This window comes from Diplotaxodon limnothrissa, linkage group LG6 (assembly GCF_057381915.1).
Source record: "Diplotaxodon limnothrissa isolate DT_005_m linkage group LG6, D_limnothrissa_male_GT1.1, whole genome shotgun sequence".
Taxonomy (NCBI): domain Eukaryota; kingdom Metazoa; phylum Chordata; class Actinopteri; order Cichliformes; family Cichlidae; genus Diplotaxodon; species Diplotaxodon limnothrissa.
This window is the reverse complement of record NC_140601.1, coordinates 36,944,007-37,064,195: the sequence shown is the minus strand read 5'-3', so window position 1 is coordinate 37,064,195 and position 120,189 is coordinate 36,944,007. Positions and strand designations below refer to the sequence as shown.

General features: G+C 39.6%; 4 protein-coding genes and 1 pseudogene across 5 annotated transcripts in view; 1 reads left to right on the top strand and 4 right to left on the bottom strand.

Moving 5' to 3' along the window:
- Positions 1 to 8,406: 8,406 nt before the first annotated feature.
- LOC146631147 (neuronal acetylcholine receptor subunit non-alpha-3) lies at positions 8,407 to 20,671 on the bottom strand. The gene is made up of 8 exons (XM_085356376.1): positions 20,596 to 20,671; positions 14,199 to 14,350; positions 12,749 to 12,793; positions 11,470 to 11,579; positions 10,813 to 11,326; positions 9,115 to 9,305; positions 8,746 to 8,962; positions 8,407 to 8,541 (listed from the first exon to the last, which is right to left on the bottom strand). Exons 1-8 carry the CDS (start codon positions 20,669 to 20,671, stop codon positions 8,407 to 8,409), a joined length of 1,440 nt encoding a protein of 479 aa, XP_085212502.1.
- Positions 20,672 to 37,678: 17,007 nt separating this feature from the next.
- On the bottom strand, positions 37,679 to 68,715 carry LOC146631145 (neuronal acetylcholine receptor subunit alpha-3-like). 2 transcript variants are annotated; one of them, XM_085356373.1, is made up of 8 exons: positions 68,658 to 68,715; positions 48,082 to 48,221; positions 47,006 to 47,050; positions 44,567 to 44,676; positions 43,121 to 43,328; positions 40,893 to 41,504; positions 39,136 to 39,405; positions 37,679 to 37,804 (listed from the first exon to the last, which is right to left on the bottom strand). In XM_085356373.1, exons 1-8 carry the CDS (start codon positions 68,713 to 68,715, stop codon positions 37,679 to 37,681), a joined length of 1,569 nt encoding a protein of 522 aa, XP_085212499.1. The 2 variants fall into 2 exon arrangements, with proteins under 2 accessions (XP_085212499.1, XP_085212500.1); XM_085356374.1 differs by lacking the exon at positions 68,658 to 68,715 and adding an exon at positions 40,006 to 40,008 and having other exon boundaries at positions 48,082 to 48,219.
- Positions 56,813 to 57,798, top strand: LOC146631146 (uncharacterized; annotated as a pseudogene).
- Positions 68,716 to 82,812: 14,097 nt separating the features above from the next.
- LOC146631144 (neuronal acetylcholine receptor subunit beta-2-like) lies at positions 82,813 to 93,517 on the bottom strand. Its single transcript, XM_085356372.1, has 7 exons — positions 93,472 to 93,517; positions 89,043 to 89,188; positions 87,400 to 87,444; positions 87,180 to 87,289; positions 85,769 to 86,295; positions 84,101 to 84,591; positions 82,813 to 82,962 (listed from the first exon to the last, which is right to left on the bottom strand). The coding sequence occupies exons 1-7, from the start codon at positions 93,515 to 93,517 to the stop codon at positions 82,813 to 82,815; spliced, it is 1,515 nt and encodes a 504-aa protein (XP_085212498.1).
- A 15,206-nt stretch (positions 93,518 to 108,723) lies between these two features.
- rnf38 (ring finger protein 38) overlaps positions 108,724 to 120,189 on the bottom strand; it is a 26,887-nt gene continuing 15,421 nt past the window's right edge. Inside the window, exons 4-13 of the mRNA XM_085356371.1 lie at positions 116,058 to 116,260; positions 115,572 to 115,944; positions 115,162 to 115,326; positions 114,742 to 114,912; positions 111,361 to 111,546; positions 111,142 to 111,245; positions 110,931 to 111,015; positions 110,678 to 110,799; positions 110,460 to 110,559; positions 108,724 to 110,195 (exon numbers count right to left, since the gene is read on the bottom strand). Coding sequence (XP_085212497.1) covers positions 110,133 to 110,195; positions 110,460 to 110,559; positions 110,678 to 110,799; positions 110,931 to 111,015; positions 111,142 to 111,245; positions 111,361 to 111,546; positions 114,742 to 114,912; positions 115,162 to 115,326; positions 115,572 to 115,944; positions 116,058 to 116,260 — 1,572 coding nt within the window. The 3' untranslated portion in view covers positions 108,724 to 110,132. The remainder of the gene's footprint in view (positions 110,196 to 110,459; positions 110,560 to 110,677; positions 110,800 to 110,930; positions 111,016 to 111,141; positions 111,246 to 111,360; positions 111,547 to 114,741; positions 114,913 to 115,161; positions 115,327 to 115,571; positions 115,945 to 116,057; positions 116,261 to 120,189) is intronic.

Below are 120,189 nucleotides of genomic sequence, written 5' to 3'. Positions count from 1 at the left end.
GTAATAAAAGATCTCCTCCTGCATGCCACAGGGATCTAAAACAACTGAGAAACAAATAAACAAGTATAGAAAAGAGCACACATTGAGCAGAGAGCCAAATCTTCTCCTTTTGTCACACTTCCTACAGCTCCTCCTTATTTCTTCTAACACACTGCTCCTTTGCCAGGAACCTGCCACTGAGAAAGTAATACTTTTAGATTGCACCTATGTCGCTGCTGTTTTTATTATTATTACTGTGCGTATTTCATGGCAGGGGAAAGCTTAAATATTCTAATTTAATTGTGAGATTCTTGGTAATACTAGTTCTTCACTGTGCAATACTTTTTGTTTATAGAGTGTTACCAAATAAATGCCAAATAAACAGCTTTAAATGCTTTAAGCTTTAAGTTTAATATAGATCTTTCTAGTTATGTAGCTCTCAATGTGATTCAGTCTATATTCAGTCTATATATCTGTATCCATAAAGTTCTGTCTAGCTCCAAATGGCCATGCCTACACCATCTTTACCCTTTCATTGTCATAGGTCTCAAATTGTCCTCCATAGCACAAGTAGGTGCAAGGTCATATTAGCATAGCGTTCTACATCACAATACAACACATGTCTGAGGGACCCCTTTGAAGTAATCTGTGAAATGACAAAAAGAAGACAGTGAAATTTGAGTTGGAAATAAAGGTAATGAGAGGCAAAGTTGACTTTGAGCTTTGATGCATTAAAAATAATAAGACTACAAACATGTGTACATGAATGAAAACCCAGAAACCTTTTGAAAATTGAATTTCACAGTAAAACAGACATGGCTCAGATCATGTGGAATCATGTGGCTTTTGTTCCCCTATGACTTACTCTGAAATTGTCAGTAATAATTTCAAAGAATATGCAGACTTGTTAGCATTGTTTCAAGGTACAATGAATAATGCAATCTGAGGGTTAGGTTTTAGACCGCAACCACCTGAAAATCATCTTAGACTTGTACTTCAAGCTTGGAGGAGGATCATTGGTCAATAAAACCACCACAAACCATCCTCTGTAGAGTAATTATTGATGTCTGTTCTAGGCTACTGTTCTCGTGCAAAATCATGGACCCCATGAAGAAGGACAGGGACCAAAAAATTTACTCCATTTGTTTTTTCAAGGTTATTACACATCTATTACAACATATTTTTGGATGATTCTGGTCTGTAGATTCTGTTAACTCCTCACACATGGAGCCATGCTGAGTCTTTAAGACATTCTTTAAAAAGGTATCTCAGCACCTACCAAAAGTTACTTGGCTTTCATTGTTCACTGCTCATTTAGATTTGTTCTAGTGAGTGTCAGTGTTAGGTCTCTCAGTTATACCTTCTTGCACATTACTCTTTTTTAGATTGGAAGAATAAGGTTCTTCCTGTTTTACCAATCAATGTTAATTTAAAAATAATAATAATAATTTTAGTGTTAGTCACTAACCAACATTTTATACCAAGAACATCATCCATGGCATGTCTTTGCAGCAGTGGTGCAGATGATGAATTAGGTTAGATGAACACAGTTTCATTTCAGCATGCACCACTGGTTATGTCTTTAATCAGCATGGCAGCTGTCCAGTGAGGTAAGTCTGGTGCATGTGGCCAATTGTTAAAGCATATTCCATCACGTAATTACTTCTAACGAGGCAGTTGCCTGAGCTTCAGTGTGGTGCTGTCAGTAGGGAGAATAACATCTTCAGGGCACAGGCAGCACACCTTGCATGGCACGACTGTTGTGTTGGGTTGCATGTGCGTGCACTTTGTGTTGCAGCTTGCGTGCAGCATTGCCACCCTGTATAGAGACCTTTCAAGTTGTTGTTTGGTTTGGTGTGATGCACATATGATTGGTTTCCACATCAGTTAGCTTAGTCATTTATGCTACCCCTGCGTTCACTATATTATAGTTTTCTTTCCTATTCTTTTCTTCTTAGTCACCCTTTCACCCACCCTCATGTCCTCCAATTTTTTTCATTCTTTTTCCCGCTGCTAATCTGCTATTCCCACTCAATCCCTCTTTAAGCGTGATGTTGTCTTTTTTTCCTAAACAAACTGCAGTCTCTGTCTTCTTCCTCTCTGCTTCCGCTTGTCTCTGTTTTGTACTCTTGAAGCACTGAATGTGAACATCAGATACAGTGATATCCTCAGACCATTACAAGAGAGCCTGCAGCGTTTTTCTTGCTCTCACTATTTACCACACTCTCTCACTGGATTGCCTTATCCACAGTGTAAAAAAATTCCCTTCTTCCCATGCCTCCCCATCGTCGCTTTCTGTCTCCCTAAGGCTTCAATCTGGACACAGTTCTGTGCATATATGATGAGTGCTATCAACTCAAATTAAACACAGGTCCCTTTGGCTGAGCCTGGAGGGTTTGTTACTGGTACTCTGCTCCTATTTGTGTGCTATTCTGTTTCTTTAAAATGCATTGCACTGTAAATAATCAGGTTGCACTGAAGACACAACACATACTGAATACAGTCCTGCATGTGTCTTATAGCTTTAGCAGCTAAAAGTCTGGATATTTACCTCAAGAGCTGGTTCACGAGTTTATTTATACAACTGTTTCGTAACACGATCAACATATTTGCTTAAAACGACCAGTGGTCCCATTGTTGTTTTCTCATTTTTTTAATTGCACCTTAATAAACCATAAAATCTTTTCCATCCAGGATTAGGAAAATGTTTTGTTATATCTTATGTACCCGGTAAAAAAAAATGTCATAATTACTTCTTAAAGTTACATTTTGACCTTTTTCAAGTTTAATAGACCTTAAATAATAGAGACAGCAAACATGTTAGCAAATACTTGTGTATATTTAGCAGGTCTGGAAAAACATTAATTTGCAATTCCTGTGCTCACTCTCCTTCTCACTCTGTTTTGTTCTTCACTAACTCCCAAGGAAAATATCCTATTTGTTGCCCGGAGTGGAAGAGATTAGGTTTTTTTTGTTTGTTTGTTTTCCTTCTTTGTTACAGTTGGAAATGTGGTTTAGAAAGGGCAAATTCACATGTAGAAGAAACTTTAATTACACCTAACCTAACTGCTCCTTGGTGACAAAAAATGAACTGAAAGTTGCTGAAATACTCTACAAAGGACATGCGATGAATATGAGTTATCTTTACATCACTTCTCACTAAATACTTTTAGAAATTAAATATATTAATTTTTGTATAAATGACTTTCACACACAGACAATCTCTTTTACGAATGCAGCATTTTAGCATGACCTTTTCCATATCTAGTACTGATTTATTTAACAGTGAGTAAATGTACCTCTGTGTCATGGTCTACTCCTTGTCATGTCTCTGTGTCTGTCTCCATGTTCTTCTCCCTCTCTGTCATCCTTTATCTTCCCCAGTCTGTTGTGTGTTTCCAGGCTTGACACCCCTGTCTTGGTGTCAAGCCTGTGTGTCCTTGTCTGACTCTTGGTGTGCATGTTACTTCCTGTTTTATTTTGGCAGTCCTTTGTGTCATGTGCATTGTGTTCAGTTTTTGCTTCCCCTGTCTCCTTATGCCTGATTTGTCCTGCGTATGTTTCCATGTGTCTCCACTTAAATCACCCTCATGTGTATATATTGTGTCAGTTACTCCATGTATCCATGTGTCCAGTTCTTAGTGTTTTGTTTAGTTAGTAAAGTGTCTCTTTTTGCCTTTTGTAATCTTGTTGGTTTTTCTCCCAGCCTAAATAAACGGCTTGCTTTTTGTTAAGTCCACTCCTGTCTCTACGCTTCTGCTTTTGAACCCTCTCTCCAACACGATCTGCACACACAGATCACGACACCTCTGTGTGAAGTCCATAACTAATAGCAACCTATTCACCTTCTCACAGCTAACCCCTCTTGAGAAACCTACCTCGTTGCCATGATTTTTCTATAAATTTCTTCACTTTCATATCTCAGTGAGCAGAAAACAGCAAATGCCCTTCACTCAGACTGTCAGTTTTCATGACAGAAGACATGAAAGGTAAAGGTCACGTCGAAATAGGTCTGTGTTTTCTTTGAAAGGTAGGATCACACCTTTAAATGAAGAGGCTGAGGAGTGCAATAGAGTATGTTTTGCAGTCCTTACAAGCTTTTCGTAGTGCTGTAAGTGCTACTGACAGTTTATGTCATGAATTCACAAGGCTTGTGTACACACTTACACACACACACACACATGCACACACACAGTAGATGTGATGAAAATATAAGGTCAGCAAGTGGATGGATGAACAGGTCTTTTCCAATACTTTCACCCACAGTGCCAGGGCAACAACCCTGTAATTTCTCAGTGATGTACAACCTGGAATTGTTCCATTAAGAATGGTTGTGAGACTGACCTTGTAGAGAACCTTGTGTGTTTCTGCCTTTTCATTCAGATAAGCTGCAGTTCCCAGTGGTGATAACAGATATAAAGCTGAAAATTGAGTCTTTCTTTATGCCAGGAAATTCCCTAGCGTGCCTCTATGATCACCTTTTCAATCTTTTCTTTTTCATTCCTACTGGAATTGTATGTCGGTGTCACAGAAAATAAACTATGCATATCCCAAGTCAGTACTAAGCAGAAAAGAAACCATGAATGTTTCTCAACGAGAGCTTTAATCGTGTATTTCTAAACCTGTCTCACAGTAAAGCAGTGCCTATTGCCTTGAAATGAAATGAAAATACCTGACACATAAAGGTAGGTAAAGCTGAATTTTACTTGTACGGTGTCTGGCTTAGCAATGAATGTTCATTCAGATGGAACGAACCGAGTCGGGATCCCTATGAATATAAAATACTGCATGACAACTTTAGTGAGTCCAAGTGACCTGTGTCCACGAATGTATGTCCGACATTTGTAATTTATCCAACACAGCGGACAAAAGTGAGACTTGTTTATCATTCTCTCATTTCCCTGTTTGGCAATTTTCACCCTAGCTTATTGATTTGTGTCTGATTGCTTTCACCTGTGTAAAATCTGTGCTATAGAGTCTTGCCTGTCCTCTTGTCGACTGTCAGATCATTAGTTTGTTAAACACTGCCTGGTAAACATTAACGAGTTAATTCTGCCACTAAGATGAATCTGTTCCTTGCTTTCTGCTACATGGTCAAAGTTACCTTTGGCTGTTTCCTTTGTTACAAGGGGTCATCACCATGAGTAGCTTTGCATATTTGATTTGGCAATTTTCTTTATGCCAGATGCCCTTACTAAAGCAACCCTCAAGAGATTTGTGTCTCCTCCTGGGATCAAATGAGAGATTTTTGACTTTTATTTAATCAACTAAACTTTTCGTCATATGTGTTTTTCACCATTTGTATAAACAACTTATCAAATTGCTCATTTTCAGCTGGGTTTTTCTGTCTTATTCAACTTGTGTCTTGTGGTATTAGTATAGCCAGTTTCCTTAATATTAGCTATACTGACAAAGACAGAGACACAGAGCTCTCCCTAAACACAGACATTTAGAACTTTCTGTTTGTGACAGGCAGCCAATCACAAGATAGTTGGCTGAGAGTGAGGTTTTCCTAAAAGGGAGACAAGCTCAAACACTTTCTTTCTGACAAAGGATGAACTCAGACTTCAGCTGTTGCCAATAAAAAAAGTTAAAAAGGATCATGCAGGGAACTACAAATCATTCAATGTGCTATTCAACAAAGACAATAATCATAATAATATGGAGTTAGAATAAAGCATATTGAGTACCCTTTACGTGCCTTCTTTTCTGTGGCGATCGTGGCTCAAGAGTTGGCAGTTCGTCTTGTAATTGGAAGGTTGCCGGTTCGAGCCCCAGATTGGACAGTCTCGGTCGTTGTGTCCTTGGGCAAGACACTTCACCCACCGCCTACTGGTGATGGCCAGAGGGGCCGATGGCGCGACATGGCAGCCTCGCTTCTGTTAGTCTGCCCCAGGGCAGCTGTGGCTACAACTGTAGCTTGCCTCTACCAGTGTGTGAATATGAGAGTGAATGAATAGTGGAATTGTAAAGCGCTTTGAGGTTCTCAAAAAGCGCTATATAAATGCAATCCATTATTATTCTTTTCAGTTAACTTTTGTTCACATGATTTGTCTAAATTATAACAACAAAAAATGATGTTTCAATCATCCATCCTTTACTATTTATTGATGCTGCTTTTTTTGTTTTTTATATTTTCTATATTCTTCGAGGTTTTGGTACTTGCAGTATAGATGTAGACAGTATGCCCAGAGAAGGGGGTATGATGTGACAAGCCATCCACGTTAATGCCACAGCAATAAACTGTAAAATGGGTGTGATGATTTGTGGTATGTGCCGTAGCGTATTGATATAAATATTTGGTGTTGCTAATAGCAACTTCAAGTCAATACACTGAACTTCCATTCAGTTTCAGATTCATAGAAACTGACTCAAAATGTGCATAACACAGGCAGTGTCATGGACAGAGCAAGCCTGGGATTAATTGCTCAAGTCCCACACCATTGTTGTTGTTTTTTTTTTTTTGCATGATTCATTGTTGATAATAATCCTTTATTACCACAAGATTGGCCACGTTTCTCATTGGCTTTAAGATTGGCTGTCCCTTGCAAATAGAAAATTTAAACAAGTGGTTGGAGATGCAATGCTAACAGCCAGAACTATATGCTTAAAATGACCATGTTAAGGTCATCTGCTTTTGGTGATATCATGCAGATCCAGAAGTACAGAAAATAAGGAAAGACAAAGGTATATTTTAAAGTGCTTTGGTGGGTTTCAGTTTTTTAAAAACAAATAACTGACGCCACCTCTCATACAGTTTAGTTGTCTTGAATTATTAATTTCCCAGCAGCTCTAAAGAAAGCAAGTACATGAAATATGTTTTTGGCTGGAAAGAAGAGCTCCGTTCAAAATATTTTGGGTGTCTCGCATACGGTCAAAGATTTTTCTCCATTGAAAGAGCTGAAAGCTTGTTTATTTGTATGCAATCCTGAGGGGCTTGCACCCTCCTCTGTCACAGTCTATCTGTGTCACACACACACACACCTGTCTTCCTGAGTCAGATCTGTAGCTATGAATAATGGAAGAGTGGGCTGAGGTCAGACTGTTCAAGTGCAGGGGAAAGAGGGGAGACTCTTGCTTAAGCATCCCAGTCATATTTAATAAGTCAGAGAACAAACTCATCTTCCAAAAACTAGGCCAAATCACGCAACAATACGATATTGCCTTAGACTGCCACTTGTAACATCTGGGTGACTAAAAATGTAAGAAAGTTACCACCATTATAAAGTTACAGTTGGTGGTTCAAATACACACCCAGTCAGCTGGGAGAACAAGTTCTGGGGAGATTTAAGGTCACTGTCTCCTCGTGTAATTACTAATGATGACGATGGTGATGATAATATGCCCTTGTGCAGAGCTCATCTGATGAGGACTGACACAGCGCCTCACCATTTTTTCTTGGGGGTTGAGGGGGTCTCTAGGGTTGATGCTAAACCATGGCATCAACCCATCCATCCAGCTATCCTTTTCCTCCTGCTTATCTAGGGTTTGGTCGAGGTGGCAACACCCTAAGCAGCTATCAGACATCCCTCTATATTATATCAAGTGATTTTATTTTACTAACTTATTATAGTCTATGTACAGTGTCTTAAATTGTAAATTGTATCTGTTGCATTATTATGTAGGCAAATTGGAAAGCAAAAAATGAACCCTTTTAGAAACTGTTTCTCAGCCATTGTTGCTCAACGCTAATTCCACCACATTGTTGAACAAAGACTACTGCTGTTCTGCAGAGACCGTCATGTGTGCCTTTGTGACAAAAAATGGATGTCTGCTGCCACTTAGTGTATATACTGTGTCATTACAACCAATAACACATTCTAGTGCACACTGAAGCTTCTATTCTACATCTATTTTTATTATTATTATTATCATTACTACTACTAATCATTTTACCATATTTATATATATATCAATTTAACACTTTATTCTACCTGTTCAGCATGTGTGGGTGTCGCAAAAAAGGACGTAGAAATAGTGGTATTCAATTTTTTCTTTATTCTGATCATCATTACAGAACATACAATAATCAACAAAGTGCATGTGACACATAAAACAGCTCAATATTCATGGAGTGACATTGTGCATTTTGTTGCATGTATAATTACTTTTACATTTATACAAACAAAGATGTTCAAATCATACACGCTACCTTAACCTGTTTATTGCTTATACTCCTCTGCACCCCTCTACATGCATTTCACAGCAAAGGACAAGTTGCATCTAGAGCATTACAGTCTCCAGTAGTTATTACAGGCTGCAAACCATGTTGTAGGGAGGTAAAAGTTTGTTGCCCGGGCTTGTCTCTACAATAGAAAGATACAATATGAATGTTTCATTGAGCTTTATCAATAAATCATAGTTAAAGACAGACTGGAAACCAAGAACGAACTGTTGGATAGTATTCATGAGTTTGAGTGTGCGCCTTCATGAAGGCGTGCTGAGGTACATCTGCAAAGCAGGGGTGAAGATAAGGATAGTTCCCAGGATTGACACTGTTAGGAAGGCCCACAGGAAAATTCTGTCCAGCACCTGAGCCACAAATTTCCAGTCTTGTACAACCTGATGAAACAAAGAGAGACACAGAAACACAAAAGTACACAGGTGTGAGTCTGTGTTGGCGCCAAACATTTTTTTCACAGTAAAACATCCCTCATTAGGGACATGTAAATGACTCTGTGCCACTTCTGTAACAGTAAACAGATGATGTAACACGCATCCAACCCAATTCGTCCCACATCTAGTCTCCCGTTTGGCCACGCCCACCTCTCTTATAAAGTGCTCCTTTTTGATATGACGGCTGATGTAGCGAACGGAATTTGTGGCTTTCTCCAGCATTGCCAACCAAGCTTGGTTTTCATCCTCCTTCCCTCCATGGGGGCCTCTCTGCTGACCGCCACAGTGCCCAGGAACGCCCCTCCTACCCGCACCTCGACGGGGCTTCAGCTCTGGGCTTAGCATCTCAATGTCTGGGAAGTGGTATCTGCAGATAATGACACTAAATCTGTTATTTTATTTCTTTTATTTTGCATGTGTAGCTGCTAACTGAAACTGTTAGGCTTCGAAGGTTAGTTGGAAATTTTATAACTAACTCTCTTAACTAATATTTGTTTAACTAAAGCTGATCTTTGTTACCTGTCTGTGTGTCCCCTCATGCAAAGGAGTCTGGGCAGTCTCTGAAGAAAGAGGCTCTTTACCCAGGGTGCCATGGGGTGATAGGTGGCAGAGGAGCGATGGTGGACGTTAATCACAAAGACAGTGACAATAATGGAGAATGTGACAAAGATCATGATGAAGAGCAGGTACTCTCCAATTAGTGGGATCACCTGTAAATGTAAAGATGAGACAGGTATTCAGCTGTGTACAAACATCAGTAATACTTCCATCCATCCAGCTATCTTTTTTCTTCCACTTATCTGGGGCTCTGTCAAGGTGGCAACAGCCTAAGCAGATACCAGACCTCCCTCTCCCGAACCACCTCCTCCAGCTACCTCCTCCAGCTTATCCAGGGGAGCACCAAAGTATATCCTGGGTCTACCCCGGGTCCGTCCCCAGTAGGACATCCCCAGCTGTAAATGTCATTCTTTCGATCACTAACCAAAGCTCGTGACCATAGGTGAGGGTGTGGACGCAGGTCGACCAGTAAATCAAGAGCGCCCCTAAACTATCTTTTCACCACTTTGGACTGGTGCAGCATCCATATAACTGCAGCAGTGGCCCCAATCTGTCCGTTACTTCCCCATTATCATTACTCATGAACAAGACTGTAGGATAGTTCCTCCACTCACTAATCAGCAAAATTTGGAATATTAGCCAAATTTAAAGAAAAATTTATGTCATGTAGTAGTGGTTTAAGAGACCTGAGTTTGTTTCACTGGCTTTTTAGGATGCACTGTATATAACATAAATAAATTCTTTTGATTCCTTGTGGTAGAATTTACTTTTTCTCATGTACTCTGCAGAAGATTACAAGTCTTTTGTGCATTATGTTTGAAAAGACCTCTGCTCAGGCTCGTGGCTACTAAATGACTGGAATTACGTGACATCATATAACTCAGTGTACCTCCTAGACTCCAAGATGTATAAGTCGTTTCACCTTAGCAACTCTATCAGGAGATTCAAGGAGCTGTTAATGAAGCAGAGACTGTACCCACCCACATGTTTCAGAGAAGAGCTATAGTTTAACACTGTAAGATGCCAGTGTAGATGTTTAAAATACAATTTCATGCCTTTTTTTTCTTTTTTTGCTGTCATGGATGAAATTTGTTTATATTTAACAAAAATTGCTTTAAAAATATTTAATGACGAACAAAGTGCATTTCTGATGTGTTTCAAAGCTTGTTAAATATAGATTTTATTCATTTGCAAAAAAATACTAATTAGTCTAATACATTTAAAAAGCATGGTACACATTTTAAGAACTTTTATAGCATTTCTACTTACTTCTTGTTTAAACTATCCTCTGTAATAACATATTAACCCTGAATAAAACATTCAGGCAACATTATAATAGTCTATGAAATATGCCTCGTAGTGGGCTACAGACTGAAAAGTCATTGATTCTGTCATTGCCTTTGAAAGTAGTTTTTTCTGAAGGCTTTTTTGTTTTTCTCTGCTGCTTGGTTAATAGAGCTGACATGCAGTTCAAACAGCAGGTAATTGAGAAGGTTGGGGTTGTGCTCCATTTTAATTAGAGCATGCTGTAATTAAGATTGTAGTTAGGATAACTGAACACAGAAGAAAGAAAAATGGATTCAAAAATAAATAAATAATAATCATAATATAGCCCAGTAAAAACTTGACTATGGAGAAACACTGACATAGATTACCCACCTTTGAGGATGAAGGGATAATTTCTTCTATGACCAGCAGGAACACAGTGAGCGATACCAGCACCGATGTTGAAAGTGAAAGTTTCTCTCCTTCGTCTGATGGCAAATAGAATACCAGCACAGTAAGGAAGGACAGGCCAAGGCAGGGGATGATGAGGAAGAGGGTGTAGAACAAGGGCAACCTTTTAAGGATGAAGGAGTATGTGACAAATGGATACCAGTAAATCCCATCCCTCCTACTTCCCTTTACTCCAGTGGCATTGAGGATCTCCCATTCGCCATTATCAAAGAAGTCTTTACGATCCACGTAGTGGTCCACCAGGACAAGATCCACCATATTTCCATCATAAGTCCAGGAACCGAACTTCATGGAGCAGTTCTGTCGGTCAAAGGGGAAGAAGGTGACATCCATGGTGCAGGACGACTTATAGCTGGCGGGTGGAGTCCATGTTATGGTGCCATCCCAGCGCACAATGGCTTTAGTCATCAGTGAACCTTCAAAGCGACCATCAGCACTGGGAGAAAATGGAAAGAAATGGAAAAGAGAGAGGAAAAAAGGCTGAAGTCACAAAAGTGAGGCAAGGGAGGCAAAAAACAAAGCCACTGAGCAATGCCTCAGAATGTGGTACCAATGTGTGTAGAGTGTTGTGCAACTCACTTTTCATACAGAACAATATCAGGCAGCCATATTGTCTCCGAAGGCACTCTGATAGAGGTAATGCCCCCATAATCATCAGGGTTCCACTTCAGCTTCACATCAACCCACTCCTATAAAAACACAAACAATACCACAATGACCCACTGATACATTAAGCCTACAAGCTAAGTGCATGCAGTTTCTGCACACATGGTACTGTCCATGGTACCATCCATGCGCAGCACCATGGACAGCACCAGGCAGGTCGCTCAGCAGGAATGGAACGGACACTAGAATATGTTTTCCACCAGTATACTTCTCCTTATTTTTAAGGAGAAGTATACTGGTGATTTTACTTGCAAATACAATCTAAGATTATTTATTTTTTGCCCTTGTCATTGTGGTTTAAAAAAACGACTTTCTATTTCTATCAAGAGCTCACTCACAGAATTTTTACTAAATAATTTATAATTAGAATAATTAACACTAAAGAAACTGTACAATGCGGCAGATATAAAGTAATGTTTACAATCAGGTGTAAACAGTAATAAGAATGGGACCAATTCTTAATACTTTTTTGCTGTTCTTTTGCTGATCTGACGTCTGATATCTCTTGTAGAAAGTAACACTAGTGTGAGACATTTTAAAGGATGGATTGGGAATCATTAAAAGGTTATTACTGAAAGGCTGAAAATAAAAAAAAAGGCAAAAGCAGTATGTAAAGGTTAAAGCTACCCCCATCTATTATATATCTATGCATGTTTATTATCTTTATCTATTATACATCTTGTGTCAGCCAATTTACTATTGACCGAGGCCAGAGATGTATTGTTCCGTGAGTCCGACACAGGTTTCAAAAGATCATCTCTTGCTGTAGTGCAGTCATTCAGGATCCAGCCTCCTCTTAAATGGACTTTGAACCTCTCCAAATGTAATAAAATATACAAAAGCAAAATTTAACAGTGTGTTAAAGATGGGCACATTTCTTGCCTCTCCTCACAATGTGCCTCTGGAAATATGCGTAAATGGAAAATGTTTTATTGAGATTCATGTGCTCAAGTTTTATTGTCTTTTAAAAATAATAATAATAAATCGATAATTACTCCATAATAATCATTATTTTATATATACACAATGGTACATTTATGCCTTTATTTAATCATGTAGTCTCATTCATTTATATCTTCTTGTCCATGGACACCAAAAAAAACCCTTATCAAAATGTGAATAATAACAGTAAAAATTAGCTTACTGAAAATTAAAGATCCTATAATTTGTAAGCAGTAGAGCTAGTATTCACCTGCCAGAGCCAAACATTTGTAGTCATTAGCTGGTTCTTTTCATCCTGCAAGACAAAAAAAGAATAAAATACCAAGTTCATTATTTATAAATCTACTTACTTGAAATGATAAGTGAAGCTAATGAGGAGGTGAGCAGCAAACCCAAAGCTGGAGACAAAAAGCTGAGTGGCATTGAAGAAAGGACATAAGCCTAAAAAGGTTGATGGGTTAATTGCTTCTTCAGCTTCCTACTTAATAAGTGCAGTGGAACAGCTTTTGGGGTCTCGCACATATTTTAGAGTTTCTCACTTTTGAGTACAAACAATATTAGACAAAAAAAAAAAGAGATAGGTTACTCCAAATGACACTTTCACTTGGAAAATAGTATATAATAAAGACATGGTTTACTATTCCTGCAATCTTACTCCTATCTTGTGCTATACAAAATAATGAAACCCACTGTATAAAAACACATTTGAGAGGGTGGTAGAGGATTACCAGGAGAAGGTCAAAGACAGAATACATTCCATGTGGAGTTTGAGAGCAGAAAAAGTATAAAGTATTAAGAAAGATGAAAATCTATGAAATCGATTTTGTCTACTCTCGTGAGCTTGTGAGGCATACCTGACTGCAACATTTAATTAATTTGGTATAAATATTTGCAGTTTAGACAGAAAACCAGAAGATGGCACTCTTCTAAATGTTATCTTTTCAGGGAGAAGTACAAATGTGAAATGCTGATGTAGTAAAACTGTTGCCCTCTTTAGACTTGGGACAAGCAGCTTTGTGAGCACATACTTGTGTGAATAATAAATGAAATCTGATTCCTCTCAGCTTGATGGCCTCATTACTTCCTCTCCCACTGCATGTACAAGTCCACTTTGGACTTCACTTTTAGTCTTTCTTCTTCTCTCTTTGTTGTTACTCTCTCTTCCTTTTGAGGTCCTTTAAATCCCTCTCGACACCCTTCTCCTTGTTTATCCTCACTGAAGGCTTCATCTCTACAATAATTTGTTTTTTACCTCCATATATAACATTTACACCTATTGTAAGCTCCATCTGTCTATTGCCTTGCTTACCTATCTTCTAGTTCTCCTGCTGCTGTCTCTCCTCTTTTCTTATTTCCACACACTCCTCTCTCTTGTTCCTGTGAATAACCCATTTCTCCTCAGACGATTATAACAGGATTGTATTAACCATATTACATATTAATCTATGTTAATTTATGCAGAGTCACAGACACAGCTGTGTATTCACCTGAATCTACTTTGCTCAAGAATTTGATCAATACCAACTGACAAAATTACCCAAATCCTTGTAATTGTGACCTAATATTATATAAAAAATATTGGGTAGAGTAAGCAGTGTCAACAAGCAGAGGCAATGTATAGAGCAATTTAACTAACTTGGCATTACTATACACACTGTATACCTCCTGCAGGTTTATGGATGTGCATGTTATTTCCTCACCACATCAACCAGCTGTGAGATCTTTAGTCCAAAGCGTACAGTGATGGTGTCATTGGCGTGCTGAACAGGCCGCACCCACTTCTGGTAACCTCTGAAAAGGTTCCTCAGCAGAGAATCTTCCAACTCTGCCAGCGACACAAAATCTTCCTGGACTGGAAGGAGGGGGAGAAGGTAGTAGGGATAAGGCCAGAAAGGAAAAATGTAAGACTGTTGTACGTCGTAAAAAGCAGGAGCAGCTGCCACACACTTGTAAAGGAATAGATGTGCTTCTGGAATCAATGCAGATCACTACACACATCACATAAACCTTTTGTGTCACTATTTATGGGGTAAAACTGTGGAATAGTTTTACTATAGATCTACAGCAATGCTCACGAATTAGTAAGTTCATGAAAATACTTCGAAAACTGATTTTGGAAGAATATGATACCGATAAAGATGATCACCCATTGTATGTATAAAAATATCAAATTATATCCAAATTATATCAATCACGGTAGCCATGTTTATATAGGTTCTCCTCGTGTATTGTGTGGAGTATGTGATGATGGGAATTAGGTGAATTATGTGGGATCAATAAGATGTTGAGCAGGGGTAGGAATTAATAAGTATGTTCATACTTCTTCCTACTCCTTTTCAGACCAAACAGTGTTACATTATGTCAGACGATTTTGTTTTATTTCATTATATTTTTTTTTGTTTATCTGAACACATACGTGTGTGTGTGTGTATATCTACATATATATTCGTATCTGTAAATGAAAATATATGTAGTGTGTATATATTGTTTTTTGTTTTATATGTCTGAAACAAATAAAGATACAATACAATACAACAATAATTACTCATATTTCACACAGACTGTACCTGAACTTAACATTTGACCCCCCCTCTCCTTTTGATGTGTGTAAGTACAATGATTAAACTCAGCTCTTTATTTACCTAAATTAAGGTCATTTACACTCAGTGATTTCACATTCTTTTGACCATTGTGGCTTTCAATGCTGCTCTTCTAACATGCTGTTTCATTACTGTGCAGCTGTGCAAACCTTTTACTGTATAAGACACCGCCACACTAGCAGCTTAGTAAGGCTCAAAATGATGGTGGTAATATGATGATATTTAACAGGTTTCATTTTTACAGTGTTCACATTTACACACTAACACATCATAGCAAGTTTAGCACTTGGAATCATTTCCAGATATTTTATTTCCTTAATTGTCAAATTACTTTTGAGCCTCTGAAAATAGAGGCCTATGTGTAAAAATGGCTGTCATGGGCTAGCAAGTTAATTTAACACTTGTGTGAGACCCTCTGAATTAATCCACTGTGGTGGCAAAATTATATATAAAAATGTCAAAGGCCCAAACTTTGTTGACCTGATTGTACATCATAAAGTGCATTACTTAAAAGTAAAACTAGTTGAACCTCTAAACAGATGGCTACTTACCTCATATACACTCAACATTCATGTGCAAAACAGATCTGCACATAACTGTCACACTTTTCCAAGTTTTACATGTTTAAGTTATGCATGAACGAGCTCTACCACATGTCTCCGGAGTCTCAAAAATAAGTGGGATAAAAAATTAAGTCAGGGCCTTAGAGTCAGGCATGAACACACAGTCAGCCTCGGACTGACAGCTGGTTATGGCCGAGCGAATGCATCTAAGCTCCCAAGGCTGACAAGATGATCATACTGACATGATCACCTCAGACAGAACAATCGCCAGGGGAAACAAAAAGAGCTCAGAGCGCTTTGTGCAGTCAGGCACAAGACATAATAGTCAGTTAAAGAGTGACGCTCATGCTGAACAGGAAACAGTGCAATGAAGGAACAGTGCATTCATTTCAACAAGCCGGGAGATGGTTTTTTTTTTTTTAGGTAAACAGTTATAGAGGAGAACATGCAAGATTATGATGTGAATTTCAGTTTAGTTCATCTTTGCTAAAATATACATGTATGAGTTTGAAACCTAGACTGAGTAGAAAAAAACTACTCTTTGTGTGTAAGTAAGATGCAAATGACAGCAGCATCCGTTGGACGCTCAGAGCATTATGTGGTATTTGTACTTGAGAGTCACACAAGAGCCTCCCACAGTAACTCTGTGGCTTTATCAGCTCAAAGCTTGGAGCAATTGTCTGCATAAGAGCCCGATATTTGGCACAGCCTATGGTAGTGTTGCAACAGAAGCTGATAGACAGAAAAGAGAAGTTTGAATCAACAGCCTCTAAAATGAGAGGAATGCTGCAGAGGAGTGGAGAGTGCTGATAAGAGAAAGAGTGAGACAGAGTGACCCAAAGCAATTCCCTCTAGAATATAAGAGAGACAGAAACAGGGGGAAGGGGAGAGGTTGCTACAGAAGGGTACACTAACTGGGGCAAGGGGAATGAGAACAGGCAGAAAAAAAGATAGAAGTGAGAAAACAAACTCCCACTTCCACTTGCATCTTAATGCAGCGACATTGCTCTCTGCTAAGCAATGCAATCTTCTTTTCGTCCTACATTTTGGTATACAGTCGTGATATAATATTTTAGCTGGAGAGGGAGATAAGAAGGGCATCCCTATTTATATAATTATTAATAAATAATATAGGAAACTAGGTTTATTTTAGATTGCATTTAAAATGTAATCTGCAATAATTTATTCTGTTTTTGGCTTTTTGGGAGGGCTATGGTAAATAATGATCTAGTGGCCACAATAATTCGAGCCAAAATGACTTAGCAAGCAAGAACAGCCTTGTAATGAAAGATGACTAGAGACCTGACAGTTGCAATAACAAAAGTTCAGAAGTCCTGAAGTGAAGAGAAAACCTGCCAGAATGACAACGCTTTCAACAGCTCAAGCTTTTATGGTAGAATACCTAGACAGAAGTCACTTGAGTAAAAGAGACTTGTGAGACTGTCAACTCTTTTTATTTTATTTGGTCTTACAAACTTGGTTTCTAACCAGATACTTACTCTAGATTTCATTACATTGGCCTCTAGTAATTCTCTGCAGAATCTTGGAGTCCATTTTGACCGGGACATGTCCTTCAACATGCATATTAAGCTAATATGTAGGACTGCTTTCTTGTATTTGTGCAATATCTATAAAAGAAACAGACTGAGTGGGTCTGAAAGACAAACGGAACTATTTCAGCAGAACTCCAAGCTCCAAGCTCACTCCATGCTTTATTGACTCCCTTGTTGATTCCTTATCAATCATCTCTGAGCCAGAACACAATAAAGAAAATGAGGAAAATGAAAGGCTTGTATATGACTATGCATGCTGGCACTGGTAAAAATAATAAAAGCTTGGAGTCATATCATTCAGATTAATTAGAAAATCTGGAAATGGTTTTCTACTCCCATCCCTACTCATTATCTGGTGGGTACAATCCATGCAATTAACTGTACTGTAGGAATGTGTCTCTGTGTCACGGACAGAGAAATGGGTGAAAGAATAGCAATGATTGCGGCCAAATGCAGAGAGGTCCTTGAAGAAGTTCTGAAATGTAAATACCTCATGAAGTGGTGATGCTGAAACTTAAAGCATGACAGTGAAGTGAAGCATCCAGCTAGGTCAACACTTGCATGGCTTCAGGACAGGTTTCTCATCATTAACCCTACCAAGAGTCTAAACCTAACCCTATGCAATATTTGTAGAAAGACTAAAAGATGAGAGTTTACAGATGCTTCCCATTTAATATAATGGTGCCTGAGAAGAACACCTTGGAAGTATTTCAATAAATTGCCCCAGTTCAGACATGTCCTGTAGAGACTTACCTGTACAGACTCAAAGCTGCCATTGAATCTATAAGGATATGAATGAACATTCTGAATGTTTGTACATATAACAGATATAAATTTGCTTTTTTTTAAAAAAAAAATTATGCAAACATTTGATAGTTATTGGTCATCAATTGAGGGAAAAAACATGCAAAGGACAAAAAAAATACAGTGTGGGTAAAATGTGAAGGGTGTGTGTGCGTGCATGCATGTGTGTGTGTGTGTGTGTGTGTGTGTGTGCATGGACACAAATATACCGTGTATTTTTTTCATTTTTAGATTCCTCTTGTTCTCTGTTGGGTGTGCTGCCATAAGTTAAAGCACATGCTGTGTTCATACGCAGACAGATTACCTACTATTGCATCAGATCCGCTCTCAGTTTGTAAAGACTTGAAATGGGGCAACAACACACTCAGCTGAATCCATCTATCTCCCATCACAACAGGAAGCAGCCCATCTCGAGATTCTCATCAACAAAAACCCAGGAGCCCCTGTAGTCAAACACCACAGGGATGGATTCCTCTACAAGGGCCAACGCCCTCCCTCAGAGAGACGCTTACTGACCCTGCACTATGTGAGTGTGTGCATATTTGACTGAGCAAAGGTAAAGAGGAAAGTATTGATCAGAACACACACACTGTGATGGTTGGAAGGATGCGGTTGCTTCTCTGTGGGGAAATTATAATGCATTAGGTCGAATGTGTGTGTGTGTGTGTGTGTGTGTGTGTGTGTGTGTGTGTGTGTGTGTGTGTGTGTGTGTGTGTGTGTCTGAGAGAGTAAAAGAGATTTGTTGATGATTGATAGAGACAAAGGAGTGACCCAGCATGCAAACATGCACCCTGCCTCCTCCTCAATTTGAAGCACCCCATGGGTGACAACTGGTATGATCACCTTGACGTGACTACCATCTGTTCACATAGAGCGACAGCAGGATGCACCACTGCGAGGGGTAATATGAGAGAAGGAAACTGGAGGGGAACACCTTTTTTGGTCACACACCAGTGCATATGAACAACACTTTAACTTTATATTCTAACTCCACTGTCACTGTTTCAGTCTCAGCAAGTTGACAGAGGTTTTGATGTTTATTGGTCTGTCTGTGTGTCAACAGAATTATGCAAAAACAGTCAAGCTGAACCTCTTAACATTCACCAGGTCACTCATGACATATATGGTAATCACTAGGATTTTCGGGGGGGGGGGGGTAATTCACATACTAAAGAATCATATTTAAAGAAACTACAGGTTGTATCACTTAACCACTAGGGGACTAATGAAGTATTATCTTTTCATTGTTATAATAATGGAAAAGTAGGAAGCGAGCTTTGAATGCTGAGGGGTAATTTCAGCATTTCCCCTTATCCATGAAAAGTGATTTAAGTGACTCTAAATGTGGCATGGCTGTTGGTGCCAGACAGGCAGGTCTGAGTAGTTCAGAAACTGCTGATCTACAGGGAAGGTTTACAGAGGATGGTATGAAAAAGATAAAATATCCCGTGAGCAGCAGTTCTCGGAGTAAAACTGCCAAGCTGACAGGAAAGCAACAGTAACTCAACTAACCATTCATTACAACCAAAGTATGCAAAGAGCATCTTATAATATACTTTCTTGGCACACTTTGAGCATCATTTAAACACTATGTCCTTCCTAAACATTGTTGCTGACTGCATTCATACCTCTATCGCCACAGTGTACCCATTTTCTGATGGTTTCTTCCAGCAGGATAATGTGCCACGTCACAAAGTTCATACATCGGATCTCATTCCACCTTTGTTATATAATGGAATGGGAGATTCACATTTTTGATGCGCAACTGACATATCTGCAGCATGTAATAGATGCTATAATGTCAGTATGAGCCAAAATCTCTGAAGAAAGCTTCCAGCACCTTGTCCGTCTAAACCATGAAGTATTAAGGCAAAAGGTCAAGGCCACTGAGATGAAGTGGATTTACACAGGCATGTGCACAAACACACAAACAGATAAACAACTTTAGATTGTTAATTTGTGTCTGCGTGTTAAAGTAATATCTGCCCACGCTCACACACACACATGACAGCAGGAAGAAGAGACAGCAGTTTGATCGTGGACTTCTGTTCTGCCATCTCTGTGTCACAGTATTTTGCTCAATATATTTCATATCAAATTCTATGAGGCATAGCCCGCTCACGGCTTTATTATGTAAGGGAATTCTTCTCTCCCATTGCTGTGAATATGTATTGTATTTATACCGTCCCTTATTGTTCTACTGTAGTGTTATAAAGCCCATTCTTAGTCACACATCCCAAGGGGGGGCGCTGTGAACTCACTCTTTAATAAATCATAAACATGCTCTTTCACCTGACCCCATCGTTTTGTCCTGCGCCCTGATTAAAAACTATAATCATATTTAAACTACATAGCATGATCGCCTCTTTTTAAAACACCTTTCTCACTGGGCAGAGCCGTGGCACGTTAGCCAATTAGTGTGAATATTGAGGATATAACGTGTTTCGATTTAACTAGACGCAATTCTCCTGCTCAATCTTCTGTCAGTTTGAGCTTTTGTTTTGTACAAATTAGATTTTCTGTCCTGACAGTTGTGCAGCTTCAGCAGTTTAAAGACGAGTGTTTCCAGATTCTTACCTTGCATCGTAGCTTTCCCAAGAGCCACGCAGAACCACAACACCGCAACCGCAAACTTCATCTTTCCTCCTGTCATCAACGAGACCGAGTGGATATTTCCACAGCGAAGATCAAATTATCTGACTGTTCATCCCTGCATGCATCTCAGCAGCCAAGTGGGACCTCCGGAGTGTCACCGCCGTGATGTGCAGTTTAAATAATGAAGGACGGTCGGTTGTTGGTGGCTTTGTACAACACGCACCGCCTTCACGCTGCGAAACACCACCTTGTGTCGAATATGTGTGTGTGTGTGTGTGTTTTGTTTTTTTCCTTGTCTTGGTTCTGTCGCCTGTTGGGTTTCTCTGCACCTTCTTTTCGTGCGTGTCCCGTCGCAGAGATGGATCCTGCCCGAGCCGAGATGGGCTGAGGGCGGGACAGAAGAGGGCTGGCTTGTCATACTGTGGGATGTAGGGGGGAGGACAGATCTGGTCCCCAATCAGAGAAAAAAATAAAGAAATAAAAAATAAAATACATTTCTGTGTGAGCAGTACTAGCCTCTATGATTAGGAAATTACATGCATGGTCTTATTATTAATGTTAAATATTCCAAAGTAGTGCAGCTCAGTGCAATTCGACACTCGTCAAATACGAATGATGCCAAAAAAAAAAAAAAAAGCATAATGAAAAAGAAGATTAAACTTGGCTGTGTTGTCTCCAGTTCAGAGTTACAGGTTGTTACATGTTTTATTCAGTGATGAGTGTGGTGGGGAGATGCTCGCTTGAATCTGTTACCCCACCACAAAGTGATGGCATGCTGCACGGACTGCACTTCATCGTCACTTACACGAATATTGCAAGTGTAAGAAAGAGCGGTGGTTTGCATATTCAACAAGTAAGGTACCGGTAACTCCAAAAACGTTATATAAACCACAAAACTTGAAATAAATACCAAGTAGGTTGTTCCAGAGCTGAATTTCTAGTACATAAAATCCTGTTTGAGTTTTAACAGACAGTGTTTGCTTGCTAAGCCATGACAGGAATAGTACAACAAAGAAGGAATTTAATAATGAGAAGACTAACTTTAAAAGATACACGCTAAGATACACACCAGCTGCTGAAGCGACCCACTTTTTTTTCCTTTCCTCAACCCTTCTGAAGTTACATGTTCACACAAGGAGCAAATAATTGTGATGGACTGCAGTACTTATTGCTTTACTTGCAATAGTGCTGATGTGGTGAAGCACTTTGGTTTATGATTAATGGCTTAAGATAATCTTTCAGGAAGCAGTGACCTGTAAGTTTCCAAGAAGCGCATTACACAGTTTTATAGGTAGTGCATTATCATTACTCATCAGAGAGCGGAACTGATGCTTCATTCATTCGACTAGACAGAAAAAGACACTTACGCTATGCAAGCCATGTTATGTCCATATACATATGCATGCCGTGCTCCGATCTTTTTGGCTGGGTGTGGTTGTATAACACAAAGAAACGGAATCAATCATAATAATATAAATACACTGAGCAGGGGATGATAAAAGCATCCAGTGACTGGAACTATGCTGTAGACTCTGGCACATCACTTCCTGAAACTAAATCTGATTAGAGGTTATAATGTATGTGGGCATCGTAGACCTTGATTAGAGCCTGAATCCACAAGGCTGAAGATACTCACGCAATTATTTTTATGTATTTTTTTATTCCAAAGCTATCACCTTTCACTTATAAAAGGTAAAGTAGGAGAAAAGCACTTACTGCAGCACAATCTATCTAATTACTTGCAGTACAAGCTGAGCAGATGAGATGATCTAACTATCGATTTTTAAAATGTTCCATACAGTATTTGGATACTGAGAAATATCTATCGCCTTCAGTTATAATCACATCACTACCAGTTGTCAGCAGTGTAACAGACAGAGAATTTGACCAACTGACAATGACCAGGCTTCCCAATCGGTCAAGCAACTTTACCTTTCTCATATGTAATATAAAATGCATCGTGTCACTGTTTAAAAGACAACTAGTAGAAAACAAATAGAGTGTGAAGAATGGGGTTGATTTATTGAGGCACAACAGGCCAGCAGCCAGCCCATCTGACACAGAGCAGACAGTTCAGATTCATTTGCTTTGTGTCATTTATGCAGGCAATCAAATGAGCAGTCGGTTGACTCGTAAACAACTCATGGCGATTTAGTGAAGAAGATGGAATCCCACTCTCTCTGCTAATTAAGTTTGAGCTAACAGCAGCTGGAAGAAGAACTGTAAGGTGAATCATCCTGCACCTACACACAAACACACATGCAGGTCACATGCTTGAAAATCTGCCACTCGGCTGCTTTTGTTGGCTTTGTGTGTCTCATTAAATGCCATCTTATGCCAGCACCTGATCACTGCTCTGGTATTGCCAAGATTTGCCCAGGGGGACAGCCCAGCCTATCTGTCTCAAACACACATAGATAAACACATTCCTGTCAAGTAAGGAAAACCTTCATGTTTATCTAACACACAAACAACCTATGCCTCTTCTGTGTCAATGTAAACAAACTGAAAGTGGATGCTTTAAGAGTCTTGTTATCCAACGATGGTTGTAAATGTAGATTCTGGATGGACTTAAAATTGCAGACTACTTCAGTAATTAGTCTCATTCACTCCCAATCCAAGTTAATTAAGAAAATGAGTTCACATTAAGGTCATGAGTGCTGAGGGAAGGTCGGTAGAGCAGTTTGTGCCTTAATTATACAAGAAATTATCAAAATTCTTGAGGATCTGGAATACACAGATGAGTCCACAGTTTTTTTCTCTTCTTTTTTTTTCTCTGTCGCTTAATATCAGCTTTATATCTGTTATTTCTATCTTCCCCTCTTTTGATGAGTAAATGAATGGTTGACTGTAGTGGAAAATCCATCACATTAAATGATGGTATTCATCCCTGACTGCAATGCATTAAGTACATGTTTTTTTCTTATGAATGAGTATATCACTTTATGTTGCTTGACTGCTAAGTCACCGTGGAATCAGTGCTGCCCTTTAAGCCAGAGGTAATAGACCAAAACTTAATGCACGGCACGTATATCTGACTACTCACACTTACAGACAAATTCGCTAACAAATATCAATCCTCTTTGTCAAACTGGAGTCATTTTCACATCCATTTAGCAGCTTCGCTTTGGTGTGTTTTCAGTGACCTTTTCACTCCAAACAGCAAGAGAGTTAAAATAAGAACATTTGCCCCTGGCTGTGTACCCATGAGTTTCTTTCTTTATCTTTACATCGACAAAAAAAAAAAGAAAAAAAAAAAGCTCCTTCTAGAGTTTTGGGGGCAAATATTGAATTTGCCCAAGAATTAAATTACCTTAGAGTATGTTTTAGCTATAAGCTATTCTTTTTAGAGTTATTCCACATCATTAGCTAGCTTAATATCTGACCAAACAGGTTATAACCAGATTCATTGCACCTAAGCAAACTGGATCAATAAAACTAGAAATCTCTGTATGTCTCCTTTTTATATGTATTTTTTTCTATTTATTTATGCTTTTTTGTTTTATGGTAACTAATGTTTCATTCAATGTACATAAAACACAAAAGTCACATAATGAAGTCACTAAAGAGTGTGACAAATGAAATGGTTTTCAAATAGGCTTCCAAAGACCGTGACATCTCCTTTGTTGATGCCAACATGCCTCCGACTCATAGTAGCACTAGTATAGAAAAATCTGACCTAATGATGACTTCATGTTGCATGAGGTAATAGAACTGCCCCACCTTTTCATATTTTTTTTCATAAAACAGTAAATATTAAGGACATTTCTTATTTTTATTTTCTACTTGTATTGGACTACATCACTAGCAATTCATGCACATATAACTCTTTCTGTCTTGAGATTACTTATAGGGTTTCATCTTTGAAAATTGAACATGAGGTCTATATTCACCCACGGACACACAGACACACGGGGTAAAGAAGCATCCAAGTAAAAACTTAAGCAAAAGGGTGACATTGAAAGGCTGGTGCACAATCTCACACGCCAGCAATTACCCAGTGTGGCTGAATGAAGGAAGTAGCGTTCCTCAGTAGCTATTGTTAATGGAGATAAAAATGAGACACAAAAAAGGATAGGAGGTGGGACATTAAGCGAAAGAACTAAATGGCTAATAAAGGGTGAGTTGTAAATATCAAAGAGAAATGTTCTGAGACATGCTAAATCCATTTTTTTTTTTTTGTAATTCTATGGTCAGGTTGTGTATTGTGATGCCAGTATAAATTCCCTGGTCTCAGAAATGTAAAACAGAATACTACATGGAAATTATTTTAATGACAGAGCAGCAATTGTCTATTTGTTTCTCATGCAAAAGGTCTTGCCAGACTGAGTTTACAGAATAGATCTTAGATGCAAAAAAAGGGACACAGTTTTTAAAGACCCAAACACTAAAACCACTTACAAAGTTCTTTAGTGCTAAAGACTCAGGGTTCCTGCAAGGGATGGTGGACTTAGTATGTTTGCACAGGAAGGCTCAGGTGCTTAAAAGGAACAGGCTTTTCACTGGAAAAGTCTATTTGACAAGGAAAAAAAGAAAGGATGGAAGACACATAGGTTTGGGTAGATTGGAAACCAGAATGTTGTTTATGACAAAGCGATAGCTCCGATTTTCTGCCCCAGTTGCCCTGGCAGCCAGGAGCAGCTGCAGTAGCAGGAAAGCATTTGCTCTGCCATTCCACTCCTTCATTCCCTGAGCCAGTCAATTATCAATGATATGGAAATGCAAGGAAAATCCTGCTGGGCCCACTGCCTGACACAAGCTGGGGCCACAGGAGGGGGAAGAAGTATACACACACAGAGAATAAAACAGGTTGTCTGGTTGGCCTATAGCTGATGTTAAAATCATGGACAGATTAGAAAGGGAAGAAAAAACGATCATAAATACACAGATGCACTCTCACACTTGCTTTTTTCCCTCAGGAAGTAATCAAATTATGTAGCATTCATTCCCTGGAGACTTGTACTAACATTAACCACACACCAATCACGCATTAAAATCACCAACAGGTGAAACAAATACAGTAACGTTGATTGACAGTAGCCTGCTTCTTGACAGTAGCACCTCTCAGGATATGTTATCTGACAGGTGACAATGAGTTCTTAAAAGAGATGAATCTAAAGAAAATGGGTAAGCATAAAGATGAGAGTGATGTTTAACTGTGGTGGCCGAACGACTGAGACTATGTTTCACCAAAACAGCAGTTCTGTGAGGACCACTATTGTCATAGAACATTGTTATTTCCCAGGAACTCGTGTCATACCACACGCATATGTGGAAAGCACAATGTGTTGCAAAGCAGCTTGCAAATGTGCAGCTAAACAGAAGGCTGGCTAAAGTACTGTTTATAGCACTGTTTGAATTGTTGCAGTTTTACATGTAGAAGGCTGTACGGATCCATATCCACTGCCTAAATGTACGTGTACATGTTAAATGTAAGCTTCAAACATGGATCATGGATAAGTGAAAGAAGGTGGTCTGAACTGAATCACAAAAGGGGAAAAAAGGCAGCAGGATTCACTATGTGCATATACAGGCAGTGTGATGCTTGGGACAACATCTGCTCAAATGGTTGTTGTCACTGCTGTATCACCCTATTCTATTCTATTCTATTCTATTCTATTCTATTCTATTCAGTTCATTTTTTAAAATATATAACATAATATATTACATATTATACATTTCCCACATTTCACATATCATACTGATTGAGGATTTGTAGGAATTTATGGGAAACTATGTCTAATTCACTGCCTCACCTTGCAACTAACTTGTGCACTCTTTGTTTTGAAAGGGTAAATATATTTTGGTGATATGAGGGGGATGAATTGACGTGATCTGCAGTATGCTCTGGAGCAAAGATTTTAGAATTGTATCTTTTGTCGTCAGTAATGACTCAGCATGGTGCTCTGAGAGCGCTGTGAAATCATAATGTTTCTTTAATGACCCACACATTAGCAATCTCATTAAAGTGCTCTTCAGAGAACAGAAGCAGGCAAGAGAAACGTTTTTATAATAACAGTGATCATCTCTGAGTGTCTTCTCTTCCTCTTTTTATATTTCAGAATAAGTGTTACACTGCCTCTGCTATTTAAGCTGAAATGAAAAGCGGTGTTCACTACACTCTTTGATACGTATTTTATTGCTTCAGTCATGACATCTGCTAGGACTTACCAGATAGATTTACAGCGAACAAGGTTTATTTCCCAAAGTGTTCACTATAAATTCTCTGTTTGCTTACTGGAACAAAAACTTCTAATGCAAGATATTAAAGTGGAATTCCCTACATGCAATACTGTCGATAAACTAATCATACAAAACTCCTTGGTCTGAATCTCTACAAATCAAGTGCTACTTTCTATTTTCAGCATACATGCAGTACTACGGTGTGTGTGGGAAAGTATATAGAAAAGAATATATTAAGGGAGCCTTGGTGAATCATTATTCTTTGATAGCTGCCACAGTTATCCACCCAGAGGGCTTCAGAAGTTTCAGATACTGGAGCGTTCAGGGTGGTATTATGGGGGTTTTGTGTGTGGATTCATGTATGTGTGTCTGTGTGTGTGACAGAGAGAGAGAGAAAGAGAGAGATTAATTTCAAAAGAGGTCACATGGTGACAGGGATACAGGCTAGGTGAGTCGGATGTAAAGGTATTTGTTACAATGTAACTTTAACATTTCTTGCATGGGTGTCTAGAGGGGTGTGGAGGAGAACACACACACACACACACACACACACACACACACACACACACACACACACACACACACACACACACACATATGTATATAAACACTTTGTTATACATGTGCGTAATGCAGTGAGCAGAGAGAGAAAAATAAGGAAGAGTGAAGGAGTCTGACTGAGTCATACCTTAAACTCTCCATCCAGAACATTTTTGTGGCAACTTTAGTGGTAGGAGAGCAGAAGGAGTGTGTATGTTTGTGTTCATATGTGTGTGTGTAAATGCGTACACATATCAAGGTATACACCATCCACGAAGGCAGACAGTGAGTCGCACTGAGTCAGATCTCTGTCTCTCTATTAGAATATTTTTGTGACAGCTTCTGTAGAAAAGAGACAGCGAGCTAGAGATGAAATGACAGTCTTGGTTTTACTTATTGCAAGCTCCTGTCCTGTTAGTTGTGTGCGTGACTGTCTTTGTGGGTGTGTGTGGGTTTGTGTGTAGTTGGCTGTTTTTGCATGTCTTCTTGTGTTGCTTTTACATTTTCTTAAGAGGTACTTTAGTTAGACAAAAATGTTTGACAGTCAAAGGGTCACTTCATCCTTCAATATACATACTCAAGTTCATATGCAGCTGAACAATGAGCGAATACTTTTGGCAATAAAGAGTATATTTACACACGCATCAACCACATTCAAGGCTACTCAGATCTTCTGATATGTGCATATTTTAATCTTTTGTAATCTTCATATCTTACTTTTCTGCTCTACATATTTAAACTCATCATTGGTGCACTGGTGTTTTGGTAGGTGGTATACCCAAACCCTGACAGCTAATTATAGTGAATTGAAGTAAATAAATATATTGCTTTTTGAGGGTGTGTATTGTTATTTATGTGCAGGATTACTTGACTTTACTTTTATACAGTGCTGTAACTTACAAAATCTAAAGAAATCCTCTACCATTTCTCACCACCCACTCATTTGCTGGTGTAATGTTCCTAACACTAAATCAGTTGCATTATCTCCTTCTGGAGATTCAGCTCCCATCTGCTTGTGGCAATCATCTGTATAAGTACTGGCAGATGTTTATTTTTCTCATTGACAAATTTCATCCTGCACTTCTCCCAAAACTCATGGCTGTTTCTTGTGTTGCCTAAGAGGAAGACTGTCTGCTGTCTCACACTGCAAGATGTCCAGTGATACATAGCCTACTGTATCAGTGACTTTTTAAGTAAGTATACATTAGCCTTCACTGTATACACTGTATATATCCATGCATATACCACTGCACCTACCTCTATATAAGACCAGTCACCCAATCAGCTTGACTGACATATTGTTGAGATTTTTGCAGTCCCTTTGCTCTTCTGCAGTTTTTTGGGACTTACTGTTACCCGGGATAGTTTATTCTGCATAGACTCACAGCATTTGTGAGTATTATTCCAAAATAAAAATATAGATCAAACTAATAAACATTTCAGCCTTGTTGGTTGTTTTGCTAAAAAATATAAAGTACTTCTCTAGTAAAGCCACTTCAATAGGTTTTTCAGTGGGAAACATCAGAGTGTTTACTGTGTAGTAATTAAGAGGCTTGAGTTAGATTTCTTTCATGTCACATGAGAAACGTATTTAAGACTTGAAGATTGTGTCCAAGTAGCAACCAAAAAAGTTGTTGGTCTAAAAAACCTAATATGGCCAACATGGGACTTAACGAACATGCCTGAAAGAAACAAACGTGTAAACAGTGCAAAGTATTTACAAGTTAGTAACATGAGCATATTATTTCGCCATCAGTTACTCAAAATATTTTACAATTACTGAAAGAGTATATTTGTAAATGTAAAATAACATCTCACATAATCCAACTGATATAATCAACTACCCTCTCCATGTTCTTAATAAGACTGAGAAAAACAAAGAAACAGGTGCTCAGAGGTGTTGGTCTGCAGGGGGAATCCAGCAATACAGAAAGTTTCAGATCAGGATTTCAGATTATCTCATGACTCTAGCAAACATACTAAAACCACGAGAACAGATGTAACCAGGTGCTGACAGAAAGCCATATAAATAATAAAACATATATAGTGATCTTTAAAACATACACTAATGTACAAAATAGATCAAGTTAGTTAATCAAATGAGTCACTTCTCAACAAGGAAAAAAATAAAGTGCACATTGTATAGCCTACAAAATCTGAAGATTTCCTCCACCGTGATGTAGAGTTATAACACAATCATTCATTTGAACTCATGTTTCAGGAAATCTAATGAATTTTAGTTTCATATCACACAATAACAAAGATAAGCACTTTATCTAGTTACTTAATTTGGAAGCAGCAGTTTTTAATCTCTACAACTGTTTCATTGGTTTGCAATTGTCCGTTACAAAACAGCAGTATAATATAATTTTGCTAACACCAATAGACAGTGTTTTTGTACATCTCCCTCCCACTGCTCTGTCTGAAGTGTGCCTGTGAGAGTTATGCAGTTTAACATCGAACGTTAAATCTTGTGATTTCCTGCCTCCGCTAGCCATCAAAGGAACACCTCTCTGCTACCATGGACCACATCTCTGTCTTTTTTTCCCTTTTCCTCCTCCAGTATCCCACAAGCAAACTCTTTTCTCAAAGAGGGAATGTCAGCAACGCCCTCATAAGTGCAGCTAAAAAAAAGTTGAACGATTTCCACACACACGTCAGTGCCAATTTTAAAACATGTGTTGTGAAGCTTCAGAAATAGAAATGTAATGTTTTTTTTTATTTCATCTGCATCAAGATCTCAGAGATCTCATGTATTTGTGTGAATCCATGTTTATGTAAACAACAGGCATGTGTGTTTGTGTGCATTATAGACACAAGAAACTGAACTGAACTGAAGAATAGTTCAGTATTTCTATCTCCAACTTATTACCACATTACTGTAATATTTGCAAGATTAAATCAACTGTTGAAAATGAACTTAAAACTGAAACTGAGCTGTTTTATGCTCAGTACCAGCCCAACTATCAGTGTGAGCAATCACTCTCAAAGCGGTAAGGCCTCAGATAACATGATTTAGTGCTACAATTGGTGAAGATGTTTTATTACAATGGTAAATTTAGAGCATTTTACATAATTTTCAACACTTTCATCGTCTCTCTCATACAGTTTACCGAGTATGCTTCTTCTGCCCTCTGCATACTATTCCTAAAATAAAATCTTTCACATATATCATAAATCCTTGGCAGCGTTTGCAGCATAAAAAACTAATTATGTATATGAATATTGCACCAGCCACATTGAACCTAGCTCAGGGTTTCTTTGCTTCATACATTCCCACAACCAGGCTTTTCAGTAAGTCGTGCCATGATTTAATGTGCCAGCACTGTACAGAAAGGAAAAAATTTCTAGAGGGACTTGGATGTAAATTTGTATTACACATCATAATATTTCCTATTAGGATTGAGCTCCATTCCCTTTTGCAAATCCCTCTGAAAGATAGAGCATGAATCATGAATTGGGATGTCTGTGGGGACACAATGTAATTCCAACTCTGCTTGACATCCCAATTTCATTTGACCTCCATTACTAAGAGCTTCCTGTTGTAGAAGGCACTTCATAGTAGTGTGTTAAGCTGCTCCATTAATGTTTTTCATTTCTCTTTCTTCTGCCTTTAAGCATTGAGCTAAACTGTTATGAATTAAATCTAAATCAAATTTTATGCAAATAGGGAAATCAAATGGCACCGAACCTGAAAATATTGCCAGCTCCAAAGCATGGGTTATTGATACTTTGCGGCTAGATGACTCAATACACTGCATCAGAGTCCACAAAGAGTGACTGACTTATGCATGACACCTTACAAAAAAATCAGTAACTGAGGATTTGTGCATGTTCTGTATATCAAATCATATCATATCTGCCTATTATGTTGTTGTGTTGCTATGACCTGATCACAAACCGGATTGTGACCATTTTCATCATGCTAAAAGCGTTTTTCTTTCTTTGATAAACAGATTATGAGGCTCCTGCGACAAATTCTTGATTTCTGATAATGCTTCTGATAAAGCTGGCATTTTCCCAGAACCACCACTACGTGCATGAAATTTGCAAACCTAGACTGAAAATGAAACATAAATCTCGAGTTTGATTTCCTGTGCTGCCAACTGTTCCTTGTGACCAGAGGGGCGGTTTGTTAGTGTGCTTCACACTAACAAAACCCAAACAACTACACTGGATCTGTCATGAATCGATGTGTGCAGGCAGGAGAGGAGGACCCAAACGCAGACTTCACAGAGGCAAAATGTGAACTCAAAAACACTGCTTTATTGCAGGCTCAGAAGTAATACAAAACAATATCAAAACTAAACTGGGAGAATTCTAAGTATACGGGGAGACACTGGGAAACACACAGCATGAGGGTACGATGCAACGATGAGTAGGAGCAGACACGGACACTAAATACACACACTCGGCAACAAGGAAGTGGTGCACAGGAGGGAGACACACCTGAATCTAATTGGCCAAAACGAGACAAGGGAAGCGAGACATAATACACTAACCTGAGACACGGACCTTCAAAGTAAAATAGGAAACACACAGACAGAACTTACAGACAGACTAAGACACACGATACAGATATTGTACATCAAAAACATAAAGATAGGGATGACTAGACAGGAAAGGCGGGACCAGGGCACGTACAGAGACACCCACCAGACACTAAACAGAGGGAGCACTGAGCACAGGAACCAAAACCTAAGAGCTAGAAATACAAAACAGAAATCAAACCTTAATATATCCAAAACACTGGGTCACTGACGACCGTGACAGGATCAATGTGCCAACTCAAATTTCCTTTAATCGCAATGTTTTACCTTTATTTTTCATGCACAACATCATATATTTAATGTTACTAACATCCAGAGAAACCACACAAGCACAGGCTTGAAGTGTTACCTGCGGCATAATTATGTGATAAAATAAAGTCACATAATTTAGATGTGACTTTATAAACAGTAGAAGTGTTTACAGATATGTAAGATTTCCAAAGGAAGTAAATTGACTGTGACTATAAAAACCATAAAAAGATACCAAAATTAAATTTGCCCACCACCTTCATCAACACTGTCTTCTTAAAAGATATACATTTTGAACCAGTGGCAAGTCATGTGCCTAGCCTATAGGCTGAGAAGTTGTCAGATTGGGTTAGATTTTTAAAACTGGCACACTGCTGCATTCCTTAAAGTGCAGTCTCTTTATTTTCTTTCTGAAAATGTGCAGTTACGTGTGCAGATTTGTGATCTCACCATGGCCATGATGTGTCACAGTTCATTAAAAACCAGAATTTTTAACCACCTACCCTGCAGGCCAGATTTGGCTCCATGTGACCGTTTACTCTTCCCCCAAATGAAAGTCAAGCGGAAGGGGCCTTTTTTTGACATACTATAGAGTGAGCTTCATACAAATGTGTAACTGCAAGTTGTCAGAAGTGGAAGTGGTGCAGCACTGCCCACGGAAGGGGATGGTGAGGAAATTACTTCAATATGTGAAGTCATTGAAATATCAGCCCTACTGCACATCTGTTTTTACAGTGGAAAACGATGGATCTCATGTGTGGAGTACAATGCAGATCAAGCTTACCTATGATTTTTCTCTGAACCAATCATCCACTTTTGGAAATGAAGACGCATTATAATCCTTACATAGCATTATGTTTTCTTTTACATGCAAAAAGAAGAAATAAATATGATCACGTTAATCAATAGCAGTAAAACTTTATATCACCACGTTTCCATCATCACCAGCTGCCCTGCCTCTGTCTCTCATTTTGTCTCATTTATTTAAAAAAATTCAGTGAACTTTGCGTGAATACAACCGCAGGGAGCAGTTCAGGCTGTTGTCCTATCTCCTTTGGCCATTTATCGCCTTTGTGGTTCTATGAGTCATTTGATTGTTTGGATGCATGTGTTTGTATATTTTGCTTGTTTAATTAAAATGTCTGCTTGATTTCTTGATTGATTTAGATTATTATCAACAATACATAGTTTTTTTTAAATCTTTTTTTCTGTCAGAAAAGTTATTGAACAAGTACTTAGTGACGAATAAGTTGAAGTTTGTATTTTGTTACATAGTTTTGCTGGACAGTGTACAAAAAGATCAACTCTAGATCCAACTTGGTCACGATCCTTTAACAATAACAGCCTTGCACAACATAATACGAGCATCTGACTGACTGTAGGCAAATCTAAACACTAAGGATGATGTCTTTAACATAGATATGCAAACAATATACCGGCCAAATAATCTTTAATTTTTCTGTAGCACTTAGTTAATCTCTATAAACATTTGTTCAATCTTTTTGTGCCACTCACTATGTACAGTATGTTCCAGACAAGCCTTTGCATGCCCAGAGCTCTGTCCCTAGCTGCTGGCCTCACTGAGGCTTCTGCAACCTCTGAACTACGGTCATGTGTTTCATGCTCTGATGGCACCAGAAGAGACTCGAGTAAGTCAAACTGCACTAGGATCTCTTGTAAGGCTGCATGTTAGTGTGAGTGTGCTGCAAGTTCCCTCATGCATTATGCTTATATAGAAATGTTGTGCTTTACACATTCCTGTACAGCAATGCAGAAAATCAGTGAAATTGGTGAAGTACAGTTTAGGGTAGAGCTTGTTGTGCCTGCTTTCTAGTTAAAAGACTTAAAATATGTCACAAACAAAATGTGGTGCATGGAAAATATTATATCTTATTGTGATTGTTGAACATGTCAATGCAAAATCATGTTCATTAATCAGCATTGTTAACAGCATCGATTCTTTTGAGGTTTTCTCCCATTCAGCTACAAAGGCTCTAGTAATATTAGAAGGATGGGCAGTCATACCATAGATATTCCACAAATATAACAAACACTTGACTAGTAAGAAACTTGGGGTTTGATAACATACATTATTTAATCTTGGGTCCTGCCTCTTAGTGGACTGTGGCTGTTTGCGCTTATATTATACTTAGGTGAAAATATTAGAAAATAACTGAAATAAGCAGGAGAACTTTCAAATATTTTCATGTTTACCACAACTTCCTTAAATATTCCAGGCAGAATGCCAGTCCAAGCATTTCACAAGGTGACACATGTCAAAAACAATAATAGTACTATTAGATTCACATTCTTTACATTCTCACAAGTGGGCCAAGCAGCTAAAGTAGAGTCAGGCAGTAAATGAGGCTCTGCGCACCCAGATTGAGGTTTCAAAGATTAAAATGCAGGATACAGAAAAATATATTGCCTGTCATGGTGAGTTCACCTAGATCTCTATAGGTAGTGCAAATGACCAGTGGTCTACAAAAAGAGCTAGCTGCAGACTAGAGCTGAATAATTAGTTTGAAAAGGAGAAAGATACCCAGTAGGAACAAACAGAGAAAGATTGTCACACTGAAAGGGAGAAAGAAGACCAGGAGATAATCCAAAGCCTGAAGGATGATGGCACTGTCAATAACAATAATATTAATAATAATAACTCAGATTTATATAGTGCTTTTCAAGGAACCCAAGGTCACTTTACAAACACACACACACACACACACACACACACACACACACACACACACACACACACACACACACACACACAAAAAGACAAAAAAAAAACAAAACCCCACAGTCAAAGGCCAAAGGCTTCAGTGAATACATGACAGTGTATCTGTTTTTGAAAAATGCCCAGAGACAGGGCAGAGTGGATCTCAGAGGGAAGCATGTTGTACAGAGTGGGGGGAACAGTGCTGAAGGGTCTGTCCTTGAAAGACTTTGGTCTGATGTGGGGGATGGAGACTAAGCCTTTAGTTGAGGAATGTTGAGGAATGAGGAGCAGGGAAGGAGAATGTCCAATAGGTGAGGTGGAGAAAGAGCATGAAAGGGTTTGTAGAATCCTTTCTAATTATAATTTAATTTACAAAAAACCCCAATAAACATAAAGACAATACAAAAATACTCATATCATGATTGAATAATCATCACTAAACAATAAAGCATTTTTTAAAAAAAATATACGTTTTATCTTTTAGTTTTAAGTTAAAAGACAATTACAAACAACATGCAATGGTTAGTGTAGACTGCAGAATTTTCTGAGGTGAACCATCCAAATGTGTTTGACATATGAAGCAGGTTTTTCATAATTTAGAATATGACACTTATTATCACAATTATTTTGCAATGTATTTATTTAAAGGTCATAACTACGTGAAATGTATGCACTAAGTAGTACTCTCCAGTTCTTCCCAGCTGAGAGCAAAAGGCAGGATATCACTTCTTGCTAACAGTCCCAAAGAGGTGTTTCACTTTATGTTGTAGAAGAAAAAACACAGCTGTGAAAATGTCTGCAAATGAGTGTGTTCTGTAAGGAACATTAAGTATAGAATTACTGACTCATTGCAATATTCAAACAATGACTGCTATGTGCAGCTGGGAGATTGACCCTCTGATAATCATGATTATATGGCAATGTCATGTGTAATTATGCATTTTACCCTAACACTAAAATTATGTCTGAATAGCACAAAACAACATGCTCTTCCATACGACATAACAACGGGCTTGATTATACCTCTGGTGGCTTTTTGTTAGAGTAATGACACACATATGCAACAGTGTAAGTCAGTGTATATTTTAAAAATGGTTTAATTAAGTCATAGATTTTTTTTTAGCATCATCGCAAACCTTTTCTGTTAAATGCAACCCCTTTTATTTGAAGAAATACTCGTTTTATTTTGAAATTCAGACAGTCTGACAAAGAATGGCAAAGCTCCTTTGCAAAAACAATATTTGCTTCTTTCAGCAAAGGCTGTCTGTTTCAGGTACATTAAAATATAATATAATATGATGTGAAAAAGAAGGATAAATTAAATTCAACATATTAAATTAAATTAAGCTTATATTGCTGTACAATTCATATATAAATATATATATATAGAGAGAGAGATAAAAATGGAGCTGTGCAGTAAAGCCAGAGCAATTAAATCTTGATTTTTATGAATAATATACCATTCATCTCACAATGTGCAAAACCAAAATTCAGATTAATATATCATTAGCCATAGGTCAAAGCCATCAAAACTTCTGTGATACATGTTTCTTTCATCACGTTTGTGTTTCATAATAATCAAAAGTGACAAGAAAAAAGAAGATTAAATTAGTCGCCATGGAATTGGATGATAGAATCCTCTCATGAATTAATAGATGTAATGCTATTTCAGGAGCAACTAATCAAATACCATTTAATCCAATATTTACCAGGCCAACCAATTACCTCGTGGAACATTTATAAACGTATGGTTTCTAATTACAAATAGAAGAACAGCCTGCCCTTATCTGTAAAAGCACTGCCAAGCATGCCAGTAGTCTCAACTGTAATTGGAAATGGCACAAAAAAGCAGCAAGCATGATGACTCTGACAGTGGAATTCTTGATGAATCAGACTGGGTAACGGGTATGACAGTTATCAGTCAGCTGAGAGGAGGAATCTTGCAGGGTTAAGTTCAGTTTTTGTATCATCTCTGCTGGAAGTACAAAGTTCCAAGCATCTGCTGAATGTCCGAGTTCCAGTCCTAAAGGAATATTCAGTGTGCCGAGTTTTGAGCTGAGCCAGACTGTTACAGAAATCTATTACAATACAAAAAACAATCAATTACATATTTTGGCAAAATAAGGATGAGGCATGAATCTGAGTTTCTGACTTCTTTATCACATTTATTTTTTGCCAGAGGCAGAAATTTTATGAAAGCAGTATACAAAATTTCCCAAAAGGAAAAGATAGGTCAAAATTAAGCTGTGTGAATTTCGTTGCCCCTATGGACTATAAAAGTTGGACGTCACGATTGTAAGATCACTCACTGGTTAGAAAAGCCCAGTTCCGATGAGCCAATTTTAGCGATATAGATGTTAGCATGTATGTTTTGAGAGCTAAATGGATCTGAGTAATAAGGTAGACTGGTTTTGCTTTTTAGGAGGGTGCAAATGCTAGAATTTTACCCACAAAGCTCGGTCTCTGAGGCTGTTAACAAATTTAGCTACACAGGAAATCATTATGTGTCCAATATTTGTATTAAAGATACTTTAAAAGTACAAATGAATAAACATGGTCAAGAGGTAAAAAAGGAGTTATAGAAAAATCTGTTTTACCATGAAAGATGAGCTTATGTGTCGAGAACATTTTAGACTTCACTGTTTCTTTATTTCTATTTGCTGCAAAGGGAAAAAACACAAAAAACCAGCAAAACCAGCATACCAGATAGTGCTTAGGACTTAAACTGTCTTTTGATTTGTCGGAAGAGAACTGAGAGTCCATTAGTTACTTGTTTGAGATTGGTCTATGCACAGGGTGACTGAGGACCCTGACGGGCTAGCAGTTATGAGAAAAAGCCAAAAAGAGGCTGGATGAACAGGCCCATAGTTCCCAGGACGCACACGGTCACAAATACCCAAAGGAAGATTCTATCAATCACCATGGCGACGTACTTCCAGTCATCCTCCACCTGTAAGTAAGGGAGGGGACAAAATAAGAGGTGTAAAAAGACAGTGTCAGTGGTTAGAAATGAGAGATAAACATGAACAGAGATCATTTAAAAGCAGGTGAAAAGGCATGCATGGTGAGAGAGACGCACGTGATTCAATATCTCAGTGTGTTTGAGGTTACAGGAGTCAATGAGGTGAAGTGTAACACAGAGAAAGTGTGGGGGGAAAAGGAAGACGGAAATAATAGAAGAGAGAACAGCTGAAAATTTCTCGTAAGTCAACAGAAAACTGATACATAATTTACACAGGGAGAAATTACTATGATAATCACATTCAAACCACAACGTCAAAAATAAATAAATAAGCAACAGGCGTTTTGACAAAGCTGATTGAGGCATGAGTTTTGCATATCAAAGGCTCCTTTTTGCCTTGTGGGAGATTTCACCCACTTTATTTATAACTGACAGAGAGAGGAGGGAGATTGTTCAGTGCAAATCTAAAATTATTTGCTTCTAACTTACATTGTTGTAAACTTATAGAGCAGGTTACACTCTGCAACAATACAACAGCTCTCCCTGCCAGCATATTTTTTTGTCAGTATGGAGTGGTTTTGCATAAATACATTATGGATGCTTACTATGTATTTGCTTTCCATGAACGTCTGTACATTTATATAAAGTACAGAATTACTGGAACAATGTATCTTCTGTGTGACAAATGTATGCCTAGTATTTGCTTACTAAAATAGAAAAGCCAAAGTCAAACTGTGTTTTAGTCAAATGGAAACACAATGTGCATATAAACTGGAGTTAAATTCAACATCATACTGTGAGAATAACCAACAAAAAACAGCTGCAAGTTAAAATCTTATTTGATGGAGCAATGTTTCCGTTTTAGTTTACTGGAGCTAGAGCCAAGGCACAGACCTTCTTTCACAAACAAAAGAATCAGAAATGCAATGAGAAATGGTAATGATGGATTTAGATTTCATCACACTGGGACTTCTTTTATAATCTCAGTGCACAGAAAGAGGATAGATAAGCTAAACTAAATTTGATGTATATGAATTTTGCAACCTTGCTGACCTTTATTTTAGTAAAATTCTACTTGGATGTTTTAGATGACAGCAGTTACCCCTTTCCCCACTGTCCTATCAACTACTTTGAAACCCAAAGAGGGCAAAGGAAATGCACATGCTATGTTTTTCTTTTTAAATACATTTTTTTATTTTGTTAATATAAGTCTTAAATGGAAACCTGAGTGAGTTGTTGTGAGTGTGTTTTGCTATAGGAACATCTATTTGATTTGTTTAACTCTTACTGTCCACGGACAAATGATGAGAATGCCTCACCTCTTTGGCCTTGTTGCGGCTCCTCATGTTTTCAGCAATGTACTTGACGCTCTCGATGGCCTGTTTAATCTCAGGTGACACCACAGAAAAGGCCACGACTGTGTTGATGCTTTGGTGACTCAGCTGACGTGTCATCTTCCCAGGGTCTGGGGTTTCTGGGGTTTCCTTCCCATGCTGGCAAGGGCAGGGGCATTTCTTTCCAGTGCAGCCCTCCATAGTTGAGAGCTTGCTTTCACCAAACTCCAGACAGTTAAGTGATCCTCCTCCAAACTGTTGGGAATCATAATCAATTAAGATTAACTTATACGCCCTCCTTTATTTCCAAATAGACATTGGCTTGTTTCATATGTAGATATTTAAGTGAGCTAAGCAGTCAAGCATCAACTGATATTAAGGAAGGACTTGTTCCTTTTCACTGAAGCTTAGTGTTCAAGTAGTACAAAAAAACTAACCAAAAAAACAAGAAAACACCCACAAATATTTCCAAAAATGTAGTGTTTTGTGTCTTTTTTTATTTCAAATATTGTATAACAAGACAAAACTGCACATTCTCAATCTTAACTAACTGAAGCTATTTAGTTCATTTAACTACCAAATAAACAAATTGGTACTCTCTTTCCGGGCAGACACGTCTGCTATACTTTTGTTCGTATTTAACAAAATAAAAATGCAGACATAAGTGTACACCTTACTCAATAAATGGGCCACAAGTAGGGGTGACGTGGGACGCAAGTGGCCCGCAGGGTTTGAGACCCCTGAACTAAGCTCTCTTTCCATGATCGGTGACAGAACTGTTTTGTAAGAGTGTAAGGCTTTGTTTGTCACGGAGACCGTGAACTTTGCAGCAGAGCTAACTAAGCATTATTGGACCTGCTACAGAGTCATAACCTGAGTGCAAATAACGGAACGACAGCTGTCACTGACACTGACCTACATCACTTGTGATAAACCGAATCAAAAAAGTTTATCATTAAACTATTTTTGTCGGCTAGGATTAGGGATGGGAATCAAGACACTGTTCTTGTGAAGAACCACTTCCCAGTAGTTTAGTTTATTGGAATTGTTGGTCTGTTTGCCTATTGATCCAGCTTATCGATTCCACTTGCACTGGCCCTGAAATCAGCTGATTTCAGTTCATGTGCCGGAGAACAAAAATATGGACATTACATTTAAATTTTTATTATTTTCATTGCACAAAAGGACAAGAGTTCAACAATAAAGTGGAAACTTCATCCAGAACAGAAACAACCGCATTATGCTGCTAACACAACTTTGGGTCTTTGCAAGCATCTGCACAAACAGCATGCTAACATGAGCAGTCAGGCTGCAGCCTCTGGTTTCTACCTGTTCGTGTTTCTACAGTAGAATCCCTGTGACGATCACTTTAAAGTCTCTTTATGCTGGTTTTCATCTTTGCTTTGTGTTGTCAGCTTTGTGTTCATACCTAAAAGATCACGTGTGTCCTCATTAGGACAGGGATTTGTGTTGGTGTGCGGGGCTGTAGCCTGTAGGTTTATATTGTTAATTTGTAATTATGAGATGGTGTATTTCAGATCATTCATCAGTAACATGAAAGTAACGTAACGAGTACCATAACAAATATCTTTCTCCTGAGAGTAATTAAGTAACATACTGCACAACTTTTAAGAAACGTGTTCTGTGTAATACATGACTGTATTGAGTAATGACCCCAACACCAAGGGAAAATACTTCCAATACATTCAACAACCAGATGTTTTGTGAGCAAAACCACTTACCTGCATTAAGCTATTCTTCCGTTTTCTCCCTCCTTTTCCTCCTCCGCCTCCTCCTCCCCCTCCACCTCCTCCTGCCTCCCCACTGCTGTCCAGCCCCCCAACTTTGCTGTTCTCATCAATCGGTCTCCGCATTAGCATAATCCTCGGTAGCACTTTGAGAAACACCGAGCGCACCCAGCCCGGCATAGTGTGGGTCATTGGTGTGCGATAATGTACATTCAGCACAAAAACAGTGATGACAATGCTGAGTGTGACGAAGATCATTGTGAAGAGGAGGTACTCTCCAATGAGCGGGATGACCAGCGATGTGGAGGGGATGGTCTCTGTGATAACAAGTAGGAACACAGTGAGGGAGAGCAGGACGGAGATACAGAGCGTGACCTTCTCTCCACAGTCAGATGGGAGATAGAAAACCAGCACTGTGAGGAAAGAGATGAGGAGGCAGGGGATGATGAGGTTGATGGTATAGAAGAGTGGCAGACGCCGGATGTAGAAGGAGTAGGTGATGTCTGGATAGATCTCCTCACAGCAGTTGTACTTGATGTCATGTTTGTAGCCTGGAGCATCAATGATTTCCCACTCGCCACTTTCCCAGAAGTCTTTCAGGTTCACCTAATACATGGATAAAGATCTTAAAAATCACAAAATCTGAAGAAAAAAAACATATTTAGAATCAACAAGCTATATTAAAAAGGCTCCCTTTTCTGTTAGTATAACCCGCATTATTTTCTTCAGGTAAATATGATGAATGGGGATTTGCAAGAAGTTGCAAACCAATTTTGAATTTAAAAAATGTCATGGAGCCACTGATTATCCACTGGACCTCCCCTAGGTCCAAGCAAAGTGGTTAATGCATGAAACAGTTACATTCTAAATGCTAATCTTAAAATTCACCTGTTTTCTGTATCTGTTTGAATAGCAGATGAATAAATTAAACAAACTTGCTATATCCAGTTACCAATGACTGTTGCATTTTCAGGAAGTTAATTAAAATAAGTGTTTAAGCAGCACCAACTTTTAGTTCCCTATGTGGTCTTCTGCATGCTTGATTTTATATTCCTAATAATGGAACTCACACTGTTTCCTAGATGCTCAGGTCTTTAAAACTCTGTCTTTTTACCAGTGAGCAGAATTTTTTTTTTTGCAGAACTCTTTTTCTAAGGAAATTGTTCCCACGTAGACATATTTTAATAGTTTACACCACTAAAATTTAAAAACAAAAGTATCTATAACTCGAAATTTCAACTTAATTTACTCAAACTTTTGAGTTAATAACTCAAAATTTCGAGTTAGCGCTGCCAATTAGTAATCTACATAAATGACGTCATTTCGTTGTTACCCGGAAGCTGAAGCCCTCAGCTACAAGTGCTACAGCTAAGCTACCAGTATTACAGCCAGTCATGAATGCACAAATTGCTGATTATTTTTAGTGTGGCTTCACAAATTATGAAATCCTTGTGTTATTAGCTGAATTACATGGTGTTACTATCAGCGAACGTACTCTCGAAAGCGGCAATTTGTTGTGATCTGGTTTTGAGTGCACATTCCACATAGATTACTGATTGGCAGAGCTAACTCGAAATTTCAAGTTACTTTTCTCAAAATTTCGAGTTAATAAGTCGACATTTCAAGAAAAAATCTCGAAATTTTGAGTTAATAACTCGAGTTATGGTTACTTTTTTTTGTGGCGGAAACGGGCTTGCATATAACAGCAACCCATTCTTGACCACCATTAAAACTGTAGTTATTTTATCAGCTTCATCCACATTTTTTTTAAAAAGAACACATTATAGCAACCATCCCAGATATTTTCCTCAACTAAGGATTTCATTTAAATGATTATTATTTGAGACTCCAGGCTATACTTCTATATGGCCGTCATGCCTGAGAAATTACTACTTTGGCCTACAGCAATTTGCCACATATCACTTTTTTGTCGAACCCCATTGAAGTTATGGTTCTCTGACTGTGCCACTGGCTGCAGAAGACATTATACAGCTTGTTTTACAGACCCAATAGAGCTCTTCATTACTTGCAAAGTGACCTTTTGTGTAAAATTGATGGAGGTGCCCTTTAATAAAATAAACAGTGAATTAAAAAAAAAACTAATGGGTTTGAAATGCCTGTTGTATCTAACTGGAATGAAGTCTGTACTAGGCAGAAAGAGATAAAAATGAAATAGATAGTTTATTGTTATACGAGGCTTAAATGCAGTTACAAAGACTGACCTTGGACCCAATAAGTACCAGGTCAATCTTGGCTTTGTCATAAGTCCAGGACCCAAACTTCATAGAGCAGTTCTGATAGTCAAAGGGGAAGTAGGTGATGTCCATTGGGCAAGATGATTTAAAAATTGCTGGAGGAACCCATGTGATAGTTCCATCAAACTTCAGCAAGGCCTTGGTCTTATCCGCCACCAGAAAATCTCCTACAGCACTGTGTAAGACAAACATGAATGTATAACAAGGCGTACAATGCATTTCCATGGCAAACAGTGCATGAGAACGTAGACGTGTGGTGTGAATAGGACACAGAGGTTAGGTGGAAGGTAGAGATGTCAAACAATGAGAGAATACGCAAGGAGAAAACAAAGGCACAGAAGAAAGGGGAGAAGATAAAACCAGCAGTTATGGAACAAAGGATTATTAGGATTAAATAGTAGAGAACAATAAAGCTGCATTATGTATTATTGTGAAACACAAAACGACCTTTGATTAACAATATGAACCTTTGTTGTAAGTAGAAAGAAGTAATGAGTCTACAATTAACTGAGCTAAAACTGAGAGAATACAATGCAGCACAAACTGACCCTGAACAATAGGGAGTCCCATTAGCATATTTCACGGAATTTTCTGTTGGAAACTCTGAAGGTATAAAAGACATTTGTGCTTCAGAGAATATGGCCATTAATGCAATATTGTAATAAGGCTATTCTCATGCTGAAATGACATAGAGGGTTCTTTGTCAGTGCTTTTTTTAAAATTACCCGCAAGATTCATGAGCAAGGGGAAAATGTTAGGTGTTGCGCAAAAGCGACATTAGCATTCATTTGGAACATCTCTTCTGCTGACTTGTGATAAATACATATCAACAGTTTATTTTTATTTCACTTCTTCACCTTTCACAGTTAGCTGCTCTTCTACCACCATTAGAGCAGCTAAATGATCTGTTTGTTGTTTGGCGTTGGTCAGTACACTGAGTTTAGGAGTTATTTTAACAAAAACATCTGCCTGCTGCTGGAAACAGGGCTGATAAACCTAGGACGAAACCTGCAAACCCACATTAAAATTGCAGGCCAAAACAATGAAGAAGAGGAATATAAAACACTTCTAATATTATACTGAAAAGTCTGAGTGGTTTTACCTCTATGTAAGATCTATTGGTAATAAAACATTTACTAGTACAAGTTTAAAATTTCCGACATATTCTGGTCTGGGTGTAAAGAAACGGACACTTACAAGCAGGAAAATATAAATCACAATAATAATAAATCAATATAATCATTCACCTTTGCATTTTATAAAGAATTCTTTTAAATAGTTATTTTTATTTTGGCCATTATTATGGCTTTAATTGTTATGTTATAATCACTGATTGCATCGCATACTGTTGCCATAACAGAGATCCCAGCTAAGCTATATAATTTATGAGTGTTATGATGTTGACAGCCTCACTTGTTGTAGAGCACAATGTCGGGTCTCCAAATCTTGTTCGATGGGACTCTAATGAACTCAATCCCGTCAAACTCTGCAGGCTTCCATCGGAGCTTGTAGTCATTCCAAATCTGACGGAAGGGAAGGGAAAAACAGTTTTACCAGACTCGGGATTCAACCATCTGCTTTATATTTTGCATTGTGTGCTTCAGACAGTATTAGTCACTGGAGACATCCCCCTTCTTGAGAATATTTTGAAAAACATATTTATACTGCAGGCAGAACTTTCTTTGATCTTTTACAGTAGTGCTAAATAAGGGTATTATAGAGAAAACAAATCTGAAGGCTTTCATTTGCTTCTACATTAGCTCGTGAGTGACAAAATAACACTATGTGATATCAACAATAGCCTGCATAAAGAGCAGCGCATAGAGACGGGGCGTATGAATAAATAGCTCCCTGACAGAAATAAAGGAAGAGTGCATTCAACATATCCGTAGGTAGCATTTCATGAGCTGTATATCCATTAGTCTTGGCTATCTGCATGTCATTCAAGATGAATTCATTCATTAGAAAGGCAGATTAATACCCAGTTATGACCTGGAAGCTGTTTAATTAACCACTTCATGCAACACTGCCTTTTTCATTTGAGAGTTTGCATTGTGATTGGCTAACGATGTAATTCATGATAGGCTCAGTTGTGCAGCTTGTTGTGACCGTAAAATTTCAGCATAAAAAATAGAAAGAAGAAGGAAAATATAAGTCTATTTAGCCTCAGTAAACAGGTACAGAGCAGTTTGTTTACAACAATAGGCTTGCCAGTGTAATTATGGTTATATTGTGGCTATGCCACTGGACGTCCAGCGTTCTGGGAAAGCACAGTTTTTTCTCCTCGTCACAATTAAAGGAATAGTGAGAATATTAACCCAAACTATGGTTCAAAGAATGCAAAATGTCTGTGTACTCTATATACTTTTCATGTATTTTCCACACATTTAGCAAATGGGATTACATGTTTGTTTTAAAGAAATATGTAATACATTGGCTTAGTTATAAATAGCAACATGTTGTGCCAAACCTATGTTTTTGGATATTTGGGAGATGCTCAGTTGTCTGAATCTTTATTGATTTTTGTTGAGGAAATGAGTAACCATCATAATTACTGATCACTCACTCAAGACTGATTAATATGCAGGTATCATCCTGAAAACTGAGGCTTTTTCAGGGCAGACCAAGTCAAAGATGTTATCACTGCTTAATTAGGAAATAGGTTTTATTATTTGCTCTACTTGTTTCATTGCCTACTTAATAAACTTAAAGGAGAAATGCTATTTGTTCATTTTGATGCATATTTAACTCAACATGTATTTCACTGTTTATTTATTTGTTTAGAGTTAGATTTTTTAATAGACTGATGGCATCTCTAGTCTTTGATAGAAGCTTACTTTGAACCATGAGGTTAAGCCCGTGTGCCCACCTGAATGTGTCTACATATCTACAGTACTCAAAGAACCTGTATGTATATGTATTACATTAAAGTTTTCCTCCCACTTACATAAAGTAGTCAGTGGAGCTAGATTTCAAAGAGTACACAGCTAGGATGTTTAAAAATATTGTGTTAAGGCTATTGAATAAAGAATCCCCTGCAGTCAAACTGCAGAACAGTTGCAATAAATACATCAAGGGGCAGATTTCTAAAGTGGCTTCCACTGTAAACCCACTGCTGTGATCCAGTGTCTTTGTCAGTGATTGTGGTGTTGGCACTGCTTGTCATTAGCAAGGACTTGTTGTAAACAAAACAGCCACGCCATTACAAACAATATATGAGATTGTACTATACAGGCATTTCAATATATTTTAATTGGAAAGCTCGGGGATAGCAGCACCACTGAATCACATCAGATTCTACAAAATGTTTGGCTTTGTAGAGCAATTAGCCACCAATTTAAGAAAGATAAAAATAAATCAATAATGCTTACAAGAAGTATTTGTAATCTTTTAAGCACAGATTAATAGTGGAGGGAAAAGGGAAGAGGAAACAAAATGTTATCAACGAGGTGAAAGAGAGAAAATGTTATTGGTTGGCAATGTGAGGTCAAGAGTTCAGGGTCTGTAGCTATAGATCTGCTGAGCTGCAGAGCGTGACTAGCAATAATGCTAACATTGATCACTGGGCTGATTCCATTTCCGTGTTTATGTGAGCTGTCTTTGTTTTCTTATCCACTCGTGTTCTCCTGTTTATTCCAACTAAATGTAACATTAAGTCACAGCTAAAAGACAGACTGCAGCATCCCATACTGCTTAGTACGTGTAAACAATGTGTTAGAACATATGAACCTCGTCGGGCTTCACTTACCCGGCTCTTTGCAGACCTCAACTGTAAGGTAGGTCAGTGAAATTGTTAATGCATGCTGTGTGTGATGTGTTTATCTGTGTTTGTGTGTGTACATGGTTACTCACATGCCTGAGCCATAAATTTGTTTCCATGATTTGATTCACCTCATCCTGCAGAGACAGAGTAGGAAAAGAGCTCATTAGCCAGCAGATGTGGGTGTGTTTGTGTCTGTCTGCTTGTGCATGTGTGAGACAGACTGTGTTGCTGCTTCAGCCTACTGGAGGGACTACAAGAAACGTGCACATCTTAGTCCTCTGTTATATATGATTAACCGAGAGGATCAATAGTGAGCAAGTTCCTAATAAATGAAAAGGTTACATAGTTTACATCCTCTACGCCTTGTCCTTATTCAGTTCTGATTTGCAGTCTTAATGTTTTTACATTATACAGAATCGACTTAAAGAACTTTGTAAAAGCCATGTCTTGAAGACAAACAGACAGGTGAAAATGTGTGCATAAACACACACATAATGACACATTCATGCAGTGCCACCACACCCTGACATTCACATCCAGGCGCTCACCTTTAAATTAATCTCACCTCGCTGAGCAAGCAGATAGAGGTACCTCACAATCCAGTCTGGAAAAAGGCCCCTGCTGGCAATTTCCTCTTAATCTCAGGATTTCCACTCTGAGGTGAAAACCTCTTTTCACTGGGGATTGCACAGCACCCCCACCTCCATCACCAGTTTTGAACTTAACATTGCCAAAGCACAGCAGCATTGTATAAAAACACTGTGAGGCATTTTTGGAATCTGTGAAATTGAACAGACTAAATAAAGTCTGCATTCACTTTACGCTTTCACTTCTCTCGTTCCACGGCTTATCTTCTTGCTCTTCAGTTTCAAAGGTAGGAAATGTGATCAAGATGTTCTTGGAATGACAACTCACTGTTCACACAGACTATCATAAAATGTTGAGAAGTTGCTATGAGTGACAAATGCATAGATACATTTGGACAAATACATAAAACAAGACAGTTGCAGAATGTAGAAAAATGCTTAAAACACTTTCAGCATTACATTACAGTCTTTAAAAACCCAAAAACCCGTGTGTGTGTGTGTGTGTGTGTGTGTGTGTGTGTGTGTGTGTGTGTGTGTGTGTGTGTGTGTGTGTGTGTGTGTGTGTGCATAAAGCTTACAACTTTAACCAGCTGGGAGATGGAGACCTCAAACTCCACAGTGACTGGGTCAGAGACATTCTCCACTGGTCTGATGAACTGATTATATCGTCTAAACAGCTTCCTGAAAAGTCGGTCCTCAGCCTTTGATGAGAGGCAGTCTGAGGGTGAAACAAAGATGTAACAGGAGAAATTCATCTAAGATAGGGATTTTAAAAAAAACACTGAGAACGCAACAAAGAAGGAACTAAAATAAAATAGAAAAGAAAAATGATATATATATATCAGACTCTTCTGAAATTCAACGCACCAAACATCAATAAGTCTTTTCAGTTTATAAAATTTATGAAGAACTCTCTTTAGATTACAACTTTTCTGCTTAGATCATCATAGTAAAGAAAGTGCTTTGAACAAGTCTGTGCCGTGAGATAACCTTTAGGGTGCTTTTCAGTATGTTTGAAATGATGAAAATTGAAGAATGATAAGTAAGGAAGCCAAGAGCAGTAATGTCAAGTTTCAATTCTGGCATGCTGCAAAAAAAACATAATAATAATGATGATGATAATTACAACAAAACATGTTGTTTTTCTAGTTTATTTGGATTTTTTTTTTAATTTCCTTTACATTTCTTTCTGATCATTTCTTTAACTGAAAATCTGCAAAAGAGGAAAATAAGGTCATCATTTCATTGAGGACACAGTTGCCTCACACCCACCTTCCACCTTAACCTCTTGAGCAACATTTGCAGTCTCACTGCTTCTGTTCATTTCTCAACACCTTCTTTCTGGACTGCCTAAAATCTTACTAGACCTGTTATTGTTTAGCTCAGTCACTGTTCATCTGTCTGACCCAAGACTCCGCAGTTCCAGTTCAGAATCCACTGTAATCCAGGTGTGTGGCACCAGTTGGCAGACAGAGTGAACAGCTACCTGCTACAATGTAGCTACCTAGTAGCATTGTTTCCTGTGGTTTCTTGAAAGACAACGTACTTATGTACATATCAGTATTTCCTGTAGGTTAGCTACAGCTGAGCCCTGAAGTCATGGATAATGCATAGTGGAGTTTCAAGCTTTGCAGTGCAACACGGTGACAGTGGATTTAGCATGCTTCAGTACAGTCTAAACAGGTATTGTTGAAAATCCACTGACTTGACATGAATCTAGTAATGAACTAAGCACCGCAGTAATTCATCATGAGGGAAGAATATTTTACTTCTGCCTGTTTGCATAGAACTGTGGACGGGTGTTACCATACTGAAGACAGCATGGAATATAAACTAAGTTAAACTCAAATAAACATGTGATATCTAAATGTAAATAAATCACTGTGACATGCATGTCCTCTTCTCTTCTCCTGAATAATGGTAACTATAGTTTGGTAGGTGTTGGAAGCTGTCAGTGTTCACCCATATGAGAGCATGAGTTATTATAATTTATCTATATATAGGTGTTTGTCAGGACTGCAGCTTAAGGGGTGTGTACGTAACCAAAATATGAAGAGCTTATTTACTTCCAGGAAGGAACCTTGAAGGCTTCAGGCCGAGTATCTGTCTATTTAGTGGGAAATGCACAGCAAGCTATTTTAACATAGTGCAGAGGAGCTGCAGACTGCAGCCTGAGGACAGGAGATGAGGTGCTGAAAGTTTTTTGTGTGTGAGGAGTGAGGGGAGCTGCTATTTCTTTAAGCTTGTTCCTCATTCAGGATTCAGATTTCAAACTTTTGGCTTCACTGTGGGGTAACGTGAAAACTCTGGACTCTCATGGAGTGTCCAAAACACACATGCCAGTATCATGGGAAGTGATGTCAGTACAGAAGTACCTTAAACCTGCATTCCTAATAATGGTCACCATGGGCAATTACTGTGGTTGCAAAAAGACTTCTGGTCCTATGCAAAATAGAAAAAGGATTTCTGACTTGACCTCTATTAACACTTGTTATTACACAAGTATGTCATTACAGTAGCCAGTGAACGTGTAGCTTTACAGTCAGATTCCACTGCTCTTATGTCACATCTGATTTCTGATTCTAAAACACCAAGAAATATCAAAACAGGACATTACAAATCAGTGGAACACATCACAGCAGCAGTTAACAACTACTTGGTACAGGTCTATGTGGCATACCATCTATGTGGACTCTCCTGGATACTAGTAACAACAGTATAATTGCACTATATATTGCCTCTTATCTTATAAGTTAAGGTTATAACGCTAACCAGAACTGCCACAAAATAAAAACACCTTAAAATTATTGCAGCATTTAGGACCAGCTGACCAACTGTCCAAAAATCATTAGCCATTGCTGCATCTTCACCAAGTGAAACACTGGGTGAGTTTTATTGTGAGGTCACAGGAAAATATTTGACACCACAATCCATAATTACAAGTAATAGCAGCTGTTGATTTTATGTACAAAAACAAACAAGTTGTTAAGGTGGTTTAGAAGAGAATAATTGATGAACGGGAATGGAAGAAGGTTATGAGCCAGGTTAACAACTTTCCTGTGCCATCACAGCAAAGCTGCTTAGCTGTGCTGTTGGCACAGAGTTACTGGCATGAGACAAAGTCAGATCACATTTGTTCTTGGCGTGATGAAAAGAGACCAAATATTGAATGAACATAAATGTGTCTGGTTGTGCTATAAACAGAAACACTAGTTGTGTCTGTTTTAGTCCAGGCTCAAGAAGTGTTTGTTTCCTCCAGGATTCTGTGACTATTAGACCACATTTACTGTTACCACCAGCAACTACATCCATCGCCTAATCCAGCAGAGCTAGAATCTTCAATATTACATTTGATCTAGAATTTATTCTAAAGAAGACTGAAACTACATTCAGGACCAAGATAAATCAGTTACTGGGGTTGTGTAAGCTGTGCAAGTTTTCAAAGTGAGCTGTATCAAAGCAATACGTTTAAAGTTCCCCACACAGCTTGCTGCCTTGAAGCCAACTGAGTCACATCATTTACACTCCTGCAGTTTGTGAGGATGATCACCCACTTTTCATCCTTCAAGACCCCCCAGTGCTCTTGGAGTTGTCACGCAGAAATCCCGCTCACGCTCCCCATCACGCTCTATAAATATATCTAGATCAATACCACATTCGTCTCTGCAGGGCAGCTTGAATGGAGGAGAGAAGATGCAGGACAGAGTATTTTGCAAGGAGAATGAGGACACAAAATAAGGGACAAAAGAAACAGCTAAAACAGCAGGTACACAAAAACACAACAATTAAGAGACAGAAGACAAAGAGACATCTAATGTTCAGGAGAACTTCTTCACCTCAAAGACACAAGCAGATTTTACCTTCGGGTGTTTCATTATTTATTTCCCAAACTTTTTTGTTTTTTGTTTTAATAAACGCTATTCTTACTTGACTAACAGCAGTCAAATTGAGTTTGGGATACATGAGAGCAAAATGTTTTAATTAAAACGGACTTCTTTGGAGAAGTCCTTGAAATCCTGATGATGAAATATTGCTGACCCTATTACATCAAGATGCTTCGCTCAAAGGCAGAAGTCTTTATGCACAGAACAATGACACCAGAAACATAGCTTGTGTTGAACTTCTGATGACAGCCCTCTAGAGAAAACAACAAGAGAGGAAAAAAGGAAAGAAACACCAAGACAAGAAGTGGAGGGAGAGAAGAAGGGAGTAAGGGAGAGGAGAGACAGACTGGAAGCAAAGCCTTCTTGAGATGTCACTCAGAAGATTATGACTCCAGACTTCATAGCCTGCTGTCTGGTAGCTACTTAGCATGTGCTAATGCTGTGCTAAATAGAGTTTAAAGGGAGTATGGTAACAGACACTTCACATCTGATCCAAAAAAGGAAACAGTCCGTTGCACAATGACTATATTTTTCAGGATACAAGCGATAGACTGAAAAAGACAAAACAGAAAAGAATGAAATTTGAATTAAAATATAAAAGAAATGAAGTAGAAAAAAATGTTTGACTAAAACGAGCTGTCACGGTGCTTCATCTACTTGTTAGTATAATTACAAAGACAGAGCTGCTCCCTGCTACACGTCCACTGACTAAACCAATTCTTTGATCAAAACCTGGCATTTATACACACACTCGCTCTCTCTCACAAACACACACATATGTATGCCTACATTTAGCTTGGTCAGATGCATTCCCCATTGAGACTTTAAAAAAAACATGTTAAAGTGAAATGATCTACTCACTTTGATCTGTATTTATCACATTTACCCTCACTTGCCAATTATTAGTCCACCAGTCAGAACTTCCCAATTTTTAATGGACACTTTCATCATAGTAGGATTAATGCATCAAATTGGGTAAAGAGTGGGAAAAAATAATTATGTAGATAGGAACATATTTCACACACTTGTGAAAATTAAAATGAGATTTGTGAAAAGGTGCATAAGAACAGAATCACGGTCACACATGCGACTTTCTCTGTACTCAAAACTCTAACTAGATTCTTAGGTTTTGCTGTTGATAGTTCATTAAGCTCTCTCTCATATCTTACCAAGCACATGAGTCTGTCAAGCTTAGCTTGATCCCCACATATGGATGTGCTGTATATAGAGCTATACTAAAGAACAGCATTTAAAAAAAAGAAGAAGAAAGATTCAGTAAGGCGTTAATCCCTAGCAGTTACACTAGAATTGTAATTTTAGCATGATTGGAGCTGAAGGAACTGTTAGCATAACTAAAAATACGTTATGATGTGCAATTCGTCAAATCCGTCTTTTGTTTATCAGGACACCTTTTTTTTGGATTTGATTAATCTATATGTTTTTCAACTATCCTACAAACTGTACTTCTGGTTTGGACCCAGGAACTGTCAATCACTGCTGCTTATTTTGGACTCCATATAACATAAACTCCCTCAGGGGATATGCCAGGGATGGTATGAAGGATGGGATTTTGATGATTTAGGGACAATGTGTTGATTTTAAGCATTCTGTAGTTAGGATTATTCCCTTAATATCCATCCATCCATCCATTTTCTATAGAAGTCTGTGGTCCCCACATGCTTCAAAAGATCCACCATCATCCCTGTGCCCAAGAACAGCAAACCCTCATCCCTGAACGATTACCGGCCAGTTGCACTGACCTCGGTAGTAATGAAAGTGTTTGAGAGGCTGCTGAAGAACATCATCTCCTCCTCCATCCCAGACACCACAGATCCGCTGCAGTTCGCCTACAGATCCAACAGATCCACAGAGGATGCCATCGCCCACGTCCTACACACCACTCTCAGCCACGTGGACAAGAAACAGGGTAACTATGTGCGAATGCTGTTTGTTGATTACAGTTCAGCGTTTAACACAATAGTGCCCTGCAGACTGTTCACAAAGCTCAGGGATCTGGGACTTAACAGCCATCTGTGTGCATGGGTGTTGGACTTCCTCACTGGCAGAACTCAGGTGGTGAGGGTGGGCAGGTGCTTCTCCAACAGCATCACCATCAACACAGGAGCACCTCAGGGATGTGTCCTCTCGCCACTGCTCTACTCCCTCTACACTTCAGACTGTGTGGCCACCCATGGCTCCAACACCATTGTGAAGTTTGCTGACGACACAGTGGTGTTGGGTGCCATCTCCAACAACGATGAGGCGGCCTACATGGATGAAGTGAAGAATCTGGCATCGTGGTGCCAGGACAACCACCTCCAGCTGAACGTCGGCAAGACCAAGGAGCTGGTGGTGGACTTCAGAAGGAGTCAGCACAGAGACTACAAGCCCATTATCATCAATGGAGCTCCAGTGGAGAGGGTGCAGTCCTTCAAGTATCTTGGTGTCCACATCTCCTCAGACCTGACATGGGCTGCCCACATTCAGGTCCAGACCAAAAAGGCTAGGCAGCGCCTGTATCACCTACGACAACTGAGGAAGTTCAGGGTCTCTCCAAAGATCCTCAGGATTTTCTATAAAGGCGCTGTGGAGAGCATCCTCACACAGAACATGACATCGTGGTTTGGGAACAGCTGTGTGAAGGACCAAAAAGCTCTCCAGAGAGTGATCCGTACAGCAGAACGCTGCTGCAGGATTGCTCTCCCCCCGCTTCAGGACACCTACACCAGGAGATGCCGGCCTAGAGCAGCGCAGATACTGAAGGACCCGTCCCATCCTGGCAACAAACTGTTCCAACTTCTGCAATCTGGTAGAAGGTTCCGCATCTTCCGGGCAAGGACAGAGAGACTCAAGAGGAGCTTCTATCCCCAAGCCATCCGTGCCCTAAACACACACACCCGCCCTCCCACATCCTCTATAATTGACAGACAGGACTCTTCCAGACACTAAACCAAGGCACAATGTACATTTCAATTCCTTTAATTTAAAATATGTTTATATTGTCTATCCTGTAAAATAGTCAGATGTCTATTCATATTACAGTTTTTCTCGATTGCTTAAACACTGTAACCAGGCCTCTAAACTAAAATTTCAAAACCGTAACGCTATTGTTCAAAAAGCTCACCCATTTCCCTGAACTATAAACACTATTCCCTGCTTTGACACATGACTCAAATTTGGTGAACTGTTACTGCAAAACTCTACACACAAATCCCTACATTTTACAGTGCTTACACCATGTAGTCATTTAGAAAGCACTAGCATGCAATAATGTTAACTTACAGTTTTTTCTGAATGCTCAAACCCTAACTGTGATTCCTGTAGCACAATCTCTAAAACTATTCAGACTTATAGCAAAACCACTCACTGAGTTTGCAAAACTAAAAGCACAAAAACTGCTTTGCACTCAGTTTGCAATTTTGTAACACACACTTTGCAAAACTGTAGGCACAATTCACTGCACAACACTCAATTACCAAATTTCCAACACACTCCTAGCAAAAGTATACACATGTATGGCTATCATTAACACTAATTTGCCAACTGTCTGGCACACTTTCACATGTGAAAACTTTTTTAGATAATTAGTTCACTTTGCAATCAGCCTAAGCACTACAATACAGGTAAGCTGTGTGTGCGGAGTACAATGGAGGGAGCAGAAAGAGTGAGAAGTAGAGGAGGCCGAGGAAGAGGACGTGGAGGTGAAGAAGTAGGATGAAGAGGACGACAAGGACAAGGAGGAGCAAGAGGAAGACGAGGAGGGGGGAGAGGAAGATGAGGAGGGGGGAGAGGAAGGGTAGGAAGAGTAAGAAATAGAATTGCTGATGACATCAGAGCTACAATAGTGGACCATGTAATCAACCGTGGAATGACCCTGAGGGTAGCTGGCCAACGGGTCCAGCCTAACTTGAGCCGCTACACTGTAGCAAGCACCATAAGGACATCTTGAAATGAGAATCGGTGAGTACAGTCACTTCGCACAAAGATTTGTAGCACTGCCATATGCCAATGAGAAACACACCAATACCATTGATGTAAAAATACTGAAATTGTTACTTTACAGAATTGCTAGATGACCAGATGCTGGGGCAGAGGAAGCATGTTCACTGCAGACCAAGTAACCCATATAGTCATTATGGCGACTGCAAATAATCCTATACTTGGAAATAAACACTTGTGTTTGTTTTGATGTACTTGAAGTTTGGATCCCTCTATGCTTATGGATCTATGACAGAAGTATGAGCTCAAACTGACATAGCCTACCTTGTGCACAGAGAAAGCAAAAGCCAGATGTGTTTTGTATTCATACCATCAGTGTGCAGTTGGCGCATTGTGTGCTTAGTAGATGATGGCTTGTGTGTACTGTTTGATACGGAAACACCATTTTTACGAAGGTGTGAAGAGTTAATCTAGCTGTGTTTGCTTTTACAAGAGAACTACAATGTTTTGATTATTGGGTGACAGGTTTTCTTATTTGTGTGAAGAGTTTTGCAAAATTAGCCAATAGTTACAAAAAATGTGCTTAAGCAATCAGAAAAAACTGTAAGTCAGCATAGCTTGAGCTCAATTAGCACACAATTAACCAGGTGGAAACACTAGGAGTCAAAATTTAGCACACACCAATCAGAACCTGCGATGGATAGATAAAAGGGCCAAAGTCAGCTCATTCAGGTTTGAAACAATGGATCCAAAGAGATGCAAAGGAAGAGGACGTGGTGGAGAAAGAGGACGTGGTGAAGGAGGAGGACGTGGTGGAGGAAGAGGACATGGTGAAAGAGGAGGACGTGGTGGAAGAGGAGGAGGAGGTGGTCTAGGACAACAGGAAGGTGGTGGAGGAGGAGGGAGAGGTGGAGGAGGAGGAGGACGTGGTGAAGGAGGTGGAGGTGGAGAACGACGGCGACAAGGAAGGGGAAGAGCAAGGGCAAGAAGACAGTCAGTCTCGGATGAAATTCGAGCCACTTTAGTTGACCATGTCCTTGTCCATGGGATGACTATGAGGGAGGCTGGGCAACGAGTACAACCAAATTTGAGTCGCTTCACTGTTGCCTCCATCATCAGAACCTTCAGGGAGGAAAACAGGTAGGTGTACTTGCAGTAAGACTGCTTTGTACAGTAACGTTTAAGTTACTGAACTTATGTGTCTTGAGTTTCAGTATGTTTCCATTATTTGCCTGTAAAATGAATGTGTGACAGTTACAGTAATGAGTGCTTCTATTTTTGTAGGACACAGAGACGACCACCTGGTGGAGGCAGGTTAAGGCTTTTGTCGGAGGAGCAAGAGAGGGAACTTGTAAACATGGTAATTGCAAATAATGTAATCCGCCTGCAAGAGATTCAAAGGAGAGTGATTGAGGATGATCATCTTTTTCGAGGCATAAATGCCGTCAGCCTCTCCACAATTGACCGCATCCTCCGAAAGAATCAATTCCGGATGAAACAGGCATACCGAGTCCCTTTCGAACGAAACTCTGACAGAGTGAAAAACCAACGTGTGGAATATGTTCAGGTATGAGTTTTGATACTGTATAAAGTATTGTGTACCATCACAGCATGGCAGTTTATGCTGCCATTTCAGCACTCTTGAACTGTGGTTCAGGGTACCGACTGACTCTACTGTGTTATGTGTCTTGCAGAGAATCTTTGAGATTGAAGGACGGCCTGTTCCCCATGAAATAATCTTTGTGGATGAGGCAGGTTTTAACCTGACCAAAAGAAGGAAAAGGGGGAGGAACATAATTGGCCATCGGGCTATTGTAAATGTCCCTGGTCAGCGTGGGGGGAATGTCACTATGTGCGCAGCCATCAGCCAACGAGGGGTACTCCACCGCCATGCCGTACTAGGACCCTATAACACTATGCTTCTCCTTGCTTTTCTTGATGGTTTAAGACAACATATGTTCCAGCTGGACTACAGGGAACCAGCACAGCCAGAGCAGCCTCACTACGTTGTTGTGTGGGATAACGTCAGCTTCCATCGCGCTGCTCTGGTTCGTGACTGGTTTACCAATAACCCAAGGTTTTCTAATATCTTTCTGCCTGCATACTCTCCCTTTCTAAACCCGATAGAGGAGTTATTTTCGGCATGGCGGTGGAAAGTGTATGACCGAGAACCTTATGTCCGTCCGTGTTCACCTCCTTCAGGCCATGGAAGAGGCCTGCCTAGACATATCAGTAGATGCATGCCAGGGGTGGATCAGGCATGCAAGAGGATTTTACCCCCGCTGCCTGGCCAGGGCCAATATAGCCTGTGATGTGGATGAGATTCTCTGGCCTGACCCAGACCAAAGACAAGATGCTGAGGTGGGATAATGTTTCTGGTGTGTGTTGTACTGTATAGTACATGAATGACAATGTGCCACTGTACATACATTGGTTGCGTCTTTTGTGTTTATCATGTGACAAGGGTTTTGAAGGGGAGAACCATAAGCAACCTATTTGTTTTGGAACTATTGTTTTGAATTAATTGTACCAGTGTGCAAAACTCTATTGTAGTGTGTGTGTTTTTGAGGGCTTGTGTTTGATGTCTGAGGGCAAAGTTTGGTTTTTCAGCAGGAGTGAATAGTTTTGGGTGTAGAGCTTCATTTTGACCTGGAAATAGGATGTTTGGGAAATTGAGTGAGATGTTATGGATTTGTGTTTACTGTTGTGAGGATATGAGGCGTAGTTTCAAGAAATGTGTTTTAGCAATCGAGAAAAACTGTAATGTACAGAATTCACCTGCTTGCTGCTACTACTGCACATTCACCCAATGTATATACTACACATATATATATATATATATATATATATATATATATATATATATATATATATATATATATATATATATATATATATATATATATGTTCTTCCTCTACACCCCCCCCCCCCCCTCCCCAATTTTTTTGCACATGTCGAGGAGCGTGTCAGGCTACATTTCACTGTGTGTTATACTTGTATAACTATGCATGTGACAAATAAAGAACCTTGAACCTTGAACCTTGAATATATTGGGCCATGCTGAGAACAATGGCCTCGGACTTGGAGGTTCTAATTGTCATTACTGCCACTTCATACTTGGGTGGGAACTGCTCCAATGCGAGCTACAGGTCACCACCTGATGAGACAAACAGAACCACATCATCTGCACAAAATCACCAAGGTGAAGGTCCACTTAGAAATTCTGCCCATTAAAATCTCCGAACAGAATCGGTGACAAAGTCCAACACCTCTTGGCAACAACTCCAACTTATTGCCAGCAATACACACCAAGATGTCGTTCTACTTGTACAGGGGCCAATGACTTGTAACAGCAAGGCAGACACCCTATACTGAACAGCTCCCATGGGATATCCCGAGGGTAACCTTTTTCCAACATTAATTTAAAACAGTTGCATTTTCCAACAAGTGCACTTTTTACAGTTGCCTAATTATTTCCTTGAGTGGGAGGAGTTACATATTGTCTCGAGATAAGCTTTGAATTATCATATTTATATTGCAGATTCCTAGTTAATTTCTCTTTTTTCCCTCTAATTGGATTATTTTCCTTAGCTTGGGCATGTCTTTAGTTTGGCCACCTTAACCTGCACTGCAAATATGGTGCACTAATCCACTGCTGTGATGAAAAATGGGGGAAAGAGAAGATTCTAAGGCCCTTTTATTTCTGCCTGCACTGCTTAGCTATCTTTCCTACAGAGATGTTCTAGTGACTTAAAGGAAGCATCTCAGTTTGTCTTTTGACACCACTGCACAGCTCTGTTCTTTACCGTTTAAGCGGATCATCTTTTTGATGGGACTCAAAAAATAAGACAGCTACAGTGTATGATACAGGGGGAGGGGGGGGGGGGGATATCCTGGTTTGAGTTAACAACATATACACTTAATGGACTCAAAAGTAGAGAAGCAGGAAACAGGAGACAAGCTGGTGTAGAGGAATACCGGACAGATAATGCTTATTGTTAAAGAAGAGACAGTTTTATTGGCCGTGTGAGAGGCTGGTGTAAGAGTAAGCCATTTAGCCTTTAGCCTCCCCTGAGCATGCAAATGCTTTTAAAGGAGAGTGAGAAAGAATGAAACAGAAAGGAATGGAGATAGACGAGGGTTCTTTTTTATGTACAATGCTTATATGGTAAACACTGTATAAAGCTGAAGTGTTTATTTTTCCTGTGTGCCTGTAAACTGAGCTGAAATGCATTGAATTTAAGTGACAGAGATTAAGTGGGAGTGGAAAAGGAGAGAGAGGAAAACAAGAGAAAAGACCGATGAGAGGAAAAGAACCTGAGAGATTAGTGAGTGAGAAAGAGGCGAAGTCACAGAAAAGTGAGAGACAGGTGCAAAAAGCCCAGGAAGATAGGATCGTGGAGCAGTGAGTGTGTGTGTATGTGTGTCCAGTTAATGGAATACCATGAGATGTGACTGATGCCTTTAACAGCAAAGGCTCCACACTTGTATTCAGGCAAAATCTACAAACAGCTTTGTTTGATTTGTCTTTTTTATTGTATTCTTTTTGTCCCGACGTTCTCAGCAGATGCTAATATTGTCATGGTCCTGAGTCTGAGGACTCAGTGTTTTGTGTTCCTTATGCTTTTGTTCATTCAGAGTGTGTATTCTGTTGTGATTTTGCCATTTGTTAGGTTTCTGTTCTTTGCCTGCCTGCTTCCACTTCTCTGTGTTCCCTCTGTCTGTCCATGGTGTTATTGTGTCTGCTCATGAGTCTGCCTGTCAAGTTCAGTGTCCGGTCTGGTTCTCTGTGTCTGTTAGTTTCCTGTTTTATTCTGAAAGTTCATGTCTCATGTCAGTGTGTTCAGTTTTACCTCTCCCCTGTCTCGTTAGCCTTATTGCTCCCAGCTGTGTCTCCCTCCTGTGGCCCATTCCCTGATCACTCCCCGTGTATTTAAGCCCTGTGTTTTCCTGTGCTCTCTGTCGCGTCGTCTGTTTAACTCCATGTCAGTCTGCATTATTCTGTTACCTGGTATTCATTCTGCGTCTCTCTGCGCATTTCGCTCCTCCTCCCGTGAGTGTCTGGTTTAAGTTTTGTTCTTTAGTTTTCCCAGTTTAGGTTTGTTTACTCCCCGCTCTGCTCTTCCTGTTTTGTCACTTTATCACCTCTGCAAATAAATTTTCACTCGCACCCCAGTCAGTGCCTGCATCTTGGATCCTTTTCTCAATTCACCACACGACTGCTGTGCAGCCGTGACAGTACGACGCGACCACAAGATGGATCCAGCGGTCTTGGCCGGGGAGAGCGACCTCACACGTGCCCTACGCCTGGTGGACTGGGTAACCCACACCTCCAATGCACGAGCGAAAGTTGTGGGGATAAATGCCGTTGAGGCAATCCTGGCCGGAAATCCCTATCTCCACCAGGTCCGGGGATTTACAGACTTAATCGCTGAGCTGCATAAAGCCCAGGAAGCGGTGCAAGCTCGGGAAGTAGCCAATTGTGCCCAGCAACAATGGACTACGACCGCCACAAAGCATCCGTCTCAGATTCACCCACCGGAGGTTTCACGGCCCGACCCCCCAGAGGTTTTTCCCTGCCTGTCGGAGCCGTCAGCGGTGGGGAGGAAACATTCGCGCCACCGACGCTTCACCCCACAGCCGGATTCAGGGACTCCTGTGCGACCAGCTGTGGTGAGTTTTAAGGACGCTGGTGCTTCTGGGACTGTGTTTTCTGGGGCCGTTCATGGGGAGGGTAAAGACAGTACACGGCGTTTACCTACCTTCGTGGTAACTGACCTCTCACAAGTTGGCATTTTCAAAACATCCATAACAGTAGCTGACTGTGTTTCATCCACTCCACCACCAACTCCAGTCTCACTTCAACCAGTACATCAGCCTTTAGCCAGTTCATTAGCCCAGCCTGCATCTATGCCATTAGCCCGATCACCCGTTCCCTCCATACTGGAGGCTGTGTCTGTGCCACCCATTTTGAATCTCGTTCCTAGCACCCATTTTGAGCGGAGAGACAAATGCATTAAAACCACTCTAGTTTCTCAGAAACTGGCTAATTTAGAGACTGTTACTCGCCCCAGGGCCTCCCCAGAGGCTGGGTCTCAGCCCCCAGCAGACTCAGGACCCCTGGCGGTTAAGAAGCCAGCTGAGGACCACACCCGGCCGTCGCTGCCTGAGCAGACCCAATGCTCTGTGCAGCTGCAGTCTGCCATGTGTTTGCCAGAGGCCCGTGCGCCTGCTGGTTCTGTTGCGTCCCTGCCAGAGGCCCGTGTGCCTGCTGGTTCTGTTGCGTCCCTGCCAGAGGCCCGTGTGCCTGCTGGTTCTGTTGCGTCGCTGCCAGAGGCCCGTGTGCCTGCTGGTTCTTTTCTGTCTCTGCCAGAGGTCTCCGCACCTGCTGGTTCTGTCCTGTGTGTGCCAGGGGCTTTAGTGCCCACTGGTTCTGAGACTGTTTTTGCTGGGGGGCCCGAGGAGCCCGTCCAGCCTTCTGCCTCGTCAGCTGGGGGGCCCGAGGAGCCCGTCCAGCCTTCTGCCTCGTCAGCTGGGGGGCCCGAGGAGCCCGTCCAGCCCTCAGCTGCAGTCTCATCACCAGCTGCAGTCTCATCACCAGCTGCAGTCTCATCACCCTCGCCTGGTCCAGCTTCCGCTTCCTCATCAGCATCGCCTGGTCCAGCATCTGCTTCAGCATCGCCTGGTCCAGCATCTGCTTCAGCATCGCCTGGTCCAGCATCTGCTTCAGCATCGCCTGGTCCAGCATCTGCTTCAGCATCGCCTGCTTCGTCTGGTCCAGCCTCAGCATCGTCATCAGCTGCTTCGTCTGGTCCAGCCTCAGCATCCTCATCAGCCGCTTCGTCTGGTCCAGCCACTGCTTCATCCTCATCAGCCGCTTCGTCTGGTCCAGCCACTGCTTCATCCTCATCAGCCGCTTCGTCTGGTCCAGCCACTGCTTCATCCTCATCAGCTGCTTCGTCTGGTCCAGCCACTGCTTCATCCTCATCAGCTGCTTCGTCTGGTCCAGCCACTGCTTCATCCTCATCAGCTGCTTCGTCTGGTCCAGCCACTGCTTCATCCTCATCAGCTGCTTCGTCTGGTCCAGCCACTGCTTCATCCTCATCAGCTGCTTCGTCTGGTCCAGCCACTGCTTCATCCTCATCAGCTGCTTCGTCTGGTCCAGCCACTGCTTCATCCTCATCAGCTGCTTCGTCTGGTCCAGCCACTGCTTCATCCTCATCAGCTGCTTCGTCTGGTCCAGCCACTGCTTCATCCTCATCAGCTGCTTCGTCTGGTCCAGCCACTGCTTCATCCTCATCAGCTGCTTCGTCTGGTCCAGCCACTGCTTCATCCTCATCAGCTGCTTCGTCTGGTCCAGCCACTGCTTCATCCTCATCAGCTGCTTCGTCTGGTCCAGCCACTGCTTCATCCTCATCAGCTGCTTCGTCTGGTCCAGCCTCCGCTTCATCCTCGTCTGGTCCAGCCTCCGCTTCATCCTCGTCTGGTCCAGCCTCCGCTTCAGCATCGCCTGGTCCAGCATCCTCATCAGCATCGCCTGGTCCAGCCTCTGCCTCCGCCTCGTCTGGTCCAGCCTCCGCTTCGCCTGGGGCTGCAGGGGCCACGCAGCCTTCAGGTCCCCTACTACCACCTCCACATCGTCGTCATCTGCCAGGCCGCTTGTTGGGCATCTCCGCCACTGTGGACGCCCTCCTGAACGCCCTCCTGAACGCCGCCACTACCTTCCACGTGGCCGGCCTCCGGACTTGTTTCCACGCCGCTGTTGCCGTCCGCACGGTCGGCCCCCAGAGCTGTTTCCACGCCGCTGTTGCCGTCTGCACGGTCGGTCCCCAGAACTGTTTCCACACCACTGCCTACTGCGTGGCCGGCCTCCGGACCTGCCCCACTGCTGCTGCCTTTCACACGGTCGGCCCCCGGAACTGAACTGTTTTGGCCTCCGGGTCGGCCCCCTGACCTTGTCCGTCTGGGCCTTTTCGGACTATGTCCCTCCGTCCTGGACCCCCACCGCCCGCCCTGGTCGGGTCGTTTTCTGTTTTTTGGTTCGTGGGGGGTTTTTTTGGCTTTGGTCCGTTTTTGTGTTTCTGTTGGGCTGTCTGGTGCCAGCCCTTGAGGGGGGGGTACTGTCATGGTCCTGAGTCTGAGGACTCAGTGTTTTGTGTTCCTTATGCTTTTGTTCATTCAGAGTGTGTATTCTGTTGTGATTTTGCCATTTGTTAGGTTTCTGTTCTTTGCCTGCCTGCTTCCACTTCTCTGTGTTCCCTCTGTCTGTCCATGGTGTTATTGTGTCTGCTCATGAGTCTGCCTGTCAAGTTCAGTGTCCGGTCTGGTTCTCTGTGTCTGTTAGTTTCCTGTTTTATTCTGAAAGTTCATGTCTCATGTCAGTGTGTTCAGTTTTACCTCTCCCCTGTCTCGTTAGCCTTATTGCTCCCAGCTGTGTCTCCCTCCTGTGGCCCATTCCCTGATTACTCCCCGTGTATTTAAGCCCTGTGTTTTCCTGTGCTCTCTGTCGCGTCGTCTGTTTAACTCCATGTCAGTCTGCATTATTCTGTTACCTGGTATTCATTCTGCGTCTCTCTGCCATCTCTCTTTGTGCATTTCGCTCCTCCTCCCGTGAGTGTCTGGTTTAAGTTTTGTTCTTTAGTTTTCCCAGTTTAGGTTTGTTTACTCCCCGCTCTGCTCTTCCTGTTTTGTCACTTTATCACCTCTGCAAATAAATTTTCACTCGCACCCCAGTCAGTGCCTGCATCTTGGATCCTTTTCTCAATTCACCACACGACTGCTGTGCAGCCGTGACAAATATTGGTCAAGCATAGCTCTTTTTGAAGGACTTATGACATTCATGCTCGACTGCATGCATTTCGCAGTTCTCATCCATTTTTAACTTTTTTCACCTTTGAAATGAGCAGATCTAATAGAAATTTCCCTGAAGGCATGCTCACAAAAAAACTGGGTTACATGAATTTGAATATGTTTCATGGAAGAAAAGCGCTCAGCCTTTGTAGTTCAATATCTCAGTGGTCCTTTGCTCATTTTAGCATGTGCATTTTGTCATTATTAGGTGCGAATGTGACCCTGACCAGGAATGTAAGTGCCCATATATTCCTTTCTCTGGATGTAGGAGAAATATCATTTTGACTTTGGGCCATGCCAGAGTGAGAAATATTTTACATGCAAACTGAGAAGCCCTTGTTTGATGTTGACAGGAAGTATCTTTAGCTCAATATTCCATTAGAAAAACTGTAAAACTGTAACATAAAGGATCGCATTTATCCACAAAATAAGTTTTAACAACTGACAATGGACACATTTTCACAAACATCACCCGAAGCCTTCTACTCTAAAAACTGAACTCCAACAAACAGGTTCAGCCTTTATGAAAACCGGCGGATGTGAAGCGAGGGATGCAACATGAGGTCCTCTCAACACATTTATCTGTGACTCAGTTCATATTTAGCCACGCCCCCTCTGCTCTGTGTTCTGCGCTATAAATGTTACCGTGATATAAGCCTCGTTACCACACAGCTGCCGTCATGCAGGCACACACAGACACAAACACACACCTTATCACCACAGTTCACTGACCGGATCATCAGTCATGCATTCAATTACATTATGAGAATAGCCTTTATTTGAATACAAGGGACAGTGCTGTGACTATATGCAAGTTAAAGTAACACACAATAGTAGCACTTCTGAAATCACCACAGGCAAACTAAGCATTGCTTGCTTAATTGGTGTTTACAGTTTGTGTGTTATCCAAATATATGGACACAACTGCAGCTAACGGTATGGTTACATAAGTTTTTCCACGTTTTGCACATTCACAGCTTTCAAAAAGGATGAATCCATGCGAGTAATATTAATCAGTGTCACAAATCACTAAAGACCATTACCACTGCTAATTTGAGATTAGGTGCAGCTGTGGCTCAGCTGGTAGAGCAGGCCATTTACTATTTGGAAAGTTTGTGGTTCATTCCAAGGTTCCTCCAGTTCACGTTGGACAATATACTGAACCTTCTCAAGTGAGATGTATCCATCAGAGTGTGAGTGAGTGTGTATGAGACAGATAAAAAGTGCTTAAAGTGCATAGAATAAAGCACTGCATGAATGTGTGTAAATGGGTGAATTTGGCTTGTAGTGCAGAAACGCTTTGAGTGCTCAGAAAAAGCAGAAAAGTGCTATATATATATATATATATACCCGTCCATTTACCAGTACAGAAGTTTGTATTCTGATAGTGTCTCCAAACTTAGTGCAAACTTTGTGCAGGCTGACTGAACACAGGGTCAGAAGTGAATGTTGAACTGCCCATGAGCCAGTTTTGGCTGTAGATTGTGCTGAAACAGAAAAAGAAGACGAGTGCTTTAAAATGTCCCTTTCTGAAGTGATGGAGTAAATGTTTGCATGCCCAGCTCATCCAACTCATCACTTGGTCAGAGGGGAGAAGTACAAAGCAAGTTTTATGGGTCAGGAAGCTATGTCAAGCTTAAAGTCAGAGTTTTGTGTGTCATGAAAGAGGCTCTATTTTTTTTTTTTAACCTGGTTAAATCACCATGGTAACTTGTGCTGAATGCATAACCTGCTCAAGAGCAGAGTTTCAGTGTAAAATTGGAAGTGCCATGTTTTTATTTTTTTTTTATGTGCAGTATGTATTTTGTCCTGTTGAATGTATTTGTGCAACTTGTTAAGCAGGAACTACAGTATCATCACAAATGAAACCCAGCTGTAAAGTTACAGCCTACAGCTTTACTGTGCAGTGCACATTCACTGAAATGTGCACATATTCAGCTGGTGATGCAGAAAATATAAATATAAATATTTTTTATATATATTTATATTTTTAGACTGGATTCTAAGCTTAGAATTGTGCTGCCAAGTCTTTCTTGTTTACTCAGCTGGAATTTCAACTACTGGAACACATACCAAGAATGCCTTTTCCAGCAATAAAATGAATTTCGCTTTGATCTGCAGACAAACTAAAGGAATTTCCACGTCTCTGTTTTCAGGCTATGGCACAGTAACCTTTAATGTTTAATTGTATCCAATTTAAAGTTCAGAGCTCTAATCTGCAGCAGCTCCTCTTAGAAACAAACAGTGCATTCTGCATTCAAATAATTAACTGGAATAAAAATTGGGGTTTTTTTTTACCGCCCTGTGCACTAAATCCCAAGATTAACAATTTTCGACAGCATTAATCTTGTCTTATTTGCAACAGGATTTTATGATACTGTTATGTTTATGTTCCTTATAGAGTTTCTCTCAATTATATCATCATCTCTGATTGGAGGAACCAGCACTCAGTGGTCTCAGTTTTGGGACTTTGTAAAAACATGGGATTTGGTCATTAAATTATCACCAGGGAACGTGACATTTAATCTGATTATTAGAATTAATTTGTGTTCCTAAATTTATTTAAATGCCCCACATTGAAATTTTCCTACACTGTAAAGGATGAAAATCAGCATAATCTTAGCAATCTTGTGAGATACCTGGTCAAAATGCTTCAGCTTCTTTCTTAGAAGCTCACTGTCTTTAGAAGTGTTTATTAAATTTAGTTACAACAACAGATGAAGGGTCAAGTTTATTTTTTTCCAAAATTCATGTGACGTGATTCAGGTACAGGCGTGATATGGACTTGGAATAAAGAATGTGTATAAAGGCTGATACACCATAAGAAAGTCTGCCTGCCACCATGCATAAATCAGATAGCAAATGTTTACATTGAAGCTTGGAAATGCTGCAGCATAATTACTGTCGCTGAATTTATTCCACATAGTGGCTCCAGGTCAGATCCAGGCTCTCTGCTCAGCTGCGGTCAATGATTAAGATACTGGCTGCATATCAATAATCACAAATTCTTCCTTCCCTTTCATCATTCCAAGTTGGATGGCATCCTTATCTCCTTTCCTTGAGCCTCATCTCAATGCCTTTCCTTCTTTCTGCCCTGCCTACCCCTTTCTCTTCTTTCCTTCTCTCTTTCATCCTTTATCCTGGCTTCCTACTATTTCTTCCTTCCATTCTCATTTCCTCCATTCCTCCTCCTCGCCTTCATTTCCTTCTTATCTTTGACATTTCATTCCTATTCCCTTCTACCCCAGCTATCTTTCCTTCTTTCTTCTATGAATCTTTTTGCACCAGATCTTCCCTCTTTTCCAATCTTTCTTCTATCTCCCCTCCCTTCTTTGTTTTCATCTTTATCTTCTTCCCCCCCCCCCCCCCCTCTCTCTCTCTCTCTCTCATGGCCCTTCACCCATTCCTATCTTCAACCCTTCATTACCCGATTTCCTCGCTTCCTCACTGTCTAGCTTTCTTTCCTCCTTCTATCAGTCATTTCTTGCGTCCTCCCTCTTTTCCTACCTTTCTATATATATTTTATGAATCTTCTCTGGACAAAGCTGCTCTTGTCTGAAAAAAAACATACACTTTTGTATGTTTTAGTTTAGTCGATTATTTTTACTGCTAGTTGAAAATACCTTAATGATTATAAGTTTAACTTTATTACAACAATCAAACGAGCCTTCAACAAGATAACTTTAAAAGTATCTCGTGCTAAATATGTAATGTTTTGTACCTATCCTTTGCTACAAACTATAAGAACAAACAAGAAATGAATACAACTTTTAATTAGTGTCGTAATTGGGGTGAAACGAAATAAGGTCATCAGATTCATCCGAAGACACGCATTGCTAGGAGGGTTTTTATCAAATGCCTGCAGCAGACCAAGCCCCCTCCTCCCGACTAAAACCTTTATATCTTCTTTCTGTGTGAATAAACAAAATTGGCACAGGCCTCGTATAACCTCCAAAAGTCTCGCTACCTGTAAACGGGGAAACGGAACTGTAATCTGTTTTGCTTAGTGAAATCACATCGACCCTTCAAAACAAAATTAGCATTCATCAAAATTCATTTGCCTTTCTCCAGATTTTTCCGCATTTCGTTTTTGTTGACCTAGTGTTAGAGTCGTAAGAAAAGAAGTTTTAGTGCAAAAATCTAAAATTAATGTTTTGGCAGGAAATCTTTTGCATATTTTGACGATATTTTTGCTAATTATTCAAATGATAAAAACGAGAAAAAGTTTGGAGTCGACATAGCGATGACCACAAAGCACTGGAGGATGGCAGAAAAAGACAAAGTTACTAAAAGACGCCTCGGAGAATGCACAGTAATTCAGCCTAATCACCCCAGAATCACCAAGTTAACTATCAAGACACTGACGCGCAGAGAGGCTCCAGTGTCCTGGAGCCTTGAAAACCATGCAGCCAAAAATCCTCATGCGTCTGTAATCTGCAGAATATACTATATAACTCTACCTTGAATAAACGCCACTCACCTTGCGCCTTCAAACCCACGAGTAAAAGCAGCAAAGTCCATCTCTCCACAGACTGCATCTCTCCCTCGTGTCGTTTGGGGATCCTGTTCACTTTTTTCCTGAAGGAAGCCTGTCTCTTTAATCGATGAGACGAGAAATAATGTGAGAGGGCGTGAAAATGTGCCTCTCTCCCCTGGTGTCGTCTATCTCGCTTTGTCGGTGCGCTCCTTCCTGATATGATCCCAACTTGACTTCATACGTCCCTCCCCTACGAGCGCAAAAATCTCCTCTGGCGCATCCATACGGATCAGCACAGGGAGGGAAAACCGTCCCAACATGCGCAAAGTGATCCCAACACTGAAATGTCAAAGATCGAAGAGGATATGAACCTAAACTTAAAAGTATGACACATTCAAACTTAAGTGCCACACGCATAATATGCTGTAATGGTTTTTGGGGGGCGCTCAGTGTGACATTGTCTGATCTGATCCAGGTCCAACAGTAAAATCTGCGGATACTTTATCTCATTCCAGCTGTTACATATTGGTTAGAAAGTTGCACGGCACACGCAGGACAGAATGATTTGTTTGTGAGACGGTCAGTGAGTTTTAGTGTGCGCTCTCCGTGGTGCTGAAGTGTCCACACAACAGCCAGTTTACTTTATTTGACTCATTTTTAGCCTTCACGGCGTTTTCTTGTTTGAAATAACGTTTTGGAGCACGTCCGCATAAACCAGCGAGTTCGAGAACAAGTACTGCATTAATCCAGCGAGTTTGCTGAATTCCAAAAACTGGAGCTAGACCCCTTTGCATGCTGTGTCTTCACCCGACCACTGAAGTGCAGCACTGCGCTGTTCTGAGGAGGAAAGTTTATCTGCTCGGAAGCATGCTTCCTGCCGCTTTGAAACACGCTGTTCGCATTATAAGCTCCCCAGGTTTCTGTTTACCAGCGCTGATTAAGTTTAATTTTAGCCCATGATTTTACACGCTTGGTTTGACGTCATCAAAGAAAGTCATTAAGGAGAGGAGGCTTAGCGGAGCAGTGCTGAAGTGAACTGAGCCGACACAAAAGCCTAAGGTGAGTGGCGAGAAAGGGAGTGACACATGACTCTGAGACGTGTCCGGGTGCTGCACACGCGAGCTGTCCACACCTGCTTGGGGACACAGACACAAACACACAATGGCGAACAGATGCTTCCTTCAGTCAATATATAGACAGAATGAAATATAGTTTGACTTAAAGTAGAGCATCATTTCCACATCAGCCCCAAATATACTGAAAGTATATCCTACTAAGATGTGTCGTTTGCTCAGAGGACACCGTCACTGGCTGTCAGGACAGTCTTTTCTACCTTACTTTTAAAGAAATAACTAAAAACTTACCTTTTTGTTTGTTTGGTTGTTTGTGATAAGAAATAAGTTACCCTTTAAAGGATGATGAGTAATATTAAAAAGATCTGGAGTCTTTTGTAGCTTTAAGGGCCCTTAAAGCAGCAGTTCTGTTTTAGTATCAGAGCATGCTTAATGCTCGTAGTTTAATATGATTTCAAAACAGACTGCACGTGTGTTATAATGTGTAAACTTTTAATGCCCTTTGACCTTCTGACATTTTAAAAGCAAGATCTTTTGGTCAAGGTTTTTGTATTGATATGTGGCTGTAGGCTATTGAGTACCAAACCAAAAGTCTTTATTAACAAAAAACTATTGAGCCAATGTATAGATCAAAAAGTTTATTAATATTACTTTATTTAACCCAAAATTACAGAGAGGTGAGTTTGCAAGACACAGTTACCTTCTAAAGCAAAACTAGAGATGACCCATGTGTAACATGTTTAAAATTGTGTCCTCCCTTTTAGTCAAACTCATCCATGTGATCTAAATAATCTGCAAGTCCATAAATCACAGGTGCATGCCTAAGTTATTGCTTATGCAAACACATAAACACACTTTGTCAGGACCAGCCTCTCACCCCGAGGCCATATCATATCATTAATAGTGTTAAAATTCTAAACAATGACTTTCCTATTTGGGAGCTGTCACAGCAGTCAGTATCCCTTCATTTCAACACAAGCAGTTGTCAAAACACTGTGCAATTCTCCTTCTTTTGCTTTCTTCTGCAGTTGGAAGGAGTTTACTGAGTCTAATCCCTCCAGACAAGCTCCACATAAAAAAGGACAGATGAAGAAAAAGAGAATAAGCACAACGGGGATAATGTGCTTTTGCTGTTGCTGGTGTCACCATCTGACAACTGCTGAGCTCACAGTGTGGCGTCATGACACGCTTGTCTTCGCCAGTCTTATTAGTGAAGCAGTTTGGAGGAGGAACTAGGTGCGAGTCAGTGTTTCTGCCAGGATTGTTTAGCGTGACGCACCACAGCTTGTTCCAGTGTTCTGCCCAAGGCAATGTTTAATTCATGTGTTTCCTAAAAGCTGGATGCAGACGTCTACAAGCCATTAGTGTCATCCTCTTGTGTCCGCTCAGCGTCATCCATCCATTTTCACTTCCTCTCTTTCAGTCACCATCTCAATTCATCAACTTTCAATCAGTCATTTTCTGGCCTTCCCTTCATGCTTTTCTTCTCCCTCAGTCCTCTTACCATACTTGATTTTCTTTACTTCTCTCATTCACCCATCTCCTTTCACCTCGTGCTTTTTTCCTCTGCACTTGCTCTCATTCATATAACGTACACTGGTGCCATCTCTCTTCCTCCAGTGAAACATAACACAAAAATATCTATCTCCCTCGCTACAACTTTTAGACCATGTTGAATTATTCACATTCACATATCTGCGCCAAATCCCTTCAACCTGAGAAAAGTGCTTTTATTTTCAACCCTAAGTAATGAAATCTGGATTGCCCTTTTCTACTCTCTCTGGCGTGGTCGTCTTGCAGAGGTGGGTTTAATGGAGCAGAGATGATCAGAGTTTCTGGAAGCTGCCCAGACGCAGGGAGGTGGATATCATGTCTTCCCTATATTGTGAGAAAGAAAGAGCAGTATAGTATGGTACAGTAAAGAGGTCAGGGCTGCAGAGAGTACAGTTTCTAAGAAGTTCAGTTCTGCTAAAGAAACAGCAATAGCCTTTCCTGCAATGGCCTGCATGCTAAAATAATGCATAACACATGTACATTGTGATGTTGTAATGCAATAGATGCAGTGAGTCAGTTAAAAAATGATTAAAAGTGGAAAATTGTTTACATTTTGGACTATCCAAAATCTTTTATATGCACTACGTGAAGTTACTCTTCTTTTCATGTGTCTGAACTATTATAGCAATATGGCTTCTTTTTTTTATTTCCACATCAACAGTTCTGCAATTGTGCTGTTTTATATCGGTTTGCCAGTTTGTTAGGTACACTTGTATCACAAAAGTACAAGAAGTTCTGATCAAATATTTGCATCTAACAATATATAAGAAGATAAGAACTGTGGCCTATCCATAGATTTACTGACTCATTGGACACTTAGTTAGGTATACTTGTCCGAATACTTGTTAAGGGAAATAACTAGTCAGCCAGTCACAGCAACTCAAAGCATTTAAGTATGTAGGTATAGTCATGACAACCTACTGCAGTTCAAAGCAAGCATCAGAATGAGAAATGAGATGTAAGTGACTCTAAATGAGGTTTGTGTGTTGTTGTCTGATGGGCTGGGGGTAGTATGTCAGAAACTCCTGATCGACTGGGCTTTTCTTGCCATCTTTAGGGTTTATACAGGATGGTCCAACAAAAACAAATATCCAGTGAGTGGAGTTTATTGAGCAAAAATTACTTATTGATGTCAGAGATCAGAGGAGAATTGCAAGACTGCTTCAACCTTATAGAAAAATAACCACTTGGTATAGCCATGTGCCACTCATGTTAGCTAAGAGAAGGAAATTGAGGGTTTTTACATGGCCTCACCAAAATTGGATGGTAGAAGATTGGAAAAACATTGCTTGGTCTGATGAGTCTCAGTTTCTGCTGAGACGTTCAGACGGTGTGGTAAGAATTTGCCCTAAATAACATGAAATTTTGACTCTATCCTAGTTTGTACCAATGGTTCAAGCGGCCAGTGATGTTAATGGTGTGGGGGATATTTTCTTGACACACTTTGTCTCCCTTAATGTCATATTAATGTCATTTAAATACCACAGCCTGCTTCAATACTCAGAAGATGGGTACATTTTGTGACATGGCACATTATCCTTCTGGAAATAACCATCAGAAGATGGGCACACTGTGGTCATAAAGTTCAAATGATCTCAAACTGGTTTCTTGAACATGACAGTGCATTTAAATAGCCTCCAGATTCACCAGACCTCCATCGAATTGAGCACTTTAGGAATATGGTGGAGCTATATGTGGAGAAAACAAATCAGCAGCAACTGTGTGATAGTATCATGTCAACATCGAACAAAATCTCTGAGGAACCATTTCAGTACCTTTTCAAATTAAAGGCAGTTCAGAAGGCAAAGGCAGGGGCTCCAACCTGGTACTAGTAAGGTGTACCAAATAAAGTGTCAGTAAATGTATGTACAAATATTAAATAAGAATTAAAAAAGAATTTCTTGAAAGTGAACCCTTTTTTTATATTATGTTCAGCAATTTTTTCTGCATTCCTTAATTATCTCTTTATATAATCAGAATCAGAATATAGAGAGATACAGAATGTAGACTAAAGTAGATTTTGTTGAGACTGAAATCACAGTGCTGAAATATTCTGTGCAATTTTTAAAAAGCCCCATTATTTAGCGGTTTCCCATGAAATTGTGTTAAAGCTGAATTAAGTTACTTCTTGTGTGCAAACAGAACATTTCCTACTGCTGAAACAGACTTCCACACTGCTGCTGTGTAAATGAAATAAAACCAAAAAATGCCGCGTGAACAAACTTGTTCATGGTTGTTATCCTTAATTATTTCTAACCGATTTTTAAAAAAAAAATTATTCATGCAATCTTTTGCATCCTGTTTTATCTGAAACGTATAAAATAAATATACAAATGTTCAACTACATCAAGCGGTTTTAAGAAGATGTTTACCTGTAATCTATCAAAACAACTGGCTGCATCTTAATCAAATTTCACTACCAGTGCCAATGAAAGCAATCTCATATTCGAATAAAAGATTAAAGGCTTAATGCATACACCTACACATACCTACAAACGAACATCTGTTCATTTGTCTTCAGTCATTTGATTGACTTACACAGATGTAGAGCTTTACATGGTGAGTGTGCTGTTATGTAGCTGTGTGGTGTGTAATAGACCTGCATAGGGAGACTTCATGCCATCTGCAGAAGTCATACTGTATGCTGGAGCCAAACGTTTGCTGGACAGAAACATGTTCATACTCCTGTGGTTTTGTGCTGTTTTTGCAAAACTAATTTCCCCAAGGACAGTAAAATGTCATGTGGTCTGGTACATTATGTCAAAAAAAAGGGGGTTGCATATACTGAGCGTAATTGCAGTGAATCAAATTAAGGGCAGTCATTTTTGCCCCAGTTTATCCATGTAAAAACTGAGCTTTCCAATTGAAAAGTGATATTCTTTCCACAGTGTGATACTCTTCAAGTGGGCACGCGTAAACACACACACACGTCTTTGTGTGATGGGATAACAGTTCAGAGAATGTAAACTGATTGGAACAAGTTTGAAATAAGTGTGGCAGCTCACCAGTTGGCCAACAATTTGAATGTTACAGCTTGTGATTGCGAAGAAAAAAGTATCTGACACTCACTTGTACTCAAGCCACAGGCAAGAGGAATGCTTAAACAAGCTCAAACCTCTGTTAGTACATCATAAGTGCTGTCTAACAGCACGGCACTCATTACCAACTGCAGAGCTGGGTATCTTTTATTCATCGCTGTGGCTGCAAAAGGGGATAGGAGTATAATTAGAGCTCAAATGTACTGTCAACACTGGGGATGTTTTCATATGTGCTGGTTATCCAAAATGAACCGGAAAGCTAAAATTAAAACTTGGCTGCCAAGTACAGAGATGCAGACTGTGAAGTATCACGATGGATATGTCTTTTAAATATTCCGATTATGCTCTGGCATTTGTTCTAACACAGAACAACTGGGCGTCCAGTTTTCACCATGAATTTACTGCTCAGTGGGGTGTTTTCTGTGTTTGTGTCCTTTTGGTCATCTCCAGCCAGCACAACCATACTCACATGCACAACCACAAGCATGCAAGCTGACACATAGGCCGATCAAATATTGTGCGCTGCTGGAAGCGGGTTATCCGGTGCGACAAGCTGACTTAAGCCATCAAGCTTAGGATGTTGTTGCACTGGCACAAGTTGATTGTGCTGGCTGTTCTCCAGCTAACATTTGCACTAAATTGTAGAATATGCTGCACTTGTGTACTGCAAAATTAATAATTCTAGCAGTACTGACTGTTTCATTTTCTTAAGTGTGACCAGTTGATTTGCAGCTCCACAGCAGTAAAGCCAAATTGTTAAATTAGTTTGCTGAACAGCACAACATACAGGTGCAAGCGTGCAAACACAGGAATTCACGCTGAAGGCTGGTTTCTGGCACACAGCTTGTCCCATGTTCTTAGCGATTTGGGCGTGTAGCGTGAAAAAGGACAGATAATTGGGTTTATCACCGGTGTATTTTTAGTTCCTATTTCTCCACACGCAATTTACAAAAGAATGAAAAAGGGTGGAGGAGGGCTCAGAGCAGAAATAGAGAGAGGGGAGGATAAGGAGGAGGGGGAGAAGAGGAATGGAGGTTAATAAATGGAAGTAGAAGAGACAGGGAGAAAACAGAGAGAAGGAATTGGCCACAAAGATGGAGTCTGGCATGTGTCCAAGTTTGGTGGAGTGTGTGTAAAGGAGCAGCGGCGTTTCCGCCTACAGGCACTAGTGCAGGTAGACAGAGCAGAACAAGCCCTCTGCATGACTACAAGGGGGCCTGACAAACCGTGCTTATTTAGGAGAGCAACCGGAGGAAACTTTGGCAACAGAGGGAGACAGATTTTCCACCGTGATGTAGACCTCAGCTAATACTGCCAAACATCACACGGCATAGAAGTGGAAATATGCTGGTCACTGCATGCTTTGAGACACCTCATCATAGATGAGATGATGAAGCAGGTAAAAGTAAATGCTGGAGATTTTTTTTCAAGAGATGTCCTGGATAAGAAAGGCGGAAAGAGAAAATATACAAAAAAATATTAATTTAAATTTTAACTATAGAATAACAGCATTGCTTAAAGTTTGTGTTAAGTAATAGGTACTAAGTAAGTAGTAATAGTAAGCTGCCAGTAACAGTCAACAGATCCTTCAGGTAGCCACAGGTGTGATTTGTATAAGATACCATAAAGTAAATTCCTTGCATGTTTAAATACTGAAAATATTGTTGCAATTTTATGTTGCTGTTGTGAGAAATGCATCTTACCAAATAAAAAAATGGACAAAAGGCTTGGCGTGTATGGGTGTGTGTGCTGGACAAAAAAAAACTGCTGATCTGAAAAGCTGGCTTCACTTAAATCTGCTGTGGGCTAGCTCAGGACAGCTCAGGCCAGCTCTGCCAGCGAAGATGGGATAGGGTGAGCAGTGGCTGATGGAGAATGGCATGAAACGAAAGACATGGAATCAGTTCGGATAAAAGGCACTGTCCTGGGAAAGTGCTGGTCTGTTAAAAATAGTGATTCTGTTAAGAAGTCAGAGCAATAGCAGGAAGTGAAGTTCAAGGAAGAATTCAGCTCATATCATCCATGTCATGTATGTATAATAATTCATAATTACAGTTAAAAATGTCTCATTCTGTATAATTTCTTTTCTAATACATAAAATACATAAAATATGTATGTCAACATTGCGTGTTGGCCTTATTAAGCTCCAGAGTAGTTACATCAAATGAAATTCATTCATCTGAACTGTTTTCATATTTAAATTTCTACAAATAGATGTTTTTGTATAAATGACATCTACGGTTTCTCCCCCAGGGAAATTTTGAGCATCAGACCCTTCATTTCCTGCATTCTGGTGACTCGTTGTGCATCAGTTTGTTTCTCTTCTGCATCATTTCATGAAAGAAATGTTTAGTTATATTAAGGGAAACACAAAAATCAGGCGCCATAACAGCTGAAGATATGCTGGTGTATAACGCAATGGAAATCTCTGCAATTCTTTATTGTTTTCAAAGACGTATTCTTAACTATCTTAGCCCTATCCTATTTTTGCCTGATCCAGATGTTAGATCACATGCTCAGAGTCCTGTCTTTATTTCAGATTAGTTTTGGTCTGTTGCCAAACCAACATGATAATAGTTATCCTGACTGAAGCGGTGTTCTTGGTGTGTGTTCTGCGCTTTAGAAGCTGCAGTTCCAGCAGTCTAAAAGAGATTCACAGTTAGCAGTGCTGTAACTTTACGGCTGGGCATCATTTGTGATGTTAGCGAGGTACAGTCTAACAAATTGCACATATAAAACTCATTCCCCTGACAGAGAATTTATATTGCTTAAAACATGCTGGAAATAAAAGAATCAGTAAAAATGTGACCCTTCCAGCATCAGCATAGGCTACTACGGTTATTTAGCCAGAAATGAGAGATGCTTTCATGATACTGAAGGCTCTGGCTTTAAGTTTGACATAGCTCACTAAACTACGAATCTTGCATCATAGTTTAGCCCTCAAGAAATGTGAAAAAAAGTCATAAAAAGGAACCAAAAACAAAGACAAAGAAGGAAGCACAGCCGACCAAACACTAAAACTCCAGAAAAACTATAAAAATGAAACAGCACCAGTCTCCCAGGCACAGTTTACACAGTTACTGCATTTCATGCCAATCATCTGGATAAGCCACAGATGTTCTGGAAAAAAAAATAGGTGTGGACAAATTTATGTAAGCATTAAGGCATATTTAGGAAAAAGGTAATAAAATCTTTAAAAAAAAAAAAAAAAAAAGAAGTGTGTTGAAAAGATGTTTGCATGTGGTGTTGTGTTATTACCAGTGGTACAGGAACATCTACGGGGATAGAGAGTAGACAGGATTCCACTAAATCTGGATGCAAATGTCATGCAGTCAGTTAATGTGGAGCTAAAAAGAGCATCTCTGCAACCTCAAAATCCACAATGAACTTTTAAATGGCACTTACAGCCCTCAGATTTGTGTAGGCAAGACTTGTCTGCTTTCTTATGAAATATGTAGCCTAACGTGCTTTTTACTCTTGCTGTAATGGTTTTGCAGACTGTGTAAATGATAAAATCTTTTGAAAGGCAAGCCATTTCATTTAGGCTGAAGGATCAAAAACACAAAATCCAAAACAAAGTCAAAACGCTAAGCACAAAATCCACAGGGCTACACAAAGGAACTGTACCAGAGAGGATAAGAGATGCTGCAATAAACAAGAGGAGAAGACAGGTTTCAGGAATGGCAATCACAATCACATAAACTCACAATACACTGGAATAAAAAAAAACAGGGATTCAAAGGCTCCACAAAGAAAAACATCTAAAGTTTAAAACACCAGTGAAACAGAAACCCAAAGTTAAATATTAAGTAAGAATACAAAATTACACTGAATTCATCTATTTGTTTGGTTGTTGCTTTTTAACCACAATACAATACCCTCTTCTTTTCTATTGATTTGTTTCCATTTTCTGCCACTTATCCAGATCCAGGTTGCAGGGGCAACAGTCTAATCCAGAGGTAGGCAACTCCAGGCCTCGAGGGCCAGTGTCCTGCAGGTTTTAGATGTGTCCTTGATCCAGATGACAGATGATTTAAATGGCTAAATGACCTCCTCAACATGTCTTGGAGTTCTCCAGAGGCCTGGTAATGAACTAATCATTTGATTCAGGTGTATTGACCCAGAGTGAGATCTAAAACCTGCAAGACACCGACATTCGAGGCCTGAAGTTGCCTACCCCTGGTCTAAGCAGTGATACCGTGACCTCCTTGTCCCCAGCCACTCCTCCGAGGGACAGTAAGGCATTCCCAAGCCAGCCAAGAGACATAATCTCTCAAGTGTGTCCTGAGCCTACCCCAGAGTATATTCCCAGTTGGACATGCCCAGAAGACCTAACCGAGGAGGCATCCAAGAGGCATCCTAGTTATGTTCCAAAACTGCCTCTAGTGCAGGGGTGTTGAACTCCAGGTCTCGAGGGCCAGTGTCCTGCAGGTTTTAGATCTCACCTTGGGTCAGCACACCTGAATTAAATGATTAGTTCATAACCAGGCCTTTGGAGAACTTCAAGACATGTTGAGGAGGTCATTTAACCATTTAAATCAGCTGTGCTGGATCAAGGACACATCTAAAACCTGCAGGACACCGTCCCTCGAGGTCTGGAGTTCGACACTCCTGCTCTAGTGTGTGGGTATGCAACTCCAGGCCTCAAGGGCCTTTTGTTATTGAGGAGTAGAAGCTCTACTCTGACTGAGTTCCACGCTGGGCAACAACACACAATACTTAAACATACTGAAGAGTAAAAGTTTTCATATTCACTAATAAAATCCTAAAACATGACCACTTCATTACATTTCCATTTACAGCACATTTATTAAATTGCACTGAGCATCATTACATTACACAGTCGAAATCTATAGAATGACTGCTGGCCTGCTCCATCCTTGTTTTTGTTTATCACACGTCTGTCACCGTCATGCTCCAGTCAACCACATATAGGTATTGCTTAAACACACATAGGCGCACGCACAAAAACACACAAACCAGAGAGGCAGAGTAAATATGTGTTTTGTCGATAACTGTCCACCAGAGCAGACTCACAGCATTGCTGATGTGCTGACTTCAGGACTTCAGTGCTTCACTTTTGCTGAGATAAAGAATTTGGGCCAGTTAAATCTTATCGTTGTCTATTATGTGTGTGTGTGTCAGTGTGTGTGTTCATTCATGTTGTAGCGCACTAAGAGTGACTGCGCACGCTGTCTTCAGAGGCTCCTGGTTGTTAGCTGGTTATGTTATTTTTACCTGATATTACCTTTTTGTTGCCAGATGTTGTTCACAAATTTAGGCATATGCTGTCAGCAACACACACATACACGCACACCCTCAGCAGAACAAAAGCACATTAGTGTATTAGAAAAGCAGCTTTTCTCTTTTTTCAGGCTGAGGAAGGAGGTGCACTCTAATACACAACAATCAGAATGTCCATTAACAGGATGTGATCCTGCATGTGGATTCACTTACGGTTTGAGCTAAGTTTTAAAAAGGGTTTTAACTCAAGTAATTGTGTATTTGTGTGTGGATATGCACAAAAAATGTCACAGTGGTTTGCTTTATATCAGCAGTGATACAGAATAAAAATAATCAAGTCTTAAAGAGAAAATTGGTCTGAATATGTATTTTTCACAGAGACACAGAAGACTGCTGTCTTCTGGCACTGTTTGATCAAAACATGAAGAAAACAAGTTTGAGAAAATGTTCACCACATTAGTGTCACTGTAGCAACTTTTGAAATGTATAAAAATACTTGGGCCACTTTCTGTCAACCTTGCCTGCCCCCTTTCTGAGTACAGAAAACCTCCTTTTATGTTATACTGTCAGGGCTCTGCTTGAGAATGTCAGCCATCCCATCTACAAAAGCAAAGAAAACCCACTGTTTTTCACCTCCGCTCTCTTACGTTGAGTGCTTCTATTACTTTTACCCTGAAGTGCAAAGCTCCTGCTGTCAGTTTTCAGCTCAGAAGAAGTCTGGACAGGCAGCTGAATCCTGTTCTGTAAAGTAAAGCCTTGGTTATGATATGAAGGTTATGAAAGACTCAGTGTAAAATGATGTTTGGACATATTTTCACAGCTTGTGGTTATATTATACCTTTACCTGCAAGGTAACATATGACATACTAATGTACATGGGTGTAAATAATATTTGTGTAAATGAGTTACTGTCAGGCATGAAGGCATTTTACATTATTTAAACTGCAGGTGGGGTCATAATAGAAAAAAGGTACTTTGTGTTTTGTGTTGCCCAACTAATTCAGCAGGCAAACATGGTGTTACACGTGATTTGATAGGCCAATGTGCAAGTAGGGGTGAAATGTCAGCAGGCACAGAGAGAGTGTCTCCTGTAAGGGTTTGTATATTGTTGTACTCTGTTGTGAACATGGAAGTACAGCTCAAATCCAGCTCAAAATTCCCAGAGCTCGTCAATCACAGCGTGAAGGCGGTGTGATTTTAGTTTAAGTTCTGATGACATTTCTAACAGCATACATTAGACTACTGGCTTTAACAACAAACCAAGTCCATACAGATTTTTATTTGTTTGTATTTTTTATTCTCTGACATTTCCTTCCCTGACACAATGACAAGGAAAGAATGAAATCTGAAATCTCCTAAACCAAATTACAGTTTTTATCAGTAAATTTAACCAAACTACAGTAAATATCTGATGAAGTGAGAGTGGAAAACTTATCCCAATTAAGTGTAAATATCATTGTTCTCGTGTGAGATCTGACCAATGTGAGTGACTTACAGAAAATAAACCAAATATGAATAATAACCGAAAATGAAAGTCATACTTACTATATTTGCATCCAATGTATTTTGACTTCTAACCATCACATTTTGAAATGTCTTCTACTAGAAAAGCCAATCTAAGAAGTGACCTTCTAGCAAATGGATGAGGAAACAGCACAGGTCAAACTAAAGTTGACAGCATTTTTTATTCAACATATTGAATTTGAATACAGTCAGTGTCAGATCATTAACATATAACATGGTGCAGCTACAGGTTTTTAATCTTCTGGTGTCCAACAAAGGTTTAAGGCAGTTAAAAAGTGAAGGGTGGAAATGAGCTGTTGGACAGGGAAACAGACACACAACTAGAATTAATGTTGTCTTTTCATATGAAATAAAATGCGTGATGTGTACAGCACTCGCTCCATCTGTCACATCTATTTGAAATTTCATCCATATTTTCAAGACTTCTATCAATATTTCTCAAACTCTGTCAGGCCTTGTGATTGTGGAATAGAAAGACAGACAAGAAGAGAATACACAAGCATGTGAGAAAAAACACAATGAGAGAAACCAAGAGCAGAACACACATTTCTCAAAATAAGACACTGCATTAGAGTTACAACGTTACTTGGGAGGTGGATTGTGGAAATGAAACACAGTGCTCTGAAGTGGAACAGGAAAAAGACAGAAAGAGAAATGGTGCGTTAATACTTCCACAAAGACAAAAGGTGGGCAGAACAAAATCCTCTTCCTATTACAGTAAAGGCTGATGTAGAGAAAAAAGAAATTATGTTCCGCTTTTGTACCACTGTTATAAATGTTCATACAATTTTCATATCAGCGATGCTGGAGAGGAGAGGCCTCATTGGAGCAGCAACATGGGAGAAAAACAGTCACAGTTAAAACCTTAAACACTTTCATCAGCAGTGCAGTCAGTCCAAAATGAAACAGGGACTGCAAATCATCTATCATTTTCATCACCTTTGTGTTTTTTACATTGTACAATTTTCTGGAACAACTGTCCACAGGCACTGTCTTCATCATCTTGGCAGAAACTGCTCGACTTTGAGGGGTAGAGTTTCTTCGATGAAGGTGGGGAAACGCACAGGCAAACGTTAAGCAACTGGTTTGATTCCATGTTCATTTGAAGTTCATCACCGGATGGTTATGTGTCAGATTTAATCATTAGGAGTAGATCACAGCCAGACATTGTAATGCTTCTCAAAGTTGCAGTCACAGAAAACCTAGAAATCTCCATATCTACAGGGAGAAAAACACACAAAGTAAAGCAAGTGTAGATGAAGATATACCTGAATCCTACAAATCACCCGGTGCATGAATGCTGTGCTGTGCGTGAACTATCCTTTATGTTTGTGTGTGTGTGTGTGTGTGTGTGTGTATGGGTTCTTACTATCTTGGTGGAGACCAAATGTGAAATTTACTATACTGATGGGGACCAAAATCCAGGTGCCCACGGGGTTGAAGGCATTTTTCACACTCAAAATGTGGTTTTAGTGTCACGAAATTGTTATGTCAATGGGATGTCCCCATGAGAATAGGAAACCAGACATGTGTGTGTGTCAATGAGTGTGTGTGTGATAGAAAAAAGCATGTCACACAAATAAAAAAAGGGGGGGGATGGGACATTTCTGGTATGTAAAGAAAACTGACAGTTTCTTTTATTTTTAGAATTTTAAATACGAGCCCATGCCAGGCTCAAACATGTGTTGCTCTGTATGTTAATGTGTATTTCACAGTGTGTATGACTCACTCTGTCTCATCAGCAGTGGGCGTGTTATAGCTCTGGAACAGTGGCTGCATGAAGAGTCCCAGAGTTCCCACCACACACACCAAGATGAAGATCCACAGAAACAGACGGTCTATCACCATTGCTACGTACTTCCAGTCTTCTATGATCTAGAACCACATTAACAGATTCAGACCTTTGCGGTTAAGGTTTGTATGTTTGGGTCAAAAGAAAATCAGCTTGTTAAATCTACCTTTTGGCAGTTCAGTGTTTGTCACACCTAAACACTGTAAAGCAGGAATGTCAAACTCATTTTACATTTAAGCCACATACAGACCACTTAAGGCCAGTGAAACTCCCATTTCCGTCAGTGTAAACTTTTAATCCCTGAAATATTTCAATGCAGGAAAAAGAAGTGCAACTTCAACTACACAATAAAGAAATGCTGTTCTCTTTCATGAAATAAATCTTTCACCACAACTCTTTGTGCTTAAATTGTAAAAAATAAATGTAAAATGACAGAAGACGTTCTGGTAGCTCATGACACAGACTGTCCTGTAATTATAAAGCAGAATGTTTTTGTTAATTTCCTATTTTATTTCATTATTTTACCATTGACATGGTGTGTAAAAAAACAAAGTTTCTATGGTAGCTAGTTGAAAAAACAAGAACTTTTCTGTCATTTATTTGTCTTTTACTTCATTACTTTGGTGTAGTATGAATGGCTGTGGGGTGGTTTTTATCACTAGGACTGTAAAATGTGTGGAAATAAAACCTATGCTCTCCTTCACATCACTAGACATCTAGTGGGCTGGATTGGAGTCTTTGACTGGCCGATTCTGGCCCCCGGGCCTTATGTTTGACACCCCCTGGAGCTATGGGTTAGCATGTCATTCAGAAAGAGTACAATTACAGATGCTAAGCATGTTTGTAATATTTATTAAATCTGAGAGGTTTATGATTTGTGCTTCAGTCAGTGTGTGTTTTACACAAAAGTATGTGGAGAGCTTTCTGATGACATTAGAAATGTCTATAGTAAAATATATAGCTGACAGATTCCAATTGTATGACAAGAGAACAAAAGCAAACACTGAGATATGGCTCGTCTCACATCTGATTTTGCCCTGGTAATCTTTCCTTTCCACCTTGTCGCTTGTCTGACATCATGCATCTCCATAATCTGTTTTTGTATGGCTTTCCTTTCCTCTTTATGTCTCTGCAAGAATATATTTTATCTTCTATTCCTTTCAATTTTTTGGTGTCGCCCTATCTCCCCTATTCATCATTACCTATCAATTTTTTTCTTACCCCTTCATCATCGTCTTCTGTCTTCATGTGCTCAGCTATGTATCTCACTCCATCCACTGCCTCCTCCAGATCTGCATCTAACTGATTGGCCAAAGGCCTCTGGAAGTCTGAAAAGCCACCGCCACCATCCGGGATGTCACCAGCCGTCCAGCAACACCGCTGCGCCAAATCCTCATTCACGTAGAAAGCGTCGGCGTCGGTTCTGATCCCACCGAGTCTGATGTTTGAGTACTGCTTTTTGTTTGTGCTGCTTTGGGTGTTATTTTTACAGACAATACTCCGACTGGTGTATTTCCGGCGCAGTTTATCACGAACATTGGAAGAGCCTGGACGCCTCATGAGGAGGAAGGTAGGTAGACGGACTAAGAAGAGCCGTTTGACCCAGTCAGGCATGTAGTGAGTGGACGGTGAGCGATGGTGCACGTTGAGGACGCAGACGGTGCTTACAATCGAGAACGTGACCAGCACCATGGTGAACATTAAGTATTTACCTTTAACAGAATGAGACACAGAAAAATGATCAGATGTTGTCATTTACCAACACTACTTCATGTCAGTCATGTGTTATTCAATAATCAAATAATAGCTGGGTCTCAAATAACAACCAGCAGCATCTCTAACACGTTTTTAATAAAGACTGTTTTAAAAGGCTAACTGGAAGGTGTTAATATGCAATACTAAGCAATTTTAAATTCAAAATGATGAAAGAATATATTAGAAATTAAAATGGTTTATAGCTAGAATAAAAGTACATCAAATATAATTTAAGAAAAAGAGAAAATAGAATAATAAAACCAATTTAAAAATAGTAAGGTTTGATCAGTCCAGTCATTGAAAACAAATAAATTAAATAATGTAATGCTAAGTAAAAAACTACAATTTTAAAATGGTTATAAAAGTAGATATTATTTAAAACAAAGAGTGGTGATAGCTTTCACTTTCATTTGCACCAAAGCAGGTGAAATACATTTGCATGACACTGGGGTGTGCTTCCCAGATCGTGTTATACTATTACAATTAACCATTTCCTTCATTTTTTTGAATGGCGCAGTACTCTGCTAGAATGAAGTATATTTCATCACTTTCAGCTGTTTGGTTTCCCTTATACTGTTCCATTAGTGTTCCTACTGAAATCTCCAAAAGCAGTATATTAATGTTAAGCGCAGGTACACGTATAACACTAGTAATTTAATGGGTTGAACTTAAACATTTATTATCTGGTGAGTCTTCGTGTTCACCGGAGTGAAACTGTCCATAATCTGAGCAGCTGCCTCTTCAGGCAGCTATAATATTTTTCACTTTTTTTTAATTTCCTTGTGTTGACTTTGTGCTGAGGTTGTAAACAGCATAATAAAAAATTAGGTGAAGGGCAAGCAGAAAAAGGACTGACCTGTCATAAAGCACATTTACAAATCATATATGAAAAATGAAATGTGAAGACCCATCATTTATATAAGACTATTTCAAATGCGGTGTAGCGCTTTCAGTTGTAAATAAATGGCATTAATCCATAATTGAAAAACTACTTTTTTCTTGTTTTATGTTTTCTTACACACATCACCAAACTATTATATTTATATAAAGTGTCTGTACATATAGTAAAAACCCAAATATTCGTTGCCCTAGGCTACAAACTGTTGCAAATAGACAAATATGGATATGACTAACCTATGAGTGGCACTGCTAGAGAGGTAGGTGGCACTATCTTTGATATGAGCAGCAGGAACACAGTGAGTGCCAGCAGCACTGAGATGCAAAGCGTCATTTTCTCCCCACAGTCTGACGGCAGGTAGAACACCAGGATAGCTAATGATGTGATCAGCACACAGGGGATAATCAGATTGATGGTATAGAAAAGAGGCTTCCTCTTAATGACAAAATCATAGGTGATGTCCAGATAGGTTATGTCGTTGGGGTCCTCGTTTTTGCGTGCTGGGAGCGAGACGATGTCCCACTCTCCACTTGGAGTAAAGTCGTCACGGCTGGCGAAATCACTGGTGAGGATAAGATCTACTTCTGTGTGGTCGTAGGTCCAAGAGCGGAACTTGAGAGTGCAGTTCTGCTGGTCAAAGGGGAAGTTCTGCACCTCGATGGCACAGGCTGACTTGTAGATTGCTGGAGGGAGCCAGAAGATGTCCCCGGTGCTTGAGACCACAGCATTGCAATAGAAGGAAACCTCGTACACACCGTCAGCACTATAGGAGGTTTAGAAATAAAGGATTAAAGAGCGTTAAGCACATCAAATGAAGAGGAAAGAAAAATTAGAGTCTGACCAATACAGGATTTTTTTTAAACCAATACTAATACTAATATTTAAAAATCTAATAAATGGGACAACATTTATTTGTACTTTCTAGCATTTGTTATGTGTAGTTATTTAGGAGTGCCAAATAACTGTAAAATGTCAATTCTTGTAAGATGGTTCCTGGGGTGCTTCTTCCATTTATTCTTTACTTGTTTCATTTTCATTAATTTCCTAATAAATTAATATTGTTTGCGATACTTGTATATCAAAAAATAGCAAATATTTGCCCAGACAGTAAATTAGTTGGGCTCAAATTATTAAATGTTGCTTGGCATGTGGTAGAAGAGTTCTATGATAGCACAGGTCATGCTATTATTGTCATCAGCACTGGAATTATTCACATAACTCTATCCTACTAGCAATCATAACTATACACATGAAATTGCTAACTTCCCACAACGAGAGTCAAACCCGGGCCGCCTGGGTGAAAACCAGGAATCCTAGCCACTAGACCATATGGGAATGTTAATATAAAACACTAATAATAAAGAGAAACTGGGTTTGTGGAAATTGTTAATTACACAGCTCCCACTGAAATACTTAGCATTTTAGTAACAACGTGTAAAACATGAGTGGTAATGATCAAAAACCTCATAATATTAAGAACGGTTTAATAAAATAATGGTTTAGTCCATTCATACAAGGCCTCCACAGGAATTAGTTTTCCTGCTTTAAATTGATTTTTTTATAGTAAAAAAAATGTACAAATCACATAAATTAAACTCAGAAAAGCAGCCAAGTCTCTCTCGGTTGGGATCAAATTTGCATACTTACTTGTTATAGAGCACTATATCAGGAAGCCAGATAAGTTTGGAGGGTATTCGCAATTTCTTGATGCCTTCATATTTCTCAGGATCCCATCTCAACCTGTAGTCATTCCATTCCTGCAGAGGAGCCTTTGTTATCGTAACTGTAGCTATGACCAAAAAGACCAAATACTGACCATACAAGGTACTGTATAAGAACTGGGCAGCAGAGAAAAGACTGTAGGTACCTGAAACAGCCACAGGTTGGTCGTCATTATCTGTTCTCTCTCATTCTAAAAGCAAAGATCAGTCAGCTGTTAAAACTACATAATACTTTCCATAATGCTATTTTTATTTTGAGTAAAGGTCAAAGCAATAAATCAATACACACCTTTAATGAGTGCATGAAATAACACTAACATTTTGGAGCAAAAAACATTTATTTTTAAAGCCTGTTTTACAAATGCCTCAAAGGAAGGACTTACTGTGATACTAAGGTTAGCCTGTTTACTGTCTTGTCTTGAGATGAATGGAAAGGTTAGAATCAAAGTTGTCTGAGACAAATGGTGTTTTAAACCCTCTGGTGAGGCGCACGCAGCCATGGAGCCTAACATGATCATTAGTGAATATGATGAAAATAATGGCTTTACAACCATATTCTGCAACACTTCAGTGGCTTAGGTGTTGTTCAAGCCGAGGAGCAGAAAGTAGTGCATTAAGTAATGTGAATAAGAAGCTTTTAGAAGCCCATGTCACGAGGTGAAGACCTTAAGTAAAGCTTAGTTGCAGTGACTTATAATAATAGTTCTGTGAAACAGAACAACAGGTGATCAAAAATTCTAAAAACTGAAATAATCCAGAAATGAATTATTCAGGTCACTTATTAACATTTTACAATCCAACCATAAAGAAATATATCCAAATGGTAAAACAAATAGTTTGGAGAAGAGAAGCATAAAACATCACTTGTCGAGCACAGGGCTAACTCAAAGAGACAGATAAATTGATTCAGACCTTCACAATTACAGGCAATTTAAAGTTGCCACTTCTATTCTACAACCTAGAAGCCTCTGAACTGTGACAGTGTCATGAATTATTATTAAGTTATTATTATTACATTATAATGTCAAATTAATTCTGCTCTTTTCTTTAATATTTATGTCGCTATTTTCCTTCTTAAAGGAGACTAACGGAGCATTAAAGCACTACTTAATGGTTACATAGTCACCACATAATAATTATAAAAACTTCTGTAATGCAATTAAAGGTAGAGTTTGGTGTTTAAACAAAAAGATGAATACTCCTAAAAGAGAAAAGAGGAGAGAAACAAAAGACTGCACATCCATACAGGTGCTCTAGCTGATTTCAAGACATAAATAGTTTAGAATAATCCTTTTTTGTGACACATGTATATAAAGGGATGCATGACGGCTGATTTTGGATTCAGAGTCCTGGTACTGTGTACATACAGACTCATATTCATAGCTTCTTGAGACATATAAATAGAACAGATGCTTTATTAGCCTTTATGTCTTTAGCAAGCACCTGTGTAAATGATCCCCTGTGAAAAGCCCTACTGAATCAATACGTGGGAACATATAATGTCACAAAGCTCTACAAACTAATAAAGATCATGCCGTAATCAAGCTGCCACCTCCGTAGCAGGGATATGGTGAAATGCAAACTCCTCAATTCAAATAATCCAGAAGTGAGTCAATCCCCATGTTAACACTTCACTTGAATCACATCAAATACGAACTGCCAGTAATGGGTTTTGATTGCGTCAAATTAAATCGTCACAAGCCCAATTTTTCATTTATTTCAGGTAACGGTGTTTGAGCCCAGTACACTCTGATGCATGATAATCTGGATGCAGTTTGTGTGTACTCACCACACTGATGAGCTGAGACAAAGACACCTGTATGGAGACGGTGACCTGCTGGCTCTTATTGACAGCAGGTCTGATTAGTTTATTGTAGTGCTCTGGACCTAAAAGGTAGTTTACCAGGCGCTCCTCTGCATTCTCTGCCCAGCTGCCTGCAGAGAAAATACAGAATATTGAAAGAAATCCAATTAATCAAAGTGCTTTAAACATAAAATGAATCTGTTTAAAATATGTAATATTATAGACATGATTACATGGAACTCCACTGCCTGAAAAGGCAGAGGCAATAACTAATGTCATTCATAAAGGCCATGTGTTTGCCCTGTGGCGATTCACAGCCACTGGTAGGTGTGTAGTGTATCTTTGTATCCTGCGTGTGCAAGTGTCTGTTTCTGAAAACAATGTCTGTTAACAAAGTAAATTTACCAGAGGGCATTACAGCTGAATCACGTGTTATCGGTTAAGTGTGAGCATGTGTACATCTTGCAGTCTGACACTTTACTGCAGGGTTTTAGAGCACAGAAACACACAAGGCTCCAGTCAAGCATCCCGGTGAGACAGCCCTGAAGCTTTATGTTTCCTGAGCCCTAAATTATTGGTTATATATATAATATATATAATATATATAATTGTATGAATAAATCAGAAGCAAAATGCTCCAGCTGCCATTATATCCACATTGTCAAACAAACTGACAACAGCGCAGTGAGGATTGGTTATCTGGACCGCTTCCCTCCCTGTAGCACATGAGTTGTCTGTTTTTGCAAGATTGCATGCAGTGCAGGCTGTGTGAGCATGGATGTTCTTTTTTTTAGCAGCACCCTGCTGCTTCAAGTTTTCATGTCAGAGTGAACATCAGTGGTTTCAGCTGAAGAGAGGCAAGTGAGTCTCTTAGAACTAAATGAGAAATCTTTAGCTCTCAGTTTATTTTAACTTCAGAGGATAAATGGTCTGCCATCAAGTAAGAACCTCAAGTATCTCTTTATGTAAGAGGAAAGCTATTTGTTAAAATGAAAGCTAAACCGCTTAATCACATTTATATTTCTTCTGAAGTGGCCCCAGCAGAGTTCAATACGATGTGTTAAATGTATGAACGTGCATAGAAATGTTTAGATTATACGCCCAGCAAATTAGGCTGTCATTAAAGTAGCTATACGAGAACAAATACTGTATGTAAATATAAATCAAGTCGATACCAAGTTTTTCATTTTAACAGAAGATTTGAATAGAAGTTTAATAGGAAAAAAGCAGTAAATGTATTAATATTGCAGTGCTGCTCTGGTATTATTTAACAACTTATTGTCAAAAGTTACCACATGTAAATCTCAACAATAAATATGGAGCTTTAACAAAAGGTCACCTTGCTCAGGTTTGCATGAAGAAAAGGGAAAACAAAGGAAAACGTCTATCAAAAGACACCAAAATGCAGCAGCACCCTGAAGCTCATTTTGTTTAATCTGTTTTACAAGGTATTCCCTGACTGTTTTATGGATATTTCAAAAATGGAAAACTCCTACTCTTTGAACCTCTGGCAAGCGATATAGCTCAATTTTCAGATTTTTTTTTTTTTTTTTGCACGATTGCAATGGAATACCTCTCTGTAAGTACTGGAGATGTTATGCATCATGATCCACTTTATGGTGCTGGCATTTTGATTTCATGCATCTAACAAGTAGCAGAGAATTTCTTGCTGTGGCAAACTGATAGCATTCATAATCGACCACCGAAACCAGCTGGAATTTGTTACAGATGCTTCTGTCTTGATTTAACCATATTCCCAACATCTGTTGTAGTTACTATCATTTGGAACGGGAACCATTGAGGTAGGATGACTTATTGTAAATCCTAAATTGACACACATTAGCGGAATGCTAGTGTTGTATGGGCAAAATGGGTTTCCCTAAAAGAAAACGTATGTCTGCTAAAACTGTAACAGGATATGAGCATTTGTTTTGAAACAGGTGCTAATCATTTTTAGTAATTTAGATTCACTGAATCTAATTAGTTGAGGAACTCACAAGCACTCTCTGGCCAAATTGCAGCCAATTTCAGCATAATGACATAAGTAGGAAGTGAAAAGGCTCTCCACGGATGGGGTCTCACCAGGATCATTAACTTCCTGGAGTCTCTGACAGGATTTAGTGGGCAACATGCATTTTTTTATGCATGCACGATCAATTGTTGGGGTAATAAGAGTGAGATAATAGCTGCTGCATTCACTAGTATTTACTGTGGTACTGTACTTGTGCAACATTGCTATTCAAACTGAAGCAACAGAGATATTCTTTGTTTCAAGACGTTTCACTTTCCTGTCAAAGGATGGCAGATCAAGAGGATGATACTAGATGTAAGTGACTAAAGCCTCAAACCTATTATGGAGCAATAAACTCTTCTCAGTTTCCTTTTATAAAAAATATTTCAAACATCTAGTATGTTAAAAGTGGGACTGACTCATGAAATTAGACTTGCGATTATGGCAGCATTAGAGTTTTCACATTCACAAGTATGGAAGGCTTTACTTCAAGGGGGTAGCAGTGACTTATCACTCAAGAGTAACCCCCCCCTCCCCTTTGTTGATACCTTTTATATTAAGAACAGCTTAGCTACCAGTAATCTGCAGTGATGAGACTCATTAAGATTAAAACACTGACGCTGTGATGGAAGACTGGTGCCACATATCATTGCATAGTACAAGTCCAAGTCAAATCTTTAGGCCTTCAGAGAAATGCAACCACTCACAACAACATGGTGGAAGACACAGAGAAGTGCTATGCCGCTTCTCGATGTTTTACAGCCTTTAAATCAGTTAAAGCTCAATTCCAGGGTCTCCTGCCTTCTCTTGATGGATGCTGCAGACTAATCCTTGACTATGTTACATGCCACAGCTGATCTTTGTCAGAGTTTGTAAGAGAAAATCTACAGATTGATGGCTCAGCTTTTTGGTTGTCTTCATTCTTTTTGGAAAACATTATTGTATTTTAGGTCTAGCTTAAACGGTAAAGCGTAACCTACAAGCTTAACCAGTTTTACATGTATCCAATGCACCACTCTCTGAAATAAAAGCTAAAATCAAGGTCAGGTAAGTAAGAGGAAGTTTTTCTTTTAAGGCAGTGAGAGATCCACATTTTGCCTAAAAAACAGTAGATGGTGCTTTCTTGGTGGTAGACAAAACATGGCTCTTATTTAATTATTCAAGGGCACATCTGCTTTTACTTATGGGTATTTTAAGAGTATGAACACCACCCACACTTTCTCAGGATGTTCTTGCAGAGTGCTGTTGTGGTTGCTTTAAATTCCTGTACTCAGAAACACAAATACACATCAAATACACCTCTTCTTCTTCTTCAGTTTTATAGAATCCAAATACAGAAAAGACAGATAATGTAAGATAATTGTAACTGTACCTTTCCAGGGAGGATGATCTGTTGATTATAGATACAGTATATGGACAATATAAGTAGAAAACCCTATATTTTGGGTTGCAGCTACTACTCTACTACTACTACTATTAATATTCTACCTTTAAGAGTGGGGAGGTGGGAGTAGAAGTTTGAGGAAGAGTTTAAATCATACAAATACATACAAATTAGAAAAATGACGTTAGTCAAGTCTGAGCTGGATTATTTGGGATTTTTTTTATTAAATGAAGAAGAAAAAAATTCTGTCATGTGAAGAATGGTTTGAAATATTATTTTAATATTTGCAAAGACTATGGACTTCCAAATACTGACTTTGGTAATATATAAAAGTCTAAAAGCTTTGAATACATTACTATAAAGTGAAATAATAGCATTTATTTGATTAAGCTGAAGTGAAATACAGAAATATGAAGTTTAGTTCTTCAGGATTTTATTTTATGAATCCCTTTGAATAAAAAAAAACATGTAGATAACTCTCACAACTACCAAAATGTTACATTTAATATAGGTGAGTAGTGGTATTGCACTAATTACATGATAATAAATAGAGAAGTATCAACTAGAAAAGCATCTCTTCTTTTAATTTGTCTTTTAAAAGATTTTCCACACTTTGAAGCACAATCATTTGGATTGTACCCCTGAGATTTGATTTACAGTTAATATAAGATTCTCTTGTGGCACCATTAATGTTATCCTTTGCTACAGGACACCTGAGTCTTCAATCAGGTCAGTTATCTCCTCTGCAGTTCAATGAAACGTGATTAAATCGACTTCTCTGGAAGAGTATCGCGCCTATTTTCAGGCCATAATCACTACCTAAGAGGGTGTGTGTGTGTGTGTGTGTGTGTGTGTGTGTGTGTGTGTGTGTGTGTGTGTGTGTGTGTGTGTGTGTGTGTGTGTGAGAGAGAGAGAGATCAACACCATAGACTTGGACATCTGTTCTTAGCAGTAAACTTCTCACAGGAAATGTTTCCATATTCGTACCAGTTTGGGATATTTAAAAGATAATAACTTACTTGTTAGAGAGAGAATGAGGAGCACAAGAGCAGTGCTGGTAGTCATCTCCTTTCCGCTTCACTACGCTAAGTTGCTTCTTTGTAATGCCTGTCCTCTAAAAAATGTTTTAAATCAAATAAAAAAAGACCAGAAATATCTTGAATGTCAAAAGTGACAATTTAGCCCAACCTCGCGGCTTTCCCTATTACTTTTGTCCACACAGGTGCTTCAGGTGTTTTCTCCTTTGCTGGAAAACACGCAGAAACTTTGGCTGTTATGGTTTAAAAATATATATATATCACGTGTAAAAAGTGTCTATTTGCCAAAGGCAACATGATGGTCCTTTACTTCACAGCATCCTGCGGGAGTTGGGCAGCCCATTTTGCGCAGCCGCCTCAGCAAGCAACTCTCGATCCAAATCCAGTAGACTAGTCCACGATGGTGTCCAAAAAAAATCCACATTAAACTTGTTTTCTTTTTTAACTTAATCACCAATATTTGCCTTAAGTTTCTTTTGATGAAGCGCCGATAACTTGAAATTGGCGCAGTTGATGAGACTAGCGCGCATGCAGGCGGGACGCTTGCGCTACATTGACTCCTCGGGGTTAAACCTTGCAGTCAAAGTCCACAAAAAAATCAAGAGCGTTTTTTCCATCAAACTTCGAGGAGAAGCTACGATGAAAAAGCAGGAGGTCGGGGCTCGGAGGGGGAGGTGCGTGTCTCTCTGCTTGTGTGCTCCTCGCGCCTCGGACCGGAGCAGATACACACGTCACGGCGTGGACTGTTGTGCATCTGCCAGTCTCATCTAGATGGGCTCTTTTTCAGCCAGTGGCGCTTCCACAGCCTACTTTTCACAACACTGTGACTAACTAAACTTAAAGCGTTTAAAACCGTAAATCACCGCAAAGTGGCGACTGTAGACCCCATGTTAAAGAATCAAAGATGCAAATTTAAATGAGAAAATGCCATTCAAGTCAGATGAGCTCTGTCATTGTTTTGTACTGGCACACAGTCAGAGTGTAGACTAAACTCACAACCTGATATAGGTCAGACTGATGGAAGAAGACAGTCTACATGTAACGAACCTAGTGTTGCAGATAATCCAGCATTTAAGCTTCCTCTTTAGGTGGTCTGTAATGTATATAATAGTGTAGACATGGAGATCCTGGTCCTTTTAATCTAAGACAATATACATGTTAGGGTTTTATAACCATGATAATGTGTTACTAAAACGTGTCAGTATAGTCTGCAGCAGAAACACATTAGCGCTGCAAATTATTTCTCACTGCAGCTTTGACATATGGCTGTGTGAAGACTTTCTTATCGACTCATAAATTCAAGTTAACATTATTTTACTTTAATTTTGCCTGTCCAAAAGGGGTTACCATGAGTTACAATGTTCTGGTGTTAAACAGACCATAATCATTTGTTTGATGGATGAATGTGACATTTTTAAAAAATAATATGGGATATAATGAGGAGAGTAATATAACCTGATGATTCAAGCTGATTTTGTAACTCAAAGAGGAGATAAGCCATTCCAGCTGACAGCACACCAGTGTGACTACACCACATCTTGATTTCTGCTGTGACATTCAGATGATAGATCGAAAGAAACACGTGGAGTAAACAAGCATGTTCCCTCTGACAGTTTTGACAGGTAGGATGATGGAAACTCTAGGTCCCCTTGCCACATTTTCTAAATCTTATGTCAGGAACCTTGGGATAACTTTTGACTCAGCTCTCACATTGCATGATCACGTTAGACTTGTGATTCTTGCTTTTATAAGAAACATTATTAGTCATGCTTTTGCTTCATCATTTACTTTTCTTAACAAAACCTCTTTGGAGCATCTGCAAGATATTCATAACGATCCTGCAAGGTTTTTAAAAGTCTTCTACTCACATGTCACACTGTTGCTAATTTAGTTGCACTGGCTCCCCATTAACTTAAGGCTCTACTTTTAAGATTCTGGATTTGACTTTTCGAGCTCTGAATGGACAAGCACCAGCATACATCAGCAAGCTTTTACACTGATACATCCCCAGCAGGTCCTGAGGTCATGTGGTCAGGATCTGCTGGGCATCATACAAGGTTGAGAACTAAAGGAGACGGACCTTTTGCAACAGTGGTCGCCAGACTCTGGAATCCTCCCCGTCTTTTTAAAAAATTTGATATTCTAGCATTTTTGTTATGAAGCACTTTGTGATATTTCGATTGAAAGCTGCTAGATAAATACAATTGTGTTTAATTCTATCAATAATTCAGGCTGATGGTGAATGGTTATTTTTTTCCTTTGTTTGCTTGCTTGTTTTACTGTTGATAGTTTTGTTGCTTTGTACCTGTGTGCCACATTTAATTTAAGTTGACTTTTGGACTGACATTTTGAATTTAGACTTCTGCATTAGTAAAATAAAGACTGGTATTTCTGGTACTCTCACACTCAGGTTTTGCCGGAGGTTTCTTCCTGTTAAAAAGGATGTTTTTTTTCTTCCCACTATTTAAACAAGTGCTTGCTCAAATGGGAGCCCATGTCTGTGGTTAACCTTAATGTCTGACCTCAGATAATACTCACATGTTAGTTTAGTACACGTGAATGTATTTTTATTGTTCATGTATTGTTCATGTGGCTATCACAGTAAAAGAATAATCACGTTGCAGCAATATTTAAAACAATGAAAGCCCGGGGTGGGAAAACAATCATATGAAGAAGTCATTAACATTCTGCTCCTCCTTTAGAAATGTATGCTTGTGTCTCATAAATAAACCACTGCAGATTCAGTGATTAACAACGTTATGATTGTTAATCACTGACTTGTCGTGGCGATTCTGGTAGTTTTTTTCCTTTTTGTATCTTTTTATAATCTCGAATTTTCAGCTAAGTTTGATACAAAGCATATGATTTTCTGAGTCCATAGTCCTTCCCACAATCCAGAAATATTCACGTTAAAAATAAAATGGAGAGATTTATCCAAGGTCTATCATTGATGCAGTTAGCATGTGCATAAATCCATCACAGCACAGGCCATATAACTAATACATTACTCCCTTACACGGCCCAGTGGAGATTTCAATCTGCTATAATGGAGGTGACTGTCTGCTTCAGTCAAGTTAACTGGCACAAGAGTGCCACGTTTTACAGCAATTCATAACATCCTTCCTCCCATGCTCTGCTGCTCCATCACTGCTTCTGTCTTACACAGGCAGATTTTAGGGTCATAAAAGTGCTAATAAGATATCTGAAAAAAATGATGTATTTACAGTAAAAGCACAATATTTATTAGAGGCAAAAATAAATCAAAATATTACACAAAGAATGAGTTACACTGTTAGTTTTACATTTTTATTCTTGGTTACTGTATGAGTGCACTGGGAAAGGATCTTCATATTCGTAAACAGACATCTGAGTGACGGCGAAGTTAGCCAGTGAAGAAACTAGTCAGACCATCAGTTTTAACCACTGATTAATAGGTTTATAATTATTTATTAACCAATAAGCTTTTTTCCTGTAATGACACCTTCTGGCCCATGTTAAATATCCCTTGGCGCCTCAGAACATATGAGACTCTAAACTGGACCAGTGATCAAAGGGAGCCTATGTTGTGGTTATGATAACAAGAGAACAAGCAGAAAGGGGACTGTAAATACCTCCAGAGGTGTTTCCAAGTATATAACACTGACAAGATCCTAAAATAAAGTGGCTGTGGGAATGTGTTGTAGTACTATGAATGTTGTGTTCAGGAAAGAATCCATTTTCATAAAAGTGCGTCTGAGAGCCTTGGATGGAAGAGAAAAGTAGATTTGCTGAAATAACAATAATCAAACAAAGGTGAAAAGCCAATGAGTCTGGGACTGAGGTCTGAGGAAAGTAGGGTGTGGTTGTCTGGTTCACGGTCAAAACATTAGACCATTGTTTCTTGATGATTTTGTAATTTTTATGTCTACTAACACAAATGTTGTGTCTGAATATTACTGGACTGGTAGTTTTAGAGTTCAGTTCTCAATTGTGAGGAAGATGTTATTGGTGTCTTGCTGTTTTGTCACTAAATTTCTACATGGTGTCCAGATTCTTGATGTTTAAATCAATATTTTTAAAAAAGCAATAAAATAGAGAAATACTAATGTTATGTGAACATTTAAAAATCCAAAGAGACATGCATTATACATGCATTAATATGCTAATAATGCACAGCATGCTTAGACGTGATGGTATAAATTATGGGCAAGCACAACTATGAACACAATAAGAGTGAAAGCCCTGATATGTAACAAATATCACACAGCTTTGGTGTAAAGAAGGACATCAGATGCTTTTGTTTTTGTCCTTTTTAAATATGTGCTTACGTTAAACCTGATCCCACAAAATGTAATCAGCCCATTTGTATTTGATGAGATTTAAAGGCACATTCTTAAAATGTATCTATTTTCTTTACTGGCATGAAAGAGAAGGCGAAGAAGAAGAAGAAGATCCCAACAGTTCAAATATGAGAAAATAAACAAGAGGTTTGTTAAGCTATTTCATAAAACATCTATTAAAGATAAAAGAAAACATTCATCAAAAAAGAGAGTGTTGAAAATAGGCATACAAATTTGCATGCTTGTTTTGAGTGGGATATTTGTATTATTGATGTAATGAGCTACACCTGGGACTTAGGGGTAAATACCTATACATTTTAAATTATCTCACTTTAGTTGAAAGTAACTGTAAAAATAGAGAACCCAAATGATGTGTGCTCAAAGAAAACATCAAGCATTCTTTATTTGCCACATCAGCAAAACGTCATTATGCACCTTTGATAGAAACTTCCATAACCAGCCATTGTAAAACAGTAAGTTTAATGGAGTAAATGGACATCAAACTATAAAACTTTAATTGTAAGCTTTAGTTAGGCCCAATTTTTTTGTTTGTTTTGGAATATCTGTCATCATATGTGGAACTTTTTCTTAAAAAACAATACTTCTGTTTTCCTTAAAATAATTTGCATTGCCACACAATCTAAACCAGCGAACATCACACAGTATTTTCTAGGTGTGGCTCCAGTGTCCTGTTCGGAAGCTTGCAATTTTTACCACCACTAGATGGCAATAGAGACTCAATAGATACTACAAAAACATTTAACGTGGAAATCCTGTAGTGTAAAGGGAAATCGTGTCATGTGACAAATGAGTCAATAATAAACATTTATTTCTGAGTTTCCCATAACAACAGTGTTACCCATAACAAGTCTACTAATTTATATGGAGGCTCATGTTAAGATTAACCTGCTTTACTGTGCAGTCCATGCTGTGGTACAAGAAAGGTAGTAACTTCTACAGGTATACCACCAGAGATCACAGAGTGGACTTTCAGAGGCCATTAGATTAGAGATTTAAAATCATTGCAAGTTTGTTCCAAAAACACACAACCTGTTTGTTTTATTATCCGATTCATCATTATTATATCATTATTTGTTGACATATTATGACATTTCACACATTTGTTGTTCCAGATGGTTTGCAAGGGAAAAAACGTTTTTAAAAGTTATTTTAAAATTCATAAATGTCCTAATATATCAATGTAATCAGAGAACAATACTTTTGTTTTTTAAATTTTTATATAGATATTTATTGAGATCAGCTGAAAACTATAGTAAATCAAGACAACACCTTCTATAAGAAATAAATGCCAATATGCGCATATATCTATCTATCTATCTCTATCTATCTATCTATCTATCTAGCTCTATCTATCTATCTATCTATCTATCTATCTATCTATCTATCTATCTATCTATCTATATATTTTTTTTAAGGGATGTTCTTAAAATGTATAGATTATTATTATTTTTTATTTATATATATATATATAAATAAGAATAATTAACATAATTAATAAATAACCATGAATATCTGATTGTCTGCTTGGTGTAAGTAATAAAACATACATGTTTAAAGCTTGACAGAACCAGGTTTTTTGGCACCATATTTCTGAAAAAGAGTCAAGAAAACAACCATCATAGAAGATAAAAGCTATTAGTTGGTGTTTAGTGTTGAAGCACTTAAAAGAGAAAAGTGGTGCTTTAAAGTTATAATCTAAACCTTTGTTAAACATTAACACATATGTTACTTAAAAGAAAGCCTCACATATAGCTGCTTATGCAACTTAGAGTCACTGCAGGTTGGAGCCAAACAAATTTATTATTGCCAATAATAAACTGCCATTTATTATTGGATTATTGCCATGAGTTTTTTTTTTTTGTTGTTGTTTTTTTTAACAATACTGCATATAATGTTTATATAAAACTATGCGAAGGGAGAAAGGGCAAAAGTCCGCGAGAGTAGTTTTCTCCAACAGAAAACAGAAACTGCTTCAAATTTTAACTCTGAAATGTCTCAGGCACAAGCAAAGCATGACAAACTTTAGGACTGAGACATTTCAGAGTCAGGAGTTAACTTTCAGGAGTCTCAAACCCTTACAGCATCTGAGAAAAATATGGGCTTTTATTCTTAGTGGCAATGCTACCAAAACAATATGAAAACTATTACTAATGTTAACATATTAGAGAAGAAATGTGACTAACATTTCTAATCAGCAGATTTGATAGTATTTCCATAGATTCTGCTAAAACTCAATGCTGAGGTACAATGTCAATGTAATTTTATTTATAAATCACCAACTCAGAGCAAGAGTAATCTTAAATTGCTTTATAAAGACCTTATAATATTAGCAACATTAGAGAAAATCCCCTATAAGCAAAGACTTGGCAATGGTGGGAAAAAAAGAACTCCCTTTTAATAGGCCTGCAGCAAAACCAGGCTCAAGGAGGGTGAGTTGTCTGCCTAAACTGTTTGGGGGGTCAGAAGAAAGAAAAGAGAAGAGAGATGTGTTGTTGTGTGATGCTGTGTTTTCATTCCATCTCCTGTGCGACAGTGCAGCTCAACTTTCTTAGGATTGTCTGACGCTACACACACAACGCAAATAATGTTAGAAATGGTAACAACATTCCATTACACCAATATAATGTGGAATTATATAATGTAGCAGTTTCTTCCGTTTCTGTTCCTGGATCTATTGTGCGCCACGAAACACAGATTAAATTTGATTTTTTATTTCTATTATAGCTAGGCCAGCTGACCAATCACAACAGACTCCCCATTTCATCAAAGATGAGCAAAAACCAGTTGTTTCAGACAGAGGGTGAAAATGAGAGCTGCAGCAATGCACATTAAGAGAAAATTTATATTTGTTTGTTTTTATAAAGTTAAAGAAGTTTTTCTCAGATTAAAGGATTTGACTGACTGATCTAAATCATGCTAAACTGGAAAATGACACCTAAATAAATGCAAGAAAAGTAAGAGTTAGGAAGGATTCTGAGAAAACAAATTTTCTTCTTACCTTATTAGATCCAACAAGACATCCACTGTTGAGAAGGCTTCATCATCGTCATCATCAAAAACAGTGTCATCCCAGGCTTGATCACCACTACCAACAATATTCCTACAATATATAATAAGAGTTTTAACAGAGAAATAAATATTCTGCAGCAACAAAAACAACGCACTCTGCTTAAGCAGGTCTAAATTTATTAGTTTTGCCTCTGTAGACTATCATAGTGGATTGTAAATGAAACAATCAATATGGTGATCAATTACCTTATCTCAACCCAAAAGACCATGCTCTTCCATGACCATGTACAAAAACAGATATAACTTTTTACCTTTTGTAAAATTGATTGTTTGATTTATAATCCCCTGTGGTGGTGAACAGAGGCAAAAAAAAGGTGTCATTGTCCCAAACATTATGGAGTGCACAGATATACAGATAATATTTTTGGGAAGTCTAATGCTTTAACATAGAAAAACAAAGGTCTTAAAAGATAAGCAAAGATTCCTGAAGCTAAAACAAAATTTCTCTTACCTACACCTACAGACAAAACAGTGGTTGAGACAAAGTATATTATCGCTCGTGCAGTGATTCTTCTGGATATGCCAACACTTACACCACAAACTCCTGTTAAAGACATGGTATAAAAATAATACAAAGAAAAAAAACAGTCAAATTACTTTACAATACGGCTAAAGAAAATACAAACCATATAATACCTAAAAGAAGAAAAATAATACATTTTCCTGATCATAAATCTTTCTGTGTTGCGTCCACATTGAAACCACTGCAGTTTGTTTGATCAGTGAGCTGTGGAGTGATGTGTCTCACACAACTGTCAAAATGTAGCTTTGTTAAAAATTTCATATAGGATTGTCATTATGTCAGTTTTCATTGTTAAATTTAAAACCGCAAGGAGAATTATTCTTAGATATATTTATTATTGATTTTTATCAGACATTTGACGAACAACCACTTTGGTCATTTAAAATCCAGGTGTAGAAAATGTGGGAGTTAATGTAATAGTTGGTAGGAAAAGTACTCATGGCTTATCCATAATCACACTTGACACAATGAGAGGAACAGTGACCAACTGAAGCATCCGCATCAGTATTTCTCCTGAGAAACCGATATACACTCAACAAAAATATAAACGCAACACCTTTGTTACTGCTCCCATTCCCCATGGGATGGACGTAGAGACCTAAAATTCATTCCAGATACACAATATAACCATCCCTCCCAAACAGTGGTCACAAATCAGTCCAAATGTGTGGTAGTGGGCACATCTGCTATATTGAGATAATCCATCCCACCTCACAGGTGTGCCACATCAGGATGCTGATCTGACATCATGAGTAGTGCACAGGTGTACCTCAGACTGCCCACAACAAAAGGCCACCCTGGAATGTGCAGTTTTGTCTCACAGCAAAATGCCACAGATGCCACAAGCAATGAGGGAGCGTGCAATTGGCATGCTGACAGCAGGAATGTCAATCAGATCTGTCGCCCGTGCATTGAATGTTCATTTCTCAACCATAAGCCGTCTCCACAGGCGTTTCAGAGAATATGGCAGCACATCCAACTGGCCTCACAACCGCAGACCTCGTGTAACCACACCAGCCCAGGACCTCCACATCCAGCAGGTTCACCTCCAAGATCGTCTGAGACCAGCCACCCAGACAGCTGCTGGAACAATTGGTTTGCACAACCAAACAATTTCTGCACAAACTGTCAGAAACCGTCTCAGGGACGCTCAACTGCATGCCCGTCGTCCTCATCGGGGTCTTGACCTGACTCCAGCTCGTCGCCGTAACAGACTTGTGTGGGCAAATGCTCACATTCGATGGCGTCCGGCACGTTGGAGAGGTGTGCGCTTCACGGATGAATCATGGTTCACATTGTTCAGGGCAGATGGCAGCTGAGAATGTCCCAGTTCTTGCATGGCCAGCATACTCACTGGACATGTCACCCATTGAGCATGTTCGGGATGTGCTTGACCGGCGTATACGACAGCGTGTACCAGTTCCCACGAATATCCAACAACCTCGCACAGCCATTGAAGTGAAGTGGACCAACATTCCACAGGCCACAATTGACAATCTGAAAGACTCCATGCGACGATGTGTTGCACTGCATGAGGCAAATGGTGGCCACACCAGATACTGACCGGTTCTGGGTCCCCAGACCCCCAATAGCGCAAAAAACTGCACATTCCAGGGTGGCCTTTTGTTGTGGGCAGTCTGAGGTACACCTGTGCACTACTCATGATGTCAGATCAGCATCCTGATGTGGCACACCTGTGAGGTGGGATGGATTATCTCAATATAGCAGATGTGCCCACTACCACACATTTGGACTGATTTGTGACCACTGTTTGGGAGGGATGGTTATATTGTGTATCTGGAATGAATTTTAGGTCTCTACGTCCATCCCATGGGGAATGGGAGCAGTAACAAAGGTGTTGCGTTTATATTTTTGTTGAGTGTAGATTCTTTGAAACTTTGTCAGCTTGGCGTAGGTCCTCAAAATTGCACCCATACCTACACACCTTTGAGATACAGCAATACAGTTGGATCCATAAGCAATTGGACAATGTCACAATTTTTGTAATTGTCTCTTTATATAACACAACACTGAATTTTAAATCAAACAACCAAAATTCAGAGTTTCAGATTTAAATCAATAGGTTTCAGAAAGTTTTTTTTTAATTCATTAACTAGGAATTACAGTAAGTTTTATACGTAGCCCCCATTTTCAGAGGCTCAAACATAATTGAATATTTGACTGAAAAGCTGTTTTCATGGTCAGGTGAGGCCTGTTCCCATATTATCCCATGAAAAATTAATCATATAAAAGATCTGGAGTTGATTCCAAGTGGTTACTTTGTATTTGGTATTTTTTCACTTGAACTCTCAATACAAGGTCCAAAGAGATGCCGATGCAAGTGAAGGAGGTCATCACTAGGTTTATAACCCAAATGAAATTAAAGAGGTAGCAAAAACTTTATAAAGTGAGATAAAGAAACTGTTTATTCTTTAATGGCCAAGTCAGTCAGCCAATCTCCACCCACCCAGTTAATGAAGGCAAAACTAAAGGGAGAGAGATCCACAAACAAGCAGCAACTGAAAGGCCTGCAGTAAAGGCCTGGCAGACCTCAGGGATACATTAGCTACATCATCCAAGTAAAAAAAAAAGTCTTTATATTTGTAGTTATGTTCATTTGTGGACAGCATGGTGTTGTGGGGGTTAGCACTGTTGCCTTATAGCACAAAAGCGCTGAGTTCGACGCCAGTATCTGTATGGAGTTTGCATGCTCTCCCTATGTTTGTGTGGGTCCTCTCCAGGTACCCCAGTTTCTTCCAAAAAACTTGCTGTTTGTGGGGTTAGGTTAACTGGTGATTCTAAATTGCCCATAGGTGTGGATCTCAGTGTAAATTGTTTCCCGCCTCTCTGTGTTAGCATTGCATCAGATTGGCAGGGTTTATGCTGCATTTTGTCCTATGGTAGCTGGGGAAGGCTCCAACCCCTGTGACCCTGATAAGGATAAGTGGAAGAGAATGAAGTGGTGTTAGTTTTTCCAACTTTTTATTTTACTTCTGATGCTCTGAGAATAAGAGATTTTCTTTAAAACTGCCTGTAATTCCTAAATAGTTAAAGCTTTTCTAAAAGCTGTTTGTTTGTTACAAATCAGACTTTTTCAGTCTTTGGTATAATATGATGGATAAAAATCAGGCACAATCCACGATTTCATCAATTTGAATGTCCGAACCTCCGCTGTACTTTAAAGCTAGCAGGTAGACACACATTGTTGTACCTCTCTCCTGGCCTCTATCATACATACTGACAAAAATTAATCCAAAACCTCACATTTTGATTCATACCACCATACAACCTGTTGTCACAAAGTTTCTGTTCAGTTCTTGTGTAATTTGGCATAAATTAACTTTTTGTCCCATGTTCCTTCCCTTAATAATGAGTTGTTTACAACCACCATTTCTGAAGAGACCTTGGCACACAGTATTTTTGCTTCTTCAGAACATAATGTTCAGATGCTGTTAATTTGCTGTAAATAGCTGCACCAACTATCTTTTCCCCTCCACTTCTACAGTTTTCAGTTTATTGATCATCCACATAATGGCTCTAGTTTTCTAAAGTCATCAATGTAGCTCATACAGGTTCATAAAGCTTGGGTTTTATTCAATGACTGAAGAAAACAGAATAATGTCATCATGGGCTATGTGCACGTTAAAGTGTCACAATTTTTGCTGCTTACACTGATTTGGTGGTCACAACCAAATCCTAAGCTATGTAGATCTTTTGAGTTTCACAAGAAATGTGTGGCTACAAAACAAAATGTGATCATTTATGTAAGCCTCCTTACTAAACCTATGATTGCAAGATAGAACACCAGGTGAAAAAATTAGATAGAGAGAAAAGGTGAATACATAAATCCACAAGAACGAATTCTAGCTTTGTTTTACACCCTTATTATGGTATTTACAATAAAGGAACTGTGTTCGTTGCACTCAAATAGCCCTTAACATGCCAAATGCCACATTTGTCATCTGCAGTCTCCTGTGTTCATTTTTTTAAAGTTTTATATTCTTATTAAAACGTAAATTCTCATAGCATTAACCCCCTGCATATATAAAGAGCCCACACAATCTTGCTCATCATCCCACATTTAATGGGTTGAAGTTTGATTAGCTTAATTCACTGTTAGTTAACAGTTAACACCCATAACTTCCAAAATCAACTTCAAATCAAGGAATGAACTAAATCCACTCTAAAAGAATTTAAGGTGCATTAAAACCCAAAGCCTGTTTGAAATATTTTTAAGCCCCCGTTTTCTTCCTGCTAAGGCTATACATTATTACTGTTTTAGTAAAATTTAACAAGTACCAAAATTAGCATTATATTAGCCCAATTGCTAACTGCTTTATTACTTGTATTTAAAAGTACTGTTAAAGTTTTTTTGCTAGTGTTCTCAAAATAACTTCAACCGGAATGTTCAAATTCAGTTCGGCTTTAATTATTTATTTTATAAAGCCAGTGTATAGAAGTGACCTCAAGATACTTCATATCATAAGTCAAAGACCCATTATAAACTTCGGGATTTAGCATACTGTAGGAAAATTAATAGCCAGCTAGCATTAGCTTTGTCCATGTACAGTTTATGGCCATAAATGGTCAACAGCTGTCGCTATCATTAATTGCAGTAATTAAATAACCGTTTTCACTTACCCAGGAAAACACCTGTCAGACTTAAAAGGGTTAACACATTTCTTCTGTGGATACAAGAATGCCAGCACTTTCCGCAAAAGCTTAGGATGCACTCCATTTTCTTATTTTTTGTAAAGAGGAAACAAATCAGCCAAAATAGTCAACTGATGTCACACCAAACAGGAGCGTAGATGGTGAAAGTACTTGAGTTACTTTGACCACCCTTCAAATAAGCTGTGTACAGCTAGTGCAGCTAGTTTGAAGCTAGTGCTCACAAATATGTAGACCTTATAGCCGTTATAAGGTGTTCAGATGTTCATTAGATCCGGAGGTTTTTGTTTTTTGCTGTCGTTGTTTCTTTGTTTTTTAAATCCTCAAATTACTCGTGACTAGGGAGCAGTGGCGGTCCTAGCCTGTTTGGCGCCAGAGGAACACTCCCTCTTTTGCTCGTTTCTCCTCCTCTTCTTTTCTATTTTTTCTAAACTGAGCACCTGATGGCTTTGAACTTTTCTTGTCCATCTTCCATTGGTTTTAATTTTGGACTCCAGTATGAACACAAATCCCCCAACTCGAGGATCACCACAACATAACCTAATAGACCTACACCTTAGTTCACAGATTCACTTTGTCTTAGGTGTATTTCTGGGATTTCACACAACCCATGATTCAAATCATGAATACATAATGGGCTTGGATTTACAACATTAAGAACCCGTTCCACGGGTTGTCTATGAGACATTAAATCATCAAAATATAAATTTTAAATTGTTATTGATCCCTTTACCCCGAGTCCTAAAGTGTATATTTATTTTCTTACTCTTCTTATATTTATTGTTTGGTTACTTGCACTGCTGTAACTGGAGCCTCGTCGTCTCTCTATATACTGGACTGTATGTAGCGGAGATGACAATAAAGTTTACTTTGACTTCAGCAGCAAGCAGGCACAACGAGGGCTCTCGCGCTCACTTTTCGCATATAGAATTTCGAAAAAAAAATCGGTCCAAATTGTAAGTGTGTATCATAATGTCTGGTGTTTTCTTGTTTGTTGTTTTGTTTTTATTTTGTTTTATTTTGAGAGTTAGTTATTAGATGCTGCTCCAGCCAGCCACAGAATCCCCCGCAGCCCTGCCCTCTCCTCCCTGTGCCGAAAGCAGCAGGCGCACCTCGCAAACGGAGGGCGCCCTTACTCCCAGGAAATGGGCAATAGAAAACCGATCGGTGCCTATGCCATTCCCAATATGCACTGGCTGATGTCGGGGCAGCATGAGTACGAGCAATTTTTTTATTTTTTTTTTTGCCGATGCCCGTGATGCCGCCCCCCACCACGATGCCGCCTCGGGCAACCGCCCGTGTCGCCCGTATCAAAAACCACTACTGCTAGGGAGACTCTTATAAAAGCAAAGAAATACAATTTTAAAAACCGTAGAAAAAGAAAAGAAATGTTTGTTGTTAATCCCAGGACCCTAGGACCAGATCCTTGCCCAAGCAAAGGTTTAAATTAACCCCCTGAAAAAAAGAAACTAACATTTCCAAGGCCAAGAAAGCACCGTCTATGGTAAATGTGAGAAGTCACGTGGCTCAGGCAGGAGGATTACCTGGATTGCAGAACTGCACTGCCACCAAGAGGATTGTTGTAAAAAGCACTTCACTTATGTGGACAGTTCATTGGAGATGATAATTTACAGGATGAAGGAAACAAAATGCTGAGGAAAGAGTAATGATACCACAGTGTTTTAGAAGAGCATGTTATACATTTATTATTGAACCAGCTTTTGAAATCCAAAAGACAGGGTAAGGGATTAAAAAAAAAATCATTGCACTACTTAATAAAGTATTACTAGTAACAACTCTCATACAAAATGTACAAATGTTTGTTAAAAATTTCATTATCATCATCAACAGACCTTCAAACGATTTTGGTTACAGATATAATACATAATGAAACTACTATGACACCACTTTAATGAAAGTTTCATAGAGTTTAAAGGAATATATATCAAACAACCCAACAAATTGCATGGAAAATGAACAGATGCACACTAAGCATACTGGTTGTGCCATTTTCTGAAAAGACATAAATAGTGGGACTGAGGTAATTGCTAGTGTATCAAGCAACGAAAAACTGTCCAACAAAAAACGATTCTAAGACACAAAAGGGATGCGTACAGAAATGAAGAAGAAAAACATTGATTCCCATTGTTTAAATAAGAGTTGTTGTCTTTTTAAAAACGTCTGATAACACTAAAGAAGTGTTTTGGATAAACCAATGTTCTTTCCAGATTCTGGAAAGCAGAAATCCACTTTGAATTAATGTTTCCATCTGATGTGGCAACAGTGAAGAAATACGAGTTCTACCAGGAGAAAATCAGATTGGATAAAAAGGCATGTCAGATGGAAGACACTGCAGGTGCCGCACTGAACTTCCTCTTTACTTTTTATGGCCCATGTTAGCTTGTCATCTTAAAAATATTGACCATTCGGGATTTACATTTGAAAGCCTGATTTGTGCTTGAGGTTTATTAGTTATATCATGACTGATGATCATTATTAAGATACCGAGAATGAACACCTTTGGAAATAAACTGTGGGAATTTGAAAGAACTGATATATTGAGGGTGTAGTAAATACTGGAAAATGATGTTTGAAGAACATCTGTATTTTTTTTTATGCATTAATGCTTCTTTTTCTTAGAAAAGAGTGTGTATAGGTCATAAATCTACATATTAAAGTGCTGAAGTGAAAAATCCACCAGTGAACCAAAGTAGATTTAACGGTGACCTTATAAGACTCTTTAAACTTCTTCCCCGTGAGTGATGGGGAAAACACTGGAATCGCTACCTGCCAAAAGTATAGAAAGGTACCAAAAACAGACAGTCACATTTTAAATACCATATTCCCATTAAAATTATAATATACTGAGGATTGATGAAATTGTTGAGTTTTAATTAATTCAACCATATTTATCAAATATGTCTTGGAGGAGGAGCTTACTGAGCATGTTGAGATGTTGATAAATATATTTTCTGTTTTTTAAGGGGAAAAAACTAAACCTATACTTGTTTTAGAGAAGAAGGAACAGATGTAGATTCAAAGGTCTAATGTGTGGTTTAAAAAAGAAAGACGCACTGTCAGCTTCCCAAGAACCTTGGTTGTGAAGATCTGAAGTTACCCTTGACCTTCACTGGGTCTAAATCAACCTGAAGTAGAGTGGAAACAATTTAGGAAGTAAATGCACTGTACCACATAGGCTGCATAAATTCTACAGGAGGTGTAAAACTCACATCCCCACAAGTGAAAAGGCTCACACTGCTGAAAAAACACTCGCGCACAGACACTCGGATAGAGAAAATAAAGTGTATTTTTTCACTGTTCCAAAGTAGCTCACTCTTTGTCACACAGTGTACAGTATCTTTGTTTCACCCTATACAGACTGCTCAGAAACCAAGGAATGCAAGAATACACACAGAGAAATTAAACTGGCTCATTCTGCTGCACAATTATAATGAGTCTAGTTAAAAAGGTCAGTCTCTGCACACCAAAAATGGGACTGCTTAATTATAACCAGAAGAACAATAACGAAAATATAATCTTTGGACTGCCAATTTCCCCCCTCAGTGTTTGTTAGTACAACTATACAGGTGGTTTTCAAATAAGCCTGTTCTTCTCTCCACTACCAGAACTTAACAGTTCACAATTCAGAAGGGTTCATAATGCCATTTTTTTTTAAAAATACGTACATATATGTCCACCTGCACATGACACTGTGTCGTGGGTGTGTTTTTAAAGGCCATTTATAGTGAGCGTTAACCATCAGAAGAAGGCAGGGTAGCAGGGTCTAATAGTCCAAAAACGGAAGGCCTATGAAGTCCAGTGATGAAGTAAGCACGAGTCAGCAAAAAGTCTCCACACTTCTATAAATGCTGATCCCAGGTGAGAATTACCATTCAGTGTCTGGTGGGATAGAGTGAAGGATTAATGAGCACTGGTCCCAGTTATGTGTAAGCAAAGGCTTGTGGTAAAGGGGTAAGGAAGTTCACTGATTGGTTGGTGGATCCAACAGGGAGTCAGGGATTGTGGATATTTATAGGAGGTCACTCAGAGTCCCGTTGTACCTCAGAGGCATCGGCTCGACAGATAGGACAGGTCCTGTTAGCCTGGGAGAAAATTAAATAAAGAACCTAAATTATTAATGTACCAAATACAAACAGCACAGCAAATAAAGTGTGTGAATTTTCTGTTTACTGAAGTGATTTACAAGTCAGGAGAATGCAGGCTGCTAGATATAAACACGAGTGAGGCAATATCTGTTTGGAAGTTCAGTTGTCAGTTATTTGCTGTGCCATGACTGCCCTGCCTGAGCTTCACAACCTCAGTGGAATTTATTACCGTTATCCTAATAAAAGAATGTCATCACTCACCTTAAGCCACTTGTCTACACACTTGGTGTGGAACTCGTGATTACAGGGTAATACTCTCAGAAGCTGGCGTGACTCGAAGTCACACATGCACACCACACACCTGAAAGACAAATGTTAGGAGCGTTTTTTACACATGGTCTTGGGCTAACATTTTAAATTGCGCAAACACCTGCAACTGCTCACAAAACAAAAGAAAATCCACGCAAAAAGGTACTCACAGTGTTTGCTCAGATTGATGGTTGTTGGGGTTGAACCTGTATGATGGAAGCTGTTCTATATCTGCTTTAGTTAGACCTCTGGGCTTGGCCTCTCCCAGACGCTCTGCGAGGTTCAACAGGGCCTGAAGATTTCGAAGATAAAGGACATGTTTACAAAAAAAAACAGTCATCATATTAACTGTCGCTTGATTCTACGATGCAGTATTTTCAAACAAAATGAAAAATGTGACAGCTCGACAGCAGTTTGTTCTACCTCGTAGTTCTCCACCTCTCCATCATCCACATCCAGTTCTAGACTGATAGCAGGGGCCACATTTGGAGGCATAGGAAGCACAGACCTGTGGTGGATGAAGAGCATGAAGAAGTTTAATACACTGCATTCATTACCATCCTGAGGTACACTCAAATCTCTTGCAAATTCAGCCACGTAGTTCCAACAGAATTTTTTTTAAGAAGGAACTTACAAGAAGTAAGGCAGGAAGCTGGGGTGGTAGGGAGACGGGGGTACTGCCTGTTGAGAACGGTAACGCCGGCTTGTGAATCGCCGAGGCATAAAGTGAGGATAGGGCTAAGACACAGCAAAAGAGATGGAAAAAATGTATTACACTATGGTTAAAATTTTCATGTTACAAAAATCCTACATTGTAACATAAATGAACATCTGATTTGACAAATCTACTCACCACTGTAAAAAGCTCCTGTGACAGGGGGTCGTGGTGTGAAAGGAACTGGAGCGGTGTTGAAGGCGCCAGAGCAGAGGGCGGCTGGTGGTGATGGTGGTGATGGTGATGGTGGGCATAGCTGAAACCTCCACCCACTGAAAGCTGCTCTCCCAGAAGCTCAACCTCATTTTCAATCCTCTGTAAGGGCTGTGATTAAATGACGAAAGCATGCCAGGCGTTATGGCGGGTTAGACATGTTTGCTGTCCTATTTTTTTTTTTCTTTGGAGATTTCAGCAAAATCACAAAACAGCATATTTTAATAACACAATTTATAACTGATGGCTTGACAGTTTAATTAATATTAAAAGTTGTAACTCCAATAATTCGACTACTCTTAAAGAGACACATTAAGACATGTAACATGTAAAATCTTAATATTTGTAACTTGAAGAAAAAAATAAAATGTACACGTCTTGTAATGTGGAATAAGAAACAGAAAAGAACACCAATTTACTCTATAACAGTGCTTCCCAAACTTTTTCCAGCCACGTACCCCTTGAGACATGTCACCCTCAGCCGCATACCCCCTACTACGAACGACTCTTAATTAGTGTCTATAAATACATTGCAATATCGCATGCATAAAGATAAATACTGCACAGTCGATTATTTCTCACCACCAAATGAATTTATCAATATTTTTTAGTAATGACAGAGTTTTAATAACAAACTTTACTACTTAATACTAGCAGTGTATCAAAGGATTTATTAGAATTCACTTTTTTGTCGAGAGCATAAAGGCCATGAACTTTCATTAAACAGAACTTTATTTAATGTGATGGATGTGCTTGAGCAGAGGCACACAGCTCTTCAATGTTTGGCTCAATTTGGGAAAGGCTGAGTCTTAAATCGTTTTCCACACAAAGTCTTGCTCTGTATTTTGTTTTCATGTTTGTTAAAGCAGAAAATCCCTTTTCGCATAAGTATGTGGTGGCGAAAGGCATCAGAGTCTTGACAGCGCGCTTAGCCAGCGCGGGCTGTTCAGTGCGCAGCCCTATCCAGAAATCCGCCAGGTTCTTTTGAGCGTGTTCAACTTTTAGAGATCCATCTGTGGCGATTTCAATTAGGCTCTCGTGGTCAGACGGTGATAACGAAGTAGGCACGGCGGTGAACGGGTGACGTATCCAATCATTTGAGCCGTCCGTCTCTGGGAAGTATCGGCGTAACTGCACCGCCAGCTCCTCAAGGTGCACGTTACATTCGCGCTTTACACTTTTAGATAGTGTGAGATCATTAGAGCACAGAAAATCATGCAGCACGGGAAAGACTTCAGTGTTGTTTGTATCCAAGCAGTTCTTCCAAAGGTTTAACTTCTTTATCATGGCCTCAACTTTATCTTGAACATTGAATATAGTTGCAGAAACGCCTTGTAATCCGAGATTGAGCTCGTTCAGACGAGAAAATATATCACACAGATAAGCCAGGCAGGTAAGGTACTCTTCATCATGCAAATGTTCAGACAGCTCAAAGGGATGGTTACTGAAGAAAACTTTAAGTTCATCCCTCAACTCAAAGAAACGGGTCAGCACTTTCCCTCTAGATAGCCAGCGAACCTCTGTGTGGAGTAATAATGTCTCATGCTCGCTGCCCATCTCATTGCACAACGCAGCAAATAAGCGGGAGTTCAGCGGCCTGGCTTTCACAAAGTTAACCATTTTTACACTCGTGTCCAAAACATGTTTCAAACGGACAGGTATTCCCTTTGCAGCAAGAGCCTCTCGGTGGATGCTGCAGTGTACCCAGGAGGCATCTGGCGCGACTGCTTGCACACGCGAAACCACACCTCCGTGTCTCCCAGTCATGGCCCGTGCGCCATCAGTACAGATGCCAACACATCTGTCCCACACGAGTCCATGTGTGTTCATGAATGTGTCCAGCTTTTGAAAAATATCTGCGGCAGTTGTCCTTTGTTCCAGCGGTTTACAGAACAGCATGTCCTCCTTGATGGTTCCTTCATGAATGTAGCGCACATATACGAGAAGATGCGCCAGGCCAGCCACATCCGTGGACTCATCTAGCTGTATTGCATAACATTCACTGTGGCGTATGCGCAGAAGTAGCTGCTGTAAAACATTTTCTGACATTGCATTGATGCGCCGTAAGACAGTATTGTTTGATGATGGAATGGACTGTATCGTCTTTTTTGCCTTTTCCCCCAACATTGTCCCTACCATATCTAAAGCAGCAGGGAGAATGAGGTCCTCCACAATAGTGTGGGGTTTGTTGTTTTTAGCCACTCTGTAACTGACCATGTAAGATGCTTGTAGTCTGTTTTTATTCATAAGATCTGGCACCTGAATGCAGGTTTTACTTGTTGAAAGTGATTTTAGCTGTCGCTCAAAATATTCCCTTGGTTTATTTTTCAAATGGGGATGATTTGTCTCTAAATGTCTGCGCAAAAGTGAAGGTTTCATTGAGTTCTGAGACAATACTTTTGCACAAATAACACACTGTGGCCGGGGAAATCCACCAATATTTATACACGTAAACCCCAGCGAAATATAATTGTCATCATATTTGCGCTTCTTTGATGAGGTTGTGTTACAGTCCGTGCTGTCATGCTTTCTCCCACTTTGACGCTCCGCATCAGACACTTCATCACTTTCCACATGGCTGGCTCCAGCTATGCTAGCCACTTGGCTAGTAACCACAGATACATCCCTGCTAGCACTGCTAGCATCCAAATCTGACGAACACATTGTTGTTGAACAATCACCTGTGCGGTCACTGGAAAATGCATCTTCAGATATGAGCTTATTGGTTGTTGTGGCCGGTGTCTCTGTGGTAGGGCCTTTTTTTCTTGTTAACCACTTGTCCATTTTCGCGCTGCACTGAATGCTTGGAGGCAACTTCAACTGTTAGGTGTCAGTCATTTGGGCAAATCACGCCCATGTATTTTGTCAGAGCTATTTTTTTGCTGAACACCAGAGGGTGGTATATAGTCATGTATTTGACAGGCAAAAAAAACTGCATTAGCGCAAATTTCGGCTTTTAAAACTTTTGATCCCCACTCCAACCCCAACCCACGCGTACCCCCTACAGCCACTTGCGTACCCCCGAGGGTACGCGTACGGTAGTTTGGGAACTACTGCTCTATAACTTCTCATCTGTAGCTAAATAAAACACTTGGACAAATTAAACAAATATACTGGTCTAGTTTTAGCAACATTTCTTGTATTCTACCTTTAGTATAACAAACAGCAACAGCAACTTTGGGCAAATAACACACCTGTGTTTGACTAGCACTGACACTGTTTAAAGTCTTTATAAAACCGGATATAAGTCACTGCATGTATTGCACACAGCGATATAGGTCATTGCCAGTAAAGCTGATCACGTACCGAACGCGGCTGTTGTGTCTGGAAAGGCAGGAACTGTCCGGGTGTGGCGAGGTGGGGCGGGTGGTGAGACATGTGAGGTGGAGGGTGAAGCAGGAACTGAGGATCACTGGATAGCAGTGAGGGAAAGGCATAGGGCACCGGCAAATGTTGCACTGAACATGCCTGTATCATCTGGAAGAGAGTGGAAGAGAAGAGAGAAATAAAATGGTGGTCACTGTAATATGTAGTCTCACCACAAGGTGGCAGCCACAACTGAGAAAACTAACTAGTTTCCTCAAACAGGAAAGGTTTTGGCACACTTTTGTTGCTCACTTTAGTTTTCTTTTAAAGAAACTGCACAGAACAAAGTGTTTTATTTTTCAAATCAACAAAGAAACCCACACACTCCTACTAACTTTTACACTGTTTTATGCCTCTCACCGGGTGGTAGTGTTGTCCAGTGCTGAAGACCACGCTGCAGGCAGGGACCTGTTGTTGTGAGGAGCAGGTAGGTGGAAGATGCTGACTGCTACACAAAGGCGCTGTGAGACCGTGAGTAGGGACTGGGGTCACCGTGTAGGAGACAGGTACAGTGCCCTGCTGCAGCTGATGAGAAATCACACCAAAGTTGAAGTACAGCCTCTCTCTCTCACACACACACACACACACACACACACACACACACACACGCACTCACACACACACACACACACACACACACACACACACACGCACTCACACACACACACGCACTCACACACACACACACACACACACACACACACACACACACACACACACACGCAGCTTTCTATCATTTTCCACAGAAAATAAAATATTTGCAGACTGACCTGTTCATGCAAATCCATTACCATGGCTCCTTGTTGCTGTTGCGTTGAATGATGCTGTTGCTGATGATGGTGGTGGTGATGGTGGTGAGTGGCCGGGTGCAGTAGTCGCGATGATAGGCTGGGGGGATGGAAAGCTCGAGGTTCCTCTGAACCTACTCCTCCACCCCCAGACGTAGGAGGCTGACTGTAGGCGCTGGGAGTGTGTGTTGGGTATGTCTGCGGAGTGGATGGATGGGGGTTGTGGTGGTAGTTTTCATCCTGGAGCTCGGATGGTGACAGACGAGATATGGGGCCTTGGGTGGGGGGGTGGTGATGAGGAGGCAGGTGGCGAGAGGGTCTGGAGAGACGGCCACGCTGACGTCTTGCTGGTGGACTAAAAAAGGGATAAATAACAGTTTTATATCACAGACCCTGAGGTAAGTTGTAATAGTGGAAGTGTAAAAATAAATAAATAAATAAATAAAAATCTGGAAACTGCCACCTTACCTGCGTCTGTGCCGGGCTGGAGTGAGGCATCTCTCTTGGTGGTAATGTGAGTGAGGATGAGACTGTCTCCGACTTTGGGGTCCTGATTCCCAGGGGCGGATGGGAGGAGAAGGGGTGGATGGTGGGGGTGCAGATGAGGTTAGCTGTTCCAAGACGGACTGACTGGACAGCCTCTGGCGCTTTGGACTGGGGCTTTCCTCACTCTGTAGAGGGAGGGGTGAAACACGGAGGAGGAAAGGGGAGAGGGGAGAAGAGGAGAGAGGGAATGGATATTGTGGTCAGTGACCCATGGAACTCATATCAAATAAATCAATTTCACCATGCTTTTCAGTCCCTCTAGCCTACAATCCATACCATCACATTAGACATTATGTTCCTTTGTGACTAACGGTACTTCCTGTATATTCCATGCGAGCTTACATACTTTGCATGCGTGCATCTGTGAAAGAAAGCATATTACACCACCAGCTCTCGAAGGCCCTGAGGGTTGAAAGTCACTTCCTCTTGGCGCGAGGAAATGCAAACAAAACAAGCACTCACAAGCCCATGTGCAAATTACGAGAACACTCCCTAAATTGGATAGCTTGACAAATTCTTTCTTGCGAAGTCAAAAAAAGTCAACGATACATACACAAAAACAGAGACATAGCTCAGTTTATTAGTCATCCAGGTTTAGACTGACTAATAAGTTATACACCGCTTCAATCCTACCAACTCATCTGTGAGTCACTTCACTTACTGTCAAACAGTGACTCGCACGCTTAGCACTTGGTGAGGCAAGAACACACACATATCCATGTGTCAGTTCTTAGTCACTCTTTTACGAGGACCTTTGCTGTGCTCTGAAGAACACATGGATTCTTTAAGAAACACCACACACACACACACACACACACACTTCCCCATAGTTACCCTCTCAATGCTCCCCCCCTTTCTACTTATTTGATCCCTGCTTCCAGCTCCCCTCTTCGTGGGAGAGACACGTTGTTAAAGTGTGATAAAAATGACTCAGCGGCTGTGACTTTTTAGCACACATACACACAGACACACACATACACAGCTCAGCAACCTTGAGAGCAGTGTGATAGCTAACAGGAAACAGCTGGAGAGCAGACTGCAGAAACTCACACACACACGCACACAGTTATGGAAACGCCTGCAGACATGCGCAAATTCACATTCACACATGGGCAGCTGCCACCGTTTGAGTTCTACAGCCTATAAAGAACAATAGCTTCTGAAGTTCTTTAGAGGCAAACTCTGCTGTTCAAGAAAGAAAAAAAATGTTCAAAATGTATTCTGACTGCAGGCCCAAACAGAGTATACACTAATGGCTTGCCCATAATATTGAATGTGACCTGGGCTTGACAAGTTTATGGGAAAGGCAAACAATAACTACTACCAGGCAACAAGAATAACAAAAGAGTCATCTCCATACATCTCCATATGTTTAACAGAAATGGTGATGCAGGCCGCAGTTTTGAACTTAAATAGTTTGACCATAAATACAAATACCTTTAAAAAACAACAGTTTATTGGTCAGCTCCCTTTCATTAATCAGAATGTTGGTGATTCAACTCCTAGTCTGCATTAGGACTGCCACGATTAGTCAACTAGTCACGATTACGTGGACTATCAAAATCGTCGAAGACTAATTTAATAGTCGACGCGTCGTTTGAAGCTTTGTAAGGTCCCAAAAGACGCAGGAATAAGTAGTAGGATTTAGGAGTGTAATAACAGACTGAAACAGAAGATGGCAGCACTGCATGTACAAGGATGCCAGCTGCCGTTAAACCCCGAAGAAGGAGAAGCGGTGTCCGGTATCGTAGCTGTGTCAGGAACCGCATCCTCTTGTGCCCGCATTTGTAGGCCGATTACGTTACAGCGACACGACGAAGACTGTCCAAATTTGAAGACTCCGACAAATGAGCCCTTCATTTCCCCAGATTTGAAGGATGGGTCCGGGTGTATACTTCGTGGCCCAACCTATCCCAGAATTCATAGCACGGCCCAGCTTACTTTCCAACAATGGCGGCAGCTAGTTAGTTTTAATATTACTCTTGTTATACTTTCTGTGTCACAAAATAAACGTATGACATATTTTCAGGTGAGAATGTAGCTGTGTAAACTGCTCAGTTTATCAAGACACCACATATTTTCAAAAGCGCTCCAACGTTTTCGGAGACGTCTGTTACGATAGCTAGCCGGGGTTCAAGGTTCATCAGAGCCGGTGAGAACACCGGACTCCTGGCAAATCGTTTTCAAACCCACCGCCGTCTTTTGCTACTCAGGTTAAACATGATATATAAGTCACTTACATAACTTAAAAATGTTATTGTTTGGCTTTTTTCAGTATTGTATTTGTTCCTGAGTAAATCGGTTTGGCTGAGATTAAAGTTATAGTTTTTACACAGCTGAATAAACGTCAAGCAGACAACTGATTATCAGAAGTGTGAGATGCTCGAGAATATACTCCGGTGTCCTGTTATATTTTAGATAGCAAGGAGCAGACGGCTGAGTTTATTAAACTCCACCGAAACAATCGGCAAATTTCATTAAAATTTAATAAACTAACATCTTGTCTTTATGTGTGTTTGAATGCATCTTCTATAATCAATAAGACTAGAAAAGCACCATTTAAATGCCAGTAAATTTTTATGAAATAGTGTACAGGCGTGATTACTTTACTGTAATCACGCCTGGTAAAGTTAGTTCTTTACCATCCCTAGTTACAACAGTGTTTACAACAGTGTTTACAACAGTGTTTCTGCCTTTCATCACTGGAGGGCTGGTCTGTACAGTAAAAGCTGGTTAGCAGCTAGAAGCCAGGCTAGAGTAAACTTGTGCACACCGTCATGTTCAAATGCAGTCAATTGAAATCACATGTAGATGGTAACCTGTGTAATCTCCCCATTAAGCATATTTGTTATTTAGAATAGTCATTTCTTGAATATTACATAAACTGGTACCAATATATCAAAATTTTCTATTCTGCCCAGCCCCAACACTAACTATGGTTTCTTTAGTATTGCATGTACAATATTATATCAGCGGACTGGAAAGAAGGAAGGATATTTGATGAAAAAATATAGAAATAAAAAATAGAAATACAGAAATGAGTGTGACTTTGGTATTTGAATCTGTCCAATCAAAGGACTAGAGCAACGTGAGAGAATCAGGGCCCCAAATGAGTGAAAAAATGTGGATTTGGGTGTGCCTCTTCAATTTTTTATATGTCATGTGACTCACCATACACCTTATCATTTGGGTCCAAGATAAACAGAATACAAGCAAGTATGTTGTAACTTCTTTTGAAGCCATGTGATAGCTGAGCAAATCCTTTCCGCCTTATCCCCTGTTAAAATTCATTCAGAACTCTATTTTTAAGGGTTTTCTTCAACAGGTAAGGTGGAATGAACCAAACATTTTGAAAAATAAATACATGAATAAAATGGACAAGGTGCTTTGAGATGGCTTTTGCTTCAGTCTTGTTTTTGTATTACCGTACTACTCTGTAAGTCGTTTTCTAGAACACATCTCGTATTCGGTGCTGTAATGAATTCAGTTTATCTTCAAAGTACGAAATTTTCTTTCGTCAAACAGGCGAACTCGAAACAAACTAAACAAATAAAAATATGAGCCTTGACATGACGAGAAGACTAAGACTTCAGTCACACAAATATGTTTTCATTTTAAAACAAATCTCTGTACATACAAGCAGTGTTTTAGAGTTTTACAAATAATCTCTTGTCTGTACTAACAAGGCTATGAAGGCATATTAATAAAATGACGACACACATGCATGCTGGGCATGATTGTGACACTGTAAACAAGACAAAAGGGATTTTGGCTTATAGAAAAAACTACAATGAACGAAAAGCAAAAGGTACAAGAAGAAAGGACCTGGACCAAAGATGAGGAGTCGCAAAGCAAATATGACAATCTATTAAAGCAGTACCATAAGCATCATAAATTGGTACAGGAAGAAATGGCAATGGGGGGAAAAAATGCCCACACAAGAAGGATGAAATGCCTAGCTATAATGTTTTGACCCAATTTAATTAGCAAACAAAGCTCAAACAGAAACGTAAGTCTTTTCTGCCTGCTGTCCAGGCTAAAACATAATCCCAGA

Coding starts and splice junctions, on each gene's coding strand:
- LOC146631147 (XM_085356376.1), bottom strand. CDS start 20,671: ATGACAGGAGGAAAGATGAAGTTTGCGGTTGCGGTGTTGTGGTTCTGC. Junction 14,351..20,595: donor TGGGAAAGCTACGATGCAAG/GTAAGAATCTGG, acceptor CCCTCCTTCCAG/TCCAGGAAGATTTTGTGTCG. Junction 11,327..11,469: donor GATATTGTTCTGTATGAAAA/GTGAGTTGCACA, acceptor ATTTTCTCCCAG/TGCTGATGGTCGCTTTGAAG.
- LOC146631145 (XM_085356373.1), bottom strand. CDS start 68,715: ATGCAGTCTGTGGAGAGATGGACTTTGCTGCTTTTACTCGTGGGTTTG. Junction 47,051..48,081: donor TCTCCCAGCTGGTTAAAGTT/GTAAGCTTTATG, acceptor CTGTCTCTGCAG/GATGAGGTGAATCAAATCAT. Junction 39,406..40,892: donor GGAAGAATAGCTTAATGCAG/GTAAGTGGTTTT, acceptor GATTCCCAACAG/TTTGGAGGAGGATCACTTAA.
- LOC146631144 (XM_085356372.1), bottom strand. CDS start 93,517: ATGACTACCAGCACTGCTCTTGTGCTCCTCATTCTCTCTCTAACAA. Junction 87,290..87,399: donor CCAACCTGTGGCTGTTTCAG/GTACCTACAGTC, acceptor GCTCCTCTGCAG/GAATGGAATGACTACAGGTT. Junction 86,296..87,179: donor GATATAGTGCTCTATAACAA/GTAAGTATGCAA, acceptor AACCTCCTATAG/TGCTGACGGTGTGTACGAGG.